Source organism: Cucumis sativus, chromosome 1 (assembly GCF_000004075.3).
Source record: "Cucumis sativus cultivar 9930 chromosome 1, Cucumber_9930_V3, whole genome shotgun sequence".
Taxonomy (NCBI): domain Eukaryota; kingdom Viridiplantae; phylum Streptophyta; class Magnoliopsida; order Cucurbitales; family Cucurbitaceae; genus Cucumis; species Cucumis sativus.
The window spans coordinates 28,141,650-28,285,828 of record NC_026655.2 but is presented as its reverse complement, the minus strand read 5'-3'; the positions used below and the strand labels follow the sequence as shown (position 1 = coordinate 28,285,828).

General features: G+C 31.6%; 11 protein-coding genes and 2 long non-coding RNA genes across 19 annotated transcripts in view; 6 read left to right on the top strand and 7 right to left on the bottom strand.

The window, feature by feature from the left end:
* Nucleotides 1-1,958, bottom strand: part of LOC101217111 (signal recognition particle subunit SRP68) — a 10,512-nt gene extending 8,554 nt beyond the window's left edge. The window contains exons 1-6 of one of the 2 annotated variants that reach the window (XM_011661861.2): nucleotides 1,746-1,958; nucleotides 1,486-1,582; nucleotides 1,248-1,314; nucleotides 989-1,099; nucleotides 423-618; nucleotides 203-288 (exon numbers count right to left, since the gene is read on the bottom strand). In XM_011661861.2, coding sequence (XP_011660163.1) covers nucleotides 203-288; nucleotides 423-618; nucleotides 989-1,099; nucleotides 1,248-1,314; nucleotides 1,486-1,558 — 533 coding nt within the window. In that variant the 5' untranslated portion in view covers nucleotides 1,559-1,582; nucleotides 1,746-1,958. The remainder of the gene's footprint in view (nucleotides 1-202; nucleotides 289-422; nucleotides 619-988; nucleotides 1,100-1,247; nucleotides 1,315-1,485; nucleotides 1,583-1,745) is intronic. The other variant, XM_011661860.2, reaches the window with a different exon arrangement.
* A 10,591-nt stretch (nucleotides 1,959-12,549) lies between these two features.
* On the bottom strand, nucleotides 12,550-13,464 carry LOC101216872. Its single transcript, XM_004139078.3, has one exon. It carries the CDS (start codon nucleotides 13,397-13,399, stop codon nucleotides 12,761-12,763), a length of 639 nt encoding a protein of 212 aa, XP_004139126.1. The 5' UTR covers nucleotides 13,400-13,464; the 3' UTR covers nucleotides 12,550-12,760.
* Nucleotides 13,465-25,955: 12,491 nt separating this feature from the next.
* LOC101219793 (polygalacturonase) lies at nucleotides 25,956-28,357 on the top strand. Its single transcript, XM_004139013.3, has 4 exons — nucleotides 25,956-26,525; nucleotides 26,620-26,909; nucleotides 27,098-27,326; nucleotides 27,855-28,357. The coding sequence occupies exons 1-4, from the start codon at nucleotides 26,085-26,087 to the stop codon at nucleotides 28,074-28,076; spliced, it is 1,182 nt and encodes a 393-aa protein (XP_004139061.1). The 5' UTR covers nucleotides 25,956-26,084; the 3' UTR covers nucleotides 28,077-28,357.
* A 4,285-nt stretch (nucleotides 28,358-32,642) lies between these two features.
* Nucleotides 32,643-34,829, bottom strand: LOC101219551 (polygalacturonase). The gene is made up of 4 exons (XM_004139012.3): nucleotides 34,350-34,829; nucleotides 33,633-33,922; nucleotides 33,331-33,559; nucleotides 32,643-33,199 (listed from the first exon to the last, which is right to left on the bottom strand). The coding sequence occupies exons 1-4, from the start codon at nucleotides 34,770-34,772 to the stop codon at nucleotides 32,981-32,983; spliced, it is 1,161 nt and encodes a 386-aa protein (XP_004139060.1). The 5' UTR covers nucleotides 34,773-34,829; the 3' UTR covers nucleotides 32,643-32,980.
* Nucleotides 34,830-44,891: 10,062 nt separating this feature from the next.
* LOC116401820 lies at nucleotides 44,892-45,681 on the bottom strand. The gene is made up of 2 exons (XR_004214217.1): nucleotides 45,580-45,681; nucleotides 44,892-45,374 (listed from the first exon to the last, which is right to left on the bottom strand). It is a non-coding gene; the product is annotated as an uncharacterized LOC116401820 (long non-coding RNA).
* Nucleotides 45,682-48,171: 2,490 nt separating this feature from the next.
* On the bottom strand, nucleotides 48,172-52,482 carry LOC101219312 (pentatricopeptide repeat-containing protein At5g01110). Of its 3 annotated transcripts, none has more exons than XM_011661859.2 (3): nucleotides 49,620-52,482; nucleotides 49,339-49,434; nucleotides 48,172-48,935 (listed from the first exon to the last, which is right to left on the bottom strand). In XM_011661859.2, exon 1 carries the CDS (start codon nucleotides 51,929-51,931, stop codon nucleotides 49,682-49,684), a length of 2,250 nt encoding a protein of 749 aa, XP_011660161.1. In that variant the 5' UTR covers nucleotides 51,932-52,482; the 3' UTR covers nucleotides 48,172-48,935; nucleotides 49,339-49,434; nucleotides 49,620-49,681. The 3 variants fall into 3 exon arrangements, with proteins under 3 accessions (XP_011660161.1, XP_004139059.1, XP_031735942.1); XM_004139011.3 differs by having other exon boundaries at nucleotides 49,636-52,482; XM_031880082.1 differs by having other exon boundaries at nucleotides 49,642-52,482.
* Nucleotides 52,483-57,428: 4,946 nt separating this feature from the next.
* On the top strand, nucleotides 57,429-75,524 carry LOC101219074 (PH, RCC1 and FYVE domains-containing protein 1). Its single transcript, XM_004139010.3, has 9 exons — nucleotides 57,429-58,090; nucleotides 63,137-63,223; nucleotides 64,327-64,416; nucleotides 66,089-66,169; nucleotides 66,299-66,493; nucleotides 66,577-68,715; nucleotides 72,742-72,888; nucleotides 73,638-74,017; nucleotides 75,061-75,524. Exons 1-9 carry the CDS (start codon nucleotides 58,031-58,033, stop codon nucleotides 75,191-75,193), a joined length of 3,312 nt encoding a protein of 1,103 aa, XP_004139058.3. The 5' UTR covers nucleotides 57,429-58,030; the 3' UTR covers nucleotides 75,194-75,524.
* LOC116402487 lies at nucleotides 68,724-72,189 on the top strand. Its single transcript, XR_004214881.1, has 2 exons — nucleotides 68,724-70,111; nucleotides 70,309-72,189. It is a non-coding gene; the product is annotated as an uncharacterized LOC116402487 (long non-coding RNA).
* A 10,366-nt stretch (nucleotides 75,525-85,890) lies between the features above and the next one.
* LOC101216642 lies at nucleotides 85,891-94,679 on the top strand. Of its 2 annotated transcripts, XM_011661858.2 has the most exons (5): nucleotides 85,891-89,650; nucleotides 89,728-89,876; nucleotides 90,928-91,019; nucleotides 93,172-93,424; nucleotides 93,509-94,679. In XM_011661858.2, the coding sequence occupies exon 1, from the start codon at nucleotides 86,740-86,742 to the stop codon at nucleotides 89,632-89,634; it is 2,895 nt and encodes a 964-aa protein (XP_011660160.1). In that variant the 5' UTR covers nucleotides 85,891-86,739; the 3' UTR covers nucleotides 89,635-89,650; nucleotides 89,728-89,876; nucleotides 90,928-91,019; nucleotides 93,172-93,424; nucleotides 93,509-94,679. The 2 variants fall into 2 exon arrangements, with proteins under 2 accessions (XP_011660160.1, XP_011660159.1); XM_011661857.2 differs by having other exon boundaries at nucleotides 85,891-89,876.
* Nucleotides 94,680-96,493: 1,814 nt separating this feature from the next.
* Nucleotides 96,494-99,282, top strand: LOC101216398 (annexin D8). The gene is made up of 6 exons (XM_004139076.2): nucleotides 96,494-96,566; nucleotides 96,924-97,069; nucleotides 97,158-97,376; nucleotides 97,556-97,771; nucleotides 98,519-98,608; nucleotides 98,772-99,282. Exons 1-6 carry the CDS (start codon nucleotides 96,494-96,496, stop codon nucleotides 98,991-98,993), a joined length of 966 nt encoding a protein of 321 aa, XP_004139124.1. The 3' UTR covers nucleotides 98,994-99,282.
* Nucleotides 99,283-99,695: 413 nt separating this feature from the next.
* On the bottom strand, nucleotides 99,696-103,401 carry LOC101218605 (mitochondrial fission 1 protein A). Its single transcript, XM_004139009.3, has 5 exons — nucleotides 103,194-103,401; nucleotides 101,543-101,681; nucleotides 101,262-101,383; nucleotides 100,253-100,316; nucleotides 99,696-100,014 (listed from the first exon to the last, which is right to left on the bottom strand). Exons 1-5 carry the CDS (start codon nucleotides 103,284-103,286, stop codon nucleotides 99,929-99,931), a joined length of 504 nt encoding a protein of 167 aa, XP_004139057.1. The 5' UTR covers nucleotides 103,287-103,401; the 3' UTR covers nucleotides 99,696-99,928.
* Nucleotides 103,402-105,202: 1,801 nt separating this feature from the next.
* Nucleotides 105,203-113,099, bottom strand: LOC101218370 (probable magnesium transporter NIPA6). 3 transcript variants are annotated; one of them, XM_004139008.3, is made up of 9 exons: nucleotides 112,590-113,099; nucleotides 112,427-112,483; nucleotides 112,062-112,152; nucleotides 111,581-111,741; nucleotides 111,361-111,488; nucleotides 109,535-109,672; nucleotides 107,187-107,279; nucleotides 106,066-106,186; nucleotides 105,203-105,950 (listed from the first exon to the last, which is right to left on the bottom strand). In XM_004139008.3, the coding sequence occupies exons 1-9, from the start codon at nucleotides 112,717-112,719 to the stop codon at nucleotides 105,823-105,825; spliced, it is 1,047 nt and encodes a 348-aa protein (XP_004139056.1). In that variant the 5' UTR covers nucleotides 112,720-113,099; the 3' UTR covers nucleotides 105,203-105,822. The 3 variants fall into 3 exon arrangements, with proteins under 3 accessions (XP_004139056.1, XP_011660157.1, XP_031745236.1); XM_011661855.2 differs by having other exon boundaries at nucleotides 112,600-113,090; XM_031889376.1 differs by having other exon boundaries at nucleotides 112,062-112,483; nucleotides 112,600-113,093.
* Nucleotides 113,100-138,394: 25,295 nt separating this feature from the next.
* Nucleotides 138,395-140,792, top strand: LOC101217397 (isoleucine N-monooxygenase 1). The gene is made up of 2 exons (XM_004151613.3): nucleotides 138,395-139,468; nucleotides 139,943-140,792. The coding sequence occupies exons 1-2, from the start codon at nucleotides 138,464-138,466 to the stop codon at nucleotides 140,570-140,572; spliced, it is 1,635 nt and encodes a 544-aa protein (XP_004151661.2). The 5' UTR covers nucleotides 138,395-138,463; the 3' UTR covers nucleotides 140,573-140,792.
* Nucleotides 140,793-144,179: the final 3,387 nt, after the last annotated feature.

Below are 144,179 nucleotides of genomic sequence, written 5' to 3'. Positions count from 1 at the left end.
ACCTTGTTTCTCTAATTGGTTTTAGGCCTTTCTCATATAGAGATGGAAAAGTAAACACAAAAGCAAAACTAAACTATTACAGCATCCATAGAGCAAATTATTTGCATAATGCAACTTGTCCCTTAAAAAGAAGGTCATGCGAGAATTAGTTGACCATTGTAATGTGGGAATTTAACAATCCAGAGAAAATACAAGGAAGCACCTCGCTCTTTTGAAGTTCAGTAATGCAGTGTCCCAATTCCGATCTTGCTCAAACAACAAGTTTCCAGTCATATACGATGCATAAGCCTACATATCAGAGCATGTTAATTACCAGCTGATAAACAAAAGATGATGAAAAATCACTCTTCACTAAGACATAAGTTAAAAAATTTCAAGGTTTGTATGATATATATTTCATAAGGAGAAAGCTAGGAACAAACCTCAGCTTCCAAAGATGTTCTTGAGTCTCCCTTGCTTGCACACAATTGTGCAAAGAGAGTGGCCCATTTTACTGCCTTTCTGAGCCTACCAATCAAATAGATACGTTGGCGTGGATTTGGACCATCCGGTAATTGCCTTTTCTCCATGGCATGACTCCATGCTCTCTCCGCCGTATAAAGAACCACATGGAGATACCTATTTAAATTCCAGAAGGTTTTAAGCTTTGTTTATAATAATTTTCGCAATGCATTTATCTTCACTGACACGATAAAATCTAAAACGTACATGTACCATTTCATCTGACCTCATAACATAAGGTTCTAACAATCATCAAACTATTTACCACTTAATCATTTTCTTTTTCTTCCTCTTTTTCCTTCCCACTTCATAAGAATCGGTGTAAATCAAGGGGAAACTTCAGTGACAAAGTAAACAACTTCTAGAGTGCAACATTTTTTCTAGGCAGTAACAGAAGGAGACTACTTTGAAGCGCAAATGAAAAACTAAATATGTGAAAAATCAAAAGCTGCTCTTTCCCTGAAAAGAATTATCAAATGGGGCAAACCTGACTTCACTAACAGTTGACTGAGTTATGGCACGTTTGGTGTACTTTCCACGGCCATGAGTGAACTTCAAAGATTTATACAACCTTCTTAGCCGAGCTGTGCAATACCTCCTACACATTAGAAAAAATCATATATACAAACAATCAAGAGAAATCCGTAACACTATAAACTCTAGCATAAATGGAAGTAACAAAAGAGAACAGCATAACAATGTTTCAATCAAATCAGATGGTACAAAAAAAACACAATTGCACAAACCGATAGCGAGTATAATCTCCATGACGTAACCCATGCTGCATTTGGGCAGATTTCAAGAGCTGCAATACTTCGAAAACAAATTAAAAAAAAAAAAAAAAAACACACCATTAGAACCAAAAATAAATCGATGGATTTAGCGAAAGCAGATAAAATGGGCAAAATGAACACAGAACAAGCAGTTATATCGTAGGAAAAACGAAAAACTCGAATGGTTAAACAGAAAATGACAAGGGCAAACCATTAACGGAAAATCTAGGATTGTCAGGGTCAAAAGTATTGGAGTTAGCGCTGTCGACTTCCATGGACGCCATTAGGCTCTACTTCCCAATCAGAGGCTTAAGAAAACAAAGAGAAACCGTGAGATTAAGAAATTGATAGACAGTAGTGAATGAATGAAGCGATTTTCATGGATTCCGAGTTGGGTGACCGGAAAAAATGGTGAAAAAGGAGGTGGGGATCGGAATCTGAGTGCATTGGCGGGGGAATTAAGAGAATTACCCTACGGAAGTATCTTCTTGAATTGGCGTGAGGATCTGTGGGAAGTAACGACGGCTGCTGCGAATGCTTGGATTATTCCGTATGAATCCCACTGTTCTAATTTGGAAGTTTTGGTTTGCCAATTGGGTTTTCCTCCAAAGTCGAAATCAAAGAAATGAAATTTGGGTTCGAGCGTTTGGAGAATGATTTTTATTTTCTCTTTTTTTTCCTAATAATGTTCGTTCATATATTAATCTTTTGTTAACATCTGAAAATTTTTATTAATAATAAATAGGTCAAAGTTATAGCAAAATCAATTTGATAAAGTTGGCTCATGTCAAATCACTTTCAAATTACGTCTAGTAAATAGAAAAGCTTGTTACTTAACCCACCTTTGTTTCAATTTGGGATCAATTTGGGATGATACTACAACCGATGTATTTATCCATGCTTGTGTTGATGAAACTTTGAAAGGGAATAGGTCCAATGAACATTTAAGTAAAGAAGGATGGGAAAATGTTATTAGAATAATTAGAGAGAAAACTGGAAGAAATTATGATCAAAGACAAATGAAAAATAAAGGGGATGTATTAGAAAAAAGATTGGCAGATATGGACAGACTTGGTTGGAAACAACACAGGCTTGGGTTGGGATTCATCAAGACAAACTATTGATGCACCAACCCAGTGGTGGGAAGAGAATTTAAAGGTATATCATTTATTTATTAGAAATGAAAATTATAATTAAATACTTCTTAAATCAATATCTTCTAGGTTAAGGCCGAGACAGCAAAATTTCGAGCAAAGGGGTTGCAAAATGCAGACCAATTAGATATTCTTTTTAAAGATATTGTCGTTACAGGTGATGGAGCATGGACACCATCTTAAAGATTTGTACCTCAAAGTAGTGAAGACAATTCATTTAGACATGTAGGAAAAAATGATGATACATTTGAAGATATGGAGCATAATGATACTAATGATATAAAATATTCGATACATACTGGTGCATGTAGTAGCATATATCTTTGAAGTGTACAAGTATTTTTGATAATAGGAGAAGAGATCTTCGAGGGTTGTAGTATTTTTGAAGTGATGAATGTCTTATGAGACATACCTGAAATTGTAAAAGACGATGAGCTTTTCACGAAAGCAGCATATATCTTTACAAAAAGGGAAAATAAAGAAATGTTTGTAGCTCTACAAGAGCCTGAGATTCAAGTTGCATGGTTGAAGCAAAACAAAGTTTAATTACCTAAGATATATACAATTACCATTTTGGAGTGTTATTTTTGTCATGAACGTTTAGGATCTTTCGTTTCTAATGTTTACAAAATGTTTGATTGTAGACAATTATCTTTATTTTTATTGATAGCAATGACAAAAAGATATTATATTGTTAGGATCTTTAGTTTCTAATTTTGTTTTCTAATTCCTTTATGTTTTCCAAATGTCATATGATAATTACAATACTGATCATAATGATCATTCTAACGAAAGCGAAGTTGAATATGAACTCGATCAATTAGTGAAATTGGGATGTGATGATGTGGTGTTTCATTTTGTGATGCATGTTTGCAAAGAGCCTTGTAGGACATCTTCTCACACTGGTTACAAATTTGTAATGGAGATCTTGAATGGTCATGACGATAGATGTCACCAACAATTTTGAATGGTAAAACATATATTTCAAAAATTGTTAGTAGTACTTGAACAACGATATAACTTTAGAAAAGCCAAATGTATGCCTTTGGAGGAAGCTCTTACAATGTTTCTTATTACACAATTGGGTCACGTTTCTCAAATAGAATGGTTCAAGAAAGATTTCAGTACTCAGGGGAGACTGTATCAAGGTCGTTTAATATAGTGTTAATTAGATTTTATTTGTCTTATGGCTGTTGATGTAATTAAGCCTACATATCCACAATTCAAAACTACTTCTGATAAGATTAAACAAGACACTCGATATTGGTCGTATTTCAAAGATTGTATTGGAGCAATTGATGGTACTCATATACAAGTTGTAGCACCTAAAGGAAGACATATACCTTACATTGGTCGAAAAAGTATTACCACCCAAAATATTATGGCAGTTTGTGATTTTAACATGTGTTTTACATTTGTTTGGGCTAGATGGGAGGGTGCTGCTCATGATGCTCGATTTTTGTGGAGGCATCAAGAATGACCACATTTAGGGTTTTCACATTCACCCAAAAGTTAGTATGTAAGAATAAATACATTAATGTTTATTATATTTTTTAAGTATTTATTTTTGTAAGTGTTTACTTTATTATTTCAGGAAAATATTATTTTGTAAGTGTTTACTTTATTATTTCAGGAAAATATTATCTTGTAGATTTTGGTTATCCACAAACGAAGGATATTTAGATCCTTATAAAGGTGAACGATACCATCTTGCTGATTTTTGACGTGGAAGCCAACCAAGAGGCATGAAGGAGGTATTTAATCATAGACATTCTTCCTTAAGATACACAATTGAAAGAACACTTGGTGTTTGGAAGAATAGATGGAAAATTGTTCGGCAAATGCATAGTTTTCCATTTGACAAACATGTAAAAATTGTTGTTGCTTCAATGGCTCTTCATAACTTTATAAGGGTTCATTCAAAAACAGATTTTGAGTTCCAGCCTTATGATGACAACGAGATGCTACTACCTTCAAATGATGAAATAAATTATGAGGACGTCAATGAAGAGCATAGAGGTTCAGTTCGTGAGATGGAAATGAATGAAGAACGCGATCGAATTGCATAGCTTCTCATGTCTAGTTGATATTATATTATTTGAAAAACATTATTATTATTATGTTTTGTGGTTGGAGATCAATTATAGTTTTTATGATTATGAATTTAAATATCAATATATTTCTACTTCTAAAATAAAATTACCTAAAATATCAAAATATATGTGTTTTTTTTTTTTATGAAATTAGGTCATAGTGTTTAATAGTCCTTATGGTAATTTGAGTTAAGTATATAAACATTTTTTTGTATATGACAAACCAAACAAAATTCACCTATAAACACTTGTAAAAATGTCTAACCAAACATTAAGTATTTAAGTTTTAAACTCATTTCCAAAAAAGTGTTTAAAAAGAAATGCATTGTTAAAAAATATTTTGTTCCTAATTCAATCTAAAAATATTATAAGTACCAAATCTCTCCCAAAAATATTATAAGTACCAAATCTCTCCCAGAACAATTTCTTGATTTTAAAGACTAAGGAAGAATTTTAGAATCCTAGAGCAAGGTAGATGTAGCATATGATGAGCTGAGATTGTTAAAAGAAAATTTTCATATTGTTTCTGGCGAGGGTGAGACTAATATGAATGGTATAGATTATATTGTGGTTGGTTCTTGTGGAAATGTTGAAAATGAAGGAGATTCTAGAGAAGGTCTAAATGATGGAAAAGGTGGAGAGTTTGGTTGAAGGTGAAAATGGTGGAAATGCAGAGCGAGCGAGACGGGAATAACAGATTTGGTGAAGATAATATTGTTATAAATGATGGTGGACATCAAAATGATTTGAATGAATGTCAAATGGAGGGAATGTTGGAAGGTTTTATGGTGAATAATATACACAATTATTACAAGAAGTTGAAAATATTGAGCAGAGACAAAGCATGCTTAAAAAGGTATGTATGATATATTATTAATACTTGTATGATTTTAAGCTTTATACCTTGTGTGATTGATGTGTATTGTATCTATATAGGTGAAGAAGGAAAGAGCCAAACAATTTTATGGATATGATCCTTACACAATATAGTGCATGATAGATATGGTATAGGATTCCAGGTAACAGAATGCAAGACATTGGAGGCTTAGATTGGAAGAACAAATAAAGCGTCTTTCAACATTCTTGAAGATTTCTCTCAAATTATGGAATCGCAGATGAACTTTATTTCTAACCCAAAAATTTTCAAATGATAGATTGGAACTAAATAGCGAATTTATTTAAATCTCATGCTATTTATATAACAAAGTTAGCATGACATAATTATTTTGTTACAATCATTTATCTTCTTTTTGAAAATAGTGTTTTCAGTACTCCCACTTGAGAGTGGAGACTAATGGTTAGGAGTAGATTTTTGCCTAGTAGAATAAAGCCAAAAAAATCAAGATAATATATCATAGCATAAATAATAAGGAATTGTTTGGGAAAGTGTTTGGAATGGGCTGTTTGGCATTGAAACCTTCTGATGCCAAACTTTCATGAACGCAATTTAAAATTTAGGGAAGAAAAGACCGACATAAAAAAGGAACTCTAATGACTAAATTAATAACAGAATTGAATAGTAGAGGAGATGAGTTAGAAGTTATTAGATTGTCTCGTATGGAACCATGAAAGGTGTATTTATAGGAAATTTGAGAGGATTTATTTAACCCTATTAGAATCAGGATATGAATTTCTTGATATTAAGAGATTAACCGGTGATGATCACCCGAAGATTGGCCTAAACCCTAAAATGTTTTTATTAAAAAAATTTCAAAATTGATCGGTAGTGACAGTCACATAAGTTGGTTGTCGAAAGTTTGCAAGGTGAAGTCACTGGAGGTGTCGGTCGGAGATTGATCAACGACAATCATCGAAGGTGGTGTCTGAAAATTGGTCGACGAACTCTCCAACCCTTGAAATAAATACCCCTACCTAGGGTTGAAGAATAGTAAGACATGTGGGTTATTTAAAATCTTAATCATAATCCCAACTAAATTTTAAAAAATTGCTCCAAACAAGAAGTGAACTATTCTAGCACGTTCCGTTCCGTTCCACTCCACTTCACTCTACTCCTAGCCTCAAACACACGCCCTAAAAGATGAACATTTTATGATAGAAATTTTAGTCAATCACTTTAACTAACATCTTCCATAAAACCATATCACTAACCAATAATTCTAGCAAGGGATAGATTGAAATTCACAAATAATTTGATGGATTTTGTCATTTATTTATCATTTTTTCTTTGGTAGGTTTAAATTATTTGTTAAATTTACAAGGTCTCATTTTGTCATTTACTATGATTCTTCTATAATATTTATATTGGTATTTTTACTTTAAGTTTCATTCAATTTTAGTTATGCATTTTCAAAGGTCTAAATTTAGTAAATAACATAATTGTAATTGAGGGTCATTTTAATAATAATAATTAAGAATATAGTAATATTTTAAAAGAATTACAAATATAGTAAAATTATCGTTGATAGACTTGTATCGCTGATAGACTCGTATGGTCTATTACCGATAGACTAATATTTATAATAGAGTCTATTAGTGATATACTTCTATCTATCATCGATAGAATTTGACAATTTTTTCTATATTTGTAATTTTTTTTAAATGTTTTGCTATATCTTTAATTTTTTTAATGTAATTGCTAAATTTACAACTATCTCATATTAAAATCAATCCGTTAATTTTATATAAAAAATAATAAACAAACACAATTTTAGTGCAAAGAAATTAACTTAGGGTTCACAATAGGAATATGTTTTATAAAAAAAATATAGAGTGAAGATTAATCAAACCTTTCTTCATTTTCTTTTCTTTCCTTTTTGAAATATGAGCCATAAACTAATTGTATTGAACTTATAATTCTTAAAATATTCTCAGAAGCACGAAAGAGTAAATTTAGACAAATTTGTAAACTACAAGGAACTAAAATATAGAACAAGTCTCAAAATTGCATACCACAAATTCATATCCAATTTTAATTTAATTATCAATTCAATCCCTCTCCTACAAAGACTTTAGAGTATTTTCACTTAAAAAGTCAACATATGAAAAGTGGGCTTTGGAGTTGAGTCAAGAGTTTAGGTCAAACAACTTCATACAAAATGTATATATATATATATAAATGTAGCATTTATTTTAAAGTCATATAATTTATTGAATGAGTAAATTTGATGTACACCCCCTAGACTATTATTTTGTCTCAATTTCTTTAATTTACTCTCTTTCTTGCTAGAGGGTTTATTGAAAAGAAAGAACAATAATAGAAAAAGTCTATGAAAATGATATTAAATGTAAATAGCTAGGTATAAATTACAAAAGTCCAATTTGACAAGTATATAATAGATGAATGATTGATTTTATTGATTAACACCAAGTGGAAATGATATATAAAAACTTCTATCCAAATTAAAGATATGAAAGGAAGACATTTTATTTGTGTAAAAAAGACTAAGTCAAATATTATTGGAAGTTTATATTACTCCTAGTTGTTGTAGAATACAACTTAAAATACTATCATGCAAATGTAACAAGGCACCCAAATTGTCTCATTTTAATGTGTAATAAAATTAGTATTGAATATATATATTTATGTTTGTATATATAGTTGTTTTTATTTCTTTGAAGTCTTCTATTTTGGAGAGGGTTTACAAGACTCGAGAGAGAGGAATAGAAAGGGTCTATGCAAAAATTACATGCAATGCAGTTTGACAAGTATATATATGTATGATAAGTAACACAAAGTGGAGAGAATGTTTGAGAATGGTTCTGTCCAAATTAATTAGACATGCACACATTAATATTGAAGCAAAGCAATCTTTTTCAAAAATGATGGAATAAGAATGTTATATGAAAATTTATCTTTTTAAATAACGAAAAACAACTAAAAAACGGTAGCTCATGTTGTAAAAAGTTTGATATTTGACAAACATGAGATGAATTATCATGACTATTAAAGTTTGATATTTTCAAGACACGTGATAAATATGTTATTGGATATGGAGCAAAATGACACATGAAATTTAGTGACATTAAGCATAATAAATAATGGACATCTACTTTAATATTATTTATAATAATAGCAAAATAATCGTGGTTTAAAAGGAAATAAGCCAAATATTGAATATTTGAAACTAAAGATTATAGTTCTTTTATTTTAAGGATGAATTGTGATTGTTTTATAATCTAACTTAAAATGAATATCTTGCCTTGATTACATACATATTTATGTACAACAGTTAATTAAAGAAATTCAATCTTCCTACTTCCTAGACGAAAGTCATACTAATTAATGTTGAACTAAACTTACCTTAACACATAGATATATCTAAATTATATTTTTACACGTTGTTTGGATCACAAATATTGTTTAGGTTTAATATCTAAAATTTGAAAATATAGGTGTTAAATGTACGAGTCTGTTTTGGATGTGCATGATAATTAATATCTAAAAGTTAAATATTTATATTTAATTCAATAATTTATAAAAGATAAAATTATAAATTAATTTATTGTTAGGTTAATTAGTTATTTAACTAATACAATAAAAAATAAAATTAATAGTAATAAATAATTTATATTAATTTATAAAATAATTAAGTTATATTTGTGTTGTTATATAAAAATTTCAAATTTGCCAACATGAGCTTAGCTCAACTAGTACTTGTATGTTTATTTGAACAAGTGGTCTGAGTTCAAATCCCCACCCACAACATAATCTATTTGACTTAGTCTTTTTTACACATGTTAGGTGGGTTTTTAAGTTACTTTAACGATTATATAGCAATTAGATTTTGTTATATTTGCAATTTTTTTTAGATGTTGCTATATACTATTTATATTATATATATATATAAAAGAAATTATTATCGATAACATTAAAAATGTTTATAAAATATAGTAAAAAAACTTTTAGTTTATTAGTTTATGATAGACATTATAGACTTTTATACGTTTCAAAAATAACATAAAGATCATGACCTTCTACCATCTCAAAATTTTTACTATAACTTTGATATATAAAACAACAATAAAAAAAACTAATAGGGTGGCTTGATCAAAACCCCTTAAAGGAATATGAAAGAAATAAATACAAAAATGGAACTGATCAAATAAAAATCTACTAAAATATTAAGAAAAAAAAAACAAATTCTACTCTAAAAGAACCAAGGGTATATATATTAATATATTTGATGGAAAATTTGAGTTTGGAAATCTCTGAAATAAATGATATGAGTTGAATTATTTGACTGAAAGCCTTATATTAATAATGTTGTCACATTTATTAATCATGCTACCATAATTGAACTGTCATCTACACCCATTTTTCTTCATTTGTCATTGTCTAATATTAACAACTCTCCTTTGAATTTTACTCAAATTTAATAATAATAATTCAACAACAACAGTAGATCATAAAATTTGTGTCTTTTCAAACTGTTCTAATTTTTATCTTTAATCTTCATAATTAACTGTTTGGTTTTCTTAAAACGAGATGCAATGAGTTATATATATATAATAAATACTACTTCGACCTAAATTTTCTTTCAAGATGAATTTTTTAACTATGAGGGTTGGAGATTGTAATAAATGCAATGTGAGATAAGAGATAAGAAATAAAAATTTAAATACTACAAATAAAGTTATTGTATGAAATGGTAAGTATGTTTTAAAAAGAATCTTTTAAACCATGTTGGTTTCTTGGGATTCTTATGTGGTAATAGTATATATTTAAAATCAGTCTACCTCAACTAGTATAAACATCTGTCTTTAATCTCAAAATTAGAAGTTCGATTCTTCCACCTACACGTTGTTATAAAAAAAAAACATAAACTAGGTGAATGACCTGATAAAATTTATTTTTCAAAGAAAAATGTAACCACTAATTAACTACTAACCTATTTCGTAACTTTGAAAGTAACAAAAAAAAAATGAAAGAGATAGTTGCAAATTTAGTAATTATATTCAAAATAATTAAATATATAGCAACAATTTAATTTTTTTGCAAATATAGCAAAATTTGTTAAATTCTTTCAATGATATAGGTCTATCACCATCGATAGACCATGTTGCAAAATACGAAATCTATCAGCGATACAAGTCTATCAATGATAGTTTTGTTATATTTGCATTTTTTTTAAAATGGTGTTATATCCTTAATTATTATTCCTAAAATGGTCATTAATTGCAATTTCAAAAAAAAAAAAAAAAACTTAATATATAGGAGAAATTGCATCAAATGACGAACATTTAGAAAACAAACAGGTCATGATATCTATTTTTTGCATACTGCGAATATGACAAAATTAGTGATATCAGACGTTAATCATTGGGCTACCAAACGGTAATCATAGGGTTATCGACTTTTAAATTTGCTACTTGTGCAATTTAGAAAATGTAGGTGACATGTGCTCTATTATCATAATTTTTTTTTGTTATTTCTGTAGGAGACTCTAATATATCTCTCTTGAAATCCAAAATTGGCAAAGTGTAATCTATGAGTTAAAAAAAAACACAACAAAAATTTTCCTCACCAAAAGTTATGGTTTACCATATATTTCATCCGATATATATATATATATATATAAATAAAGACATCAACTAAACATTTCAAAAATATATGCTAGTTGTCTATATTTGTTAGACTGTTTAATTTGAAAGAAACATTCGCACTTTCACGACTTCCCCAATAATATTGCATGTTAATACCAAACTCTTGAAAATATATATAGAAAGAATTAGTACATGAGCAGCAAGAGATAAAAACGATACAATAAAGCATAAGGGCTAAAGATAAGCCAAATAGAAAAGAAGTTAGAAAAGCATTTTAATTGATAGCTAGCTATATATAGAAGATGCACTGTAATTTGCAAACATAGAGGAATTGCTAGCTAAGAGTCCTGGAAGTGAATAGATGTCTTTTCAAAGATTGATGATCGACTTTTCTTTGTCCTTGAAAATGCGATTATTTCTCTCTAACCATATTGACCATAGCAGAAATGCAATAGCATCAATGATTCCCCTTTTATTGCTTGATTTATGGAGAAAAGATTAGAACATAAGGATTTTACATTCTATTGTTGGATTCTCCCCCCAAGAAGACTTTCAACCTTGGTCCAATAGAATCATAGATGCAAGAATCATAGATGTTTGGCATGATACGAAGATATGATCAATCTCCTCCAAGTATTTTTTACATAAATAATAATACCAATTTGAGCTCAACTTGTTAGAATCTTTCTTTGAAGAATAATTGTAGTATTAATACAAATGTGTAAGAGTGACCTTACGAAGAATTGATATGTTTTGAAAATTTTGGATTTGGATAGTTTGAGTAAAGATTTTTTTCATCAATATTAATTTCACCTCTTTAGTTCGAGTTGGAAATGGCTTTCTTCACCCAATGCAACAAAGAATGTATCATGACTTTTGGTTTGGATTTCCATAGTCCCTACTTAATTATGTAACTTTTGGTTTTAGGTTCTTGGAGACTAATTCTCTCTAGTCCTTGTCTTAATCGATGGAAAGTGGAAGATGATAATCGATGGAAAGTGGAAGATGATGGAGGTACTTTGAATGTGTCAACTTAGTTGAAATTATTTTTTTATACATACATTTTTTTTTGTAAGTAAAGAGTAAATATTCCATCCACAGTATATTTGAACTAAAAAGACTCATCCACCCTAATACAATATTCCTCTCAAAATTCATACAAATGATCAATAATTACTATCACTCTCAAACTTCTTTTTAACTAAATAGTTCCATTTTTTCTCAAATTAATATCTACATAATACTTTCTCAATCAATATAATAGTAAAAAAGAAAAAAGAAGATATATACGTGTATGTTTATTTTAGTACACATTCAGAATATCGAGGGATTTGAATTGCAATCTTTTGTGTTCGAGTATATATAGATACAGTTAAGTTAAGTTTTTGTTGACTAAGTATATATGTTTATAGTTACCTTTCACATCACAAAATAATATATGTATATATACAAAATTTGGAGAACAAATTGCCCAAAAACAGCAACATTTGAAAACAGTAAATTACTACATCACAAAATTAAAAATTTCCTAAAAGAAAAACTCATATTTTCATGCACATATTCTTCCAGAAACTATGTTATGGTGAAAAGAAAAAAACATTTTTACAACAAAACAAACTAATAGGATTGGGAAATAAGAATTAAGAGTTAAGTATTCTCAAATTTCGGTCTCTTTTTGTACAATTGACTAAAAAAAGGAAAAAGAAAAGAAAAAGAAAAAGAGGAAATGACTTATTTAGCCTTCTTTTTGTTTAAGTTTAAACCCTACAAATCTACAAGGCGAATACCTAATTTTATACTCCGAAATAGTCTCCAATTTCGGCGACCAAACTTGCCCTTTCGTTGATCCAACAAGTTGATCGTAATGTTTCTTCAACTCCGGCGTACTACAAAGAAACCCACCACCTCCTCCTTCGCTTTCTCCACCGTCCATGGCTGCCTGAGATATCAACCTAACAATAAACTCCGGCATCACCTTAATCAAAACTTTACCATTTGTGCCTCGTACGTACTCGAACGGACACGGACCGGAGAATTTCTCCACCGACATGTTACCTGCACCAATCGTGGCGAGGGACGAGGTAGAGAGAACGTCGACGGAGGCGAACCGGTCGATGGGGAGAATCAAGTAAGTTTCGCCAGCAATAAGCTGGTCGTCGATGGATAGAGATGGGATCGGGTGACCGATGAAGAAGGATTCAGCATGGCAGACCATCATGTCAGGAAATTGGAACATGATCTCACCGGCGAAGTGGTGGTCCCCGGCGAGGAATTTAGTGGGGCCATTGGTGAAGACGAGCTTCACGGTGGAGGGACGACGGTGGCAGCGAGAGATGGAAATAGAGAGAAGACATGGAGAGACTGCATTGCCCATTTGAAAATTGGAGAGAAATTAAAGAAAGAGAGAGAGGGAAATTGGGATATGAAGAAAACGAGAAATGGGAGAAATGGGGATTTTATATGCAAATTTAAGAGAGATTTTGACTTGGATAAAGTCTATGAGGGTTTGTTTTCGTGTTTTTTTTCTTTTGGGTCGGTGGTCAGCGATGATGGCTTTGAATATCTCTCTCTATGTATGCAAATCTATTGTGTATAAAAGGTTGTAATTGTTTTACTACGGTTAGGGTTAGTACACATCAATCCCAACAAGCTTATGTGCCATTAAGTATTACTTAAGTTGTGTTGTTATGTATATACACTTTTATAAAAATACTAAATTCCAATATGTTTAAATGAACTAATAAAACTAATTTTCAATTTACTATAATTTTTCATTTTAGTACAATAATTACCGAGATATATTGATGCATCAAATCTTTGACTTCTAAATAAACTATGTCTTCATTATTAACAAAACTACGATAATTCATGTTAAACCAAATATTTAATGGGTAAACTACCATCATCTAAGTTTATAAATATAGAAGCACGTTTTCCAATATTTATTCATATTGAAATCAAATTTTGATGAAGGTATGAAAACATGAATTATGTTTTAAGATGGTTTACCAGAAACAAAAGAAGTGTTTAGTTTTTCTAACTCAAAATTATACTTTTCTTTATGTACAAGTGGTAAGAAATTAGTTGGATCGTAGTATCATTATAATATAAATGATAAACAATTGATTTTGCACACGTTTTTATTTATTCATTTATTTTTTATTTAAAACAACAATTTCTCTTTGACCCAATTTAGCTATAGTGTTTTATCTAATATATATGGACCCATGTATCATGTACTTTAGTGAGTTGTTGTAGTTTCATTCATTTATTTATTTCAAGTACTCTTTTGGTGAGTTGTTGATCATGGTGTTAATAGCAATGCATACAAACTAAACATTGTAAAAAAATAACAAACATATGTATTTGAACTTTTTCTAAAGATTGATATAAAATTATATAATATGATACCCTAACCTATCCTAGTTCAAATGACATGAATTTTTACTACTTTATGTTTTTTTTTATCTTATGCATAATTAAAAATTTTAAATTTTATTAGACATTAAATTTGATTTTAAAATTTTGTAAGTACTTCATCTTTTGAGATGAAAGATGTTTCCTGCACAAATTTAAAAGTTTAAAAATAACTAAACTTAATATTCAAATAACCATATTTTTAGATGAGTTATCGTAGCAAAAAAAAAACTATTTATAAAATAAAGTAAAAAAAATATTTACAATATAGAGTAAGAAGAGTTAAATGAGCTATAGAAAATGGGATGAAATAGATTCAATTTGTTTGTTATATTTAAAAATCACATTTTCTATTTTTTAGATGTGAATAATGTTAGATGTGCTTTAAAGAATAGAGGCTTTGAACTTTGGGTATTTTTTAATTTAATTTTTCAAGTTTCTAACAACTTTTGCATTTTGCACATATGTTCAACGTGGCATAATTGGTATTCGTCCTATTTGAATTTATAATACGTTTCTGTCTTATTTGAATTATTAAAAAGATTTTTTTTTTTTGAAAAAAGTATATATGACAAAATACAAAATATTTCACAATTTCGAAAACGAAAAAAATTTATAGACCGACAGTAAAAAATATAGAAAATGACCAAGTCAACGCGATTCATTGACCACTCGGGCACGTAATATATTTGGGATAGATCTTGTACCATGTTCGTTTAGATTTGGCTAAACAATTAACTAAATCTATACATTTTTTCCCAAGATTCTTTGGTATATGATCGTACCAAATTTAAACAATTTTTTTTTCAATCATTTACCTTTGGCTACCCAAATTTATACCGTTTTTTAAAGATTTTTTGGTATACGATCGTTTACATTTGGCTACACGATCGCTTAGATTTGGTTACATGATCGTTTAGATTTGGTTTATACCAATATTCCAAGGATTATTTTTCAAGATGTTTGTTACCAAATCTAAACCAATATCCAACAATCCAACTATTTTTGTTCTACCAATTTATATGTGGTACATGATCTTGAACCAAATAAATCATTGAAAAAAATACAAAATGATAATGATTTCAAAAATATATATAAAAAATTTGCAGAAGAAGAGAAGAAAAACGATTAGAAGGAAAAGAAAATTTGCATAAGAGAATGACCAGCTTCATAGGCTTTTTGTTTTTGTTACCCGTGCCCTAAATATTTTAGTATTTTATTATATTTATGAAAATTAACCTATTAAAAATATGTATATATTTTAATGGTTAATTTTCATAAATACAACAAAATACCAAAATATTTACGACCTGTATAACAAAATAAAAAAGTCTATGATATTTTTTATAAATTATAGATTTGCCCTTGAATATATTTGCAGATGGTTTTTCACTTCTTTTTGTTCTTTCTTCTTTGCGATTTATTCATCTACTCTTCATATTATTACTTTTTATTCTTCATATTCCCACTTGTTCTAGTTCGTGGTTAAATTTTTTCATTTTCTCTTCTAGAATTTCTTCCTTCTTCGTCATCTCTCATATTTTTTTTTCTTGTTTTTTTCACTTCTTCAAATTCCCACGTGGTAAACGATCTTCATCATCTCTCATATATTTTCTCTTCCAGATTTAAACAATATTGTATCAAGATTGTGTACCAAATATAAAAAATATTGGTATACATTCTTGAACAAAAATCGTTTAGTCTTTGATACACGATCGTTTAGATTTTGGCACATGATTGTATACTAAATCTAAACGATATTTGGTCAACGATCTTGTACTAAATATAAATGATCTTGGTACACGATCGTATAAGATATAAATATAAAAGTATTAAATAATAAATTCAATATTCAATTTTATATCAAATCCATTAATTAATTATTTTTTTATAATTCTAATTAAAAGTTTAATGACTTGTTAGACTTTTTTTTTCCGAAGATCTTACAAACAATAACTAAATTTTGGTCAACATTTCAGTATATTTTGGAGTTATTTTCAAGTATAGTAAAATTTTATAGTCTAAGGAGACTCTAATCTATGTCTATCAATCATGGTCTACCAAAAGATAAATTGTGATATGTTCATATATTTATAAATATTTTTAAAAAGTGATGTAATTTAAAATAATTTTAGAATATTTTATATAAATTATGTTTGATCTTTATTTATATATATATATATATATATATATATATATATATATATATATATTTTAAATTTAAATTTTCTCAAGTTTAAACAACTTTTTGCTTTTTTTTTTTTTTTTGTTGCATATGTTGAACATGGCATAATTGGGTCTCAAGGGATGTGAAAATATTCATCCATCTACTTTATTTTCATTTGGAATTATATAACATTACTTGTATAATGTATTGTACCTATTAGGCTATGTGGACCCTAAACTTAATTAAAAGTAAAACCATACACAAGTTAGAAATTTCAAGTCAAACCACAATTAAGTAAAGAAAGGGGTAGTGTGTGAGTTGTTTTTTAGCATTTATTATATATACATATCTATATTAAAATAAAATAAAAAACTCAAATGATAATAAAATAACAAAAGCTTTAAATACTATTTTGGTTTTTCCTTCATTTTGGTTCCTTTATTTTTAATTTTTAATTATTTTAGTTCGTGGATGTTCATAGTGCTCATTTTGGTTATTGAGTTTGATCAAACAATGACCCTTTTAGTCATTTTGTTTTTCATTTTTAAGAGATCTAAATTTGGGTAATTTTGATGTATAATGATCATGCAGAAGCTTACACTTTGTGTGCCATAATATGTTATCTACTTGTAAGCTTTTAGAGTTTCCCAAGAAACCCTAAATAATTCTTAAATTGATGGTTGACATTTTTTAGTTTGATGATCAAATTGAAGAAAAATAATAAGAATGTATTTTGACTGAGCAAATAATTAATTCCAACCTTCCAACATTTTGAAAAAAAATTTAATAACATCTTTCTTCTCTCTCCTCTAAAAAGAGATAATTGAAAATAAATGTTAGACTGCAAAATATATGAGAGGAATGTATTTATCTAAACAAAATTAATGTTAATGGATACATTTACAAAAGAAATTATGAGTAAATTAACAAATTAAAATTTTCGGTTAAAATTCAATACGTGAAACTATGAAATTCAAACTCCTAATATGTTGGTTAATAGAAAAATGAACAAAATATATTTTTTGTCAGTTGAGATTTAAAGTTAGTATCTATTTAAACCCTAAAGTTTCGGTACCTTATTATTCTCCTCTTTGTTATCTATTTGACACTTTTGTTCTAAATAAATAAATAAGATATCACGCTTTAATTAAGGTATATAAATTATATTAAGAAAAAAACAAATAAATAAAGCACCAAATCAATTTTTACAAAATTATACCTCTTAGTAGTTGAGTGTGTTAAATAGCCAAATACTCCTCTTTTTTTTTTTTTTTTCTTTTTTTACTATTTATTAATTTAGTATGTTTTAAGAGAATTTTTATTTTAAAATTTTGTTGAAGTTTCGTGGAATTTTAAGTTTTAACTCAAAATTTTGGTTGGTTGCTGATAAAATTAAGATAAATATATTAGAATATTTAAATTAAAAAAATGAAGATATCTATATAATTGGCTTTAAAGCTTATTTTTTTTAACTTAAGAAAACTTCAAACAAATTGATCCAATTTTTTGAACTTTTGAAAAAAATATTATCTTAGTTGAAGGTACACATATTTTTTTTTTACTTTTATTAAGTTAATGACATTTTGAAAATTTTGATAGTTAGAATGATATTTTGAAATAAAATTTCAACATTTCCATCTATATTTTTTAAACTTTTGCCAATATTTTTTATACAATGTAAAGTTTTAATATTATTTTGGTATAATGGAAAAAAAGCTTAATAATTATGAAAGAGATCAAGTCAACCTAAATTAGTTCAACCATTATATTAGCCTGAGTTTATAATAATTTGTTGATATCATGTTCTTCTCTTTCTGCAAAAGTTATCTGCATTTTTGTTTTTCAAAACTATGTTATTGAAATTTTATTTTCATGGTTAAGTAATAGATTACAGTCACCCATTACATTAACTTTAGAAATACTTATTATTTTCTTGAGATAAAGAATGTAATATTGAAACAAAAAGAGAGACAATTTATTGTAATAAACTAAATTATTGTTTAAAGTTGCGACTTGAAATTGTGACGTTTGAAACGTTCATGTATGTTTATCGAGAAGGTTCCATCTTTTTCTTTTATTACTCTTTGAGTTGTTCTTCCAAGGGTTGATTTCTTATTTGAACTTGTTTAGCTATTAATAATTAGGATTTTGAATCCCTCAACACATCTAGATATACATTATTGAAATTAAATAACTTCTGTTACCTAGTAATATAGAATTCGTCAAGTTGCTTTAGGAAGAAATTAAACAACCACACATAAATTGTGTTCTAGATTGATATTTTACCGACGTACAGTGACAACGTTACGTTTTTTTAAAAAAATCTTGGAATTTGAATCCTAAACCTCCTGAACTCATAAATATAGAAGTGTCAATTCAGTGGAGTTCATGTTGGCAAGAAAAATAAATTCATGTCTCTACCAACTATTAAAATTTCTATAATGTTTTTATTCTATAATATTTTTTTTGGACAAATATTAATTTATATTCAACAACTGTGAGGATTATATCGGTTTAATATAAATCCTAGACTAATAATTATATCAAATTAAACTAGGAACATTATAGATGGTATCAATTTAATTAAACCACCAACTATTAATTGTATTTAATTTAATTCTGAAAACTTTCATAAATATATCAATTTAAACCCTAAAATGTCATATAAGTAGATCCAGTTAAGAGGAATTATTATTGATAGAAAAAAACTTAAATAATTTATGTAGAGTTTTGATGTATTTTTCACTGTTTTGCTAATTTAAAGGTTAATTATCATAAATGTAAGAATCAGTCAAAATATTTATGGTCTGGGTAACAAAACGAAAAATTCCATTAAATTGATCATCTTTTAAAATTTGTCCTTTGTTTTCATCATTTTTCTTTTCTTCCACTTCTGCGACTTTTTTTTCTTATGCCATTTCTCATTCTTTTTGAAACCATTGGTTGTTCTAGATTGTCTACTAAATATAAAGGATCTTGAAAAATCATCGGCCAAATCTCAACAATCATATAAAAAAATAGCAAAATGTAAACGTTGTACTAAATAATTTTAAAAAAAATAGTTTAGATTTGGGTAGCAAAATTTAAATGATCAAATATAAACGAGTGTATAAATGATCCTTATCAATTCTAAATACCAACAAAATTTGAGATTTGGTTACCCAAATTTAAACAATCAAATCTAAACGATCGTATAGCAAATATAAGCGATTATGTACCAAATCTAAACGATCGAATATTTCAGATTTGTTTTTCATTTTCATCGTCTTTCTTTTCTTTCACTTCTCCATTTTTTTTCTTCTTTCTTCTTTCTTCTCTTTTTTTGCCATTCTTCACTTTTTTTCTACCATTTTCTTTTATTTTTTTCAAAACTGTTATTTGGTTCAAGATCGTGTACCAAATATAAAAAATCTATTTTTAATTTTTTTTTCAAACGGTTGGTTGTTCTAGATTGTCTACAAAATATAAAGGATCTTGAAAAAAAGTCGACCAAATCTAAACAATCGTATAAAAAAAATAGCAAAATGTAAATGTGTACCAAATAATCTTTTAAAAAAATCGTTTAGATTTGGGTAACCAAATTTAAATGATTAAATCTAAACAAGTGTACCAAATATAAATGATCCTTATCAAATCCAAACGATTGAATACCAAAAAAAATTTGAGATTTCGCTACCCAAATTTAAACAACCAAATCTAAACGATCATGTACTAAATATAAAGGATTGTGTACAAAAAAACTTGAAAAAAATCATTAAGATTTGACTACCTAACTCTAAACGATCTTGTATCAAATATAAATCACAGTTGTACCAACAAATACAAAAATGATTGAAAAAAAATCGTTTAAATTTGATTATCTAAATTTGAAGATTAATATCATAGTCAAATTTAAACAATCGTATAGTAAAAAATACCAAAATAAACTATCATTTTTAAAATATATTACGGACAGATGATAATGAATCAAGACACATTTCTAGAATTTCGAGATGGACTCTGCGTTTTTTTTCGATTTTGAAATTGTTAACCCGAAAAAACTAATAATATAAAAGTAAAATAAAGTAAATGATTTTATTTAGAAAATATAAAATGAAATATAGAAAACTAAGTTACGGAAATACCGACATGGGGGCTATCAAGCAATGAGATAACGTCAGGGTAGTTGTCACGTTGGAGATATGTAACCATCGCTTATAAATATTAAGATGGTTGACCTTTGACCCACCCTCACATCTTTTTCTTTTTTTCTTTTAAATTCTAGAAACATATCAATTTATTTTCCTTCACATTAGGGGTTTTTTCTAACTACTTTTTTAGGTTTTTTTTACCAATTAGTTTAAAAGTCACAATAATTTTTATGCAAAAATGCTTATATATGATAAGAAATCAACAAAACCAACTAATAATCAATACTAAATTTAAGATTAGTTGAGAGTTGATGATCTTCTCTATATATATATATAAAAATGTTTTCTATTTGACAAATGTATATATATGTTTTAATAACCATTTTCAATATATAGTTTGTGCCATCTAATCTTGTCATTGTGCTTTCTGTACCCTTTAAATGAAGTTAGCTCACATTTCTTTTTCTCCACGTTTTTGTGCACTTCTACTCAAAATTAAAATTAATTTGGTTCATAATGTGAAGTTTAGTTGCCGACTTACCATAATTTAACTTATCAACCTCAATGTTGTGGATGTCAAAAATGAAATCAACTATTTGTTTAATATAAAAATTTTAGACCAATTACAAATTGTTACGTTATTTACTAAATTAATGATGAAAAAACATAAATATTTGAATTTGAAACTAATTAAAAAATTGACATGTGATCCAAATTAAAATTGAAAACATAAATGGACCAATTCTGATAATGACACATGTTTAATTGTGCCAAAAAATACGCTTAATTGAGCTCAGAGCCTAAATATGACCCAAATTCATGTGGTTGAGCCCATGGGTTGAGTCCATTGACCAATCGGACTCAAGTCCATAAAACCCATTAGAGAACTCTATAAATAGAAGAGTTCTCCTCATTTGTAAGGCTTGAAATTTTTTTCCTCCAGAAGGTTTAGAGGAAATCCTCCCAAGAGCTAGAAGACTCCCTAACTTAAAATTGAAGCTCCTTTGAAGATACAGAGCTAAACATTCAATCAAAAGAGAATCAGAGGATCAAATTTTAGAGATCAAACCACATCGCATCAAATCAACAAAAATACAACATCAACTTAAGTTCAACTTCATGAATCAAATTTCTCTAAAAATCTCGTGCGAAAAAATTGACACGCCCAGTGGACCTCTCTACCTCTCATCTTCCTCTCGTCATCTAAATTTACAAGCAAACTAATGACACCAAAGAAAGCTGCATCCAAATCTTCTGTTTCAAGCAATGCCTACGCGGGACTTGTCACCCACAGTCGTTCTAAGGGGATCATCCAGGAGCAAGATTAAGGTTCTACCATCACGTAGAGCATCATTAAGCAATTGATGGAATCTCCTAAAGTTGGGATTGTCATTAAAGAAAATCCTCTATATGACGACTTTGATTCTGCCTCTAGCAAGTCAAAGAGAGAAGCACACCATGAGGTGATGTATGTCATGATGGCTGATGTAACGGTCGAGGCTGTCATGATAGAGATGGATAGGAAAATTAATTTTATTTTATATATATATATATATATTTTAAATAATTTTATTATCATTATTTAGGCATTAGTAAAACTCAATTGTAATAAAATTTGTAATAAACTGATTAAAATGAAAATATTATTCATTATGAAATGAAATAATACATTAAATGTGTTCAATACAAAAAATTAATTATACAATTCAAAACATTACATAAAAATAAAATAAAAAACTTCAAGTTCAATGGACTAAAAGACGGCAGTAGGCGGTGCGGCAGAGAGAGACGACAACGGCAATGACGAAATTTGGCAACCTCAAACTTTCTCCATTTCTCTTTCAAAAATTTGGATTGTGAATGAATTATGAGAGAATTGCCGAATGAATTCGGTTAAATAGGCCAGACTTTTCGCGACATCTTCGAAAACATCGTAGAAAACAGGTATCTGCGACTTACGTAGTAGGTGACGTAGCGGTTTACATTCGACTATCCGCGTCGTTTTGTTGTTTTTACACTTTCTGCGACGTCTTCAAAAACGTCGCGGAAAGCAGGTACCTGCGACGTACGAAGTAGGTGACATCGTGGTTTACGTTCGACTATCCACGTCGTTTCGTTGTTTTTACACTTTTCGCGACGTCTTTGACAATGTCGCAGAAAGCAGGTATCTACGACGTACAAAGTAGGTGATGTCGCAATTTACGTTTGACTATCCACGTCGTTTCGTTGTTTTTTACAGTTTCCGCGACGTCGCGATAAGTCTAACCTTAATTTCGTATGATAATCTTTCGCGATGCACCTCTACAAGACGTCATGGAAAGTGAAATGATTATAAACCTTTCTAGGACGTCGTGTCCTTGTACGTCGCGGAAAGTTTTTAAAAAATTAAATATTCAGCTTTCCACGACGTGCGTCGCGAAAAGCCTTGATCAAAATGAATCGTTTCGTCTTTCCGCGACGTGTTCGAGAGGGACGTCGCGGAAAAGTGAAACAATAAATTAATTAGTACACTTACCGTGACGTTCGTTTTCCAAACGTTGCGGAATGTGGTATTTGGCGAAGTGTTAACACGGACGTCGCGGAAAGTCCAGCAACGCCAACGTTGCTTTTAGCGACGTCGTGTCTCGCGTAGCGATATCTCCGATTTCTTGTAGTGGAAAAGATTTCTAAAGTTTGCTTGAATGAATCCTTCTTTAGAGATTGTGATTATATGTCTTTTCCCTTATCTTTTCCAATTCCAAAATACACCGGTTTATGCATTAGTTGGATTTAGTATGTGTTGAAATGAAATAATCATACCCTGCATTAGAAATGAAGGCAAAATGATCTAAAGGATACATATAGTGAGTAACCTTTAATTTATAAGAAAAATGGTGTTTAGTAAATGGTTCTTTTGAAGAAAATGTATTTGAATTTTTTTTTTTTAAACTTTGTGATTATGCATGACATGTCATGTATATCTAAATTATATTGTGAGGTTCTTGTTGTTATTTGAAAAGAGAGAAAAAATGATTGAGTTCTATGGAATACATGGATTTGATAGGATTTGAGATAAGATAAACTTGTGTACCCTACGCATTATGATACACTAATCTTCGTGCGTGATCTAGAATTGAATGTCCTATTCATATTGTGTGATCTTGGATGAGATGCCTCATACGCATTACTTCACAGAGAATATCGAGTGGACAGCCATGTCTGTGTTCCATCGTATACTTTGAATTGGGGTGAGGCGTGACATATGACATCTAACATTATGGTTTAACCCTAAATTTATTGGATGATCAACCCAATTACTAGTCAAAGAATTATTTAATAAAACAAGATAGGAAACAACCCAAATATTAATCAAGAAAAAGCAAATTAAAATCTCACAAAATTCTACTAAAAACACCCAAATTCTTTTGAGGATAACCTCTAGTTCTTCATGATGTTCAAAGTAGCCTCAAAGATTGAAAGAAAGAAGATAATTATTCTTAGAAAATCTCGAGAGAATTTTAATTAAGAAAATCTAGAGAGAATTTTAATTTATTGACTTTTGCATAAAGTTTACAAATGAATTGTGAGATATTTGTATGTAAATTCAAAAAATTATTACTTGCTTGAGTTTATAAAGGAGAAAGTGCTTAAACATGGTGATTAATAATCGGGTGAGGCGCATGCGAGCACGTGCGTTTTTTTTTCGTTAAACTTTGGAGCACTGCAACGCTTGACTTGGGTGCCCGACGTTTCAAGTTTTTATACATATTGTCTTCAAGCACCGATCTTTGGCACGATAGGATTGGAGACAACGCTTGTCTTCGAAATAATTACAAAAATGCCACTCTAACTTGTGTAGGCACGTTCTTGCTCATTTTAGCTTCATTTTAAGTGATTTTCACTGTGTTGGGTTCATTATAATGTCTAGATTAATATTTTCTAATAGGGAGATAGTTAAATTACAAAAAAAGTAAGTCAAATATAGCCCTAAAAACTTAAGGAAAGCACAAAACATGCCAACTAAAACTATAACATTTCAAAACTCATAAAAGAATATATATATTTAAAATAAAAGAGTCAGTGGAGAGAAGTGTGTATAATTGTTTATTTCCATACTTTATAAAAATGTATATTCCATACAACAAACAAAAAGATCGTGGGACAATGTCTAGCTTTGATTAAATAAAAGTCCTGATTATCATTCCATGAACCAACCTTAAGGACAAAAAGTAATCGTCAATGTACGTAACTAGAATTGTAATGAGTGATACACAACAAAAGAAGAGATGTGTTAGCCCAAAAGAGGGTTAATTAGGTGGGAGAGACGTGAAATTATGTTTCCTTCCTAAAAAGGAGTTTTCTATTTGGTAAATTCATTTCCTTGGCCAATTATACTTCCCATCATTGTCCCACACTCCTCATCATCATCTCAATTACATTTCCCAACGTTACTTCAAATTTACCTCTTCTATCTTAAGTAGAGCCATATTTTGGTCAATGTCTAACCATTTTTAAACTCAAAATTCTAACTACTTTCATGAAAAAGCACTTACACCACTATTTATTCAAGATATATATACTTGATATTCTAACACACATTTATAATCTAACACATTCAATTTCTTTTATCAATTACACATTATTCTTAAATATTACTACTATCATATTCATGGTGTACAATGAAACTTAGGTAGTATGGAAATTCTCCCTACTATGTGGTTCTAAAATTTTTTTGATACTTTCTGCATCTCCACCAAAATATCCCATTGTAGTTTGTCATGTATATCAAATTAACTTCTTTTCTATATTTTTAAATTTTATTTTTGTTGTCTTGTTAGTGTAGACTAGGATTTATTTAAGTAACAGTTACAAACCAAAATTATTGATAAATATAGCACAATAATTAGGTGTAGTAACTCATTCATTTATCTCATGGTAATAAAATAATGATCTAACCTTTTCTTTTGTCAAAAGTTAAAATTTCTTGCCCAAGCAACTATTAATTAGATAATTGGTGAATTAATAAAGATATTTATAACCTAGGCTACACCCACGTATTTTTTTTTTTTTTGGCAAAATAATAGCAAAATTGAGATATCCAAACTTTTAGAGTCAATCATTGACATATACTGTATCACTGGTAGTCTACCAAATATAGCACTTAGTTATTATATATATATATATATATATATATTTTCCTACAAATGCTTAAACTAAGTTGGGACTGAGAAAGTAGTTGTAAATTGGCCAACATGCAAGTATTTTATGTTTTGTTATGAGTTTATAAATATGCCTTCACAGCCCTTTTTATTTTTCCCATACTTTGGCAAAAAAACTATCCCCTTTGTTGATTTTTAAGGTTTGAAATGGCGGTTGTTGTTATAATTTTCCTTGAACTTCTGTTAAAGAGCCACGCCTTGGCTGCTGCTACCGGTGGATTGACGTTTGATATCGTCAATCTTGGAGCCAAGCCGGATTGTAAGACTGACGCTTCTCATGCGTTGCAATCTGCATGGGCTCGTGCATGCGCCTCTAAAGTTGCGTCTACTGTTTATGTGCCCAAAGGAAGATTCTACGTTCAAAGTGGTAACTTTATCGGACCTTGTAACAACAATTCTATCACCTTTCTCATCGATGGCACACTTGTGGCTTCTTCGGATTTTACGGTTCTGGCCAAATCAAGAACCTGGATTTCTTTCTCACATATAAATGGACTTTCCATTTATGGGGGTGTTCTTGATGGCCAAGGAACTACCTTGTGGGCTTGCAAAAACTCAGGGATCAACACTTGCTCTCTTGGCGCAACGGTATGCAATTTAAATAAAATTTGAATATTCCTTTTCTGGGTTTTCTCTATCATTAATAATAATCAATGTTGTTTGTTTGTTTTCTAATTTCCAGACATTGGAAGTTTCAGATTCACAGAACATACTGATCAATGGATTATCTTCAGTTAACAGCCAAATGTATCACATTGTTGTGTATGACTGTCAAGACGTGAAGATTCAAGGAGTGAAAGTCTTAGCTGCTAGCAATAGCCCCAATACTGATGGCATTCATGTGGAGAGATCATCGAATGTCGCCATTCTCAATTCAAACATTAGCACCGGGGACGACTGCATCTCAATTGGCCCCGGAACTTCCCACTTATGGATGGAAAGACTTGCATGTGGACCTGGACATGGAATCAGGTAAGCTAGGGATAAATGACCAAAAAAATTACTCAAACGAGCATATCTCATAATAATCCACTAAACTCGAAATTCAATAGGTAGTCTTACAAGTTCTAAATTGTATGTGAATCAAATCGTACCGGTGTTAATATGATATTCACACTAACAATGACAAAGTGAGTGGGAATGTGAAATTTGTGTTGTAGCATTGGGAGTTTGGGGAAGTGGTGGGAAGAGGCTGGAGTGAAAAATGTGACATTAAAAACAGCTCATTTCAAGGGAACAATGAATGGAGTGAGGATTAAATCTTGGGGAAGGCCAAGCAATGGGTCTGCAAAGAACATTCTTTTTCAACACATTGTTTTAGACAATGTCACCAACCCTCTCATCATTGATCAAAATTACTGTCCACATAACCAAGGCTGTCCCAATCAGGTAACCATTTCTACATTTATTCCATTCCTACATATGTTCAAACCATATATATAAAAAGAAATTTAAACTCGTGCATTTCATCAATTTGTTCAGTCATAGATAATTTTTCAAGTGAATTTCTTTTATTTCTTTTGTTAATTTTTTTTTGTTGATGTGAGTGATAGACTCAAATAATGCATGGGTCCCATCTAAATATTAACCTCTTATATTTATGTGTATAGTGAATTTTTAAGAGATCTAATATATACTTGCACAAAATAATAAAACTAATTAACTATTCATCTTCCAATTTGAAAGTATAAAGAACATAGAACTCAGTACTTGATAAACTAATTAAAATTTGTAATTTAACTTATTTTAGGCTTAAAAGTTACCATTCATGATTGTTCTAAAACATTAAAAACGCGTCCATAGTAATTACTTTTACCACATAACTTCAAAACTAGTTGTTTACCATAATTAGAACAAATCTTCTATTATGTTATTATTTTAAATTGTCATAACAATGATACATAATGAATATATTAGGCTTCTGGAGTGAAGATTAGTAATGTAACATATAAAGACATCCGTGGAACATCAGCTACCGAAGTAGGTATAAACTTCGAGTGTAGCCCTGCAAGGCCATGCAACCAAATAAGATTGGAAGATGTAAAGTTGATATTCAAGGATCAAATTGCCCAAGCATGGTGTGAATATGCAACAGGAACTACCTTGGGTCTAGTTCAACCTTCTAATTGCTTAGTATAGGAAATATATAATTCATTTTATATATGTTCAACAATATTAGTATTGGACAGTGAATGTAATTTCATATCTAGAATTGAAAAAACGTAAGGTGTTAGAATCAATTTCTCATTATATTTATTTTAACCAAAGCTTTAAAACTACATGAGTTCTATATCATCTATGTATTTTATCGTTTTTCCTTTTTTATGTTTTATATACTTTCAAAACATCTAAATTAAAATTAGATTCATTTACAATCAATTTTAATGTCAAGCATTCATTAGTTTGATGTTTGAATTTTTAAATCAAATCAAATTTAGTAAATCTAAGTGCTCGATTAAGTAATCTCTTTATTTTAATGTTGAAGATATTTCCAACTCAAATTCGAACGTTTGTTTGTTTGAATGTAGTTTCTATGACTCTTATAAAACTACATAAATTTTTTATAGCTTGGTTAGGATCAATCTAACGTGGAATCTAATAGAAAACTAATCAATAAAAAATAACAAATACTCAAGAAAGCAAGCTGAGATATTTCAACATGAAAAGCTTATTCAAGATAAAAAGTAAAAATGCTTATAAATTCAAGTCAAAATCTCCCCCATGATCAAAATATACTAAAGAGAGACAAAATAACAAAACATAGCTAATGGTCAATCTTTCTCCAGCTCCCTATTTTAGCAATACTAAGGCAGCGTTGCTCATTCAACGACACATACAAAATCTAGTGGGGGTGAGCATACAAGTATGTGTGTAAGTAAGCCCATATTTAAATGACCATCAAACAGCATACAAGCAATCATTGCGAAATACACAACTATGCAATTGTACACATTCTCTCTATACAAGAACGACAGAAAGTATCAATTACAACTTACTAAACTTGAGAATTATCCTGTGATATATATAATAATCAACCTCATTATAGTTCCTATCCTTGAGCCTATTTTCTTTTATCGAATCTTCCAAAACTACCTACTCTCACTCATTTTATTTCCTTGCATTTTACTTTTGCACTAATTTATTTTTAGTTATTGTTTGATTACAAACCAACCCTATGTTACCACAATGAATCCAATTTCCAGTTAGTTCCTGCTAGCTACAAGCTTGCAAAGGTTCAAAAAAAATATCATGCATTTTGAGTCCCAAAGCTCAATTTAACCGATATAGACCAAAATTGAGTTAATTATATGATATTAAAAAACATAAAGCATTGCACATACCTTAGAAGATGGAGAGAGGTCGACGTCCTAATAATTCAGATAAGTACCTTTGTGCATTGTGATTGGACACAAAAATAAAGAAAAAAATTTAATAAAAAAACAAAAACTAGAATTGATTTAGGGAGTTGTCTCTACAAAGGTGTTAGCATACCATATTATCTTTTCAAAAAACCATGACCATATTTTAAATCTTAATAATAAATATTTGAAATAACGTCTTACTTTTGTCTCTTTATTCTTCAAATTTCTCAAATCCGTCATATGATTTAGCCTTTTGGTAATAGATGAAAAAATATACCACAACAAAATATAAAAATATTGGAGGACAAAAATAAACAATATCCACCACAACAAACTGTAAAATTACAAAATAGAAGACTAGAATAAACAAGCACTACCACAACAAATGAAGCAAAAACAAACACTACTGCAACAAATGAAACAAAAATGTAAATGTTATACATGATATCAACATATATGCACATACGTTTGCGATTGGAGTATCATTTTGATATGTCATATTTATTCTTAAAAATTATTTACTTTCTCACATGACTCTGTAATGTGATCCAACTTTTGTCTTTGACTCGAAGCTTTGCCATGAAAATAAATAAATAAAATGGATGTTATTTGACTCAATAACCCATAAAATTCAACGGAGGGAAATTTTTTTCTCAAAACTATTCAAGCATGTCTTAGAAATCATTCTTCCATAAGAGATAAATGAATGAGTTCTTTTTCTAGCTTCGACTGAAATACATTATTACAAGAATTCGTATATGAAAAAAACTCAACTTTCAAAATGACAATTTGGTTTTGAGATCACTTTAAAAATGTTTTATAAAATAATAGTAAAACAAGAATAATATTACTTACTTATCCACTGCCTAATGACGTATTTAACTACACATGCATACATTATTTCTTTTCCAGAAAAGCAAGATTATAAAAGGAACTAAAAAGAAACAACATAGAGAAGAAGTAGATTAATTAACAAAGAAAAAAAATTGAAGGTTAAATAAAAAAGATAAATTAGATGTACAACAAATGAACGTAAAAGAAGATAAAGGCTACATATTAAAGAATTACATAACCTTTAATATTTTACTTATATTTTTCTTAGTAGATTGAGGAAGGAATAGAGAGGGTTAGAGAAATCAAAGAAACATGAAACCAACTCGTCGTTTTGAGATGCAGATCCATGGACAAGGCAGATCCATAGACAAGGCCCTATCCAAATGTAACTAAATTTTGACTTAGCTTGAAATTTACTTGTGTTTTGGATTCTAATTGTTTGGTTGGGTAGGTGGTGAAGAGATATGATGTTATCAAATATAGTAAAATGAGACAAATTAATTACATATATGGAAAAATTTTATTGTCTACCAGTAATAAACCGTAATAGATATATATATCATTGTCGGTCACTATCAACTATAGACATTGATAGCCAATCAGTATCTATTTTAGTAAATCATCAAAAGACATTAACATTTTGGTATATTTTTAAATATTTTTAATGGTATTGTTATTTAAAATACTAAAAAAAAAAATTTAAAAAGCATAAATTAAGGTGATGTACATGTATTTAGTATATTATGAGAACATGTAAAGAACCCATGAACTCTTAAGTTATAGTTATACATTACAGATAAAGATTATCTACAGCACCAAATATCATTTACATTTCAGTAAGTTAAAAAAATCAAACTCAAAATTTCAGTTCATCCCTAAAATTCACAATATCCATATGAAAAACCCTAATGCGACGTTCCTAAAAAACTTCATCTTCAATCTGATACCTCAATAAACCCTAGGATATAACACATGCAAAATCAAATTTTTGATTCTGTTTCCTATTCAGACTAAAATCTTTAATATATGTAAGATACCAAATGCAATCTATGTATAGAATATATACAACCTAACCTTGTATCTTTCAGCCGTCGGAAAACAAATGAACTGGTCGAAAAATATTCACCGTCGAAATCACTTAAACGCTTCAATTTCACGGCAGAAGACCAAAAACTCGAATCACTTCCTTGACTGTCGAAATGGCAAGCTTTTCGTTGAATACGAAAAGTGAGAGAACGGTAAAAGAAGTTTCCTATTTTAATGTTGCACGATTTCCTCCCATTTTCTATATTAATATAATATGTATATTAATTGAAAAAACTACCTAATGGACATATATGTAAATTAGGCCTATTTTTGTATAATATTGTGACACATTTAGTACATTTGTGTAAAATATGATCAATTTGTGTTTAGATTGTAAAATCATATCGTAAATTAGGCCATATGAGTTAAAATCCTTTGTTTTTTTTTTTTTTTTCTTATTGAATATTAGTTTGGATCTATCCCTATAAAGCCAATTAGTTTGATTTATGGTTTTTTCCAAAACAAAGTTTTGCTTAATTCATGTTTGGCTCCAATACCGATAAAATGGAAGCGACGTTATGAGAAAATATAAGCATAGACGATGGGTATAAACTAAGGGGACCTTCCAGTGGCATCTCCTAAAAATTGGATGCATTATAATATATATTGAAATATTGACCACGTTATTATGCATATTGCATGCACAATCTTTCTCTTGTTTTCTAATCCATTTTAGTTTGAATAAAAAGGAATACACACAAGTTTCATTGGTTTATCTTGCTTCTAACTAAATCCATTGCATGTATTTTGTATTCAAAGTTTAATTTGACTTGCAAATTAAAAATGTTCTTCAATTATTGTATAATTCAAATATTTTTAAAACTTTGTAAACTAACAAAGAAATATAATTGAGAATGAGAATGTGTTTTTCATTTAAAAGAGTCAAACCTTGATTTATACGATGCTTAATGAACTAATTAATCTCCTTAATATATACACCCTCCATTATGGGATGATCAATGCATATTCAATAATAAATGACAGAACTAGGTTAAATTGAGATTCGATATTTTGACATAACATTTCTTCCTATCAAGATAAAAGTTTAATACTCCATCTATATATTATTTGTTATACTAAAAAATGATTTCTAGAAATACTTTTTTTCACAATTTCACTGTGGCTACGTCTAATTTGAGCAGGTTTGTTTTAAAATAGTTGAAATTTTGTTTTTTACTTCAAAACCATTATGAAACATTTTTTTAATCATTTGAATTAATTTTGTTCGTATCATAATTGTCTTTAAAAGTTTAAAATTATATTAAATAATTAATTTTGAAATATTAAAGACGTGCATTGAACTTTTTTATTTTACATGATAAAAGCCATTTTAACAATTTCAACATCAATATCAATATCGTCATTGTCAAAGATTTAATTTGTGTGCTGTGCATAGATTGTGTTGGGGTTTGACATAGATGCATGAAAATTGGACATCATACAGCTTTGTATTTCAATGCATTAAAATTACTAAGTGTAAAGATCAAATCATCAACCTTCACAATAGCACTATAACTGTTCGCCACTTGTAGATTAACTAATGCTGATCAAAGTGCTAAACTAATTATACAAACATCAAGAAAACTCGATGTTGACTCTGGAGACGAACACGTCCCATAGTGGGTCGCTAGTACCATAACCTCAACCTTGGAACTTCAATTCTTATCTATATTAAGACAGATAACATGTCCCTAACCCTAGAGAACCTTATAATATAATTATAAGATTATATATTATATATTATATAGTTCTAAGATCTGTCTACAAACAACTTGATGGTTGAACTAAACCAGCAGCACTTCCTTCAGCATGACTACATGAAGCTTCAGCTGCTTCATTCTTGCAACTCAACTTCACATCCTCCAGCGTTATGTCACTGCATGGAAATTTCGAGCTACAATCAAATTTCATCGCAACTTGCGTCGCTGATGTTCCGTGGATGTTTCGATATGTCACATCACTGATTTTAACTCCAGAGTCCTAATTATACAAAAAAGAATAAATAAGATACAGAATATTCTATAAAAAAAAGTTGTGATTAGATAACTAAACTGATTGCATAAACATGCATTGAAAATTAAATTTTTTTAGAAAGGGAAATCGATACTGACCTGTCCAGGACAACCTTTGTTGTCAGGGCAATAATTTTGATCAATTATGATAGGATTTTCCACATTAACCATTACAATGTCTTGAAAAATAACGCTTCTTGCAAATCCATTGCTTGGCTTTCCCCATGTTTTAATTCTGACCCCATTTTGAGTGTTAGTGAATGTAGCAGATTTAACTGTTACATTCTCAACACCATCTTCTTGCACTTCTCTTCCTAGACTCCCAATGCTGATAACCAAATAAAAGTCATATCTTCAATTATCAAGGTTAAAATTTTTATTACATTTTTTAAATTAAGTACCTGATTCCATGTCCAGGTCCACAAGCAACATTTTCAATCCACAAGTTCGACGTGCCAGGACCTATTGAAATGCAATCGTCGCCCGTGCCAATTATGGAGTTGAGGATAGTAACCGTTGAGGATAATGCTACGTGAATACCATCGGTGTTCGGGCTATTACCAGCAGCTGATACCTTCAGTCCTTGTGCTTTCACATTTTGACAACCATTAATTACTATGTGGAACATTTGACTATTCAGTGACGTTAAGCCGCTAACCATTATGTTCTTTGAATTGGAAAATTCCAACGACTGCACCAAAAGGGGAACAAAATTAAATATTTGACAATTTTTTATAATTAGAAAGAAAATCTCCGTGGAAGGAAATAAATAAAAATGGTAACTTACGTAAAAAAAAGTATTGGCTAAAATAAAAATGGTTCAATTTAATTAGTCCACTAGTGGCTGCTCAAAGTCTTTTTCATTGTTCAAATAAACCAAATAATAATAATAATTTTTATATTAAAAAAATTGCAATATGTGGATATATTTTCAAAATTTATAACACCATGCCCAATATTGTATATTGGTCTAATAATCAAATTTGTTTATGTATAAAGTATATATATAGTTTTACTATTATTTAGAAAATTTTGATAAAATATAATTTTGAGAGGCTAAATTAAAAGTACATGATTAAAATTGGAGATTAAATAATATTTTAACAAATTTAATTTACCGTGGCTCCGGGGGGGCAAGAGCTTTTGGAATTCTTGCAAGCCCACAATCCAGATCCTTGGGCATCAAGAACACCACCAAACAGAGTAACACCATCTACACGTCTAAAAGTGATCCAATTTCCTGAATTTGCAATGACACCATAGTTTGAAGGAGCCAAAAGCGTCCCATCAATTCGTATAGTGATATCGTTATTGTTGCAAGGCCCTTCAAATGCTAGACTTGCCACATAGAATCTCCCTTTTGGAACATAAATGGATACGGCTGTTCTTGCACGACAAGCACTGGCCCATGCTGCCTCGAACGCCTGCGATGAGTCGGTTTGGACGTTTGGTTTTGCACCGAAATCGACTACGTTAAAGGTGGAAGCTGAGGCCAAAGTGAGGAAGAGAAAAGGAAAGAATAAGGTTTTGTGAAAAGCCATAATAAAGTGAGAGGAAAGAGTTGAGAATATGGGTTGTGGTGGGGAAATTGGATGGGTTTGGAGGGGTTTATATAGACTACAAAGGGGGAGAAATATAACTGACTCCTTTGTTGGAAAATTTACGTCTAAAGACTAAAAGGATTGAGGATGTTTTCTTTTATGCTTTTTTATTAAAAGAAAATCTTTGAAAATTGAGGATTGATTGAAAAGGAGTTTTCTTTATTTATGGCTTTAATCACTGAATGTGGGCAAATGAAATGACCAATATGGCCTCACATGTTTTCTTTCTTTCTTTCCTTTCCTTTCCTTTCCTTTTTTCTTTTGGACGAAAAAAAAAGTTGAACCCTTACGCAATGTGTGCCTTAATTTCTTCTCATTATGTCAAAAATGATTTGGAGTCTAGGGTCTTTCAAAATAAAATAATATATATAATATATATTTTGAAGGGTAAACAACTCGAAAGGAAAAATAAAAAATAATAATCAAGCACTCATGATAAAGAGTTTGAATGATGTTAAATTCTTGACCTTTAAAAGCTTTACATGTACTACATCGAGTTCGAAAAAGAAAACGGTAAAATGACATAAACTACCTTGAACTATAGCATTTGTAACAATTATACTTCTAAGTTTGTAATTTGATCTATCATTACGGTGAAACTATATGGTTTATTATAATTATAACTCTAAACTTTTGATTCAATCCATTTCTAAATTGAGTAAGGAAGTAAAATTCGGCTAAAATATTAAGAAGTTGGCGTTTGAATAAATTTGCAGAAAGAATTAAACGATAAAAAATTTTATGGTTGAGTATAAGTTTTTACGATTAAATGGGTAGTTCGAGAAAGAAGTTGTGTGATAAGAGAGAAAAATCTTTCAAGTAAGTTAAGAAGTGAAAGTTTTGACAAAGTGTTAGACTAGACATTTTGGGTGGTTTTCGCGAAAAGAACTAAGTGTTTTGCGGAGAAGAAGTCTGCGAGGAAGCCTTGGAGTTTAAGTTCGCGATAAAAGTTCTATGCGAGTAAAAGTTGGTTAGTTTGTGTGGAAGGTTTCTTATAGTAAAAATATAACCACGCGATAAGGTTATTCGAGAAAAATGTTAAGTGGTTGAAGTTATTTGCAGTTTGGGTTAGGCGAGAAGTAAGGTCTAACAAAGAAATGTCAAATATGATTTGACAGAGATTAATGTATAAGATTAAGGATTTAAGGATGATTAGGTTGAATATTAAATTTACACGTGTAAAGTTTTAAGCAGGAGCTGACGAACTAAGAAGAGTTTATGCATGATTAAGTTGGTTTAAGGGTTTTATAAATAAGAGGATTTGGGTAACTAAGGAAGGGATGACGGGAGTTTTGTTGAAATGTTGAAGTACTTCTGGTTTAGCTACGTGAGAAGAGGCTTGCAAGAAGAAGAATAACTTCTTTAGTAAAGTTTTGTGAGTGTTTTTCTCTCAAACAAATTTATGATACAAATTTTATTATGATTTTTCTTTATTCATTTGGAAGAAGAATTCAAATAAAAATGTTTCAAATAGATTTCTATGAAAAGTTATGGTTTCAAGCTTGATTTATAATATTAAAGCTTGATTTGATGATTATGATTTCAATACAATAAAATGTTTCAAACCATTAGTTGTTTCTTTGAAATGATGTTAACTTTTATGTGCACGTAAAGAGTTAATTAGGCCACCATGAGGTGTAAGGGCAACATGGTGATAAGAAGCTAGCTTATGTGTTGAAATGAGCATATAAAGCTTAGCGGTCTAAGCAACAAGGACGAATCTGTATGTTCTCGAATGTTGTTGATACATTAGTTTAAACGCGAGCTAATGAAACCAAGCGTAGAGAACGATTCAGAATCCTTGGCGAAAGAAAATGATGTGTTAAGTATAAATAAAGGTTTATAAGAAATGAAATGATTTGTTGGTATGTTTAAAATGATTTGATATTATTTTTGCAAAATGATTATGAAAAGGGTATTGCGAAAGGTTTTTATAAAACCTCACTGAGTCATTCGACTAACGTTTTCAAAATTAATCTTCTAGGATCAAGCATTTAGGCCAAGTAGAGAAGAAAGTAGAAGGTTTTGCAGCGAGATGAGAAAGCTACTAAGCATTTAAGAGTTTACTAAATGTAACTTTTGGTTAAGAGTTGTTTCTTTACATTGTTGTACTAAACGTCTGTTATTAATAAAATGTAAGTTTTAGCTGAATTGATCGCGTTAAGTTTTTCGCATTAAGAATGTCTTTGAATATGTTTGGTGTTCGGTACGATTTCTATGACGTTATGTTTTCTCTTAGTATTTAGAAGGCTTTGAGGTTGAATTAGTTGGTAAGATAATTTCAAGGTTGTAACTAAACCACATCATATTCCCTTTACTTCGACGTTTTGGTCATATTCTAATACTATATAAGTCCTTTATTAATATTTTCTTGAAATTATAATATTAATTTTTACATCAATATTTTAATCCTTGATTTCAAATGTTTCGTAATAGTATGATTGCAACCTTTTTATATAAAATCGAATACTAAAAGATATGGTTGATCATTATTTAAAATAAATTTGAACTAAACTAAACCAAATCGAATGTGTATGTATATATTTGAAAACAAATCTTTAACCATTGATATAAATTATATTCAGTATTCATTCTATTATATGGTGCATGTATATTTGTTATATATTTAGATAAAGAACTAATGATTATATCATTTATGTTTGATATTGAGAAAAGTGTCAATAAAAAAATGCATAACTTTAATCTACAAAGTTAAGAAATTATATAGACCCAATTCTGGTATGAAAATAGCACAAGTGCTCCATCCAAAAGTAATAATCAAAACAACACATAAACATACAAGTCAGTGGTCTAGATTATTTATTTATAAAATCAATGAATTTGATTTGGTTATTTGTTTGCTTTTAAGATATTAAAAAGTCGAACCAACTATACATAAAAAAGAATATTAAAATCTTTTTGAAAAGGAAAAAAAGAATTTTCGCATTCAACACATTGTACAAAGATCTGATGGCATCTAAACACTTTTCTTTTTAGAATATTTTGATACTCTTTTCAATGTGAATTGTGAAAAATGATGTATAAAAAATGGGTGAGGCCTCCCATGCACCCAAACATTATGAAACTTCACCTTCTACATTCATGTCTTTACAAAATTGTTAAATCTTTTTCATTTCCTTTCAAATGTTGATATAGAATTTCAGTGAGTACTTAAAGATCAGATTAGAAAAGTAAAATCAAGAAATATTAAATAAGTTTATATTTACGGGATTAGTTTTGTTCCTAGATACGTATAGACAATCATAATATCAAATACTCAAAATTATAGATATATGCTTCTTACAACTATTTATTAATTTATAACTAAAATGATACAATTAGATATTAATTCCAACTATGTATTAATGTTCACCTTTCTATTATTCCACTTGTTTCTATCCCCCTTTTTTTTTTTTTTTGTTATTATTACCATATTGAATAACTCCTTTAGGTCTATTATTTGTGTTTTGATATTTCAAGTTAGCAATTGCATATCCATAAATAGATAAAAATTGAGTGAATGAAATTTTAGATTTGTGTCTATACACTGAGCTTGATCAATTCCTTCAAAAACTCATAATAGATTCTTAAATCTTCTTTTCTTTTCTTTTCTTTTCTTTTCTTTTTTTGTATCTAAAAGATTCTTAAAAATCTTTGGCATCCAATAAAAATCTTACACAGTAAGAATGTTAAAAACTTATTGTTTTTATTAAACATATCATGGGAGAGTTTTAAAGAACTATAATATATAATATACACATATATACATACCTATGTTAACTAAAAATTTGAAATTTGTAAGTTTGTTAGAGAAGCAACTTTGTTTGTCTAATATATAAAACGTTTAATTTGTATACATTTTTAATACTTTTAACCTTTATTATATTTAAAATTTGAAAGTTTATATTTTTGTTGGACAATTTTTAAAGTGATATGTTAGAACCAAAATTGAGAGTTTATAAAACGTTTTTCTTTTTGTTTTTGAATACTAATTTTACCCTTTTTTTATTTTTAAAATTTAATTTAAATAATTCGATTATTCAAGAACTATGAAAATAACTATATGACATGAAATGAAAATAGACTTAATTAAAAAAAAAAAAAAAAAAGATAAAATGACTATCAAACAAAGCCTTAGCTATTTATAAGTCACCATTTTTTAAAACCATAGACTAAACGTGTAATTTAGCTTTCATATAAAAGTGTAACTTTAAATGTCTATAATATGTAGATTAAATAATGGGGTTTTTTTAAAAAAATATAACGGTACAGAACATTTTCGAAAATGAAAAAAACCTACCGACCCAAGATGAAAATTTTCAAAAATGCTTCCATTAATTGACATCCAGTGCCCCTAATATATTTTTAAAAAATAGTCGTTTAGTATTTGAAAAATAATCATTTAGATTTGACTATTCTTTTCTAGACTATCGTTTAGATTTGGAAACGATCAAATCTAAGTCTAAACAATTTTTTAATAACTTTTTGGTAGATTGTTTAGATTGATGGTTTAAATTTGAGTTGTCAAATTTCAACGATTTTTTATTCAAGATTTTTTATTCAAGATTTTTTGAAAAATGTGTTTATATTTGGTACATTATCGTTTTTTTAAAGATTATTTGGTAAGATCATTTAAATTTGACTGTTTTTCTTTATATTTAGATTTGTTTTCACGATATTTTAAATTTGTCACTCGATCTAAACAAACAAAGAAGTGTTTGAAAAATAATTTACTAAAATTTTTTACATTTGGTACACGATCTTGAACCAAATAACAGTTTGAAATCGCAAAAAGGAAGTGGAGAAGAAAGAAAAGGAGAAGGAGGAGAAAGAGATGAAAAGAAGACGTGAAGTATTACAAAAAAAATCTAACTTTTTTATTTTATCACACAAACCATAAATATTTTGTCGGTTTATTATATTTATAAAAGTTAACCTTAAATAATTGAGACATTTTCTAAATATAGAAAAAAAATTAAACTATTTACAAATAGAATAAAATCTATAAAATTCTCTCTAATAAATTATTTTTGTTATTTTGTTACATGAGAAAATAGGTTTCACTATCTTTTGTAATTCATTACAAGTTTTCTTAAACAATATTTTGTTACATGAGAAAATAGGTTTCACTATCTTTTGTAATTCATTACAAGTTTTCTTAAACAATATCAATTAAAAGTGATTATATTTTCCTATTAAAAAATTTGACAAATAGAACTAAGTTTTTAGAATAATTTAAAGATAGAGAAAAAGAATATAATTTAAATAACATATATACAAAGGAAAGGAATAATAAAATAAGATATGGTTGTTGTGTAGTAGTCTTAAGGGTATTGGGATTTTAGAAAGAAAAGGCTATAATTAGAACAACAATATATTATATATTAAATCCAGATATGTCCCCCTCCAGGCCTCCACCCCTACTTAATTCTTGCAATTCAATACTTTCTGTTGCTGCAATTTGTGGTGATGACCATCCACAATGCCATACTTTCTGTTGCCTTCAACACACACACACCCTTTCATCATCCTCCTCATCTTTTCAACCTCTCCATTTTCATCCATTATTTCCTTTAATATTTATTCTATTTCTCCATACAATTTCAATTATTCGTTTGGGCTATCTTCCCCAATTTTATTTTACTATATATATAGTAATTTTGACATTACGACAAAGAGTGTAAAATCAATTAGGTTTAGTTTGAAATTTGGAACCGGATAGAGAGAAGAGAGAGAGAAAAAGGGGGGGTAGAATTGTCATTTGAGAAAGTGGAACAAATAAGGAGAGGAATAAATGGAAGAAATGGAACGGAAAATGTGGAAGGGCGCAAGAGGTGGAGGATAAAACGGAGATGAAATTACTCATTTTATCGTTTTTCACATTACGACATGTCGTCCCCTCTTCCATCTAATCCTTACGCAATAAACATTGTATCCTACCCATATGCAAATGCATTTTACATTCCTCATCTCTTTTTACTAAAAAAGAGAGAATTATTGTTTTAAAAATGAGTTCAATACAAAAAAATTCAAAAAAGGGAGAGAATGCCTTCAACTCAAGAGACAATCAAGTTGTGTACATAAGTTGAGTTGGAAGTAAATTACCGATCAACCCGAAGTTTTTACGTTAGTAAAAATTGAACTTTGTCGATTAAATGTGCATGAGTCAACCCAACTCAACCTGTAACATCTAGGTTAGGTCACTCAAACATTTTTTTTTTCATAATTTAGAAGATTTTTCATTCTTTCCTTTTCCACTAAAATTGAAATTTAAATACTTACATAAAGGACCTAAGTGATCGTTAGTCAATCGGAGTCGATTTTTTTTTATAAAATCGTCTCTGAACCAACCATAATCAATTTAGTAAATGTTCAAACTGACCTTGACATTGATGAGTAAAGGTCGGTCGATCGATCATTTTTTGTTGAGTTGGGTCAACCGGGTCGGTCATTTTTTGTCGAGTCAGGTCGATTTAACACTTAAGAAATACTTTTTGAAAATTCTCAAATTGAAACTTTTCAAAACTGACCCCTCTCGTTTTTCGACCGACCGACCAACTTCAGTTTGGATGATCAACTCGGTTTTTGGTCTATCATCTCACTCCTAGTTAAATCATTTTTTTTAAAAAAATTATAATCAAACAAACAACCAGTAAAGTCCAACTATTTACCTCAAATACATGAAACCTAAATTTACATAAAAGTCACATCTACATACAAATTCATTCAAAATAGAAATAAAAAGTATTCAAAAGCATTCTAGGCAAAGTTTAAGTCTACATTCAAATTCATTCGTTATGATAATAATAATTATTATTACTATTGTTATAATAACAATAAAATCGGGTTGGGTCAGATTGATCGAGTTACTAAATCCTATACCTCAACTCAACTCTAAATATATTTTTTTAAAAAAAATTGCAACTCAATCCTTGTAGTTTAGGTTCGGTAATCCGAGTTGGTCAAATTACCACTCCAATTCCTAATAATGAAGAAACAAACAAAGACTAAGTCTACGTTTGTCATTGCATAGCTTTGAAAAAAATCATGACCGTTTTTGCCATTGATAAACATATTTAAAATAAACATTTAGTGTATTTATACCAAGATATATGCTACCAACTTTTAAGATTCTTCTAAAATCAAATAAAACATTTTAAATTAAAATTAAAAATTTTAAAATTGTATCTCGGTTAATTTTCATAAATATAACAAAACACAAAAATATTTACAGTTCCTGTAACAAAATAAAAAACGTTCATGAAGTCCATAGAAAATTTTCAAAAATTCCAGATTTGTAATTGATATTATAGACGATTAGTTACTTCTCTTTCTTCTTCTTCTTTTCTATTTATTCATCTTCTCTTTCAGATTTCTTCGGTTCCTCTTCAAGATTTTCTTTCTTCTATTTTTATTCCTTTTCTTTTTCTTTTCTATTTCCTCAACCACTTTTTGTACAATAAAATTCTGGGTAGCTCTACAATCGATAAGCACTATCACTTCTCTATTCTCAATTAACACTTTCATTTTTAGGGTTTCTGGTGTGAAAATCTCATCATTAAGTTTAATGATAACTCTACTACATCTACAATTGATGTCGTCTATCGTTCTATAATTTCCTCATTTCTTGATTATATGTCATTCAATATCTCTACTTCGTTACCGCTATTGTCTACAATAACAAACATCCTCATGCTATGTAGTTCTTTCACTCTACACTAGTGGCCAACGAAAGCAAATTCCTTTATCTCTATGACTCTTAAAATCTATGTTTGTTAATCGTCTACTTGGTGTCTCAATTTTGATTGGCGTCGATGCTATGTTTGTCAAAGTGAGCATATGCGTGGTAGGGTACTCCATATGTTTCGTTTTTTCTTGGGTCTTTGTTATCCCCGCTTGAGGTGTCCTGGTTGGGTTGGGCCTTCTCTTTTCTTTCTTTTTTTTCTTCTCGGACTAATTTCTTATTTTCAATTCTTTTGGCCTTATTCATTGTGCGGACAAAGTCATGAACTCCCAACATTCAAGCTCAATTTTAATGATCAAATCCAGGCTTATGATGAAGGTTTCCAGCATCACTTCATTTGTAAGATGGGAGACAGATGTCATCAACTTCTCAAATCGTCCATCATACTCCTTCATCATCAACGCTTACCGAATTTGAAGAAATCATCCTACCAACGTTTCTTCTCGTGATGATCGAAATCGGTTCAACAAGAATATTTTTAGATCCTTTCAATCTTTGAAGGGTTCACGTTATTCTTTTCTACAGTACCAATTGAAAGTCACTCTTCGAAGCTGATAAAAAATACATTTAATTTTTTCTTATTAGAGAGTTTGTGAATATAGAAATACCTTTATGCTCAAAAGAGCCCGGCGTCTAGTCAGCTCCTCTGAAAAAAAACTGACATCTTGACTATTTTGGACTTGTCAGTTATTTCTTCAATTGTCTTATTTCCAACACTCTCTTTTGTAGGGTCTCCCTTTCAATCTTCCTTCTTCTTACCTTTCTTTGATAAGAATCCACTCACAAATTCATAAACACTAGTGTAATTCCTTATCATAGCCACCTCTATCGATAGTGTCGATATCGATTTCAGTAGCGTTGCTACACCTTCCTCTATTCCTAGTAATTTCTTCACGCTACGCTTGAGACTCATGATCTCCTACTCTGTTGCTTCCAGCTTTTCTTTGATTCTCTTTTGTGTCGTCTTTTTACTTTATTTAGGACATAATGCTCTAATACCAAAATGTAAGTTATTCCTTACTAATTTTAATATTGATATGGCAACGTTGTCCGAAGGCTACAATCTCTTTGAATACAAAGAGCTTAAACCTCCTTTTTCTCAAGACTACTTACTATTACCAAAAGCCTACCTTAACTATCATCATCTTTTTCTATAGATAGACAAATCACTCCTTACTTTCTTACAACTTAATTGTCCCCACCATAACTAACTATCACTTGTGCTACCCTTTTTATCCCTTCTCGAATATTCAATAGGATTAAAGTCCTAGCAAGTTGCAAATACAACACTCTTCCAACTAATCTTCTATAGCAAGTAGCTTCATGAGGAGAAAGCAACTTTATGATCTATACTATTTTTACATTTTGAGATTAGGATACATGGAGAGTAAAGCTGGTTTTGCTTTAAAAAACTAATGTCTTCAAGGGTTTGTAGACAATATTTCCTTTAAGCCAATAGCAGCCCTTGAGTAGAACGTGATAATTCTATACCCAAGAAGTATTCACTTGTCCCAACTCCTTTAACAAGAAATTTGTTTTGAGTATGACCTTAACAAAATCAATCTATGTAGGTGATAAACCTGTTACCAAAATATCATCAACATAGACTAATAATTCGATAAATGTGTTTCCACTTCCTCTAATAAACAACGAATAATCGTATTTGAAGTGGGTAAACTCATGCAAGGATAAAGCATTTGAGAATTTGACAAGTTATTGCCTTGATGCTTGCTCATGGCCATAAATCGATTTGTTGAGACAACAAGCAAGTTTCTCCCCCTCATTAGGTATTTTAGAGGTTTTGTACCTCATTGGCAAAGTTATATAGACTTCCTCAAATAGGTCTTCATTAATAAAAACATTGTTAACATCTATTTGGACAATTGGTCGGTTAAAATATGTTGTTAAGGTGAGAAATACCTTGGTTGCAACGATTTTGGCCACTAGAGAAAAAGTGTTATAAAAATAAATACCTTCTTGTTTGTTGTATCCTTTGCAATGAGTCTCGCTCTATAACGATCAACTTTGCCATATGAAGTATATTTTACTTTGTAAACCCAATTACTTGTCAACAATGTGATACTACTTTAGTAAAGAGACTAATTGACATACCCCGCCTCGCAAACACCTACGAAACGCAATATGATTTGAGTATTCTGACGCGTTAAACGCCAAAACACTCAGCTTAAGGTCCTTAAGCTTTGCTTAATTTCCTGGTACCTTAAGTACACAAACATGAACTACACCTTAGGCATTAAAACACTTACTTTGATATCTTTCCAAACTCAATAATTAAGAAATCATAACACAACGAAAGAACAAAAGATTAAATTTTATTAACCTTTAACCAAACGTTTTACAATACTTTACAAACAAATAAAACAGTAAACTTAAACTATACGCCTCGCCAAGCTTCCTCGCCTAGCCATCATTTCACCATTTTCCAACCTAGCCTTAATATGATTACTTGGAAGGAAGAACTTTAAAACGTAAGTCAAAAGACTTAGTGAAGTTCAAAGAAAAACCCTTTAGAAATACATTTTATAACGAACCACGTAAACACATCATGTCTCATAAACACACATTAGTCTTGCATGTCTTTCACTGAGAACATGAATCCTTTCCTACTCCAAGACTTGTCGCCTTGTGTTTAGACTATTGTGATCGTCTTTTCATCAACCGCATCTGAAAATTTCTTGGTACATTCCTTGTTGCTCTGCCTAACACAATACACATCTTTTATATATTGGTCGGCTTCACTCCACCATGCATGCTTTTTCTACATGGTTTCCTTTAACCTTATGTGCACATAGCAGTTAGCTTGATAGAATTAAGACTAATGCTTTAAAACATATTTCATCATTCATTGAACACAACTTTACTTGTAAACATAAGCTTTAAAACATAATCTTTCATTTCAAAACACTTTAAAATCATTCTTTATAAACCTCAAAACATAAAGGAAATCTTTAAAATATACAAACACTTTGGAAAATCACTCACTAAAACTTGGTTTATCCCTTCTCGCAGAATGCTTAGCTTCACTTTCTTCTTCTTCTTCTCACCTAGAAGCAACTCAACAGAGTAACACTTCATTTCACAAATTCTCAGAGTAAAACTCCAAACATTATGTTGTCTTCCTCTATTTATACTAATTCTTAAGCTGGATTAGTCATCACAAAACTTCTAAAATACTGCTAGCTCCTACTTAAGGTATTACACGTGTAAGTTTAATATTTCACTTAAGCTTACTTAACTTCTAGCTTAACACATGTAATCCTTGTCAAATCAGATTGGACATCTCCTTGCCTTGTTTTATTTTGAGTGGTAATTTCCAAAATGCTTAATAATCCTTAAATGTCTGACGCCTTCTTGTCTTGTGTCATCCTAACACAAACTTTAAAACACAAGCTTCTTCTCAAAACGCCTAATCAAAACTTCAGTAAAAAATTTGACCCTTTTATTCTAAACACAAGTCTCACACTAATGTCCACATTTGATTCCTTTCCATTGCATCAATCTCATCATTCATGGATTGCTCTTGAATTTGACAGCTTGACGATAGTATGTAGATTCATACACAGTGAATAAATTCAACAAAACTTGTCTATTAGTTGAGAAATATGAGTTATACGATAGATATTTGCCAAAAGAAGAATGGACTTGTGGACTTTCTCAGTATGAGTTATAAGGTTGCGATGAAAGTCTTGTAAATAGGAAGGTGGACAATATTATCGTTGTGATCCCCTTTGGTTGAACAGATGTTATGGGCTATGGTACAATAGGAATAGAAATCGTGTCATTAGTAATAGTATCAACAAGATAAATGGGATCAGCTAGGGACAAGTCTCATGTTCCATCAAATGTTGAGAAAGGTCTTGTGTCATTCAAAGCAGAATCTACTGGTTTGTCATCAACATTAGTAGAAGTTGATATCGAGCAAGGCAGGACAATCTGATTTAAAAATTCATCATATACTTGTGGAGAAGTGGTAGATTCCAAGTGAAAAGTAAATAGGCTCTAAAAAAATAGTACATCTTGAGATATGAAGAATGTCTTGTTAGTAATGACATAGTTTGTATCCTTTTACACTAGCGAGATATCCCATAAACACACGAGGATAGGATTAAAGGATCAAATTTGGATATTTTAATAAACAAGGTTGAAGCATAAGCCAAGCAGCCAAACACTTTCAGCATAGTGTAATCTGCCCACTTCCCAAGTAACACAGCAAAGGTTGTTTTGTTGAGCAAAAGGGGCACGAGAACTTTATTAATCAAGTGTGTTGCGATCAGAATGCATTCTATCTAGAAAACTATAGGAACTTTTGACTGAAACATCAATGCGCTTGTGCAACATTGAGAAGATGTCAGTGCTTTTGTTCCATAATTGAGTTTTGTTGAGGTACGTAAACACAGGAAAATTGATGAATTGTACCAATAGAAGCAAGAAATTCTTTGAAACCAAGCTCATGGGCATTATAAGTCCTAAAGGTTTTAATAACTTTTGAAAACTGTGTTTCAATAAGTTTAAAAAACCTAAGAATAATAGGTAAGACATCACTTTTATGCTTGATAAGATAGACCCAAGTATATCTAGACCTATCATCAACCAAAGTAACAAAATAGGAACAACCAGCATGTGTGGGTGTTTGAAAAGGCCCCAAGGCCCCCAAATATCATAGTGCACTAAGTCAAAAAATTCATCAATAACATTATCATAGAAGGAAATGAAAGTTTTTATTGTTTTGCTAATGGGCAAATATGACAGGTAGCGTGAGTGCTAATAGAGTCAGATAAATTAAAGCTACTATATTTAATAGATCTTTCATTCGAGTAATAGATGGATGTCCCAATCGTTGATGCCAAATAGAACTTAGTTGCTTTACAGAGAGCAAATTTCTCAGGGTTCTATCAACAACTTTCACTTGGGATATGTAAAGCATGTAAAGGTCATCAATGGTTTCAACTTTCCAAATCCTTCTCAATTTTAACTTGACGGGAATCACAAAATGATCATTAGCAAAAGTTACAAAATAACGTTGATTTTTAAGCAATGCACTAACATATAGTATATTGTAAGCAAACTCTAGAACATAAAGTACATGTAAACATTCATTTGGTTCTTGAACATCACCAGTGACCCCAGCTGTAAATTGGGTTTGATTTGGTAACAACTGATATATTTTCAACAAGCCTCGAACTTTTGAACAATAAGCAATTGTGGTTTATGTGACTCAATGTGTCAACCCGTCCCAAGATCACTCATTGCAACCATGTGAGGGCATGACCGTCTAGACATTTAGCGTGAATCTCTTCGTGAGATAGCACCAAAAAAGCTTAGTAAGCCTAGCACAAACATCAACTTAATGCGAGATGATAACTCGTTTTAAAATAATAAAAGACTTCATTGATTTCCAATAAAGAGTACATCTCTGACAAGTACAAAAAGTTTCTTTAAAACTAAAAATATACAAGTTTCAAAAACCATAAAATCATGATCATCTCAAAAACCATAAAGTTTCTTCATGCTATGCAACATACTGAGAATACTAACAAGTTGATGCGACGCAATTATAGCACAACAAACGTTCAATTTCACAAGTCAAACACTGAATGTCCTTTACTACCTTGAGAGGAGGGAGAAAATGGAACAAAACATATGAAAATTAGACAAAAGTGTCAAGTGAGTAAGGTTTTTCCCCAACACATTAGTGAATACATTTTAACCATAACGCATTGCAATATCAACGCATTAGAAGATTTACACAACTTGAATCTCATCAACAATATGTATAAATCATATGAAAATTACCAAGCAAAATAAGCTCTTAATCTTGTCGGAATCCTTTTATTTACAGACTTTTCCAATGAGATTATCTATGCCAGAATAATTGCTTCTTAGGCGTGAGAATTGTCCAATATTAAAATGACACGTTTCACTTGTCACATCTAATCATGAATTCATTTGGGCGGCAAAGTCGGATCAACTCACCGGCTTTCTTTTCTAGTGGATTCGAACTGACGCTAGCAGCTGCTGTCTTTTGATGGACTGAAGAATTGTGAAAACGATGGCAAGTGAATATACCTGTCTTGGCTTTCCTCATCCCCCATTAACGATGGTTGGAAGTTAGAACTTAGCAACAAACAATTGGGACCTTGGCTTTATAAGACGTTTTGGGAGATTCATCTACATGAATCATGTCCCTCTTTTGTTTCCCTGTACCTTCCAATTCTCGATGCAACAGCGAAAATGTTTTGGCTGCCACGATCAAATGGCTCCTTTACAATCTAATCTCTTTGTGATGATTTAATCAACTCGTGACCAACTCTTGCTCACAAGTCTTCTCTCCTCTTTACCTGGAAAGGTAAAAAAATTAAAAGAAAAAAATCAGGTTCTACCTCTAGGAAGTAGGAAATTACCATGCAAGCTGAAACAATTATGACAATATGCAAAAGCCACTTCCATGGCTCCCTATCCCTGAGATGGTGTCCTCTTTGAAAAAAGGGAAAAACCCAGAGTCGCACGTTTGCTGGTAACTTCTAAAGACTTTATTTTACCAAATTTCAATTGACGGATGGCATCATCGCTCCCTCTAACAACTATAGTGTTAAACCTCTTTTTGCTTATTTGAATAACTAGTTACAATTTAGGACTTGGAAATACTCCCCTTTATTGTAATTTCATATAATATATGAAGTGTTTCTAACCAAAAAGGAGATTGGGCAAGGGGGGTGTTAGCAAATAAACCAGATTCATAACCTGTGATAACTAAAATTTGATTCTCTGGAATTAAGGAGTCAAACCCAGCAAAGCAAAAGTATCAGCATTCAGGTTCAGATTACATGTGAAGTATCCCTGCAAGAAAGATTAAGTAGATGCTTTAAAAATTGAGCAGAGATATATTTACGAGAATATTTCAGTATGTGTGAACATGGCACCTCATATTAAGCAATCAGAAAACGTAACCTACCAATTATATTTACAATTTAATAAACAAATAAAGTGTTGTATGAAAGTGGAGTACGGGTTCATGCACATACAAGAGAGAAAAGAGACCTTTGCCTTAATTAAATAGTCGACATGCATCCAATGAAGTAAAAATTTAAAATCTATCATCAGGCACCAGTCCTCGTTGGAGCATTTCATCATGGAAACGAAATGCCTCCTTCATATTGTCTTGGCTGACATGACCATTTATCAGAGAAGAGTACGTGGCTCCGTCAGGATTTATGCCGATCTCAATCATTTTCCTTAATACCTGCTCAGCCTCTTGCATTTTTCCTTCGGCACAGAATCCATTCAAAATTAAATTATATGTAATAATATTAAATTGAAGCCCCCGTTTTTCCATCTCATTAATCAATATGAAAGCTTTTTCTAGGTTCGCTTCTTTCAAATATCCATCAATAAGAGTATTATATGAGAAGCTATCAGGAATTATTCCATTTGATATCATTTTGCTCAAATATTCATATGCCTTCGGCATGTCACCGGACCGACAGTATCCCTTAATTAAAGTATTGCAAGTGACGAGATTGGGTCTGATACCCTTTTCAAGCATCTGGTCACACAAATTCAATGCCTCAGGTAAAAGGCCTGAACTACAAAAACCATTTAATACAGTTCCATAGGAAATGTGGTCGGGGATAATATCTTTCCTGATCATATCATCCCACAACTCCTTGGCCCTTCCCATTTCGCCTGCTTTGCAAAAGCCATCAATCAACGTATTGTATGTCACTTTATCTGGCTTCAGGTTTGTACGAACCATTGCTTCAAACAAATTCAGCGCTTTGTCCATATTTCCATCCTTGCAATATCCACGAATGAGTGTGGTGAAAGTATAAAAGTCTGGAACCATACCTCTCTCGACCATTTCGTTAAATAACATATCTGCATCCGCAAACATCTTCTTCTTGCATAATCCATTCAAAAAAGTATTATATGTAACCACATCCATGAAACAACCACGAGCAAGCATCTCATCCCGCATTTTCAAAGCATCTGAAAGAGCACCATTTCGACAAAACCCATCTATAAGAATAGTATAAATAACATTATCAGGTACTATACCAGATCTTTCCATCTCTCTAAAATGCATCAAAGCCTGATAAAGGTGTCCATTCCTCGCAAGCACACCAATCAGAGAACTAAAACTAACCAGATCAGGAAGAACACCACGACGTGACATTTCATCAAATATCTCTTGAGCTTCTAAAATATTGTCTCTTCGACAAATCTCAACTAGCAATGTGTTATATGTAGCAGCATTAGGCGTTAATCCAAGTTGCAACATCTCAATTAAAACATCCTTTGCCCTGTCATACTTACCTATCTTACACAGGCCATACAGGATAGCATTATAAGTTAGAAGGCCCGGTTCCATACCCCTACTGGAGAATGAATTCAACAATTGGAATGCTTCTTCAACAAGTCCTTCACGACAGTAAGCATTGATGAGTGTATTATATGTCACAATGTCAGCAAAAACTCCTTTTCCTTCCATATCTGATAAGAAGAACATCACATTCTCAAATTTGCGGTCTTTACAAAGAGCATTAACCATAATATTGAGTGTATAAACATTCAACTCAATACCCCCTCTCACAACTTCCCCATATATTTCCCAAGCTAAATCAACCCACCCAGTCCTCACAAGACCACCAAGGAGCTTGTTACAAGCATTTATAGAAACAGAAACTCCTTTTCTCCTCAAAATTTGAAAAGCTTCAGACCCTTCTCTTAACTTTTTAGCTTGCACGTAAGTCCTTACTAACAAATCATAAATCAAACCAACCGACCCGAAATAAAAACACGTCGAAATTAAGGATTCGACGACCTTAACTCGTGAGACCCCGCTTTTCCTCACCATCCTAAGAATGCAAGCTTGGGCTTCTGAGAGCCTCCTGCCGCGCACTAAAAAATGAACCATTGCACTCAAAGAAAGTGAGGAATGCTTGAAATTCGGGAAATGATATGAAACTAAACCAATGAATTTTAAGCCCAAATGTAAATCTCCACGACACCTAAAGAGAACTTGGAGTAAAAGAGAAGGGCTGAGGCGTAAAAGAGAATCGCGTAAATAACTTACATTATTCTGCTTCAAAGTGAACAAAATTTTTTCCAGTAGAAAGGAATCCGAAGGAGAGAGTGAAGAAGAGACAGGATGAGGAGGTGCTGGAGCAGAATGGGTTTGGAGGAATCGAAGGGCAGTATTTGAAGGAGAGTAGATAGTGTGAAGTGTGAAAGAATTGAAAATAGCAGGAAGTAAAGGAGTTGAAGATGTGAATTTTGATGAGAGAATTCCACTTCTGAAAGTGGAATTTGGGAGAGGAAGTCGATGAACAGCCATTTGAGGGCAGCTGAAGCTCTTTCAAGGATTGCCTCCAATCGACTTGGGCATGTTTGGCTTGGGAAGAAAAAAGGGGTAAAGAATTATAGAAAGAGTTTTTAGGATGTTGAGTTGCAGGACAAATGATACGAAAACTCTAAAATGTCCTTATTTAAAACATTAAAAAAAAAAAAAAAAAACCCTAAAAATGAAAGTTTTGCTATTCTTCTCTTCTCCCATCGTGGCTGCTCCTCAAATATCGACGACTGCAACTTCCATCCAGCGATCACGATACAAGATCCTTCTCCTTCTTCTTCTATCGTGCAGGAACCATTGGAGAGAGGCGGAGTGGAGTGTTCACCACTGAAACGTGATTCCTTCTCCTTTTCTTTTGAGACTGATGTTTTATCTATCATCATTTTCCAGAGAACAATTCAATTGCATCACACCACCATTTTCTTTTGTGAAAAAGCCAGATTAACCTTGACGAATATCGTTCCTTCCCACCACATGAACGTTGGTAGAATTCCTTTTTATAAAATATATAACTACTCTTTTCTTTTTTCTTTTTCGTTATCTATTTCTTTGATAGACCCCTTTTTCTAAATTTAAATTTTGGGTAATTTTACTTTTTTCTTTTTTTTATTAAACGATATTTCACAAAGGTCCTTAAACATTTCAACTATCTCACAAATCTGTTGCAATTTTCAAACTTGAAATCTCTAATTTTTAATTAAATTTTCAATCATTGGTGTTATCATAAATTTTTTAAAGGCTTTCTAAAAACATATTTAGAAACACTCTAAATCACATAAAACAAACATCTATACATCTATATGACTGACATTTGCAAGATGTTTGGGATTAGTTTGCGAAAGTAAAAAAATAACTAAAATATAAAAGAAAATTTTACTATATATTTTCCATACTCCACTATATGACGAACAAAATTTGAACATGTGTCATTCTTAAAATTATTATGTGATTTGCAATATGAAAATCAATACCTTCAAATTACAAGATAATCAACTTATTGTTACACATACTGAGATTATATATGAAAGAAGCAAATTCCAAATCTTCCTTTGAGCAATTACACAAAAAGAGTCCACACCTTATACAATTCATGTGGTATTGCCTTTTAAGTTTTCCTTCACCCCTAAAAATTAATCACCTTAAATAAATCAAGTTTGTCTTATCACACAAACTGTTGCCAACACGTGCGTTAAAGCAAATGTAAGTCAACTATTACATTTTAGATTTATTCAAAATTTCATACGTTTTTCAACATCTCAATTTATCAACAACTCATAAATCTCAAGGATCGTTTCGTTTATTACTCATCACTATTCATATCGCATTGTATATCTCATGCATACTACATATCTATTTCGCAGAATCGTTTTGCATATTCTATTACGTCTTTGTACCATTTCCTCGACTCAAACGTTTGCCACACTCTTACTAAGTTGCAATTGTGTAGAGAAATCCCAATGCATTTAGCAAGTATACAATCAATTCCATTATAAACAAGTCTTTCAATGTCTGATCACACAACAAGCAAAAGACATCATATACTATAACACACAGTAGGTATGATGCATCCTATTCAAAATCACACAACATGAGTATGGCATTCTATTCCATAACACACAATAAGAATAAAGCATGTAATTATCCCAGATCACATAGGAGGATAAGATATCACATTCAAGATCACACAACATGAATAGAGCATTCTATTTCAGATTACATAGCAAGAATAAAGCATATTTTAACCCAGATCACAGAACAAGGATAAGGCATCTCATTCAAGATCATACAGCATGAATAAGGTATTACATAACATGAATAGGGTATCATATCGCATAGGGTACAAAGATAATCTTATTTCATGAAACATTGGTTTTCCATTTTTTCCACATAACGCCAACATTGTCAATGACACATGTCACATGTTTTAACATAGTTGCCTCATAAGGCTTAGAGAAATCGTATTCAAAACATTTCTTTCGTTTAGAAATTCACTCATAAGATACTTCCTTGAATAGGTTATCACCTCTTTTTTAGGTTCACAATAAATACAATTCATTCATAAATCACGAGCATTTTAGGAATTGGGAAGCATAAGGAAATTCACATAATCATGGTTTCATTAGAAATAGATTTACCGATTTAAACAGTTTTACAAATCCTTTTTATTTGGAAATATTTGTCAGGAGAAAACCACTCACAGTCATAGTTGGCTAGCTTCTTAACCTAGCTTTCTCGGCGAAAAGATCCCATGTGCTTTTCAATTTTTTTTGCCAGAAATGGAGTTTGTTATGCGTCTTAAGATCTCAGGTACCCTCCCAACTTCTTCTTAAACAAGCTCAGGGTAGCAAGTGTAAGACCCTGATCGTGTATCACTAACGCGACAAAGACCCCACGATGAGGGAGTACGTGTACACGACCTGGCCTCAAAGAAGAAAGTCGGTTGAGAAAAATCATTGCAAAAAAACCATTCGATTAAGAGTGTAGTGCGCGAAGAAGAACAAAAAAGAAGGAAAAAGGTGACTCGAAGAGAAATAATTGTATAAGTTATTTCACACATACGTAAACGACGTGATAAAGACGAGTGGCGAGAATGAGTCTATATTGGATGTCGAAAGTTAGACGTTGGACACAATGGTGTAAGAAGAAGCACTTATACCTATGAAGCTTTTAGGTGCCCTGTTGACAAGATTAGATGATCCTAGGAAGAGAAATATAGGATTGCAGCTTTTCGAGGAGATAAAGAGGGTCAAGCGATATTAAGAAATTTGGCTTCCCAAGGAGATAAGGTGTGCGTCTCAATGGAAAGTCAAATCGCCATTGATAGTCGGACCATGTATCAAGTGTGGGTTAGTTGCATGATGTTGACAAAATGGCGAGGAGACACGTGTAAAGTGTGGAAGTAACCTTTAGACAAGAAAACCACTATAAATAGAGTTAGAAATCAAGGAAAATGGATTGAATTAGATTTTGAGAGGAAAAAGGTCAAAAGGAAGTCCGGAGTGTGGAACGACAAAATGAAAGAAGCGTTAGGGAGAAGGGATGTCCCAAAATGGAGAAGGAAGGGTTTGAGATTGAGTGTATATATGTTGTTAGAGGTTGAGACCATGAGAAATATTGTTCTAAGACTATATAGCCAAGCCAAGGAAGGAAGATAAAATGTCTCCATAGTCTTACATTGTGGGTTAACCATGGAAATTTCTATTACAACTGAGGAGCGAGTTGGTAAGCGCATCGCCTTCTCTTTTTCACGACATGCCACAACCGCCCACTTCTTTTCTGACTTCACTTTGCATTATTTAAATAGATTGCCTAACTCTATTTGCGATAGAACTCATTCGCCGCAACAACTCTTCCTCCATTGCGTTCTCTCAACATGACTTCCTTCCTTCCCTTTTAATTTTATCCTTAGAATGATAAATCTTTTCATTTTATAAGGATCATCCCACTCCTTAGCCACTCTCTTTTTCAAGAGATTAATTAAGGATGAGTTATGAATTTTTCAGGTCAAGGAAGCTTGAGAGGAATTTCACGACCAAGGCTTTATTCAAGTGACATTGAGTAACACATTGATTTCCAAAGGAGGAAGGTTAGCTACCCAACGACTGTTCCATCTTCGAACAAAGACGTAAATACTGTATGTGGCTATGGAAAAATGTTTTCGAAAAACAATGCAAATGTTTCAAGTTTCATGTTATGAATGTTTATTGATAAATGTATTTAAGCTTCGGTTTTATACTAAAATGTTTATGAAAACCTGTTTTATAAAACCATTGCTCACTAAGTCTTTCGACTTACTCTTCCAAAATGATTTCTCTCTTCCAAAATGATAAATGTACAGATTGTGGATCTCTATATGCTGAACTTAGTGCTGCAAGACCAACTTAGTTTTTGTTATGCAAGGACATTGTTTTGAAATAATATTGTAATTTTTCGAATAATTATATCTTTATGTTTTGTTTATTTTACATGATATGCTTTTAAAGGATTTCTTATGGGCTGCACCGGATTTCAAAGTATAATTTAAATATTTATTTTATTAAAAGACTTTCGTTGTTTAAAAGTTTTGCAAGTGTTCATGTCATGTGTTAGTTGAAGTTTTTCGGAGGTGAATGACTTCGACTGATTCAAGCCATGTCTCAGATCGAGCAAGCTGCAGGTGCCCGGGGCAAGGTGTGACATAACTAGTATCAAATAACAATCATTATAATTAAAAATCATCATCAAATAATAATCAAACAATAACCAAATAACAAGTATTATTGTCAATCTATTCAATAATAATCAGACAATAAGGAGACAAAAAAAAAAAAAAAACCAGTATCATTGACAACTAATACCATATAGTAACCAGACAATAATCAGATAATAATTGATATCATCGACAATAATATTAGATGATAATAAGACAAAATATGGGATAATAGTGGATACCATTAATTGATCAAATAACAATCCATTCTTAATAATAATTAGTATCAAAAGATTAGTGTGAGATAGTAATTAGCCAACAATTGGATAGCATTCAATATCCTTGAAATGGTAATAAGATGAGAGTTAAATGATAATCACATGAGAATCAAATGTAATCACACAACTAAATAACATTTTAACCAAATGAGTATTTTATTTGGGTGTGGTTTTCAACTTTTTTTTTTTCATTTTTACAATCATAAAATTTTTGGAACACGAAATTAATTTTCGTTTAATGTGTTTGCTATTCACGAAAGTGAACGTATGTATACATATTTTTTAAATAAGAAGGTACATTATATTTTAGAAACATTTACGAGTGTTTGTTGAATAGTAATAAAATGGAAATGTAATTTGAAATTCATGTTTTGGATATAAATTGTAACACCAAACTCACTTCGTTCCTACCGTTTTTAATCTAACATTATTTTTCACCGTTTTCACGCTTCACAATTCTATTTTTGTTCTTTGATTGATCCCCACTCATTCCAGCACCCATCTTAACTACATTCAAAGTACTTTTGATCCCCGCACTTCTTCTTCACCCATTACGGAGCGGCAACAAGAAAGATGAAGTTATACGGCTTATTATTTTCTAATTCTTATTTCTTTCACATTTTGTTTCATTCTGTTTGATTGTTTGAGGGAATTCTCCCTTCACGTCATATTCACCCAAATTGATGTGTAGTTAGTCGATCAGCATCATACGATCCTCAAATTGACTGAAAGATGAACATCTTCGTCGAATTATAAAAGTGGAGAAAAGAGTTGTTGTTTTGAAACCAATTTAAAGTTAAAGCATACAAAAGTACTTTTGTAGAATTCAGAAGATAACCCAAAAGAAAAGTTGTAAGAAAAATAAAATTTGCTTATTTATTTATGTTTGTAATAAAAGTCAAATGGAATTAAATAAATGTGTAGGACGACATAATTATGGTAGGAGTGAAAGTTAACCACTTTCCCATTTTGCCCCCCAATGAAAAGGCATTTAACCCAATCACCCTCTAATCTCAGCTCTCTCCAGCCACCATTTTTGCTTTACTCTATTCCAAATTTTCCGATTCATCTCTCTCTCCTCCGCTCCCATTGCTTCACTTCTCCAAATTCCAATTCCAATTCCAATTCCAATTCCAATTCCAATTCCACGGAGCTCAATCATCCCTTTCTTTTCCTCCTTTCTCCCACATTGTTCTTTGTTTTCTTCCTCTCAAGCTTTCTCCAGCTCCACGACCTCTTAACCATCTGATTGCTTAACTTTTCCCACAGTTTTTCGATCAATTGGGGTTTGCAGGAGGATTCAAGAAAAGGGTAGCAGCTGGTTTGCTGGAGTCTTCACTCTCTTAGTTTCCCTTCTTGCTTGACCTTTAGTGCTTGCTTTGTGGAGAGCTTGGACGATTAGTGTACGTGGACTGACGGAGTGGCTGTTGTGATGATTGATTGATGGGGTCTTACCTTTAGTCTCTCTGTGTTGATTTGAGAGGTTTTGTTGGAGAGTGATCGTGTGACTGAACGGGGTTCGTGAATGGAAGGTTTTCGTTTTGAAAATGGATGAGCTGTTAGAGATTGGTGCTGAGAGTTAGGAATTGGTAACGAGGCGGCGTTTTCTTTTCTGGGATGGATAGGATGGTTCAGGATCTTAGTAAGACTGGCGCCGTCGAGAGAGATGTCGAGCAGGTGCTTTTTTCACATCTTCAATCCTTTTATTATGTTTGTTTCTACGTAGTAATCTGTGTAATTCGAGTTTCAGGAAAATGCCTATATTTTTATGCTTAAACTGTGATGTTGAGCTAATTTTTTATGCTTATTTTTGCTCTCGGTTGTATCCTCAATCTTCTATTTCCTCGATTTTCCTCTCAGATACCCACGCTAGTCACATTTTTTCTTTTTGGTTCTGCCTTGTGCTGCTGCATTTGATTACCTCTCTCCTCTTCGGTCATCTCTTTGTGTAGCTCGATCAAGTAATATTCGCTTCAGAAATGAGCACGTGAGAAAGGAATTTTGTTGGGTGTGTATATATATCTAGAAAGCACGAGAATTGGTTTATTCTAAACTTCTACAAATTATTCTTTGAAGTTTTATTTCAATTGGTAACGCTGCAGAGCCAACTCAATCATAGCTCAATTAGTTAAAACACACATTTTCAAGCAAATGGTTGGAGGTTTGAATTCCCATTCCCACATTTTGCTGGACTCAAACAGTTGCTAATATTACATAAAGTAGGTGGTTGAGATTTATCCCGAAATATTATTTTACAATCTTATCGTTCTTTTGGGCTATTAGAGGACGAGGACCTTTTTTAATCCTTTGGCTCAGGCTTCTTTTTCCTGTTGTAAATTCATTCGCCAAAGAATCTTTAGTTTCTCTTTAAAAAATAATAAAGTTGGTGTCATGTGAGAGAATGCTGAACACACTGAAAGCACTTGCCAATGGCCACTGTATGAAGTAGAAGTACTGAGGGAAGTTTACATGGAAGAACAGATTATCTGGTTCAAGTGTCGAAAGCCCTCAATTTTGTTAGTTTAAGGAGATCATCTCAGTTGATTTAGAAAATTGGTAGAGGATGGTGTTATTGAAATGGTCATGTGGGTCGAAGTGAGGTCCATATCTCTCATCTTTGATTTTTTAATGGCACCTGCAGCTGCAATCAGCCCTAAGGTAATTGCAAACCATCCATCTAACAGGCGTCTTAAGACTATTTTTCACCCTGGTGTTGAACACTCCATTGCTGGTGTGACTTTACCATCTTGTAGAAGATATTTTATAGCTTTTTGTATCCACCCGCAGGCCTAGCACGATCATAATTGGCAACATTGGTGGAGATCCATATAGTTGGTGAGCCATCTTCATAACCAGATATTGTCCAAGACTCAATTCTCCCAAATCCTTCACACCTAACTCCCTTATTCTTCTCTTTATCAGGGGCGGGTGTATTCAAAAGGCAAGATAATACCTGAAATAAAAAAAAATGTTTACTTCTAACATTTCAGCAGCCTGCTGCTTTCCATCCTCATCTTGAAATGTAAATTCAGTTAGTCTCCTATTTGGCTGAGAATCATCCTTCCCCAAACCTGTCAAGCAAACCACACTATCTCATCTTCCACTGCCACCTCCTTTTTGCATTTAGTAACATAAGATTTCTCTGGTAATGGAATAATTTTGACCTTAATTTATGAGCAGTCACCAGCATTCTTTGGCATTTTCGTAACACCAACAGCCTGTTTACTGGTTTACAACCTATTTCTCTTCTGCTTCGGTTATGCTGCTTGCACATTTTTGGAGTCTGACTTCTTTAGATCGTTGGGTGCCTCTTTACTGATGCTGATACTGAAAGCTACCTCTCCAGCCACCCATCCGAACTACACTTGGTTCTCCTCATCCTTTTTCCATTTATTGAAGTACATTGGCCCCATGATTCATTGACAATAGACTCTGTATTATAGCTATTTCCATCAGGAAAAATATAAACAACAAGTAATACAAAGGAAATGGATTATAGAAATTAGAAGGTTGGAATGCTTGATGGGTATGAGAAAAAAGCTACGTCCTTGCTCAGAGAGGGGTCACTATCAATTTGATCTTATTTGAGTTGAATGCTCTCCCTTCTTCGAGCCTCCAATATCAATTTCCTCTATTAGATCATCACTCTCAAGAAAGTAGCCAGTGCTGCTGACTCATGGAACACTCACGCTAATCTTAGAATCTATAAGGTACTTAAGCGCCTTGGAGAACCACACCCCAAAAGCCAGCTATTGGGGTGGGAGAGCCAAGCCACTTAAGTACTACACTGGTCATCCCATTCTAACCAATGTGGGACAAAGACATCCCATACTACCTTAGTTATACTAAAAGAATCTCCACTTGGGAAGAAACCTTACGGAGGGTGAAATTGCAGATTGGGCCACCTAATCCTCCCTTTTACAGCCCTTTAATGGTTCTGCCAGAGAGGATATATAGTGTTGAAATTTAGAAAGAGATGGCTCATTTCCATCTAAATCTTTGTCAAAGGTTCTTTCCTCCAATGATCAAAACTCATAAACAGTTCAGCCAGTTCAGATTCGGCCACCTTATCTAGATTTATTGGAAGTTAGTTGTACCCAATTGGAAGCTCCAGCCCATTCTACAAAGTCAGGTTCTAATTCCTCTTATCCTACGCAGTTTAAGTATGCTGAGTTTTCTTTATCCAACTCAAAGTTGAAATTCTTGAGGGTTTCCTCGAGCAAAACCCCTCTCTATCCCTCTATAAAAAGAGGGAGTCCTCTTTCGGCTCTCCTTTCAGTCAGTAGTGAGGAAATGGAGCATTTTGATAAGATAGCGAAGCTTGAGGGGCAAATACACTTTGAGCCTCTAGAAACAGATCTTAATGCCCTTTTCCAGTGTGTGGAAGACCTAATTTCTGAAAAACTGCCCCTTGCTTCTCGCCCATTTCCCTAGCCTTGCAAAATACCGGATCATCTAAAGTCAACAATTTTTGATTGCAGACGTATTCTAGGATGATCCTTCAGACATCCTCTATAGTCCCTGCAGTTGTTGAACCATTGCTGCCTTTCCCCGTTTGCTCTCGTGTGGGTGGATGAGTTTACGCCTCACTGTTTGTGGTAGCCTGCTTGTTATAGTTTTTGTGTTTTGGTCTCAGAGTCTTTTCTGGGGAGTTCTTTTGGAATCAGTTTCTGCTTGTTTTGGAAGATTTATTCGTGTTCCTTTGGGTTCTAGATGGCATTGACAAGATCAGTTTTGGGGCGGCTTCTCTTTGGCGCTTTTTTTTCTCCTCTCATATTGAAAGATTTGGGTGTGCAAGTAATTATATTCGAATGAACTCCTCTTGAGAGAGTTATCAAGTTTTGCTTTGTATTTAGATTTCTATGGATGTTTTGCTTTGGAAAGGCTTTGTTCTGTTTGTTAACTTTTCTGTTTGACTTTATTTGTTTAGGCCATCTTCTTTCTGTTGCTTAAGTTTTTACTTTAGATTGTGTTCTTCCCTAGTTCTTTAGCGCTTCTTGTACTTTGAGCTTTAGTCCTATATATTATCATTAATAAAGAAGCTTGTCTCCATTTAAAAAAATGTATATTAGGCTTTCAGCATCATGTATGGTCAGGATGCCATCCAAAAGAAGTTTTAGGTTTTATTATTTGGGAGCTCAATCACACTTGCCTTAACAATTTTGACCAGCTACAAGGAAGATTCCTTTGGCTTTATTTATTTCCTAGTCACTGACCCATGCATTGCCCAATACTGAAAATGCAAATTCACCTTTTAGCAGCTGTGCCATTGCTACAAAATCTTGGAAATATCTTCCAGGCACCTTCAGATAGAAATTTTCAATACCCGGTGATATCTTCTCTCTTTTTCTCCCTATCACCATTGGGTCATCCATAAAAAAAAAAGATCTTTGGCCAAATCATGTTTGGGTTGTCCTTTGGAACCTTTGGTTGGAGCAAGGCGCTTGTGTCATCATGGACAAGAATTGTGACATCAGTTGCTTGGTAGAATCTACATCTATTTGAGCTATTACGGAGAGCAAATTGTTAACATCTTTTTAGAATTATAGGTTATCTACCCTTGTTTATTAATGGAGTTATTTTTTGTAATAATCACAGATAGGAAATTCTTTTGTATCCTTTTCATCAAATCAATGGATGGTTTCAGGAAATTCTTTTGTATCATTTTCATCAAATCAATGGATGGTTTCTTTAATAAATAAAATGACATATGCTCTTTTTGGTCATAGACAATAGTATAATTGGCAACTGCTTAAATTGGTGAAGACCTTTGAGTTGGCTTTAGAGTTCGAACTTAAGATTGACCTTTTTGAAATCCTTGGTGGTTGTAGATTAATGCAGACATGGTTATCTTTATGAGTTGTGAAGATTTAGGCCTTCAATACATGGTTTCTTGTTTGTTTTTTTGGGTATGCTTTTTGGGATAGTTTTAAGAAAGTTTTGTCTTGGTTGGTCCTCAATGTTGGAGAAGATTTAGATGAAGCTGAGGAAGTGGAGGTCTGGCTCTATCTCCAGAATCACTTTGTTCAGATGGTTCATGCAATCTCCAATCTATTTTCTGTGTTTTATGCTCTAAGTGTGGTGGTATCCAACAAGTGTGATTGACCAAATATTAGAATTTTTAGTCCAAGGGAGAATCTCACTGAGCTGCTATCAAGTTGGTACAATACGAATCAATGACAAGCTTCTTTAGATTAATGCTTCTAAGCTATTCTCTTAGACACTTGGCTAGAGCATAACGAAAGAATTTTTTAGATTGATAATTCATGGTCATATAGCTTTGAGCTAATCAAGATCAAAGCTTCCTGACGGTGTTCCCTCCCAAAAGCTATTGCGGGCTATTATTTCCAAGATATTTCCAACAATTGGGTTTGTTTTTTTGGTAACTCTGTGTTTTGTTCCTTTATCTTGCGTACTTTTGTGCTTTCTATTTTCTCTTTTCAGTCACCTTGTTAGCCTGTTTTTTTTTCTTATTTTGTACTCTTTTCTTCATTAATGAGAAGTATAGTTTCCTTTATAAGATTTAGATTTTCCATATTATTCTAAAGCTCATTTCTGTCCTTGATTAATCTAACTCTGGTTTCCCTTTTATAAAATTTCTATGTAGACAAGCACACAAGGATTTTGTGATATATTCCCCTTGCTTTATGATAATGTTGTAACTCAAAGTTAATTCTGTAATGATGCTAATACAGTATTTTTGTCTCTATATCATTCTTAAAGGCCATTACTGCTTTGAAGAAAGGAGCCTACTTGCTCAAGTATGGAAGAAGAGGGAAGCCAAAGTTTTGTCCTTTCCGCCTTTCCAATGTGAGTATTCTTGTTTCTCCAAATGACAAAGGAATACAAAAGCATACTAGAGTGTAATGTTTAAGTGCACAACTCTACGACTACTTGTATTTGTATTATCTTTTATTTCATGACATGTTTGAGAGTGATTCTGAAATGATTAAAATCACTCTTGTCATTTTCAAAATCGGTTGAAATGATTTTTTAGTCATTCCAAAATCCAAATCAATTGTAAATAGTATGAAATTCTGTTTGAAAGTGTAAAATTGAACATTGAATTGATTTTGAGTAGGTGTGTTTCAGAGTGATTTTAAATACGAAAAATTGGTTTTAACCATTTCAAAATCGCTCCCAACACATGTCCGTAGCAGTAAACCTATGGATTTCTCTTGAGGCATAATTTTTTAAAAACCTACTTTGTGGATATATCCATGATCTGAATCAAAGTGGTCAAATATTGAGTTGGTGTTGCCAAGTCTGTATCTTGCAGAGTATATTTATTGATGTTTATAAATAGGCATAAGAACTTTAGATCCATAAGTGTTGTTACAATCGTGTCTAAGATCATAGCTAAGGTGTTGGGTAGTAAATTGAAGAAGGTTCTCTTTTGGACGATCTCTATTTCTTAGGGTCAGTTCATTGCAGCAAGATATTCTTGACCAGACCCTTATACTAATGAGGCTATTGGAGATTATAGAAGAGGGAGTCATCACTAAGATTGACTTTTAGTGGACATATAACCATATGGATTAGAACTTTCTTGACCCTGCAAAGAAAGACTTTGGGTATACATGGAGATGTTGGATTTGGAGTTGCATCAAAGTGGTCAAATATTCCATTTTATTGTAAATGGAAGGCCTAGGAGTAGGATTTGAGCTTTGGGAGACCTTGGAATGGGGTATATTTTGGATTTCATGTATCACTGTTTGTCATAAGTATGTTGCTGATTCACATAATTTCAAGCAGTAATGCATATACTTTTTTTTTTTTTTTTATAATGCAACTGTAATCTCTTTTCATTGTGTGATTGTGGTTTTAATTGGTGGATACTGAATTAGCCATCGTTCTGAATTTTACTTGCACTCCCATTGAAAAGATTCTAAGTAACATCTTTATGGTTTCAGGATGAGTCTATTTTGATATGGTTCTCGGGGAAAGAGGAGAAGCACCTTAAGCTAAGCCACGTCTCTAGAATTATTTCTGGGCAACGGACTGTAAGTCTTCAATTCAAAATAATTATTACTTGTTAGCCTGTAATTTAAATTAGCTGTTATTTTTAGTATCCAATGCAAAGTATTTATCATTTGCTAGTATAAAAAATAATTACCATTTGCTGGTCTACAAGTGTAAATTGGATGTGTCCTGTGATATTGCTTAATGGTGCAATGGTAAACATTAATGCAATTGTATTTGAGTGAAGAAGGTAATATATCATTACTGCCGTGTTTAATATTTTCTTTGAAATCTTTCTTTAACTTTTATTATTTGGATATTATATAAATTGGTTATAGTTACAACTTTTCAGTTTCAATTTTACGGTTAAAAAAGTTCACGATGCTAATGGCTAATGAGTTGTCATTTTCATTTCATTCTCTTGCTTTTTTTCCCTCCTCCCCTTAGACAAGAAACACACGAGGAGAGGCCTTGATCACATCGTCTACATTGCCCTGTTTAAACTTAATAATTGCTTTATCCACGAACAGAGGGTTTATGATGACTTTCACCTGAAAATGCTCTTCCAGTAACTGGGAAATTTCTATTCATTCATAAAAAATAAATAATCTATTAATGATCCATAAGTCATTAAAATCCTCCTGAATAACGTTGATGCTTTTATGGACCCATTGCTTTTGGAACTTAGGAGTTTCTGAAGGGTGGGACAGGGACTGACTGATGAAGTCTTCTTAGGCAGCATACTCTGTTTTTTTGAAGTTTTGCACCTGGGGATTTTTCAAAACTGATCTCCACTTTGTCTGCATAGCTTGGTCCTGAATGGGTAAAGAGTGTTTTCTGGTTTCCATGTGTAATAGAGGCGAAGCAGTTTGAAGAGAAGAGTGCCACTGTTCGTATTCATGAGTCAGTAAGAAAGTGACCCAACCTTGTTTTTCCACCCCTGAATGTATGTGTACAAAAGATTGGATCCCTGAAGAATTCCGAGCAGCACATCTGGCCACCCATCCAGAGGGGACTCTGAGTTTTCTGAGCTTTGTGGAGCCTTGTGTGTCGCTACCATCTTTGAGGAAGACGCAATGTTCCTCATCTTGAACCAACACCGAAACTGCAGTAATAAGCCAGTTGATTCTCAGAGACTTGAAGAATTCTGCGAAAATCAACATCTTCAATATAGAAAATCCCTTGCTCGAACCAGATACAGTAGAATGACCCAGCAATTTACAGCTTTCATGAGAGGAAAGGAAGGAGAAAAGAAGAGAGGGGAGAGAGAGCCTTCCTTTTTTCCTTACCAATGTTGTGGAGTAGCATTCATAAATGTTTTCCGGAATTACGCCACCCACCCTGTGAACCTAGATAGGATGATTTTTTTGTAATGTCTGGTTGAGAGGAGAGGGCATCCTGTTTCTTTGCCCTTTAGGTTGCTTCCCTTTTCGAGGGATGCATTTTCTGTTTTTTCTAATAAATAATAATAAGCATGATGGTAACACTTTCGTAATTATAGCTTTTCTATGATATTCAACAATTGGAATGCCATCATTTTTTAGTTTCTTCTGCGTAGGGCCTTCTTGTCCCTTACTATTAGGTTGTTCTCTTTTGTTATATGAATATACATGTTTCTTATAAATAACAATAATAATAATAAGCATGATGGAGTGTCTATATCAGCGACCAACCACCTAATACTTTAATTAATTGTGGTTTTAATTTTTTCAGCCTATCTTTCAAAGATATCCGCGGCCTGAGAAGGAATGCCAATCATTTTCTCTAATATATAATGAGAGGTCGCTTGATTTGGTTAGCCTTTCTTTCACTTATTTATAATAATAATACTGAACTTTTTCTTCTGTTGATGCTCTTTGGCATTCTATAAGAGAGAGCTGGTACATGAGTAACTCTGTGGTGTTCTTATTTGTGATATACTAGATATGCAAGGATAAAGATGAAACTGAGGTTTGGTTTAGTGGCTTAAAAGCATTAATCTCACGTATCCATAATCGAAAGTGGAGAACTGAATCACGGAGTGATGGGATGCTGTCTGAAGTAAATAGTCCTAGAACATTTACACAAAGAAGTTCTCCCTTGCATTCCCCATTTAGCAGCAATGACAGCGTGCAAAAGGTATATTAGTCCTTTAGTATTCCAGTTCTTCACAGCATTTTTCAAGTGAAATTAAAGTAACATATCATTACATAAATTTTCAGGAAGGTGGAGAGCCTATTAGACTTCACAGTCCCTATGGAAGTCCTCCAAAATATGGTCTGGATAAGGCATTATCAGATGTAATGTTGTATAATATTCCTCCTAAAGGTTTCTTCCACTCAGATTCTGCAAGTGGTTCAGTTCATTCTTTGTCATCTGGAGGTTCAGATAGCATGCATGGACACATGAAAACAGTTCCAATGGATGCTTTTAGGGTTAGTCTATCTAGTGCTGTCAGCTCATCAAGCCAAGGTTCAGGAAATGATGATTGTGATGCGTTGGGGGATGTTTTTATCTGGGGGGAAGGAACTGGTGAAGGTGTCCTTGGTGGTGGAACTCGTCGAGTTGGAAGTTCTTTTGATAGCAAAATTGATTCTTTGCTGCCAAAAGCCTTAGAGTCTGTAGTAGTACTTGATGTACAAAACATTGCCTGTGGTAATCGGCATGCTGCCTTGGTGACCAAACAAGGTGAAGTTTTCTCCTGGGGCGAAGAATATGGAGGCAGGCTTGGGCATGGAGGAGATTCTGATGCTCATCATCCAAAGCTTATAGATGCCCTGAGTAATTTAAACATTGAGCTAGTAGCCTGTGGTGAATATCATACGTGTGCTGTAACACTTTCTGGTGATCTGTATACATGGGGTGATGGCACCTATAATTCTGGCCTTCTTGGGCATGGAAAAGATGTAAGTCACTGGGTTCCAAAACGAGTAACTGGTCCCTTACAGGGCCTACACATATCGTCTATCTCTTGTGGACCTTGGCATACAGCACTGGTGACATCTGCTGGAAAATTATTTACATTTGGTGATGGCACATTTGGTGTTCTTGGTCATGGAGATCGAGACAGCATCTCAATACCTAGAGAAGTGGAGTCTCTCAAAGGTCTACGTACTGTCCGAGCTGCTTGCGGTGTTTGGCATACAGCTGCAGTTGTAGAAGTTATAATTGGAAATCCAAATTCGAATAACAACTCTTCAGGGAAGCTGTTTACTTGGGGGGATGGGGATAAAGGTCGGCTAGGGCATGGTGACAAAGAGGCAAGGCTTGTGCCTACTTGTGTTGCTGCTCTTGTTGAACCGAACTTTTGTCAAGTTGCTTGTGGACATAGTTTAACTGTAGCACTTACAAACTCTGGCCATATCTACACTATGGGAAGCCCTGTTTATGGTCAGCTAGGGAATCCTCAGGCAGATGGAAAGCTCCCAGCACGAGTTGAAGGAAAACTCTCAAAAAGCTTTGTGGAGGAGCTAGCCTGTGGTGCTTACCATGTTGCTGTTTTAACTTCTAGAACTGAGGTTTACACATGGGGCAAGGGGGCGAATGGTCGTTTAGGTCATGGCAGCACTGATGATAGAAATACTCCGACATTAGTTGAGGCTCTTAAAGATAAGCAAGTTAAAAGTATTGCTTGTGGCACCAATTTTACTGCTGCTATTTGCCTTCATAAGTGGGTTTCAGGTGTTGATCAATCCATGTGTTCTGGTTGCCGTCTACCATTCAACTTTAAAAGGAAACGCCACAATTGTTATAATTGTGGTCTTGTGTTTTGTCATTCTTGCAGCAGTAAGAAGTCTCTCAAGGCTTCAATGGCACCAAACCCCAACAAAGTTTATCGTGTTTGTGATAATTGCTATCATAAACTAAAAAAATTTATTGAAATGGACACTTCTTCCCAGTCTTCACTGAGCAGAAGAGGGAGCATTAATCAAGGATCAACGGAACCCGTGAACAAAAATGATAAGTTGGACTTGAAACCTCGTTCTCAGCTTGCTAGGCTTCCTTCTGTTGAATCATTCAAGCAGGTGGAAAGTCAGTTTTCAAAGAAAAACAAGAAACTAGAATTTAGCAGCAGTAGGGTCTCACCAATTCCTAGTGGAGGCTCTCAGCGGGGATCTCTTAATATCTCTAAATCTTTTAACCCAGTCTTTGGATCTTCAAAGAAGTTCTTTGCTGCATCTCTTCCTGGATCAAGAATTGTTTCACGAGCTACATCTCCAATATCTAGGCGTCCCAGCCCTCCACGTTCAACTACTCCTACTCCTACTCTTGGAGGACTTACCTCTCCAAGGATTGCTGTGAATGATGCCAAAAGCACAAACAACAGACTTAGCCAGGAGGTTATTAGATTAAGGGCTCAGGTATCGTATTTTCTTACTGCTTTTAGTCCCTTATTGGCATTTATGTGATTTGGTTAGTTAAAACTGCAATGATGTTTTGGAAATGGCAGTATATTTTTCTTGTGTTGATTTGTGTAGAGATTTATCACTTGTATGTATAAGCTATTTTACGTCGTTATGTCTGTCCTTTTCTTAGCATAACTTTTTCTCGATGCTTTTCTTGTTTTAATTTGTTTAGAAAATGCTTAGCAATATCCATCAGAAAATGCTGGAACGGAGAGTCAGGTCTGGGTTTGATCTTTGAAAGGGTTTTTCTCAACTGAGAGAACTGGTTGAATGGTCTTCCCTTTCTTTTAGGGTGCTCCTACCCCAAAGATCAAACCAATTTTTTCTCTTAACACCACCTATTATTATGAGACTTTAAAGAAGGGATTGTCCAGATTTCTCTTCCCCAAGGTTTGTGTTAATTTCCCCCATGGACGTTAGATTTCTTTTGTTGTTTTCTTTATTTCCTCCCGTTAAACAGTAAAAAAGAGAACACAAGGTTTACTTCGGAAATTCCTAGTACAAGGAGAAAAAACCACGATAACCTCTTTTATTATTTTCACACACAATGCAAGTTACTAAATTAGACAACTTTATAGGCTCTAGCAAGCTCTAATACAAAAGTTGAAATAAACTTAGAGCAAAGTAAAATACTAAAATATCTAAGGATTGTCTTTCTTGGTCATAGTGGGTATAGGACTCATCCATTGATTCTCTTTCTTGGTCATGTTTAATTAGCAAAAGACTAATTTTGAGTCTTGAACATTTATCTTTGGTTGTAAAAATCCAAGAGATGGAGAGTCTCTTTTATTATTCTCGATGATTCTTTAATTCATGCAACTCCCAACAATCTTTACGTTGTTTCTTGAAAAATGGGTTTGATTGTATTGTTGGGCCTTTTTCCTATATATATTGTCGTCATCTTGTTCCATTCCAAACTGCCTTAGAAATGTCATTGGAGTCACTAGAATCACTTGAACCAAATTTCTACTGTGGGTAATGATAGGTTCTTTGAGAAAATTGGGCATGGAAAAAACTAATATGTTGTAATTCTTCTTCTGAATCACTTGAGTTAGAACTCCAGCAATTTTTTCTTGGAAATACAATTGATTTTCTTGCTTGTAGCAACTGATGTATTTTTTCTTGGACATCTCTGATCAGTAATTGTTCATTCTTGCAAAATCTTGAAAAATCATTGGTTTCTTTCTTTCTTGGAATTTCAAGGGTTCCCCCTAATTAGATGTGTGTTGTTTGGTAACGAGCACAACTCATGAAGCTCCCTTTTGTGATTGGCGTCAAAAAGAGTTTTCCAGTCTTCCACCGGTGGCAATCAATGTTAGTCCAGGCGATCACTTTTTGATACTAAATTGATGTAAGACCAAGTATTCTCAAGGAATAGTTCTCCTAGAATCAAGATTGTGAATCTTTTATTAGAATGATAATAATTGTTTCATATAATAAGAGGGGAAGACTTATATTTATAGAGTTTTATCACAAGTGTGGGTAAAATTGAAATTAATCTAGAATATTAACTAATTACCCAATTAACCTCTGTTCTTCTTACATTAGGAGGATGTCCAAGGCCAAAAGAGTAGCGAGAAGAATAAAAATATTGCTAGGGAAAGGCAAAGATCAGCCAAAAGTCCCCAAGGTCCCAACTGAAGCAGCCAAAAATTCACACAACACACCAAGAAAAAGAAAGTTGCATATAAGGCATTTGTCATTGTAGTCGATTAGATGAATTAGTATTGCCAAGACTTAGCTCAAAAAGGAAAATTAAATTTTCCTAGGGTAATGATCACACCAAATAACTGAATAAAGACCTTTCAAAACTGGATGAGCCTATCAAACCACCCATGAGAGACCTAACAAAAAAACTCAAAGACGAATGCAAAAGCTAGAACCAAGTATCACGAGGTGAACGAACCTTGAGTGAAGTCAAGAAATGACACAGATTACCCCATTCAGCTGTCTCCAACTCCTTGAGATTATAACAAAGATGCAAATCCCAAGCATATGAATCTGCAACCCACACGTTAACCGAGAGTTGCGGTGCATTAGGATGAAGAGCAAGATGAAAAAGTTGAGGGGAAACAGTGGAAACAACACCAAAAAGTGAGCCAAGAGTCTTTTCAGAAGGAAACGAAAGATTCCATTACCAAGACATCAATGTCCATGAAGTGTCATCAAATGAATGGTCCGACAAATAAAGTGTCAAGTGGACTTAGAAGTGCCATGATGAGTAGGGGTAGGCCAGCTGCTCCCATTACTAAATTCATAGTATTTGGCACCAAAAAGCACTTTCCAAAGAACATTCTCTTCATGAAGAAATCTCCAAATTGTATGTCCTAACGCTTTTAAGATCATCGACTTGATGACAACTTATCTAGGATATCCTATGGCCTATGCGGTTTCATGTGTTAAGGAAAATTAGGATTTATGATTATTATTATTTTCCTTTTATGTATTTTGCTTTAGTAGGTTTTTTTGAGATCTATTTATTTTCCTACATAAAAAGTCATTATTTAGTATGTACCATGAATTATTATATTTAATAATATATAAAATTAACATGGTATCAGAGCTTAGGGTTTTGTCTCATTGAACCCTAGCAGTCACATCCTTCAATCTCTGCCTTCGTTGATCAGTCATCGATGGAGGCAGACCTGTCGCTTGCTTGTTGTAACAAGTCTTGTTCTGCCTACCCTTGCTCTAGTTCACACGCACTTCAATCCATTTTGTTGAGCTTTCATATTGTACTTCAATCCATCTGTTGTTGAACAAATTTGCACCTGTCTCAAATCCATTCTTCTTGTTTGCACACAGCAACCAAAGTTCGCTGTTCTCCGTGTATTCTGCCTAACTCCATCTTTTCCCTTCCTATCACGTGCCGCTTCAGATCTGATTTGCAGCCGCTACAGACTGTTCGAATCACGTTTGTGCTCCCTATTTCGTGAAGATCGTGCAACATTTGGTTTAGTCATTAAGGCCGGCTCATTTAAGTTTTGGTTCAACCAGTTTTGTTCGGTGTTTTCATTTTGGTTTAGTCAAGCCAATTCAGTTCACTTCAGTAAAACCAGTTTGAGTTTGGTTCAGTTTAATTAGTTTGGTTTGCTTCAAGTTGGTTCATTTGCAATTATGGCAAATCAAAATAATAATAATCATGATGATGATGATGATGATGATGATGATGATGATGATGATGGGTTTTTGTTCCATTTTCAAATCAATCTTTGTGGGGTTTGTTTAGATACTAGAAGTTCTTGGTTTTGTTCTTCGTGGGATTGTGTTTCTAGTCTAGAAGTTCTTGTTTTTGATCTTCATGAGTTTTTGGTTCTATCCTAGATATGTTGATTTGATTTGGACATTTTTTCACAAACTCAAGTTGTTCGTGATTTTACACCTTGGGTTTGGGGGAGTGTGGTAAAAGAAAACTAGGATTTGTGATTATTATATTTTCGTTTTATGTATTTTCCTTCAGTAGGTTTGTTTGAGGTCTATTTATTTGCCTACATAAAAGGTTATGTACTCTGAATTATTATATTCAATAATATAGTAAATTAACTGTGTAAAATGTGTCAGTGGGTGGTTTTTCTTGTAGGATGAAATGAGGTGCACATTAATTGGCTTTAACGCTTTTAAGATCATGGATTTTATGACAACTTATCATTATTGTTGTTATTAATTTTATTATTAAATGGCAAGAAAATCTAAAATTTATTTACAGGTTGGTTCTTCTTTTTATTGTTTGTTTCTTTAACAAAGTGTTTTATACAAATTTGTGCATGAATGATTTACAGCAGAGGAGTATACCCGTAATCTTCTTATAGTGTTGTCAATGGCATATGATTATTACATTTTCTATAGGACACTGTTTATTTATCTCTCTTCTACTTGTTTGTCCGGTTAAACAAATAGTATGACCTAAAAATCATTAAGGGAAGTAATAGGCTAAATAATATTGTATTAGAGACTTAAGTTTGCTCCACCGAATATTCTCAGGTTGAAAACCTTACACGCAAGGCACAACTTCAAGAAGTTGAACTAGAAAGAACAAGTAAACAGTTGAAGGAAGCAATATCAATAGCAAGTGAGGAGGCTGCAAGATGCAATGCAGCCAAAGAAGTGATCAAGTCACTAACTGCACAAGTAAGTTGATCTTTTTTTATGAGCTATTCTAATACTTCATGATTTCCATTATATGACTACATAAATGACCAAATGGGTATTATATTTGTCAAACTCAATAAATCTAAAAACATAATTGCCTTCCAAACAAGATTTTATATTATGTAAATTAATCTACCTACAACAGAAATACATTATCGATGATTCTAAAACCAAGCAAGAAAAAGAAAGAGTGCATGATTTGAACTCCGAAGTAATTGAATTATTAAAGTGCATCCTGGTCATGATTCCTTACATATGTTGATTTCCAGGAATGAAGGAAAAAAAACATATTTTGGTTTCCGTTTCTAATAGTCCTGAGAATAAATTTCAGGAACTGTATTTAAAAACTTCTAATTGTTAATTAAAAAACTATAAGCTCAACTTGTTTTTTCATTCTTTTTTCCATTTCTTTTTTTACTTTAGACGTTTGTGTCTCGGACATAAACTTTTCAGCTGGTTTTCCATCCATTTTTCATTTGTCATCTTTTTCAGTTCGTTTGGTGCAAGTTTAATTCATAATATGTAAGTTATTCTTGCTTGTGTTGTGTGTTATATTCCAACAAAGCATTTATCTTGATGAGCTACGTTACTCAAAATTAAAAGTATGTCTGGAACAAGTTGCTCCATTGTCTTCAGCTATGATGCATTTCAATCTTATTCCCTTAATGTTATATGAGAATTTGATGGAAATGAATACTGAAATTTTTTTTCCATCGGATCTTGAACAGCTGAAGGAAATGGCTGAAAGGCTGCCAGTTGGAGCTGCTCGTAACATTAAATCAACTCTTGCCTCTTTCAGCTCCGGTCCACCCTTCAATCATTTGATCAACACTTTCATAGACCAATTAAGTGGTCAAGAAACATCCTTAGAGACAGACTCAAACAGTTCAAGTGTCCAGTTGCTTTCTAATGGATCAAGCACTGCAAATAACCAGTCTTCAACTCAAAGCAAATCGAGTCAATTGGATTCAGCAAAGAATGGAAATAGAATCAAAGAAACTGAATCTCGCCAAGAAGCAGAATGGGTCGAGCAAGATGAGCCTGGTGTATATATTACACTCACCTCACAACCAGGAGGTGCCAAGGATCTTAAGCGAGTTCGTTTCAGGTAAGCATGTTTTACCCAATTTTATACCCAGTTCCTATATAATACTGCTTCAGGTGTCCATGGTGGGAGACCTACTGGTTGAAGCTCATGATAACTAAGTACTTTTTGTTCGCCCAGCTGTTCATTTCTTGGTTGTGTATACTTGCAGGTTGTTTGATAATCAAGAACAAGATTCCAAATTTATTTTTACAAATAAAAAAGATTATTATGTCCCATTTAGTAACCATTTGGTTTTTTGTTTTTGAAAATTTTAAGTCTTTCTTTTCTATTTTTTACCATGGGTTTCATCTTTCAGATAAATTTTTAGCCAAATTCCAAATTTCAAAATCATATTTTTAAAATTTACTTTTTCTAGTTTTCATAACTTGACTTGATTTTTTAACATTGGTAGAAGGTGAATATAACAAAGCAAAGTAACTTAGAGGTGGAATTGGTGTTTATAGACTTAAATCATTTTGCCAACATTATCTAAATAGGTGGTCAACTAACTCTATTCAAAAGTGAAGAGCTAAATACAAAATTATTTTCAAACAAGACCTGCAGTTTGTTGGAAGAAGTATTTTTCTTTTGATAAAGTTTGCTTATGGTATCATATCTCATCATCACAAATGTGGAGTACCAATTGCAGTTTAGAGCTTGTTGATGTCATAGCAACTGGAAATTCTGTTTCAATTATCCAACTCTATGTCATTCATAATTGGGAAGTTTTTGTAATTAGCGTCTCTCAGAGGGGGTTAATCATTTCCACTGCCCTTAGGTTGTCTTTGTTTTGCCTAAAAAACAAAAATGTGGAGTATCCAGTATCAAGTATCAAGGAGCAGTAACATTATCTCTTTCTCATTTCGTCAATATTTTAAGGTCATACAAGAGGGTTAATTTTTCTAGATGTAGTAGTGACTTCAGAACACCTTGATTTTACATTTCATTTCTTATGATTTTTTTTGTTCGTACGATTAATCATGCAAGCAATCGATTCCTTCATGATCTTTTCTCCATGCAAAGATTTCTCTGAATTTTAAATGACCAGTTCATGTTCGATGCAGTCGAAAGCGGTTTACAGAGAAACAAGCAGAGCACTGGTGGGCAGAGAACCGTGCACGAGTTTACGAGCGATACAATGTACGGGTGATGGACAAGTCTAGTATAGGGATTGGAAGTGAAGAGTTGACTCATTGACTTGTGCAAACAGCCACAGAAATCAAATCATTTTGTATATGAAAAACAAAAAGGTTTGTTCAATTTCCAAGCTCTACTTAACTACTGGGTCATATTGACCATTGAGATTTAGATTGGAACTATTAGAGGGAAAATTAGATGAATTTGATGATTTGTTTTTCGAATGTCGATTTCATATTTCTTTCAGGTTTAGTGTTTTTCTTTTTTTAATTTCTTTTTCCATTCTTCCCCTGTATGGCTGTGTGGGGGTTATGAGAAATGTAAATACTACTAGTTGCTGTCTATTGATAAAATCAGTTGCAGTATAAATTCTAAAAGCATCTTCCTCTCCTGCCCTCTCTTTTTCTAGTAATATTCTAAATGATTACTTACATTTATTCTTTTTTCATTCAAACATATAATTATTTGTTGAAGTTTCTTGTTTAGGTTTATGTATAATTGTTTGTTTGAGAATCATTTTGTTTTTAGTTTTTCTATTTTTAAAAATTATGTCTATTTAACCGTTTCTTAAAAACTCGTGAATTCTTACTAAGAAAACTACTTTTTTTAGTTTTAAAAGGAGCTTTTTAAATATAGAAAAATAGACCAAACTATTTACCATGTGAAACCCCTCTGGCTCTACTGTATATGCTTCTTATCGGTCATCAATACGAAAGCAAAAAAAGGCATATTTAAGTGCCTCATCAGGAGAGCTTTTTTCTTGGCTCATATGGAATGAGCATAACAATCGTACATTCGAAGATAAGGAATTTGACTTCACCTTCTGTATACATCACTTACTTGGTTGTGCCATAGTTAGGGATTTAAACTCCTTATCTTTGAAGGAACGATTGATAGAAATTATGTATATCAAATCCCACAATATTCCTTGGCCCGAAGATTTCTTTAAATAGCAAACAACTCGTAAAGTAGCATCCTAATGATCTTGCCTTGGTTTTTGCATAGATTGAGATAGAACGTGAACTGAGAGCATACTTTCTCTGGCATAAAAACAAACCTAAAGTGCTTCTAGCATCTTCAATACTAAGAAAATATTTGAGCACACCAAGATTCTTCCCATGGAAGCACTTGCTTAAATATGCTTTAAAATTTGTCATCACATAAGAGTCATTAATTACCCGAGATTATTAAATCATCAACTTACACTAAAACATTTAGTTGTATAGTCCTTTAGTGTAAGTGAATAGTGAATAATCATAATAGGATTGAAGAAAACCATATCCCTTCAAGAATGATGCAAGCTTCACGAACCAATAACGAGAAGCGTGGTGTAAACCATATAATAATTTTGAAGACGACAAACCATAGTGAAATCATTAGAAGTAAGTCCAGAACAGATTTTCATATATACTTCTTCATCTAAGTCACCATGAACATATATTGGATGGAACTTCCAATTCTTTAACGCTGTTACAACTAAGAAAGTTTGAACTATCACAATTTTTGCAACGGGAGCGAACGTTTCATTATAACTAACCCCTTTCAACTTGATGGTTTCAAAAAATAACTAATCTAGCCTTGAATCTCTCAAAACTTCCATCTGAGCTGAATTTAATCTCGTATACCGATTTACTCCCAAGAACTTTCTTACCAAAAGGTAATTTTTTCTGGGTCAAAGTGCCATTATCTTCTAAAGCATGAATTTATGTTTGCATTGGAGCACACGATCTAACATCCTTCATAGGTTCTTTGAAGGATTGTGGTTTAACACCTATAGATATACCTCAAGAAAAAATTGGTGTTGTACTGTAAATTTGTCAAACTAACATAATATGCTATAGGAAAAGGTGTAGCTGAGGAGCGTGATAATGTGGGAAGGGTGAAGTTTAGAGATGGACTTTTCTTGATAATTGTATGCAATACATAATCGTTCAATTTCACTGAGGGAATCTTTGTCCTTAATCTATGACCCAATTTAACATTAGTATCAACAATAACCTCATCAACCAATTGTGCCTCATTAACATTAATATCAACAGTAACCTCACCAACCCCCAATCCCCTTGAAGGATATGGAAGGAAATTCCACATGAGATAAGTTTGATGCAGGTAACTGAGTCTTAGACGAGTCGCTAATGATAAGGAGAAATCAATGGAGACATCCCACTCATTATTTCATCATTCCCTATAGCATCAAGAGATACTTGAGGAGAATTATTGTTCATAACATGAATATTTTTCTCTTCAACATTCAAGAAAGGAAAGACATTTTCATAGTACAAGACATCTCTTGACAAAAAAAAAAAAACTCATTTTTCTCAAGATCAAATAAACTCTAACTCCTCGCATAGCTAGTGATGACTAAGTGTCTCATTGAGTCTATTGCACAGACCTTTTTGATGACACTAGACCTTTTTTTATGAAACCTTAATAAATATCCTCCACATAAAAGGATGAGAAATTCCTTGCTCCAAGTGTTCGAGGGATCTTCTATGTCTTGCCTTAATTGCATGCGTCATGGTTCATCATATTCTACCCCTAAAGATGCACTCAATTTATGGGTCAAGTCTATACTTGCAGACTTCTCCATTTCGCATAAACTCGTACTCATGCGCTTTGGGTAAACACACAATTAAGCACTGAATTGAGTGCTTGCCTAAAGTCAAAGTAAAAACGACATCTAATTTGATAAAGAAATTCTCTGACAGTGGCATCAAAAGCTTGTTAGAAGATTTATGCATATTGTTGTTCTTTCTCTTCACGGATTGAATACAAGATTGAGTACACAAATTGGTTCTATGCCTCTCATCTGCTTAATTATAATTTCGTTGATCTATCATTTAAAGGCTATTTCTGAGACTTACAACGCGAGGAGAAAAGACTAAGTTATGCGATAAAAATGTGCCAACTTTTCCTTTAGGCGAGGATTATGCTATAAAAGGTACACTTCCTTGCCAAACGTTGATCTTTCTTCTAAGTCTGCGTTGAGTACAAGTTTTCCTCTCACTTGTACAAGTGTAAGTGAAGCGAGATGTTTTCTGAGTAAGCCAGGATCGAACACAAAGAATTTCTCAAGCATAGTTATAAAGCCTACTTTAACTTCCAAACGGTATAATTTATATACAATATAAAAGTAAAGTATACTAATGCTACTCTTTACTCTAATGTCTCAACTTCTTATACTAAGCTAAGGTCACTACTAATTAAAATAAATAACAATTTTATCATTTAAAAGAAAAGAGGAAAACTAAATTCCTGAATAAATGATTTCAAACCCTCATTCGTAAATCATAATTTAGAAAAAATAGAAATAAATGCTAGAATATAAAGTCCTAGTTCGAACTCTATCTAACTTCTAAAGAAAAATACTAAGACATGAAACACAGAAGCAACATCATTTACTATGGCAAGTCACAAACTCTTCTTGTCATTCATCAACTTTCCTCTACCTCTACCGTTGTCTGCAAAATTAGACTTATAAAAGAATAAATATAAACACATATTCAGTAAGGGACTCTTCTTGTCATTCATCTGCTTTCCTCTACCTCTACTGTTGTCTGCAAAATTAGACTTATAAAAGAATAAATATAAACACATATTCAATAAGGGACTCTTCTTGTCATTCATCAGCTTTCCTCTACTTCTACCGTTGTCTGCAAAATTAGACTTAGACTTATAAAAGAATAAATATAAACACATATTCAGTAAGGGACTCACTACTAGTTCTGCTAGATGTCGATTAAATTCTCATTAGAATTATGTGAGGAAGTACCAAAAACTATCGTGTGCCTGATAGAACACATGCAATATAGTGATCCTGAAGGAAACACTTTAATCTATCGGTGAATCCACCTATGATATCAGACTGTAAGTGATCCCGCCACACCACTCATAAACATGTCATGATAGATTGGTTGTCTCGTCGAATGTACATAGTCACAAATCTTTAAAAAAATGGTCATCCTAAGGGACACTAAACATGTAGGTATAACCCTAATGCCCAAAGTTAACAGAACACCACAATTCATAGCATGTAACATATTATAATATCATAATCATGGTAGGAATATCAATCATAAAGTCATGAGTCGTGTGATTAATGTGTGTGATTAATGTATCAATTGCAGCATATTATTAGACATCTTAGCTACATCAATGCATAACGAAAAATATGTGCAAGTTCTTAATTTCACTAAGATTCAAGGTTTAGTAGTAAAATCCTCGTTGATAGTAAAAAAAACAAATAACCATATATTCAACATAGACAAAATTAAAACTTACCCCAAAGCTAAGTTGAGACCAAATGAACGAGCTTAGTTGGGAAAATTCCACAATTTGTTCCAAATATTAGCCAACAACTTTCAAACACAATAATTCACTTTAATCCAAAAATTAAATTATTTAGGACTAAAAATTATTATTTGATGGGCATAGCTAAAACCCAATCAAATCCTCACAAAATACTAAAGTGACTCAACTTGGTTAACTAATGGCTTGGCTCAACAAGATGAAGGAAGGAGGGGGGCTCGTGGCTCGAAACGACTCAGTTACAGGAGATCTTGACTCGGATAACTAGAGTTGGCTCAGTAAGGGGAAGGGCTCGTGAGGGAGATAGACGGAGATGATGACGCTGCGCAGAGGAGACGACAACGTTAAACCGAATCGAAGGAGAGGCTTTGTGATGAAGATCTTCATTTGGCTAGCGTTCTTTGACAAATGGTGACTCGTCCGTATGGTGGACGTTAAGGAGTTGGGTAACAATGACGAACAGTTGTGGCAGACCACGGGCAGCAACGGTGTTAGGGTTTTGAGAGGAAGAAGAAGATGAATAGTTGAAAGTGCAACACACTTCACGAAGAGACCTTTTTAATATTATAATAATAGTAATAGTAATTTATTATTAAGGTTTTTTTCAAAAATATAACAAAGAGGCAAAATATTCACATATCCTATAGAATAGTTTTGAAAACGGAAAAAGCACATAGACCCAAAATGAGAAATACCAAATATGTCGGCCTCATGATTAATTGTGATCGAGTGCCCCATGATTAATTGTCATCGAGTGCGTGTAATATATTTGGGAAACGATTTGTCTATTCTTTCCCACGACCAATCAAATCTAAACAATTTTTTTTGTATATGTCTATTCTTTCCCACGACCAATCAAATCTAAACGGTTTTTTTCACGATTTTTTTGGTACATAATCGTTTAGATTGATTATTTAAATTTGGGTTGCCAAATATCAATGATTCTTTTTCAAAAAAATTTGTTACTCGTGTATATTTAGAAAATGATCGTTTATATTTGGAAAACAATTGTTTAAATTTATTACACGATCGTTTAGATTTGATCGTTTAAATTTTTTTCTTAAGATTCTTTGTACACGATTATTTAGATTTAGCTATTATTTTTGGTACATAATCGTTTAGATTTGGTTATCCAATATCCCAACGATGTTTTTTCACGATCTTTTATATTTGGAACAACAAATAACAGTTTGAAAATAAAATTTTAAAAATTAGATCTTTTATATTTGCTATACAATAGGACAATGGAAAGAAAAAAAATCGTTGAGGAGGAGGAAGAGAATAAAAATGATGAAAAGAAAAGACAAACATGGAATATTTAAAAAATGTCTAGTTTCATGGGTTTACGATCTCTTAGCAACCGTCTAAATGATTTACACTTGCTACAAGATTGTTGCTAAGAGATCGTTTAGATTGGCTACAAAATCAATTTTTCACTTGTGTGTGATTGATTAATCGCGAGGATATTTTTGTTATTTCACGTTGTGGACTTATGAGTTTTTTCCTTTTCTAAAATTGTTCTATACGGTGTAAGTAATTTCATGCTTTCTTTTATTTTAAAAAAATCCCTATATATATAATTAACCATAGTTCCTTAAATTCATAACTTAATTAAATTCTCAATAACACAAAAAATATATTTTTTTATTTATTAATTTTACAAAACAATAAATTCAAATTCAAATATAAAAAAAATAACACCAAATAATTTTAACATAACTAAATAAAATTAAGATAATTAAATTTAAACTTACCTTAATTTTTTGGGTTTTATAATCTTCCCTCTGAGAAACTTTCATCCTTGAAAGTTCTAATCCTCGAATTGCTCAAGATACTAGGCCCTCATATCATCCTCTCTTTCCCAAGTAGCTTCTTCAACACCTTCCTTTTCGGTGGCTCGACCATAAAAAATCTGAAGTTAAGTGTGCTTAGCTCGAGACAATTCTATGTTAGGTGATCTCTTGGGAATTTTCCTAGGATGTATGTGAGTGAGGATAAAGCATCCTAAAAGGACTCGTGTTGGTTTGTGGAAAGAACTTTCACTCTAATAGGTCTTTAAGACAAGTAAGAATGATGTTGCTAGGTCGCAGGGGATGCAGAGGAATGTTAAGGATACGAATTTCGAATCCGAGTCTGAATCTTGGGTTTGGAGTGTTACAAATGTATCAGAGAGAAACCTCTCCCAGTAAGATGTGTTTTATGGACGAACCAAGCGAAAGCTGATGGACATGTAACACCGGAAGTTTAGGAAAGGGACATGAATAAACCGGTATAACATATGAATGAGAGAGATCCTAAGGACATGGAAGTAAGATTAAGAAATACTTAAAAGAATTAAAAAGTTACTACCTATACCAACAAGGTGCACCTATACTAATACAAATCATATTCTATGTTGAGTGACCTTTTAAGAATTTTCCTAAGATGCATGTTAGTGAGGACAAAACATGGTGAAAGGACTCGTGTTGGTTTGTGAGGAGAACCTTCACTCTAATAAGCCTTTAAGACAAGTAAGAATGATATTGCCAAGACGCAAGGGAATGTCAAGGATCTAAATTCTGAATCTTGGTCCGAATCCTAGACTGGGGTGTTACATTTACTCTAAGGACTCTGTAGAAGATGGAATGAAATGATCATGAAATATGAAATAACTTGCATTAAGAAAGATGAAGGAAAGTCTCCGCATTGTAGGCGATTTAAGCCATGTGAGATGCTTCATGATGCGATATAGATCATTTAACCATCTTCTAATTAAGGCAAGCAACCTCTTGGTGCCTAAACACCACACATGTTCTTCTTTGGGACACAAATGATAAAGATAAGTCAAACGATATATATCTAGATTTCTTTACTTATAAGCTAAGCATCATATTTAATTTCCTCTATATTTAAGGCGAGCAATCTCTTTCCGCCTAATCACCACAATAGTTTTCCTTTCGGGACACAAATGATTGAAGGTAGAACGCCAGGATGAAGTCAAACGATATATATATCTAGATTTAATTACGTGTTTATATAGCGAGGTTATTATTACTAACTCTCTCTAGTAATTGGCGACGAGTGCTTGATTCCTTCTCTTGAAAAGAATCGGGCGACTGAGTTGAGCTTAGACTAAACACGATAAGTTTTGTAATTAAAGAATCCTTATCAAGCACATAATCACATACTTAAAATACTTCAACAAGATGATGAACAATAAAGAGATGAGAGAATGACAGTGGATGAATCTACATTGTAATGATAAATGTAGTCCACTCGGCCATGAGAATTATACACTCAAACAATACATTTAAAATATATAAAATGGAAAGTAAAGAGATGTGTCAAGTCGTAAAATGCATTTGACATGCATTTCTTGGCTCTTTTACAAGTTAGGGCCATAAATGGTGGGTGAGCTTCTCTGTCTTTAAGCTCTCACTCAGAAATTAACCAGAGAAGAGGTGCAGGAAGAACTACCACTATAGATGGGGAAGAATTCTAAAACTCATCCTTCCACAAACCCTCCTTAAGGGAGACCCCCTCAAATACTTGTTCATGGTGGAGGAGGTATTTATAAGCATATTTAGGCAACAATTTAGTTACGTTATATTGCACATTTGTCCTTTCTCTACAATTTTTAGCGCATAAAGTAGTCGTTTCTTATCAGATGACCTCCAACTACCACTCTTGTCCTTTAGCGAATCATCTCACGTGATATGTTGGCATCTTGCCTCACATGTAAATTTCCAGACAGCAGCTTCTCGCTAAGTTCTTGCACGGGCGCACTCTTCTTGCGATTCACTTCATTTCTTCATTGCCTAAGGCTTGAAACAAAATTTCCTCATCCAGTTAGAACTGAAAAAAAAGGCTTCTTCTTCATCAAGACCACCACACCAAGTCGTCAAAGACTTTATAAACTCCCTTGTTCATAGGAAAGGAGGAACATCTAGGGCTATAATCCATCCCCCATGAAACACCTGCTTTCTTTCCTCTTCAATCTTTTGGAAGTCCTAAGAGTGAAACAAAAAGTCCATATTTTTAGACAACCGAATCCTGACAAGCTCTTTTGGCCTTTGAATCATACATGCATATACCCACTGCAAATTTTGCACAAAATGTTTTTAAACCACAACAAATATCAACCAGTGCGGTTAAGAGTGTTCTTTCCCTTTCTTTGATAGAACCTTGGTCGATTGAAACCTTAAACCTTTCTTTTGAACTATCATTTCTGTGCCTGAAAGCAAAGTTGAAATCTCTTCTTCCAGGGATCTTCAGCCTTTTCCTCTACTCCCTTCCGGTATAAAAATTCTCATTTTCTACCCTTAAAATTGATTTCAGGGAGAGTATGGCAAACCTACCCCTTGCATTTTCCCACACTTAAAAGAACACGATGACAAACTCCAACCTTCTTCGCCAAAAGCCCATAGGGTTATTTGCTTCTACAACACCTACTAAACAATTCCTTACCCAAACTGAGGTACCAAGTCCAATTCCACTAATTTATACAAACTAGTTTATTACTAGTTGGGATGCATGTCTTCTACAATTTTATATTATAACATATTTTATAGAAATTGACATATGATTTAATTAAATCTTGTCAATTATGTTGCTCATTTAATAAATTTAACTACAACCTTCATATATGACTATTAACAAGTTTAACAAGTAAATAAAATAGCTTTCCATGGAAACAAGCATAACAAAGTGTATTTTAAAGAATGTTATTATAGTTAAACTAAAAGTGTATTTGAAATGACTTGGAATTTTTTTTTTCAAAAATCATTTTTATTGAAACATTTTTTTTATAAAAAACTTCTTAAAATAAAAACACTTTTTAAAAGTATTTTTATTTACAAGTTTCTTTTGTTTGAATTTTCTTAAAATTTTTCAAGATTGATTGGTGACGACGATTGTTGGAGTTAGTTGTTGAAAGTTCTCTGGTGGAGTCACCGGAGGTGGTGGTTGGAGATTAGTCGATGATGATCACCAAAGATTAGCTTAAACCCTAAAATTTTAATAAATATTTTTATTAAAAAATTTTATGGTTGAACGGTGGCAACTAGAGATTAGTTTATGACGACCGTCAGAGTTAGTTGACAAAAGTTTATCAATGGAGTCAGTGAAGATGGTGGTCGAAGATTGGCCAACAATAATCAACGGAGGTGGTGTTTGAGAGTTGTCGAACTTTTCAACTCTTGAAATAAATATCCCTAAGTTAAAGAATAATAATAACATGTGGGTTATTTTAATCCTAATCCTAATCCTCAAGTAAAATTAAGAGAAATTGTAAAAAAATAGAACATTTCACAAAATACCATGAAATGTAATGAATTTTGTCTTTTAGTGTCTTTGTTGTATGAAGTGAAAATAATTTTTCCTCGTCTTTTAAAAAATATAACAAAGTGGTAAAATAGGACAATTTCGAAAACGGAAAAAGCCCATGGTCCACAATGAGAAATACCAAAAATGCGTTATTAATTGACACTCAGCACGGATAATATATTTTGTAAATGATTGTTTAGATTTGACTATTGTTTTCTAGGTGATAGTTTAGATTTGATCGTTTAGATTTAATATTCTTAGATTTAATATTCTTTACTATTATCATTTAAATTTAGTCAAATCTAAACAATTTTTTTTCAAACATAGTCAAATGTGAAGATTTTTTTTGTTTAGATTTGGTACACCCATAGTTTATATTTCATCGTTAAAATAAATCTCAACAATTTTTTTGGAAGATTTTTTGGTGAGTATCCAAATCTAAATCTAAACGATTTTTTAAATATTTTTGGTAGAATTTAGATTTGACTATCCAATATCCAAATGATATTTTATGTTTAGCACACAATTTGAGATTTGACTATTCAATATGTCAACTATATTTTATATTTGGCATACAATTTGAAAAATTAAAAATATAGATATTTTATATTCCGAGTATCAACATGATCTTGAACCAAATAAAATGAAAAAGAAGGACAACCAAAAATATTTTTTAAAAAAGGAAAGAAAATGAGGATGGAAAGAAAAAAATAGCAGACAAAGATAAAAAGAAATAAAAAGAAATGGCAAACCATGGTATTTTAAAAAAATAGTCTTGCTATTTTTCATTTGGGATAATTGCAAATTTAGCAATTAAATTCAAAATAATTAAGTATATAACAACATTTTAAAAAATTTACAAATATAGCAAAATTTGTCAAATTTCCATGATAGAGTCTATCGCTGATAGATCATGTTAGATCATACGAGCCTATCAATCAGTCATACAAGTCTATCAGCTATAGTTTTGTTATATTTATAATTTTTTAAAAATGTTCTATATCCTTAATTATTATCATCCATTATTATTATCCCGTTAGTCGATCCATAAATATTCTAAAACAATATTAACAAAGAAAGTGTTATATAGATGAAAAATGAAGATTTGTTATATTTATTAAAATTAATGGTTGTGGGCTACCGAAGGAGGGTTGAAGTGAGACGAAGTATAATAGTCCCACTCAGAGAAGGCAATTTCCGAGTATCATAGCGCATCCACTCCACACCACTCCACTCACCTCCCAAACATGGCCTAAGGCTTAAAGAGAGTGGAAGAGGGCAGCCGTATAACACACACCTAGAGAGACCATTTCGTAGTGGGTACTCTCCAGGCGTCGGTTTCTTTTTAGTTTGCAGTGGGTTTTCCGACGGTTTTGGGGCTCGGGTTGAGGCTGTTTTTCGGCGTGTTGATCTCGGTTATATTGTATGTGTGATTCTCTCGGTACAGTCAGTGTTTGTGGGAGCTTGCTCAAGCATTTGGTCGGTCAACAGCGGAATAATCGTCGTTATTGAGTATTCAGATTGTTTATCTTTGTTGAAATTCTGTAGTTTGTTCTCAATAAAATCCCTCCTAGCTGGCAGACCAAATTGCTCGAACCATTGTATTCTTTATTTCTGCTGGCTGTTGCGATCTGTTTGGGCGTTGTGTTCTTGATTAAATTGGTACACAATTTTTACACTAATCTATTTACCAAAGGGTCTGCAAGCATCAAGAAAAGGAGGTTCTGTACGTATTGAATGTAGTCAGAGCGACTTCTTGTACTTGAAATCAATAATTCATATTTTTACCTTTCAAGTCAGTAGCTGTGGAAGGTTACTAGTAATGCTTTGCTCAATTTGATATGTCTTAGCTCTATGCTCCGCCTTTTCCAGACGACTAGTTGCTCGATCTTCAATTGTCTGAGGAATAAGCAGACTTACCATTTGCCAGCTGCTTTAAATAGTTACCCCCTTTTCTGGCTCTATCTGCATCTCACCATATTTTTATACAATAGATGGTTTCCAAACTCATTCACGTGGCTGCATATGAAGCTGAAAATCATTTTGAGGTCTCTTTGAGACAAGCTTTCGAGCTTCTTGAACCAAAATTAAGACCTCCATTTTGTTTGAAGATCCCAGACCCACAAGAATACAAGGAGCTGAATTGGGCTATTCTCTATGGGATTTTATGTGAACCGCATTTGGGTAAAACTCATATTAAGCATTTGCATGCAATTGTCACGGATGGTTATGGTCTGATTTGTTATCTGCTTCGAAAGGTTGTTAATGAACTGTATCTTAAACTCATTGATGGTGCAAAATGTCAAATATTTATGGTGACTAAGGAAATGATAAAGGTATGTGCTGTAGGGGTCGACGCTGTTTTGATATCTCTGTTGAGGCAAATTGTTGGTGGGGATTTTGGTGAAGGGAATTTATGGTTGTGTTTTGAATTGACGAGTCTACTTTTGAACAGTTGGAGTTATTTGTTGGAAGAATTACCAGAGGTTATGCCAAGTGCATTATATACGTTTTTACGGTTATTAGCAGATCACTGCAGATTTTCTGATGAAAAATTGGGGCCTTTGAAGCAATTGGAGATTGCATTTTGCATTAAAGTTATAAGGGAGCAATTTCATTTTTGTTTGAAGATTGGGAGAGATTTTATTAGGCTCTTACAAGACTTAGTTTATGTACCTGAATTTAGGGATGTATGGAAAGACTTGTTAATAAACCCAAGCAACTTTAGGAGTCCCGGGTTTTCTGATATTTCAAATTTTTACCACACAAGAACTTCAAGTCGATACTTCTTACTTCGTATTTCTCCCGAAATGGAGGCCCAACTGCGTTTTTTGATGACAAATGTGAAACTGGGCTCTCAAAACCGCTATCAGATATGGTTTGCCAAGAAGTTTTTACACGGGCCTGAGAGTGAAACGATCATTTCTGACATTGTTCGGTTTATATGCTGTGCACACCATCCTCCAAATGAAGTCATTCAGTCTGATATTATTCCGAGATGGGCTGTTATAGGATGGCTTTTGACATGTTGTAGGAAGAATTATATAAAAGCCAATGTAAAACTTGCTCTTTTTTATGATTGGCTTTTCTTTGATGATAAAACTGACAAAATTATGAACATTGAGCCTGCAATGCTGTTAATGGTATTTTCCATACCTAGATATATTGATATAGTTCACACTCTTCTTGAATTTCTATTCCTTCTTGTGGACAACTATGATGTGCAAAGGAAGGATAAAATAGCTTTGGGTGTCTCTTCAGCTTTTAGTGCACTTATTGAAAAAGGAGTAATTTCCTCATTGGACAATTTGATTTCTTTTGGCGGCATTTCTCCATTACTACGTGACAGGCTTAGGGTACTTTCATCATGTAAGAAATTTCAGGTTTCAAATGAAGTACAATTATTTGTACCTGATCACTCTGCAAAGCCTCTGCCTTCTTTGACTAAATCCTGCGCAGGCATGATAGATTCGGAAAGCCATCCTAGCTGCATTGTAGGCAATGCAGATTCTACATCTGTTGGTGTTTCTGTTCCTATTGTGGAGGATGCATCTGCCTCTTATCATTCATTTGCAACAAATGTACAACAATGTGACAAGATAGAAATTTTGGTGAAAAATCTTGGTGAAGTTACTAGAAAATCTTATAAAATGGGCCTGAAAACTCTGGAAGAACTTCTAGTTTTATTTCTCTCACTCGATGACAATGCACAAGATAGTAGCACAATTTTTTGCCCTGAAATACTTTCTTCCAGAATCTTAAATACATACAACTCAAGTGGGCATAAACTATTTTGTGCTCTTGAATTACCTCCAAATGGTCCCAGTTATGATGATGAAATAGAATCTGCCACCGCCTTAATAATTCGTACCTTCATCTTTCATCATGAAAAAAATATACTACAATTGCTTTTATTTTGTTCTAGGAATGGTTTGCCTGTGGGAGCGCGATTGTTATCTTATGTAACTCGTCTGGCTTATGAGGCAAACAAAGCAGGTTTAACAGAAAATGTTGAGTTTGAGAACAGTGAGAAAGCAGAAATGGATTCAAATACCCAGTTATTGTTGTTCCATGTGAATGGATACTTTTCTTTTAGGAATGGTATGGGAGAATACCCCCAAGAAACAGTTCTCTCTTTTTCTGGAATAAACAAGGAGGAGATTGCTAAGTTGGTAACAAATGCCTTTTCTGCTTATAGATGTTTCCTTGCTTATTTAAAAGATATTTTGCACAAAGATGCTGATGTATCTTTAACCAAGGTCTTCTATCGTGATTTGATGTCCTGTGTGGAATGGAATGCTAGGAGAGTGAAATTCTTATTCCATTGCATTTTTGATCTTCTCTCAGATTTATGCCTATGCAAGGAAGAGATTGTTAAATTACTTGTTACCCTGTTGGATGACACTGATCTTGTTAATATGCAGTTTGAGATTATTGCAAAGAAATTTTGTGTGTTTGGTAAGGACATTAAATCTATTTTTCTTTTAGTTAAGAGCTCTCTGAATTGGGGTTGTCTCGAACAACGTAAACTCTGGGGCTTGATAAGGTCTGAGCTTGTAGTTTCACAGGTTCGGGTTGAAAACATAGTTTCAAAACTTTTTTGCTTGGGTGTATTAGATGCAAGCAAGCATGCCATTGCCATTGAAGGTCTTCTAAACTTGTGCTGTTATAGTGCACCATCACCTGAGTTTGTTGAGGCAATCATGTTAATACCCAATGATGCATTTCACGGCTTCTCTGCCGCAGTTTTGGCTTCCTGGGTTGTCTCGAACGAGTCAATGCTATTTCAAAGCCTGGTTGATTTTTCAGGGAAACTTGGAAAGATGAATGAAAGTGAGGTTGTGGTAAATCATTCTGCAATTTTATGGTTGGTGAATCATTTTAGATGAAGCTGAGGAAGTGGAGGTTTGGCTCTATCTCCACAATTGCCTTTGTTCAGATGGTTCACACAATCTCCGATCTATTTTCTTTGTTTTATGCAGAAGAAAAAATTGCAAAATCCGATCCATGGGAAACCACAGAAAATGAATCTATGTGGTGGTATCCAGATGTGATTGACCAAATATTAGAATTTTTGGTCCTAGGGAGAATCTCACTAAGCGGCTATCAAGTTGGTACAATACAAATCAAGGTAAACCACAAAAGCGTACAAGAGTGTAATGTTTATGTGCATAACTCTACAACTACTTGGACTTGTATTATCTTTTATTTCATTTAATTAATGTTTGAGAGTGATTCTGAAATGATTAAACTCACTCTTGTCATTTTTAAAATGAGTTGAAAAGTTCTTTTAGTCATTCCAAAATCCTAGTATGAAATTTTGTTTGAAAGTTTAAAATTTGAATTGATTTTGAGTTAGGTGTGTTTCCGAGTGATTTTAAACACGTCAAGTTGATTTTAACCATTTCAAAATCACTTCCAAATATGTCCTTAGCAGTAAACCTATGGGTTTCTCTCAAGAAGTAATTTTTTTAAACCTATTTTGTGGATATATCCATGATCTGAATCAAAGTGGTCAAATATTGAGTTGGTGTTGCCAAGTCTGTATCTTGCAGAGTATTTTTATTGATGTTTATAAATAGGGTTAAGGGCTTTAGACCCATCAGCCTTGTTACAATCGTGTATAAGATCGTAGCTAAAGTGTTGGCTGGTAAACTGAAGAAGGTTCTCTTTTGGACAATCTCTATTTCTTAGGGTCAGCTCATTGCAGGAAGATATTCTTGACCAGACCCTTATACTAATGACGCTATTGGAGATTATAGAAGAGATAGTCATCATTAAGATTGACTTTTAGAGGTCATATAACCATATGGATTAGAACTTTCTCGACCCTGCAAAGAAAGACTTTGGGTATACATATTCGATTTGGAGTTGCATCAGAGTGGCCAAATATTCCATTTTTTCGGAAATGGAAGGCCTAGGAGTAGGATTTGAGCTTCGGGAGACCTTGGAATTGCCTATATTTTGGATTTCATGCACCACTGTTTTTCATAAGTATGTTGCTAATTCATATAATTCCAAGCAGTAGTGCATATAATTTTTATTTTTCTTAATAATGTATTTGTAATCTCTTTTCATTGTGTGATTGTGGTTTTAATTGGTGGATACTGAATTAGCCATCGTTCTGAATTTTACTTGCACCCCCATTGCAAAGATTCTAAGCAACGTATTTATGGTTTCAGGACGAGTCTATTTTGATATGATTCTTGGGGAAAGAGGAGAAGAGCACATTAAGCTAAGCCACGTCTCTAGAATTATTTCTGCGCAACGGACCGTAAGTCTTCAATTCAAAATAATTATTATTTGTTAGTCTGCAATTTAAATTTTCTGTTATTTTTAGCATCCAGTTCAAAATAATGATCATTTGCTAGTATCAAGAATAATTACCATTTGCTGGTCTACAAGTGTAAATTGGATGTTTCCTATGATATTGCTTGATGGTCCAATAGTAAACATTTATGCAATTGTATGTGAGCGAAGAAGGTAATATAGCATTAGTGCTGTGTTTAATATTTTTTTTAAAATCTTTCGTAACTTTTATTATTTGGATATTATATAAATTGGTTATAGTTGCAACTTTTCAGTTTCAATTTTAGGCTTAAAAAAGTTTACGATGCTAATGACTAATGAGTTTTCTTTGAAACGGAGACAAACTACTTTATTAATAATAACAAATCAGAGTACTAATGACTAATGAGTTAATAAATTGGTCATTTTCATTTCATTCTCTTGCTTCTTTTTCCCTTAGATAAGTAACACACGATGAGATTTTGCTCATACTTTGTCAATATCCTTGTTTAGATATGAAAGAAATTTGAAGATTCTTTTTTCTTTTTCGAGACAACCCTTTGACCCTACAATACTTGGATAGCGTTAAGGAAATTCCTAGAAAATTAATTCCTAGACTGTGAATTGACCCCTTGACCTCTTTGGTCATTTATTAAGACTATGGCTTCATTTTACCACTAGCCATGATGGTTTGAAGATTCTTTTTCCTCAACAATCTTTTTATATTTTGATGCTTCAATAGTACAATCCCGTTCCGTAGCTATTAAATGTTGGCCGTCCTAGCTTCCAGATTAAAGGTGTTCCCCAAAACTGTTGTCCAAAATCAATCAGTATCATTTTCTAGTAGACAAACTGTTGACTCAATTTCAACTGCTAATGGTGGGCAATTTGAAATCTAGGAATCTTAATTTATTTTTTTAAACCAGAAATGAAAATAGAATATTAGACTAATGGTCAAGAGATACAAAACTCCAAAAGAGTGAAATACAAGAAGAAACGAAGAAGGAAAATTACACGGGGCTTATAAAAACATTCCAATTCAAACAAATGTCTTACAAACAAAAACTATTAGAAGTATTGGAAAGAGAATACCATGAGGGAGCTTTAGGATGAGTGGAATCAAACTGATCTATCTAAAACCAACTTTTATAGGCGAGTAGATGGTGTGAAGTCTAAAAGAATTGAAATAAGTTGGAAGAAAAGAAGTTGAAGATTTGAATTTTGATGAGAGAATTCCACTTCTGAAAGTGGAGTTCAGTGGATTTTGGGAGAGGAAGTTGATGAACAGCCATTTGAGGGCGGCTCCAAAAGAAAGTCTATGTTTACGAAGATTCAACGTGAGCTCAGCTCAACTGGCACTTGTATGTACTTGAGGACAAGAGATCTCGAGTTCAATTCCCCCTACCCCTAACCCTAAGTTGTTGTAAAGTCTGATGTTTGTCTTTAGAAATCCTCTAATGTCTCTCCAACCAGAATTTTGGTTTTGACTGCATTGATCTAAAATAAATGAGGCCTTGAAGTTAGAGATGGTGAAGCTTGATTTTGAGAAAGGTTATGGAAGATGTTCCATGGTAAATCTCTTGATTGGAAGGATTGCTTTGAATATTGATAAAGCTACTCGTGTCTGTTTCAAAAAAGAGAAAGGTTATGGAGTAGCGTTCATAAACATTTTTTGGAATTATGTCACCCACACTGTCAACCTAGATGGGATGGTTTTCCTTTTTTTTTTTGTAAAGTCTGATAGAGAGGAGGGAGCATCCTGTTTCTTTTCCCTTTATGTTGCTTCCCTTTTCGAGGAATGAATTTTCCGTTGTTTCTAATAAATAATAATAATAATAAGCATGATGGAGCGTCTATATCAGCGACCAACCACCTAATACTTTATACCATATTTCTATGGGGCAACTGGCAAACAATAAGTTGGATTCTTGACATGTACCAATTAGTTGTGGTTCTAATTTTGTCAGCCTATCTTTCAAAGTTATCTGTGGCCCAAGGACCTCGATTTGTATAGCCTTTCTTTCACTTATTTATAATAATAATACTGAACTTTTTCTTCTGTGGATGCTCTTTGACGTTCTATGAGAGAGAGCTGGCATATGAGTAACTCTGTGGTGTTCTTATTTGTGATATGCTAGATACGCAAGGATAAAGATGAAACTGAGGTTTGGTTTAGTGGCTTAAAAGCATTAATCTCACGTATCTGTAATCGAAAGTAGAGAACTGAATCATGTAGTCTTAAAAGCATTAATCTCACATATCCGTAATCGAAAATGGAGAACTGAATCATGGAATGATGGTATGCCGTCTGAAGTAAATAGTCCTAGAACATTTACCCAAAGAAGTTCTCCCCTGCATTCCCCACTTAGCAGCAATGAAAGCGTGCAAAAGGTATATTATTTCTTTATTACTCCACTTCTTCACAGCATTTTTTCTAGTCAAATTAAAGTAACATATCATTACATAAATTTTCAGGAAGGTGGTGAGCATATTAGACTTCACAGTCCCTATAGAAGTCCTTCAAAATATGGTCTGGATAAGGCATTATCAGATATAGTGTTGTATAATATTCTTCCTAAAGGTTTCTTCCACTCATATTCTGTAAGTCATCTGGAGGTTCAGATAGCATGCATGGACACATGAAAGCAGTTCCAATGGATGCTTTTAGGGGTAGTCTCTCTAGTGCTGTCAGCTCATCAAGCCAAGGTTCAGGAAATGATGGAGGTGTCCTTGGTGGTGGAACTCTTCGAGTTGGAAGTTCTTTTGATAGCAAAATCGATTATTTGCTGCCAAAAGCCTTAGTCTGTAGTAGTACTTGATGTACAAAAATTGCCTGTGGTAATCGGCATGCTGCCTTGGTGACCAAACAAGGTGAATTTTTCTCCTGGGGCGAAGAATATGGAGGCAGGCTTGGGCATGGAGGAGAGTCTGATGCTCATCATCCAAAGCTTATAGATGCCCTGAGTAATTTAAAAATTGAGCTAGTAGCTTGTGGTGAATGTCATACATGTGCTGTAACACTTTCTAATGATCTGTATACATGGGGTGACGGCACTTATAATTCTGTCCTTGGGCATGGAAATGATGTAAGTCACTGGATTCCAAGACGAGTAACTGGTCCCTTACCCTACATGTATCTTCCATTATTGTGGACCTTGTCATACAGCACTGGTGATATGTGCTGGAAAATTATTTACATTTGGTGCTCTTGGTCACAGAGATCGAGACAGCATTTCAATATCTAAAGAAGTGGAGTCTCTCAAAGGTCTACGTACTGCCCGAGCTGCTTGTGGTGTTTGGCATACAATTGCAGTTTTAGAAGTTATAATGGGAAATCCAAATTCGAATAACAACTCTTTAGGGAAGCTGTTTACTTGGGGGAGGATAGGGACAAAGGTCGGCTAGGGCGTGGTGACAAAGAAGTAAGGCTTGTGCTACTTGTGTTGCTGCTCTTTTTGAACCGAACTTTTGTCAAGTTGGTTGTGGACATAGTTAACTTAAGCACTTAAACTATGGCCATGACTACACTATGGGAAGCCCTGTGTCTGTCATCTTTAATTATTTGTGTTTACATAGAAAATTGAAAACGTATTTAATTATTTGTTTTATTATTAATGATTTTTAATGATAGACAATGTTTGTTATCCTTTTTTACAATATTTAGAATTTAAAAAGAAATCATAACTGCCTAACCAAAATTATTTTACATAGGGAAAGCTATTTTACACAAACTGAGTTAGATAACCATTTTGGGAGTAATTGATTGAGACTTACCAAACAAAAATTATCTATCAATTAATTCATCAAAAATCAATTTGAAATAATTGTATATATTTGTAAAGTCAATTTTATTTCAGGTCAAACACTCGTGATTTTGACTATATCAAAATCACTACTAAATAGACTCATAATCTCAATAACTGGATATTTAACTAGGAATTTATTTTTTACTCATTTTTTGACATTTAAATATTGTAGGGTTAGATACTCGGACATTCACGAATATCGAATATAAAATGTTGATGTTAGATTCAATATAAAATGTTGACGTTGGATAAATGTTAGTTATTAATACAATTTGTTTATTTTAGTTTTCTTTATTAGTTACAGGTTAATTATCATTTTAGATTTATTTAATTATTTGTCAGATATTTTTGGAAGGTTATAAAATAGAAAAAAAATTGTTGTTAGGGAGTTTCTCTTGTCAGGGTGAGAAAAAAATTCACCCTTATAAAATGTTGATGTTGGGCAAATAAACTAATTATAATCGTGATAAACCAAAAAATTTAGTCATATTTTTAATCCTAATAAATCAACACGTGCAAAGATACAACTTATATATCAAATAATGAATATAAAAAAGAGCTTCCACATTTAAAATTAACCAACGTGGGAATGCAAACAAAATAATATTATAAATTCATTTCACAAATTTTTCATCCAATATTAACTCTCGAAAAACAAAACTTGACTTTGAGTTTTAAAACGAAAATGAAGGTTAAAATAAAAAGGCAAACCACTAGAACGAAAACAACTCTATGAAAAACTAATATCAACAAGATCCAAATAATTGCACAAGTCAAGCCAAGATTTATCTTTTGATACAGAATAAATATTTCTCCTGTATGGTTGTAACTTGTACTCATTTGAAGTGAATCAGTTTGGCTAAAATTTTTGGGGGCTAAAAAGCTTTTTTAGTTAGTGGTGTGTTGTTTTTACTTTCAAAAATCACCATGGCTGTTGAAAAATAGAATTAGCTGGAATCATACCTCATACGAACAATCTTAAGCAAGAAGAAAAAGCTTATAAACATGCCAACATTTGTTATTCGTTTTTTGTTTTCAAAAATCGAAATAAGAGTTATGACATCGCTCGATTCAAAAGTGTGTATGATCTTGACACCCTATATGCAAACTCTTACCTTGTATCCAAAAGTACAAATCTTTTCGCCTAAATCAATACAAATTCGAATAGGAAAGTACAGAATGTTAGATTCATCTCTTACGTTAATTTTGAACCTTTGAAACGTAGAAATGTTGTTGAAAATACTGATATCCAAACTCATTTTGGTTAAGACATGCTTAACTAGCATTTAGTTTGAATACCATTAATGTTCTTTATAGTATTAAATATGAAAATTTTCCTACTTCCATATTGTTAAACAAAAAACGCAAAAATAAAATTCACCCTGAACGAAAAAAGAAAAGAAACTCCCTTTGATCATAACTTCACATTTGAATTAAGAGTTTAAGGAGATGTGTCATTAAAAGGTCAGTACACTTAATTACATTGAGAGTTAGAACAATAGGTTGTGAATCAAATGGGCAGTTAAAAGCATAAAAAACTAAAACCTTAGAGCATTTTTTTGCATTATAAAAATGGTTGAAATTGAGTACAAACTTCATCAACAACAAAATTCTTCAAAAAAATAAGAAATAATTGATCAACAAAGCAAAAAGAATGGCCACTCTAATTACTCCAAAGTATTTCTCTCCTGTTGAAGATGCAGAAAATATCAAGAAGGCTTGCTTAGGTACTTTCGCTTCTCTTCTTTTATATATATCGAACCATCGACTTCGAAAATGGTAAATGAGTAGGTTATTTGTGGTCTAATCCTAATAAAAACACTTGATATGAAATTACTAAAATGAAAAACGATGTACTTCACGTCAATAGTACTGTTTTTATTTTGGAAAAAACAAAAGTTTGACACATCACAAATATTTGAAAATATTTGATTGAATATGTAGTGGATGGACTAAAGTAATTGATGTTTTGCCAAATTGAGTACTCGTTTTCTTGAGGTTGGAGGTTCACATCTCTATACTCCTATTGTACCAAAAAATGGGTTATGGATGATTTAGAGATTTGTTTTTGTTTATGTTTGAAGGTTTGGGGACAGATGAGAATGCCATAATCTCCATTTTAGGCCATAGAAACGCAACTCAAAGGAAGCTTATAAGGTTAGCATATGAAGAAATCTACAATGAAGATCTCATTCAACAACTCAACTCTGAGCTTTGTGGAGACTTTGAGGTTAACTATATTTAATGATGTTTTTATTTTGTTAAAAGTTTAATTTTGTAACAAATTTTAAATATGTTATGGTATATGATCGACACAGCGAGCTATATGCCACTGGACACTTGATCCGGCTGATCGAGATGCCACTTTAGCAAACAATGCATTGAAATCATCGACCCCCGATTACCGGGTCATCATCGAAATAGCATGTGTTCAGTCCGCCGAAGATCTTTTGGCAGTTAAACGAGCTTATCGGTTTCGATTCAAACGTTCCCTCGAGGAAGATGTAGCCTCTTGCACAACAGGGAATATGAGAAAAGTAAGTTCTAACTAATCGACTTATTTAAGTGTTTTAAAGTATAAATTAAGAGATCTCTTAACACTTGAAAAGTCATTCCAAACTCATTCAAGTTAAAACAACAAAAAGAAAACGTTAGAAAACAAAAAAGGATTATCGGAGTAAATATAACAATTTGGCTCTTTTTTTTTTTGTTGCAGCTCCTTGTGGGGGTAGTGAGTGCTTATAGATGTGAAGGGAATGAGATTGATGAGAATATGGCAGAATTAGAAGCAAACATTATTGATGATGAAATCAAAGGAAAAGGTTTGAAGAATAATGAAGAGATGATAAGAATTGTTAGCACAAGAAGTAAGCCACAACTGCATGCAACTTTCAATCGCTATAGAGATATTCATGCTACATCCATCACCAAGGTACCCAAATACAATTTTTCTTTTAAATCTAATTATAAAATCTCATAGATCATCTGTTTGCTAACGTTTTTGTTTGTCGTTTTTTGTTTCCTATTTTCTAATAATAAAAAAATGAAAATCACGTTTGATAATTGTTTCTTCTTTCCTTCTTCCATTTGTTCTTTTAATTTGTGAACTTGCAAACTTTTTTCTATATGAAAATAAGTTTTTTTTCAAATTAAATATGAAAATATATTGTTTTATTTATTTTCAGATATTTATTGTCCATTTTAGAAGTAAAAGATGATAAATTATACTTCTAACTATTATGTTTGAAAAAAAAAAGATAACAACATCAAGAAATTAGAAACTTGATTGCATTGTAACTTCCTATCACTTCTACACAATTTGAAAACGTTTTTAAGAAACGAAAAATAAGTGACAACAACAGTTACCAAATACTTCATCTTCTCAAAAATTGAAGCAAAAAACGTGAACGGTGTTATCAAACGAGTCTTACTTTCCTCATTTACTAATTTTCTTATGCTATTCTTCTAACTCTAATTACTTTTGACATGGAAAAGTTTGTTAACTAAATCATATTGTTAGCATTTGAATATTTCTTAATCTCTTTGAGTTCTATATGAACAAAGAGATGAGATTGTTACTTTTAAATGGGTGAAGTTAATTAAACTATAGTTTTCTTTTTATTTTCCCCTTTATGTTTCTCATTAAGGCATATGGACTTTGATCATTTTTGAATTTCAGGGTTTAATAGGTGACTCAAGTGATGAGTATCTTGCGGCATTAAGAACTGTTATAAGATGCATTAGAGACCCAAAAAAGTATTATGCAAAGGTACATACATAAACTTAACAACTCAACTAGTCAAAGTATATAACCCTTAACGAAGCGATCAAAAGTTTGAGTAATCACCTAACCCTATATTGAACTCAAAAATCCTTTTTCTTCAACTCTAGTATACAGTCATGTGACTAATTAAAACCATGTCGATGTTTAGGTTTTGCGAAATGCGATGAATACGGACAGGGTCGACAAAGATGGTATTAGTAGAGTGATTGTGACAAGAGCAGAAAAAGATTTGAAGGAGATTATGGAAATGTATTTGAAGAGGAACAATATATCTCTTGAGGAAGCTGTGAGTAGAGAAATAGGAGGAGACTACAAGGCCTTTCTTTTAGCACTTTTGGGCATTGATCAACCTTTGAACCTAAAGGATTAGGCTCTAGAATTATTATTATTCTTCCATACTACTTTTGGAATAAGTTTTTGTTAAACATAGGGTTTGGATGGATTGTATGGTTCTATAGGAAATTCTGAGCTTTTCTTTTTCGTTTATTTTCTTTTGTGATATTCCTTAGCTAGTTTCTATCTTTTAGATGGATTCTAAGCATATATTTTCTTTAATAATAAAAAGATGATTTATTATCTTGTTAAGATAATTTGTAATTATGATTTGGATTTTAGATTTTATAATTTATAACAATTTAGTCCAAACACATGATTTTTTATTATCCTGATTGATTGAAGATTGATACTTAGTTTGGATGGATTTTTCATGATAGAGACAAAATTGATATTGCATAATAAGAATTAAGAAATATAAATACTAAATCGTGACATAATTCAAAGACTAAATTTGATACTTTTTGTTACTTTTATGAAAGTTAAAAAAAAATAAGCTTTTTTATAAGCTTCATTAAAAGTCAAATGAGAATAAACATAAAACTTTATGTAATTTTTAGAATCTAACAACTTATTTTGAATAGAAAGATTTGTTTTTTAGAATCTAACTTTTCTACATCAAAAAACAAAGCGCCTAAAGAAACCCACTAAACTCAAATTATTTTGGGTGACAGACAAGTTGTTGGCAGGTCGCCGTACGACAGCAACAAACACTCAGCCATTTTAGGAGGGGCAGTGCTTTATAGCATCAATGGTGCAAATCAATTTAAAAGAATGTGTATAATCTCAAATAAACTATAATTGCAGGATAAAGTACGTAAAGCACAATACGAAATAGATCAATATAACAGAACAAACATTAGTAATATAGCTAAATAGCATCGTTCTACGTCTCAAAGTTCTCAAGTATAGAAACTCTAAAGCTGGGCTTGATCAGACTGATTTCTTATGTACAAACCAAGTAATTGGGACTCACTTCTTCCTGGAAACAGCAGCAGCAATTCCACCCGCAAGCAGTCCTACAGCAGTCGCCGCAATGCCGATGCCGATCACACCATCTACATTCCCCAAGCAAGAGTGATAATGAATGAAAATGTTTATTTTTAATGAATTTTTGGTCAAGTTGGGGATACAGGAAGACTATAGAAGTCTGGGAGAAATGCCAATAAAAGAAAAATATAGCTCAACTGACATAGTGTTTGTACTATCAATTCCGAAGTCAAAAGTTCAATTTGCCTACTCCACATATTGTTTAAAAAGAAAGAAAAGGGAAAGAAGTCGGGGAGAAATTGATACCTTTAGTGATCCGATCTTCGATTGATTTCTTCAATGTCATTGCCTGTCTCCAGTCAGGAGCAATCTGAGAATCAAACATTAAAATGGTTGAACTCAAGTTCTAAAACTTCAATCATCAGTGGTTTCATAAAGAAGAGGCACATTCTGTTCTTGAGAATTCCAATTTCATGGAACGTTATATGTCTGCCTCATTCTGGTTATTAAAGACATAAAACAATCTAAATGTGTTTAACCACATGTCACAATCATATATCAACCCACGTCAAAAGTTTACGAAAACAAAGTGGTACATATTTAGGAGGTCAGATATTCTTTCTCCATTGTAGGCTCGAGTATCAAGTTTGAGATGCAAGAAAAAAACTCAAAGACATATACCCCATCCGGTAAGCATTTGGTTTTTGAAAATGAGTCTATTTCATCTCAATTTCTTACGATGGTTCTCATTGTTGTCAAATAAAAGATGAATTCTTAACTAAATTCCAAAAGCAAAACAAAGTTCCTAAAAACTACTTTTATTAGTTTCAAAACATGGTTCGGTTTTTTTTTTTTTAATACTGATAGAATATAGATAATAAAGCAAGTTGAATGAGTAATTATTGACAATTTTTAAAAAATAAAAACCAAAAACAAAAAACTAAACCCTATTTAGTAACCATTTGATTTTTGGTTTCTAATTTTTAAAAATTAAGGTTATAAACACTTATTCCACCTTTAAATTCCTTGCTTTGATACCTGCTTTTTAGTATTTTCAAAAACTAAGCCAAATTTTAAAACTAAAAAATGAAAATAGTTTTAAAAACTTGCTTTGCTAAGAATTCAACTCTTTTAGTTAAGAAAGATACTAATTAAAATAAAACGAGAGAAAATAGACTTGATTTTAAAAAACCAAAATAATTAAAAACGAAATGGTCACCAAATGAGGCCTACATGTTACTAAATCGAGCCCATGTTAATAGTTTATATATATAATAATGCATAGAAAAATCCAAAGACACAGATGGTATCATACTGTTAAGCATTCTTCTACAAGCTCCCTACTCCTAGAGTAATCACCACTTCTGAAATACCCAACAGCAAGAAGGTACAGCTTCTCTCTCATCTTCAGTGGGCTGTCGTCACCAGATATTGCAGCTGCATAATAAGAAATAAACAGAAAAAGGAGAAAAATATTGAAGAGTATCAGACAAGCAAATAGCAAACTATAGGCTAACATTCAACTTTGAAAGATCGCATTTTGGAAACTAAATAATAATAATAAAAAAGGGTGTCTAGTTCCTTGAAATACTTCACCTTCCAGCATTGCGATTCCACGTTGTACATCTTCAGGTTGCCTTGAATGAACAAGTGCCCAAGATAAACGCATAATGCTTTCCTTCAAAAGCTCATCCGATGAGCTCTTTTCGGCCTCAGCAGCCTCTCTTTCGCAACCCTGCAATGCGTCACCATATCAACTTAAAAACGGATGCAATTCAAAGAATAATATGAGAGATAACATTATTAAAAATGAAGATTAACAAAATAATGCAGCCACAACAAAAGGTTTGAACTTCTACTTCGTAACTAAACAATGGGGGGAAATGTATGACTGAACCATGAAGAAAAACAAGAATCTATGGCTCCAACGTTTTATAACAACGACAACAAACTACTGTTTGTGATTGTTTTGTAAAAAATGTTTCAGACTAAAGAAAACTGTTTGTTGTATTTTTATTTCAAAAACTGTTTGTAAAGATGTTTCTTTTATTGTATTTTCATTTACTCTTTTACCTATTGAATTAAAAATATAGCACACTAAAATCAAGCTACACTTAATAAATATACAATAACAAAATGAAAAAACATAAATAAAAAAAAAAATGTGAAAACAAACAACTCAGTTTTCTGCCACAAATAAGTATTTGCCATAAAAGCTCTTTTAAAATCTAAAACCCAAAAGAATTCCTTATCTGATTTACAAACAGACATAGAATTTTCAGGATAAATATGTTTGTGTGTCTGTGCGTGTATGTGTGTGTGATTAAGCATACTATAATAAATTTCACTCGACACTATTTGTTGGTGCATCAACTGTCTGATACAGAAGGAAGAAAATGTAGCCTCATAACTCCATCCATTTAGCAAGATAAAATAGGTATTCAATAGTGTTAGTGAATGTTCGATACTGATTTTGTAATCACTCATATCAATCCATTTTTCAATGTTACACTTTTGAACACACTTTTCATATTATTAAAATTGAATTTAAATAATTAAAAGCAATTTTTGAGTGATTTTAAAATGAGAAAACTGATCTAAACCATTTTAGAATCAATCCCAAATATGGCATTAGCTAAAGAACGAAGTAAAACTGATGGTTCCCTTTAGGCATAACATACTGAAAATTACACGACAATGCCCAGGCCCATAAGTTAAGTCAAGAAAAAATTTCAGTAATACCCACGAGAAAATTTGGGGAAGCATTCATTGAAATTTAGCCAATGATGTTCAATCTTGCAAAGTAAGAAAAAGAACCAATGCCCTAAAACAAGGAGGGTATGAATTTTCGTTAAAATTGGAAATATAGGAACAAAAATGAACAAGTTGAAAGGGGAAGGGTATGAATTTTCGTTAAAATTGGAAAAATGAGGACAAAGATGAACAAGTTGAAAGGGGAAAATTTGAAGTTTAAAGACCACAAGGCCACAAAATGTAATTGAATAACTTCACACGAACACCCAAAATCCAATTAAGTGGAGGAATTAACAGAAGTGAGTGAGTGACAATAAGAATTAGAACACTGTTTTACAAAACCCAAACGCGAATGATCAAAACAAAAACCCAAAATAAAATTAGAAACATAGCTCATAAGGGAGTCAAAATACAAAGGAAAGCGGGATCTAAAGAAGAGAAGAAAAACAAAGCAACTAAAAGGTGAGTATAAATAGAAAGAAAAGAAACATACGGCAACGACGTCGCAATCGCACCATGGTATGTGATCGCCGCCGGAGAAGAAATTGGAAACAGAGCCTAAGAATTTGCTGACCTTGGCTTCCATGTTTAATCTTCTAATGGTCTTCTACTTCTTGTTTGTGGCTATTTCAAGTAAGGCGGAAGAACCCGGTTTTATTATTCAACTTCTACGGAAACCACTCCCTATTGGATTCCATGTTTGTTTCACACCTTTTTAAATAATATTTATGTTAAGCTTTTTTTATAGATTTTTAAAGATTTTTAAAAAATGAGATAACCAAAAAATGAAAAAAAAAAAAAAGATAACAAACAAAAATCCTAAAAATATTAAGATTTATAGATTTTTTTTATAGAAATAAATGTATTTGTATAGGTAAGCATATCACACATTCACCTATAGTTTTGGAAAATCTTAAAATAATTTTTTATTTATATTTCAAAATATTTATACAAAATTTGAATTTAAAAACTGAATTTAAATAGTATTGTTAATAACAACTTAACGTGTTTAACTAACCAAATTTTACGATAATCAATAAAATTAAGATTTTTCAAACAAACATATTGTAGGTGGAGTATGCATAATGTTATTTATTTGGAACACACAAAAGATAAAAAAAATTGGTTATCAAGACGGAGTATGATTTCCCTATTTGGGATAATCACATATTCTAAATTTTGTTTACAAAATTTTAAATCTTATCCTGAAATAATGTCAAATATAAATATAACATTTTCAAATTTTTTTACGATGAAAATGCACCCGATAAATTTAGTAGACATCTTGATGCAATTATTATTCATTAATTGAGGTTAATTAATTTTTTGAACTATGGTGGATTGATATTAGTGCAATATAATTGTTCTTTCAATGACAGAAAGATTTGCTAAAAGTACTCATTGCCACTTTTAATATTGATCGAGAGAAAGAATTATCATTTGTGCCTAGACTTCTTATAAAATCAAAAAACATTTATAATTGAGGAATTATAAAAAATAACATCAAATTTGATAAAATATTTACCATATATAATAAAAATTTCAAATTATATCTAGATATCGTTAGCTGTTAATATATTTTTACGAGTGATCTTGATAAATATCTATAAAAGTCTATTAATGACTGTCATTAATAAAATATAAATATTTTAAGTTATTTTGCAATTCTAAAAGATGTCTTTCGGAGTTGTTGATTTTTTTTATTAAGGATTTGAATTACATAAACATAATTCCGTTAGGTTGGATCCCTAACTTTCTCTTAGTTTGTTGATTAAGTAATTAAATTTGAGTTTACAAATTAAGTTTGTTGGTGTGGATGTTTAACCCATTTACGTTATTTTAATGACATCACTTTTATCGTAGACGTTGGTGTTAATCCATTTCAAGAGAGTTAAACAATTGAGTTTAAGCAGTTCCATGAATGAAATTTATTCCTCTAAAACATCTCCATGCCAATAAGTTTCATATATACTCTTATCACTTTTATCAAAACATGCTTAATCTGAGTACTAAATACTAAATAGATAGTATGGATGGATCTATGACATTATACCAAAGGTCCTCAATAATGAAAGATAACAAATAACTAAGACATGACACTTAGCTGTTTAGTAATTGATTCGGTTTCCTGTGAAGGAAGTCTTAGACATGACACTTAGATAGTTATGCTTTGCTGTTTTCTCTATACCATAAAAATTGCAAATAAGACATCAAAGTATATAAACATTTTTAAAAAATTGTAAATTTAATAAAATTTGTGAAAGTGTATTCCATTTGATTATGTTTGTTGTAAGTTGATCTGTGTTGAATAATGGAAATGAAATGTGAGTCCCTTAGTCAAATCATCAACAAACAAAATTGGATGGAGATAAAAAATTACATGAGACCCACTAAGAGATACTTATATCATTACACATATTGTTATTCTTATAGCAGAACTATAAATTTATCACAATTACGGTAACTTTTACGGATAAAGTTATTGAGTGAACCTAAACATTGTGGCAAGAAGACGTGCAAAGTAATTAGTCTCAATCATAGTCACATTACATTTGCAATCGCAACATGTCCAAGTAAAAGCGGTCAAAAGTAATTCAACTATATTTACAATTGAGACATCAACAAAATCTAATTATGATTACACCGATTTAATCATGGATCAGTAAGCATGGCCATAAAGAATTACTATGTACAGGAATTGAATTTTGGTGTCAAATGAAAAAACAGGGGAGAAACCTCCTCCTATACCCTATAGAGAAAACAGCAAAGCATAAAATATTAAGCTATATAAGGAAACATTTCCATGTAAGCCATCTACTTCACTATGCAGATACTCTAAATGGAAACTGAAACTTCCTGTGTCTGAAACCCAACTGTGTTTTTAGTGAGGATCCATCTTGTTAAGTGATACAAGCTTCCCATTGCAAATCTCTACTTTGTTCGGAACTAAACAATGAAACTTCAAGCCCCATCCGACCACCAGCTGACTAGTTTCTGATCATTTACCTGCAGTTCAACATTTGACTTTGAGCTTAACTTTTGGTGTTGATCACTCTTACATGACGGCTTCTCCACTACGGCGATTTTACTGAGAAGATATATGAATCAAATGAGAGAAACAACTAATATGATTCTTGTATTCTCAAACAGATTTCTTCAGAAGACACTTCTTCATCATTATACTTCGCTAGTTCTCCATTCCCGGGGCAAAGTCGAGTAGATAACGAAGGGGAACCTGGGGTATGATTGGCTGCATATGAATTCAAAAGACGAGATTTTGAGCATATAGATCTTCATAAATCAGAACTTTTGGAGGTGAAATATTTCCCTCTATGATGAAAATTTTATTAGATTCTTTAACACACCTCTGAAGGATGAACTTCGTTCAAAATCTTTTGCAACTTGCAGTAAGATGGTACCAGAAAGCACAACAACAAAGCCACATATTTCGGATATGATCGTTGCTCCACTTTGTCCATCCCAATCCTGAAGTTGAAGATGCATTTCTTAGTAATTTTAACATATTAAGCTTGAGAGAATGAAATGTAGCTAATAGAACATCCTAGCACCTCTTAATCAAAGAACATTAATCCAAATTCAAAATTTCGAGGGAAAAATAGCTTTTGGTCCTTAGGTTTTAAGTCTAGTCTCTAATTGGTACCTAGGTTTCATAACTTACACTCTAAGTTTTTAGCTTATTTTCCATTTAGTCTCTGTTTCAAACTATTACATTTTTATCATGAGTTTCATGTTTAGTTTTTATTTAGTCCCTAGGTGACATGAGGTCCCTAAGTGCTAATACTTCACACTTTACTCTTGCCTCAGGCTATGTTTCAGTAACTTTTGGTCTTTGGCACTGTCTTTCCATTAGCTAATTTAAAATAATTATGATGTAAATTTTTTTAAATAATTTTAATAGTGATGAAAAATTAGTGCAATCTAACCTAAATATAATTAATTTGTAGACTTTTCACAATGATAACTAAAAGTGAGTTTTTAGTAAAAAATAATCAAAGGTAAAAGTGTAAATCTTGAAATCTAGAGACCAAATGAAAACAGAACTCAAAATTCAAGGGTAAGAATGTACCATTTTGAAACCTATGGACCATATGAAAATTAGAGTCAAAAGATAAAAGTATAACATTGTGAAACATCATACCAAATGGAACAAAATTCAAAATTTCAAGACAAGAAGCATATATTTTCCCAAGTTCTTAAACTATAACATGAAGATACCAAAATCATGAGATAGATCTTCCTGGACCCATATGTAAAACTAAAATCTGAAGAAATAGTTCTACTTCCTAAATTACCAGATAAAAAGCTATTATAATTTTAGTGCAATCTCAAGCATGTCTCAGTTATAATCGAGTTGAACACACAGGATTTTTTAATGTCCTTAGCTAGGATGGTTCCAGCCCAACGAAGTGAAATGTCCAAGAAAGTACCATTTGAACTCTTATGTAACTATATAGATTTTCCATACCTTGAACATTATGACACTTGCAAGGATTGTAAGTGTTGTAAACATTACGTAGTATATCGGGGAGACAATTGCCGTGTTGAATGTGTCAAGTGCCTGGAAAACAGAGATATTACCAAATATGAATAAAAGGTATTTATTGATGTTCCATAAACTACTTGTAAACCAACTTTCAGTATTTAACTCAATGAACCAGTAGAGAAATTGGAGAGCATTATATCACATGCTAGAGATCTCAACTAAAATTTTTCAAATTAATTAATGCAAACAGAATTCTCACAAGTGAAACAATTTATAAAGAAAATGAGACCACTGGATTTTATATACTTAACTTCTCATCAAGAATAAGCCCTCTCTTTTTCACTACTTGCCTTGCAATTGAACCATATTCCCAGCACATAAGCAAACGAAATTAATATCTTGATATCAACAATGATTGTTTCTGCCCTCCTTAATGAGTACCAGATGAGGAAATAGAGGATTTCCAATGCGAAGAGTGAACTCTTTTTGTTGTCGATATATCCGCAAATTAGAGGGGTCATCATAATATTGAGGGTATAATCCGTATCTTTGATGTCACTTGTACCCATAAAATAAAATAAAAATATCATCCATTGATACCGTAATGATTAAGATTATAAATATGTCAATATTATTCACCTATAAGAGGAGTGGTAAAAGATGAATATTGCAAGAGGCAAAAAAGCTAATGGAGGGAGTAGTCTAGTCAGGATCACAGTGATTGCTTATAAAAGGAATGTGATGTGAGAAGAGGGTGTGGAATTCAAGAGTAAAAGCTGCAGTAGCTTTAGGGAAGGAGAGAAACAACAGCATCCCTCGAATTGTGCTGGTTTATCCGTTTTAGTTTTTTTATTTCAATTGTCTTGTTTGGCTGAGCTTTTAGTACTTGTTTCTTCTTTCCAGTAATTGCAATTTGGACTTATTGTTCAGTTAATTGAAATCATATCACATAGGAGCACAGAAGCTCCGTTTTCTATATATCTCTTGTTAAGTTACTGTGTGCAGGGTGTTATGAGCATCAGATACAGTTCATGTAAACATCAACTAATTCCATAAAACAGCCCTCCAAGCTTACAATGTCTGGAGTTAGAAAATATTAACATATTCAGAGTGAATTGAAGACTTTGGATGTGGCCATATGTCTCCTCCACTAATTTTGCTACGCTTATTAACAAGAGGTCTAGTCTAGTGTAGATTCTGGCTTCCAGAGGCACTCATCAGAGGGTTTCCTTGTCACCCTTTCTTTCTCTATTGCAACATCCCTAGCTTGAAATTTTTAGTTTATTTGTTATGCATACACTCTAGTTTTTGCTGCTCATAACATTGGTAGAGATTGCATTCATATCAACCAAGTTTCCCACAAGATTCTCCTATTTTTCTAGGGAAATTTGAAGTTGAAGTTATTACTCCTGTCTGTGAAAGGTATATATTCTAGGAAGATCATTAGAGAGCTCCAAATTCCCTTCAGGAGGCTTTTCCACATATTTTTGCCCTTGTTCAAGTCAGAATGTTAGGAACGTGAGAGTCAAGTCTTTGTCTTGGAACTAAATATGTGAAGTAACTTCAAATTTGATATGAAGGAACAGAATGGATTTTATCTAATGAATTCACAGAACTGATTGCCTAATAGAGATGTGAAATTCTGGACTCCATAGGTGTTGGGCCCTCTTCATGGGTGAATCGAGAATTTTTAAGAACTCGGTTCCTTAATCAGGACGTTATAAAGGTCACTGGGAAGGAAAGTGTTTACAAACATGTTTTGAAATGATACAAGAATCCAAAGTAACAAAAGTGACGAGTTAAAAGCGCCATTATATCTCTATTTACATCACTAAAGATTCTTCTCTCTTCCTTTCCTTCAACATTTCCAAAAAGCCACCTAAAGTAACTTCCTTTCCTTCAACACTTACAAAAAAAACAGCTGTAATTTTTTTAGTACAAAAGGGTGGGAGAATTTGAACCACAGATCTCTTGATTCTCAATAGTACACATACAAATGTAAGTTGAGTTATGCTATTGTTAAAAAGCCAGCTATAATATAAAGAAAAAATTCAAACAATTAAAGCTTTACTTTCAAGTCCAGCTACAAGAGAAGTTGTTTCAATTCTTTGCAAGCCAAGAAAAATTTATTTATCGTGGACAGGAGTGTTTAAAAGAAAAGGGAGTAAAAGAAACAAGAGAAACTTGGAATAAACAGAGAAATAAAACAAGAGGATTTCACCAACTAATCACTACTTCATTTTGTGCGATAGAAAACTCAAACATGACTTTTAAAGCCAAGCGGCCACATGCCAGTCTACGAACAATAGAAGAGCGAAGCAGTTACCAACCTTGTTGAGGTAATTCATTTGAGTAATGACGCACGTTACAACCACCAACATGAATAACCACGTCTCGGGGAAGATTAATTGGTTCTTCCCCTCAAAGGTCAATTTCAATGATGTCCCAAGGGCTTTAACACTCATAACCTGCAAATATTCAGGATGAAGTGAACAATTACTTTGAGATGAACAACTGTCATACAGAAAATCAATTGACAGAATGAGAAAGTAAGCCTTCAATCATTTCAACTTTAATTTGGGAAAAAGATTGACAGGGAAGCTACAACAGAGCTACTTAGCGATATTAGGGGAGTATTACTAGAACATTACAGTTATTAGAAGGGGCACATTAGTAATTGGATAGTAAGGTTGTTAAGGCTTTAGCTGTAAACAGTGAGGAGTGGGTTGAGAGGAGTAAGTGCAGAATTTTGTGGAACTTCCTTTGGGAAATGTGGGAGAGAATTCACAGCTCTAATGTGCTGAGTATTGTAGTTTCTTCTTAGATGTTGTAATATAATTATATCCTTCAGTGTTCTTGTTGATGTTTTATTTTATTTTATTTTATGGGAACAATAACTTTCATTGAGAAAAAATGAAAGAATAAAAAGGCATACAAAAAAAACAAACCAGCCCACCTAAACATCCCAGCTGAATGAAGAGCCTCCAACTAAGTTAAATGTTGCCTATAGAATAGTTATAGAAAGCTTTAAAACCAAAGCCCACAAAGACACATGGAACCTCACTAAGGATCAAGTTTCATACGGATTCTTGTTTCGACCTCTAAACAGCCTATCATTTCTCTCACCCCAAAGATCCCAAATCATAGTGCACACCCCAGCAAACCACAAAAAAGGGTCTCTCTCTAAAAGATAGATAGAGAAGGAACTCCTCAATCGTAGCACAGACGTTCCTTTCGCAGCAAAACTAACATCAAACTCCTGCAAAAAAAAATAGCTCCAAACATCCCTCGTGTACTGGCAATCCCAAAGGAGATGATCCAAGTCTTCCTCCGTCTTCTGACACATAATGCAACAAAAAGGCCCCACTAACAAGGCCCTCTTTGTAACCTGCCTATCTAAAGTGTTCACACGATCAAGTAAGACTTGCCAAATAAAGAGTCTGACTTTCTTAGGTATCTTGATCCTCCAAACCACATTGAACATAGACTCTCTACTAGGGGAAGGGTCAACAACAATCTAAAGAAAGAATTACAAGAGAAGCCTTCACTAGGATAAACGAATGTCCCTTCTCCCCAATCTAAAATTGCAATCCTCTAGTAAGAAAAGAAGAGAGGTCACCTCCGTCGTTTCTCTATTGGGCAAGTGACGACGGAACCCAATGGAGAATAACACAGAGTTCTCTAACCACACCAAGAGGTCATGGACTGATTTTTAAAAGAAGACAACCAGTAAAAGAGTTGGGTAAATAGTAAAAAGAGCACTATCCCCCATTGATCTTCCTAAAAATACGTAATCTTACCATCTCCAACAAAACATTGGACAAAACGAGAAGAGGTAGGAAACTCAAAAGAAATATCTTTCCACAGGTTTCGGTGTGTGCCTTTAACCCCTTTCTCCACCCAATCAAAAGGATGGTTGCCATGTTTACTCAAAATAACTGACACCACAAAGATTCGAGTTCATGGGCGAAGCGTCAAAGCCACTTAGCCAATAAACTAAGTTTCCTTTAGTCCATTCACTTTAAGGTACAATAGGTTGTTCTCAAGATCAGTTGCAATTCGTGCCAAAATCTCATAGGGTTGGATATGCTCTAGTTTGAACAATGAAATGAATCGGAATTCATATAAACTCAATGCTATAGTAGACAAGACTTACCGAGAGGGAGCCCATCAGGGAGCAAATTCCAGTAAACACCAACACATTGCTATGTCCACATCGTGGGGCAAAATGGATGACAAGTATAAAAACCAATACAACGACAGATCCCATATATAGCAAAAAGGCTGAAAAACAAAATAGTATCAGTGGGCAACGGAGCTTCTATTTGACAAGCTAAAGAAAAAAAATAAGAGGAGCCATGAGCTAGATGTTTAACCTGGCTGTGTTGCCATAGTCCATATTTCCTGTACAGAAGTGATAGAAAGCTCCCTTGGTGCATGAACAACAATAATGACTGAACCTGCTATACACATCACACAGCCCAAAACCCCAAGCTTGTGCAACCTCTCCTTCAAGATAAAGTGAGCCAACACAGCACTAGAAAGTCCCGTTTGAGGAATATCAGAAAAATTCTAAAACCTAACATGAAGATGGTTTTTCTTTTTTCTTTTTAGAAACCGCTGTTTTCATTGAGAAAAAATGGAAGAAGACAAGGACATACAAGCCCACAGAAGTCCCCTTGAAGAAAGAGTTTCTAATTAAATAAGATGTTACCTAGAGAATAATTACAAACTATTTTTGAAACTGAAGCCCAAAGACATGGAACTTTACCATGGACCTCACGAGGATCCCTATCTACACCTCTAAACACTCTATTGAGAAAGAACAAGCATAGAGGAAGAGAAGTTGAGAAATACCTTACGATTATGCTTAATGCACCGAGAGGCGTTACAAGAACTGCAGGGGCAAATGCATATGCAACAAAGTTGGCAGCCTCACCAACAATCACTGGATTACACACAATAAGAACACCGAGCATCGCATAAATATAATCAAATATGAAATCCTAAAGTAGAAGTTTCAAATGCAAGGAAAAGAAGGGCCAAATGAATCACGTCCAGCAAGTTTGAAGCACAAATCAGCCAAATTTATATTCATTCATATGCATGGTGCAAAACTTTCACATAGCCAGGATAATAAAACATGTGAAAATTTATCATGATATCAACCCTTTAGATGTAAAACAATCAAAGCCCCTTGAAAAGGAGAGAGGATATCTCACTTATAAACATGCCTATCCACCAAAGAGGCTCAAGAAGGTAAGTATATCCACCAACACCTACAAAATGAAGAACACCAACAAGGCCATCTGATTCTAAACAAAGCCCAAAAATATAAAGAAACAAAAAACCCAAATCAAGTCGATTCGGGAGAAAAAATTTCACCAGCTCTGACCCCAGATGCTGCTGCTGCTCTTCTAAGCCCCTTCTTCTTAATAATAAAGCTTGCCCCTATGAACCCACTAGAGAGCAAAGCCAGAATAACGCCAGTCAGATTGTCTTCGCTAAAACCCATCTCGGGAATTCGATCCTTATTCTTCTTCTTCTCCTCCTTTTCATTATCAAATTAATTACCAATCACAATCGTATCAACAACCCAGATCATCATCATCTTCTTCTTCCTCCAATACACTCCGTTTTTCCTTTTTGTTTTTGCTGCGAAATACAGTAAGCCACGTTGACGATGTTCATCAATCATCAGTAGAGACAGATAATTGCGTTTTGTCGCGTGAGGATAGAAATGGGCCAATGGGATCCACAACTATGCCACGCGATTGACGGACAAGAAAAAAAAAAATGAAAACTTTTGTTAGAAATTATTCGGTAAGTGGCTTGGGGATTTCGAAAACCTCATACGTCATGATGTAAACCATAAGATTAGTTTCGTACAATATCTCTTTATCTTGATCATGAATTCGAAAAATCTTTGATAGGTTTTCGAAATGATAAAGGCTGACCACATGTATTAATTGTTGTGTGACCAAAACTTGAGCATATATACCTCTATCGTCTCTATTCATCCAACTGTCAACAGCGACCCACATGGAAGATGGAAAACTAACTACCAGCGGTGTTTGAATCTTTTTTCTTTTTGCCAAAGCGCAAAAAACTACCATAAGAATAATGTCTTACTTACCGCTCTCCTATAACAATGATTGGGTTCTTAATATTAATATTAAAACTATACTCTCCACAGTTTACTCAAATTCATATATAATCCATACCATTTATACCATTATTCAAACTCAAGTTCATTTTCATTCAAAAAGTATAACTCAAAATCTTCTTACCCTCACAAAACATACATTTCATAACTCATACTTTTTAACTCCTTTAACAAATTGTTTGAATACGCCACTATAGTCTGTGAAGGACAACCATTCAAATTTGGAATGAAAACTATTTGTTTCGCTATAAAAGTTTGTGTAAGGTGCTAGCGTAGGTTTGAAGTGCATGTTATTTTAGTCTAAATTTTATTTTATTTTTTTACTATTTTTTATTATAAAAGTAGTTGTTTCCTGCCTATAGTATAATTTGTCAATCACATACCATAGATGAATTTATTTATAAGTTATATTATACATATATTTGTGACCGAGAAATAAAACTTTCAAATTTATTTGATAACCATTTTATTTTTTATTTTTAAAAGTAAGGGTAAACGCATTAATTTCATTTCCTTTCTTATCTACCTTCTACTTTACCAATAGTTTTAAAAAATTAAATCAAGTCAAATTTTGAAAACTAAAAAAAGTAGTTTACATAATCGTTAAAATTGTTTTGTTTTATTGGATATTTAATTTGTTTGTGGCAAAATTTACTGTCTTCTTCTGTATATAACTATACGAAAAAGATCACTTGCACTCGGCAAAAACATAAAATAAAAATTAAGCTCATAGCTCAACAATTTAAAGGTGTAGAAATAGCAAAATGGGAAAACCCAACCCAATCGAAATAGTTAGATGACTAAAATGCCATCAAAGTTAAAATACATGTTATTGTCGTCCAATTATCACCTAATCGTCTTATTTTATTAACATTTAGTTATCAATGGCAGTAATTCCTATTTGATTGTTGTATTTGATGTCGATTGTTATCTAATTGTGATGGATGATGATTTTCTAATTGATCGTTGTTTGATTGTTGTTTGATATTCAATAGTTTTAGCTGATTGTCAGCTATAATTGATTGTTGTGTGAATACTATTTGATACTAATGGTTAATGATTCCATTTGCTATCTTATTGTTTTCTACTTACTATTTGATAATTAATTTCAATGATAGTGATTGTTATCTGATTATTATATCATCGTAGACTCGTTAAATTATGTCACTTGTTTTGATTTTTTATAAATTTAATAAAACTCATTTTTTAGAAATTTATTTAATTTAAATTTATCAAAAATAGTTTAGATAAAATATTTGAAAGATGAAAAACCAATAAAAAAAGAAAAATAAATAAAAGACATGAAATAATAAAATTTTAAAAAGAGTCCAATAGAAGGGTTAAATGCATAAATTAATCATAATTAGTATTTAATTAAAATTAATTTCGTAAATAAAATAAACTAAAAACAATATTCTTTTAAGATTATTAAATTAATTAAAAACAAATGGCATTTGATAAATAAATGAGTAGACTTTTTTAAAAACTGAAATAATAAAAATATGAGGAGTTGAAAATGTATGATTATGGAGAATTGAAAATGTAAGCTTACCGAAAGTTGAAGAAGGATCGAGAAAGAATAGAGAGAAAGGGAAGAGAGATTATGATATATCTAAAACAAGGGTTATGATAACTCAACCCTTATTTGTGGAAAGGTTACATTTTCTAAAATGGTGCAATAAAATTTAAAATTGAAAATTCACGCTTTAATTTCTTTTATTATTTTCTTTGACATTTTCTGTAGAATTTTTTTCTGAGTTTTTGTTTGGTTACATGTGAAAAGAATTTAATTTTAATTTTTTTTATTTCTTTCGAAAATATGGGGAATTATCTATGATTTGACTAAGTGTCAATAATAACCTGTTGTTCAAAATTGGTGTTGTAAAATTTGTGCACTTCCTCTCATACCTTTAAGATTACTGGTTAGCTAATCTCATGATCAAATTTGTTCCCTTCCTGTCATACGTACCTCTAGGATTGCTGCTTCCTCATCTTGGATCTTCTTTCTGGTGGTTATGGTGATATCCGTGTGAATATTATGGTTCTTCAAGTTTTGTTTTTTTTAAGACAGACAAAAGAGGAGAATTGGCTAGTCTCTTTCTTGTCCATTTGGGTGTCAGTGAATATGTTGAAAACATTCTTAAGGCATTTGCGTACAGCAGGTTTGAAGGCAATTCTTTTTGAACAATGAAGAACAACTTGATGGAGCTCACAGCCGAGGATACAAATACATAGATCAGAAGAACAATTTGTAGAAGCTACGGAGATTTAAACAAAATAAGGAGAAGAAGAAAGATAAGAGACAGAAGCAATTACATGGTTTGGTCAAAGAGATGATCAGCTGCATCCACGGAGAAAACAGTAACCATATAAGTTTTTTTTACTCTCAGAAAATCACTTCTCCGATTTTGAATCACCCTTTAATAATCTGTCTAAAAGCACCTTTTATTGTTGATATTTTCATCAACTACTTTTCTAATTAACAGATTTTACACAAAATGATTTTTATTTCAAACTTGAGAGGTTACACAAAGAAAACCCTTCAAAACTCCACCTTGAAAGAGACAAAATCATTTCAATTTATTTTTCTGCTCCCTTTCTTCTTTACAGGTTTTACTCAGGTTCTGTAAAACCAGTTAGTCCAAGGAACTTTTCCAACTTCATTCGGTCACTGGTTTGTTCATCATATCGATGCCATTGTCTGAGGTGTGTACTTTTAGAACTTCCACTTCTCACTTTTCTATCTCTTCAGCACTCAACTTTTACTTCAGCACTTAACTTTTGCTTAGGCTAAACAAAAATAAGAGTTATCGGTGCGCATGAGCTTAGCTCAACTGGTACCTTTATGTTCCTCTGAATAGGTGGTTTCAGGTTCAAATTCTCATTCCAACATTTATTACAATATATTTGCAAAAAACAAAAGAAAAAATGATGTCCATGATTTTTCCCTTAATTTAAAATATTTAATTTAGAAGGGATGATAGTCATTGATATTTTATTTTATTTATTAATTATCTTAAATTATTTGGATGTTACAAGGACGGGAGCTAAAATTTAATTAACTTTTTTAAAAAATCTAAATTCTACTAATTTGAACAAATCTAAATTTTAGAAATATAATATTTGAGCAATTGGCCAAATAAATTAACAGACATAGAATAATGTAAATACTATTTTAAAATTTTCACTATAAAATCTGTTGGGATATTCTAAACAAAAATAAAATTTTCTTTTAAAAAATACTAAATTTCAAGAGTGGTTGTATACTTAAAAAATGTACACACATCAATAATAATGTTAATAAATATTTTTGGTTAAAATTCAAAATTTGAAGAGTAGAGTATTTGGTATAACTTGATAAATAAATACTTCATAAATAAATACAAAAAATAGTAAGTTAATAATTCTTTTAGAATTTTGTTAAAATCTTTTAGTATGTTCTAAACAAAAGTAACATTTTTTGGTAAAATAAATAAACAAATACAATAGATAAGGTTTCACAAATACAAGGGAGTTCAAAATAAATAAATTCTAAATATTTAACTTAACGATATAAGTTATATAGAAGTATAAAATTATAAATAAGTTATATAGAAGTATAAAATTATAAATAAGTATGTTCATTCAACTAGAAATGATCAAGTGTAGTAAATTTTTCGTTAAAAGTGGATAGTATTATTTATTTATTTGTTAAATTTGACTGGACTCGTTGTTTGGTAGGAATATTGTTAAATTGTTCCAAAAGTTTCTTTTTTATTTGTTGTTCATTTTTCTTTTATTTTTTTTAAGAGGGAAGAATGTGAATGTTTTTTAAAAATTTATTTGATCAATTTAATAAATCAAATAAAATAAAATTACAATATTAAAATTAATAAAGCATAAATGTAAATTAAATTTATTTTACAAAATCTTTAGAGATTCAACTTTCCATTTATATTTCTAAAACAAGAGAAATGTGTGAATCAATTTCATATATAATAACCAATATATATTAATTACTAACAGTTTTATTATATGTTTTTTGGAATCTTATTCACCTAAAGTTTATTTCACAAAAATTATTAGGATTATTTTAAACAAATGAGTAGAATATAGCATTTTCATATAGCATTTTCACAAAAATTAAAAACATCAACCTAAAATTAAAAACATCACTCTTTTTGGTTGATTGGTTGTATAGAGGTTAAATTTTTATATTTAAAAAGTACATATATAGTTAGTGAAATATAATTGATAAGCGATAACAGTAGTTAGAAAGACAAAAACTTATAATTTCTAATTTTGACCGTTTGCAATATCAAAAAATTACACATCTAGTTTTATTATTGTTCAAGTTCCACATTGTCAAATTTTTAAATGCATACAGAATCATGTTTTGTTCCATTTTAAACAAAAAAGGTTTGGGAATCGGATAGGTAGTGCGGAGAAGAATATACATATCATACATATAATCATCAAACATTTTTTAGAATAAAACATTAATACAATTGATTCAGTTTATAAAAAAAAACTTACAAATTGAAGGACGGTTCTACTATTGTCTTTCAATTTGTTTTTCTGGTTGTCAATCCAAGACAGATAAACTACACAAAAAGTAAATAACATGAGAATATAATATTATTTGTTATATATATAGGACATAAAACGAGAAAAATAGACTTGTTCGTTCTTTTTTTGAATGGCCACAAAGTCTACAAATATAAAATATAAAAATCTAGTCAAAATATATCTAAATAATTTAGAAAAAATGAATTTAACAAAAATAAATAATATACATGGTAGTGCCAAGATATAGCCGAGATTAAGAAGATTTTTATAGAAGAAATGAGAATTTTCCATATCGTCAAGTTTAAAATCTTACTTTTGTTCAGAATACCAAAAGATTTTAACAAAATTCTAAAAGAATTATTAATATTATTATTTGTTGTATTTATTCACGAGGTATTTATTTTGTGGAAGTTATCCTAATACTCTGTCCTTGAAATTCTAAATTTTAATGAAAAATATTTCATGTGTGCGTGCTTTTTTAATTATATAAAATATTCACTCTTCAAATTTGATATTTTTTTAAAAGAAAATTTTATTTTTGTTTAGAACATCTCAAAAGATTATTTAAATATTAACATTATCTTGTGTTTGTTAATTTATTTTTCTAATTATGTAAGTACTCCTAAAATTTAAATTTTTTTAAATTAGTAGAATTTAGTTTTTAAGAAAAAATTATATGAAAAATTTAAGAAAATTATAAAAATTTATATAAAAGATAAATTTAAAAAAGGAAGAAGAAAAATGTATACGAACAATTAAAAAAAAAAGAGAGAAGCAATAAAATTTATATCAAAAACTAGAAAAAAAAAAAGAAAGAAGACTCGCCCAAGGAGAAAGAAAAAAAAAAATAGCAACATTTTCCTAAATAGTTTTGAAACTGGAGTATACTCGTAAATAGTTTTAGAAATAATAATATTTTGGTAATTAATCCTATATAGAATATGTTATTATTGATTTTGTATAAATAACTAATAAGAAAATGTAAAGCTAATTATACTGTGGAATATAATTATAATTGTTTGAAAAATAAGATAATTAATGAGGAGAGATGATGAATTTAATTGGACAAAAAAAATATATTTAATTACGAAGAGAATAATGATTTAAATAAATATATTTGTTTATAAGAAAGTATTATTATTATTAATGGTTATAAATGCCTAAAATTTTGTGCATTTAAGAAGTTGATTGAGAAAAGATAATTGTAATAAAAATATATGTATATACTGATATTATATATATATTCTAAAAGAAAAGAAAATAATAATAATAGATATTATTATACTAATAGGGTTTATAAATAACATTGTAATGCTTAAATTGAAAAAAGTAAGAAAAAAGAAAATGAAAGGTTCTTCGTCATCTTTACTAAGTTTATTATTGGAATTGATTTTAATTGCATGTCTTTGGAAAGTCGTTTTGAAAAATCTTGAAGATTTAAATGATGAATTTTTACCATCAAGAGTGAATTGATTTCAACCTTAATTTTGAGATCGATTAATCATAGAATTTTTACTATCAGCTAGAGAGTATTGTGTTTGGTTAATCTTTCAGGTAAAAAATTATACTATTGAACCTTAAAACATGAATTTTTACTATTATGCATTGATGGTAGCTAAAATGCATAATATGGTGGTGTTAATGGTGACTAATATGCTTATGTTAATGATTATGCATGATATATTAATCACGTGATTAAGAGCTTTATGATTGATATTCATGTCATGTTTATGATGTTGCTACATGCTATGAACTATAATGTTCTGTTAACTTTGACTATTAGGTTTGTAATTATATGGGTGTCCCCTAAGATCACCACCTTTCACAGATTTATGATTGTGTGCGTTGACCACCAATCTATCATGTTATGTTTATGTGTGGTCCGATGTGATCACTACAACCCGATATCATAAGTGTTTCTTCGGGTTCACTGTTGAGAATGTTTCTTCAGGATCACTAGATTGTGAATGTTCCATCAGACACATGATAGTTTTGGGTACCTCTTTGGGATCACTCATGTAAGTGGTAAAAAATTGAGATGAAAATGTGATACACATTGCAATTATCATATTGATAATAAGAATTGTTTGACAATATCCAACCTTCTAATACAATCACATAGTCATAAAAACAAAATGGAAGATAGAAAATGGTAAAGTTGATCAAGTCGTAATAGATGACTATGAAGCTTCATTTACTAACAGGTGAACGAAAGGTGATGAAAATGGTGATTGGAGACAAAAATGACAGAGTTTTGGCTCTTGAGTGCGGGTGTATTTCAAAACTACCTTCCTTGTGTTTTTCAATACTGGTATTTATAGGCCTACAGAAGCTAGCGTCCATTAAGTATGTTGTTTTGCATAGGCCATTTGCGGGCTTGTGCGGTTCACCCATGAACAAGAAAAGATGTGCCATATTTTATTCTCGGTTTTTTACTCTTCCAAATAATGGATGATCCTTGTGTTTTTTCGCACTCTTGTTTTTTTGTTTGTACCACCAACTTTAAATAGTTTGAACAAAGCATCATCTTACGTACATCACCTTACCTATGCGTTAGAAGTTTTCGGAACTTAAACTGACAAATTATCCTTCTTTTCTTTGAATCATACAATTGAAAACACAAAAGGTTTTAGTTTCCATGACTTTGAGCTTTTAAACATATGAACCAATAGATAGCAACATTTCATATTTTTTTAAGTCTAATTGATGTGTTTTTTATATTTCTTCTTAATTATCTTGAATATAGAGGAATAATAACTTGTATTTCTACAAGTTATTGTACCTCCAATTTTAAGATAATGATTATCTTCAAGCATTTATTCACAATCTGAATGCGTCATTCCTATAACTTATACCTAACATGACCGTACCTCTCAATAGGCATCTTTACTACAAGATTCATGTGATCAATGTATCACTTCAAAGTTAAGATAACTTACTATTTCATAGATTCAAATGCAAGCAAGCTTACCTCTAAAAATCCATTTTTGCAATGCCCATATATTACTATGCATTTGTTTCAAGATTATGTTATGATTTTAAAAGGAAGGTGAGATCTTGTGTTGTTTCCTCATTTATTTAGTTCGATATTTAGGTGTTGCCATGCTGATCGAGAAATTATTAGCATTTTTACGAATTCGTTCCTTTTCACAGCTTCAATTATTATCATTGCCTTAGACATGCGAGCCATATATCCTCTTTTAATTAACCACTGTTATTTTCAAGTGTTGTTCACATCGTAGTGATGGCATTGGAATTTTTGTTGAAATTTCATTTTTTGATAGAGATCAGATGAAGTATATGATACACACAGAGTTTAGTCAGACAAAGATCTTTTTTCCTTCTTAATTTTGAATGCATCAAATAAAAGAAAGTCTAGTCTCTTACTTAGCTACAAAGTTTTCATAATTGAGGTCTTATTGGTGAACGCATCAAATAAAAGAAAATAACACCAAGATAATAATGATTAAATGTAGTCAATACACAAAAAATGAATAGAATTGCATCAATCAAACTTATCATTAGGTGGGGTGCCTCTCGATGCCTTGTGGCCACACACATATGCATTTATGATATGTATGTTAATGGTGAAGTTAGTGAAGTGAAAGTATTTCTAACGACCCCCTTCACCGCCTATTTGGTCAAGTCTTGGTTATTACTTTCTCAAGTAATAACGCGCAACACTTCATTCCTTCTTTCGAATGGAATGATGCGTTGAATGCAGCTGTCTAAACAAGTTAGGTAATACAAACTTCTAGAACTACTCCTACTTTGTGCTCATCACAGTTGCAAGAAACACGTATAGGTGATAAATAAAGAGATGGGAGAATGATAACAACAATGTTCTGCATTCATTAATACAACTCTAGGCCTTTTAGCCATGGGCGTTATTTAAGTCACAAATACAAAACTAAGAGAAATTACAAATGATGGGAGAACAAAATGAGTCAAGCCTCGTAACACAATCTCTTGTGATTTCTCACTCTAAGCTCTCGCTTAAAGTAGAGAAGAAAGGTAGGGATGAGTTTGAGCTCGCTTCCACCGAATTCTCGCATAGACGCAAATGAAAGAGGTGAATTTGTATTTATAGGCTTGAATTGATGGGATACGATATGGAGTACCATATCTTCTAACTTCTTATCACTGATATGCGGTGCCGTGATGCTTTTTAATTTCATTCTTTATATCTGGCAATATCACCAACCAATTTTGATTTCCAGTGATTCAAATCGCCTAGCGTTATTCTCTTGATCATCGACTAGTTGGTTAACACGAGCATAGGTCACCAAATGTACTCTTTCATTTTATGAATCTAGACAATAAAAAGTAGACAACTTACCTTTTGTTACATACATAATGTATTTGCTCTATTTCAACCTATTTTATCACTTGTTATCTTTCTTTATATCACATAAAAATCACACAATTCCACACAAAATGTCATAATAACTTGTATTCCTACAAGCTATCACTCGACAAACCTACCAATAAAATATTCAAATTGCTAGAGACGTCAATTTTTTCGTAAAATATATCATTTAAATGATTAACTATATACATAGAGAAGGTGAATAATTGAAAGAAATTTCTTAAATTGTCTAATAGAAACGAAAGAATGAATTATGAAATTATATCCATATATAAAGTCTGAATCTAAATATTGGAATTCCATGATGTCATTTTTATGATATGTATTTTATAAAAGTAATGGTAACAATAAGATAAGAATAATGATAAAAAAAGATTGTGGTGACCAACAAATTAATCCATGATGTGATTTTCACTCACTATTGCTACATTTACGTAATCTTTTTTTCTTTTGTTGGTTTGCCTTTTGCTCCTTAGTTTTGTTTTTAAGAAACAACATATTTCTACCACACACTACTTTTAGGCATATGTTTCATGAGAAACTTAACAAGAGAGAAAATCCCTAAATGTGATTGCCAAAAGAATCTCATCCACTTATTTGAACCACCAATATCTCATTAAAAAAAATAAAAGAATCTCATGGCTGCTTTTTATCAACCAAACACTTTGCAATCAACCTACTTCATCCATGATTATAAATGTCCTTAAATTATTTTCTCCACTAAAGATAAAGTAAGATGATAAAACAACTACCCCAACTATTTAATTCAAGCTGTTTTTTTTAAATATAAATGGACAAGTGTATAAAACAATTTTGAAAATGAGAAAAATTTGCACGTCTACAATGAAAAATACAAAAAAATATCCACAGACCCACAATCGTAAATTACGATCGTTTAGATTTCGCTATTGTTTGCTACCATTCTTTGTTTAGATTTGCTATATTTAGATTTGATCGTTTAAATTTAGATAGTCAAATCTTCTAAATGTTTTGATCGTTTAGATTTTATTGTTTAAATTTGGATAGTCAAATCCAAATGATTTTTTTAAAGATTCTTTAGTACATCGTACACGAACGTTTAGATTTGACTTGCTACATTTAGATTTGGTTATTTTTGTATTATTGTTTAAATTTGAGTAGTCAAGTCTAAACGATTTTTTTAAATATTCTCTCTACGTCATTGTTTAGATTTGGCTATATTTGGTAGACGGTCATTTAGATTTGGTTACCCAATATCCAAACGGTCTTTTTTCACAATCTTTTATATTTGATACATGATTTTAAACAATGTCTTTTTTCACAATCTTTTAGATTTGATACATGATTTTGAACAATTCAGTTTGAAAAAAAAATAGATCTTTTATTTTTTATACAAACCAATAAAAGTTTGAAAAAAAAAGTTTAAGAAGAAGAGAGAACAGGGTGATAGAAGAAATAAAATAGAAAAGAAGAGCAAATTTATAATATTTTAAAAAAGTTGTCCTACGATTAACTTTTTTATTTTGTTACACAAACGTGAATTAATAATTTAGTGGTGTTATATTTAAAAAAATTAATCCATTTATAATTGAAATTAAAAATCACAAACTAAATAATTAAGAACTTTTAAATTATTCGAAAAAGAAAATAGTATGGACAACTTTATGTTAATAAACCCATTCTTTGATAAAGTGAGTTGAACTTACCTATAATGTATACATATATTTATAGGATATCTTTTTCTAATTTTTGGATAATGCCTATCCTACATTACTTTGAAAAGTTTGATTTAAGCCATTTGAACAAATATGATGATAATTTCGTAGTAAAAAGATAATGTTTATCTTACAAAGTTGAATAAATTAATTAGTATAATGTTTTAATAAATTTTAACAAAAGAGAATTTTGAGTTTTCTAACCTCCAATTGTGTTAGGATATATTGTTCTTACGAGTTTTTCATAGAAATTTGTTTAGTGTGGTTAAGTTTTGTGTTTATGTGGATTCTCTATCAAAATAATCTAAATTCTTTTTCCTTCGAGTTTAATATAATTCATTCTGTTGTACATAAAAGGCTATTGAATAGATTAATCCTATGATCATTTAAATTGTGAATAATAAATTAAACATATCATATTTCATTGGGAGATTGTTAATAGCTGCAAGACAAAACTCTTGATGTTGCTCTTAGTGGGAGATCTCTCTCTAAATCGGATTTAAGAAAAGACTGAGTTCGTATTATTTTGGTACATTCGGGGATTATAGACTTTAAGCTCTCTTTATATACTAGCTCAATAATATTAGAGTTTATATTAATCTAGAAATGAGCTTTTCTTTAATAGTGGAGTAGATATAGAACAAGAGACAACAAATATATTTCAGGACTTGTTGAATGAAGCACGTAGTAAGTTATACCTCGGTTGTTATGAATTTTCTCTTTGAATTTTTTGGTTAAGATGTTGCATGTAAATGTTTTGAATGGTTGGAGTAATAAGTCATTTGACATGATGTTAGAGATATTAAAATGTGCATTTCCAATGTGGGGTACCGATATCCCTAGCTCATTCTACGAAGCCAAATGAAAATTGTGTGATTTGGGCCTAGGATACGAGACTATTCATGCTTGTAATTGTGTATTATACTGGAAGGAGTTTGAGGATTTGCAAGATTGTCCAACTTGTGGTGAGTCTTGGTACAATGTTAGTCATAACAGAGGAAAAAATATAGAAGATATAGTAGATAAATTCGAGAATTCATACATGCTTATTTGATACTTTGTATATAATTCATTTACATCAATTAATTCAGGTTATAGCAGAAATGCATGAGAGAGAAAAGTTTTCTCAAGATTTCTTCTCACTCGCAATGGGACATTCGCTTGAGGTTTGCTCTTATAGTGGATGCATTGTCGTTGTATACGATTTCACACGTTGGAGCGTGATTCCCGATGCACAACACATAATATTGGAGTCATGGTAGTCGGTGAGGGTAGTGAAGGTGCCGACAACAATGTCTATGGTGTTTTAGATGAAGTGTTATATGTTCAATATCCATTTGGACAACGTGCTTGACTATTCAAGTGTAGATGTTTGACACATATAGTAACAAAAAACATAGGACACACATGGAACTAGGCTACAAGTCAATCAACACGTCCCATTTTTTGTCCTTTAAGGAACAATGATTCTCGCAACCCAAGCACATCAAGTGTTTTACTTTGAGGACCCAAAAAATGGTACCAATTGGAAAATTGTTCAAGTGGTACAAAATAAACGTTTATGAGACGTGCCAGAAGTGAAAGATATGGAGAATGACCAACTTAATGTATTGGAAATCATCATCTAACATTGTGTGGACGAACACCTTGTGGATGACACTCTATGCAGGATTGAAGTTGATCTTACTGTCACACCCCATCCTATAGACCTTCTTGCTTTTCTGGCGGACGCGGTGCGACTTAAGCATCTCTAACGCGATTAAACGCCAAAGATACTCATCTTAAATCCTTTACCTTGTTTAAACACCAAATACTTTAAATAACATGCCTTAGGTGATAAAGCTTAATGTAGTCAACATAACAAATACTTAAACTTTATTATCAACATGCGTTTCATACATATTATACAATACAACCTAAACTAAAACTTAAAATGTCTGGCAGCTTCTCGACTGATAGGCATTTTCCTTCTTCTCCTCTTACTCGGCCTTAACACCAAATCCTGGAAGATAAAATTTTAAAATGTAAATCTAAAAGACTTAGTGAGGTTTTATGAAATCATTTTCGTAATACATTTTCATAAATCATTTCATAAAACCATGACATTCGTTTTAAACAGAAATATATCAGATCTTGTAAACATAACATTTCACATAAAGCATCATCTCGCATAAACACATATTAGTCACAATCATTCCTTTCGTGAAGGATTCAGAATCGTTCTCTACACTTGATCTCATTACCACACATTTAGACTAGTGTATCAACAACATTCGAGAACACACATATTCGTCCTTATTGCTTAAGTCGCCTAACACAATATAGTCGTTTTCTACATTGGTCGGCTTTGCACTCCACCATGCAGGCCTTTTCTACACGGCTATCTTTAACCTTATATGCACATAACAGTTAGCTCATGCGAAGGAAGCAACTAATGGTTTGAACATCATTTCTTAATCAATATCATAGTCATCAAATAAAACTTTAAACATTATAAAACATGCTCGAAATCATATAAATACTTTAAAAGAACACTTTGAAAGAAAGCAAGATCACGCATCAAACTTTACTATCGATCCTCCTCTTCCTTCTCTTTTTGCGGAGCCTTCTCGCAGAAACAAAATGGCAGGACTTCAACATTTCAAAATTTTCAAAAATCTCTCTTACTTAGTGACCCAAATCCTTTATTTATACAACTCTTTTACCTGGATTAGTCATCCTAAAATCCTTGTCAAATTGCCAACTCCTACTTAAAACCTCACACTTGTAAAATTAATATTTATCTTAGCCATGCTTAAATCCTTAATCTTCCACGTTAATCCCTGTCAAATCATATTTGACATTTTCTCATCAAACCTTTCTTCTCGCCTAATTTCATTCCTCGAATAGCTTTAACTGCTTAACATCACTTTCGAAGGTTTTAACGCATAACTCTTCTCGCGAACTACCCAACTTTCTTGAGAAGACTCTTTCTCATGTAAACACCTAGACTTCACATATCTTATCGCAAATCCTTCTTTTCTCAAAGCTTCCTCGGAAACTATCCTCTTAATCATGCAGAACGACCAAAATGCCTTTGTCTAAATGAACAAAAATAAACACTTGAGCAAATTTTACTTCTTATACTCAAATTAGAACATGGTCTCACACTTACAGTGGTGGAAATACCTGATCTGCATCATGTTGCACACGATTTCAGAAACGATGTCGATCAATTATCATTATCTCAAAGCGGATCAGGTGACAATTAATAGCAATGTCTTTTTCACGTGTACGCATTAGTCATTATTCTATACATTCAGTTTGCAATACTCACATTTGTTTAACGTTTGTTGATTTTTTATGTCTACAGGAATTATGTCATTTCCGAGTGGTATTCGTGAGGGAGATGTGTACCTGAACTTGGACACATTAGATAACGCAGAAGGATTGTCTTTGGTGGGAGAAACTTCAGGTTAGTCTCGTTACATAAAACCTGAGTAAGTAATTAAGTTTCTGGATTTTATAGTGTGTTTTTTTGTAGATGCTTCTCAATTCACTCTCACCGCCACTCTTAGGAGACGTCAGCACTCCCGGAACTTGGAGTTGGAAAGGTATATACTGCAAAATGGAAAGATCCTCATTTCAATCCCCTTAGAAGGGGACAAGCCTATCTCGCCACACCCCATTCGTTTCAGCTGCACAATCGATGTGTTAACGCGAGACACGTTTCCAATCCAGATTCTGAAGTGGGTTGATGTACCTCAAGAGTACATCGAGGTAGTCAAGGTTGGCCTATAAGTAAGTTTGTAAATTATTTAACACATATATGTGTTAAACCTACATATGTAGAAGACTAATTCTTTTTTTTTTTTTTTTTTTTTTTGTAGCAATGGTTTGTGTTGGATTTCAAAGATCTAACACTTACTCGATTTGTTGAGCATCAAATGCACATTGGAAGGAATTTAGGGGAGACAACCACTGCATTTCAATCAGTACATCGAACCTGAAGAAGCACATGCAAACGCACTGCCTAGATTGACCGTCAATCGCGTGGAAGATTGATATTTTCTTTGTGATCATTACATGACTCAACAATTTCAGTTGATTTATATCGTCTACCTTACAATCAATGTTGGGTACTTCATTTAATTTATTTTTCTTTTTCTGTTTCATTCTTCAATTTAAACATTTCAATGCTATTTATAAACCCAAATAATAATATTTATCAATATATACTTATATTTTTCTTTCCATTATCTTTTCTCAATAAATTTCTTAAACGAACAAAATCTTAGACATTCATAACCATTATAAATAATAATAATAATACTTCTTTACTATTATTATTATTCTCTCACCAAAATATATAATAAACATATATATTTATTTAAATCATTATTCTCTCTTAATTAAATCTATCATTTTTTTTTCATCCAATCAAATCAACTATCTCTCTCCTTATTAACTATCTTATTTTCACCAATTAGATTTCATCCTATAATTAGCTTTACTTTTCCACCTTAATAAAATTCACATTCTTCATCCTCAATTAAATCTTCCATCAAATCAACTTTTATCTTTCCAAAATAATAATCTTTTCCAAAAATCAAATCCTCTCTCTTTTCATTAAATTTCATCAAATTCAATTAACTTTATTCCTTTACCAAAATATTTTCTTTATTTTTTTCTTTCTAAGCAAATATCTTCTCTTCAAATAATTATCCCTCATAAATAATTTTTCTTTATCTTCTCTACAAAATACAATATCTTTCTCTTAAATAATTATATTTGTTAATTTTAACAAATATAATTTTCTTTTTCTTTTTTATAATAATTATATATATATATATAATTATCAAATTTTCAACAAAATTTTCACTCTTAAGTACCATCTAAATTATTTAATAAATTTCAGTTTTCATAAAACAAAATAATTTTCACAACTTTACTTAAACCTTAAAACATACAATTAAATCAAATTATCAACAAACACCATAAATTCAAATCCTCCAATTAATTAATATTCATCCAACAAATATCTAATTAATAATAATGTCCAAAAAATCAAATTATTCTCGAAATCAAAATAACGCTCAATAAGTTAATTCTAATTAAACAAAACTAATTATCTCCAAAACAAAACTCATTAAATTTCCTTTAGATCTTCAAATCAATCAACATCAACCCTCTATCTCCTCATTATCTCTTTTTTTTCAATAACAATTAGAAAAATTGTTAAAAATAGCAAATTTGACAAAATATTTACAACATATAGCAAAGTTTTTAGATTCTATCAATAATAGACATTGATAGTCATTAATATGCTTCTACCAATGATATTGATAAACAGTGGTAAAAATCTATGAGTGACTATCATTGATAGAATCCAAAACTTTGTTATAGCTGGTAAATATTTTAATTTATTTTTTAAAAAAGTGTACTTAATAATTATTATAATTCAACATATAATTACTTTTACCTTTGGTTATTAAATTATATATACATACATCTAACATATTTCCACCAAAAATCCAAATTTCTTAATTAAATATACAAACCCACATATATACTTAATTAATTTTAAATTCACCACTTCATTTAACTTCAATCTCAAATAAAATAACACCCATAACAAGTCAAACATAGAATAAAATTAAGATGATTAAATTAGAAATTACTTTAATTTCGTGGTCTTACATAAATAACTTGTCAATCCTTTCATGTGAAGTATCCTTATATTTGATAGAAATAAAATATGAACAGAAATCAAATATGAAACAAAATCAACTGTCATCAATCCACAAACTTAACATGTAAAAAGAGTTAAAAGTATACTATCTTAAATCACACGAAAAATATGTCAAATACGTTTATTTAGGTGTTAAATGATTAGAATATACTTGACAATAGATTTTTTTTGTGAAATACTTTAGATTAAAAAAGAAGCTACACTGTAAATTTGATCGTTACAGTTCAGAAAAAATTATAAGTTAATCTCTACGGTCTTAAAAGTTTAAATTTAGTATCTATAATTTGATTAGATTTATTTTGTAAACATTTGTTGAAAGATAAAAATGAAATGGTGTGTAAAATATGAAATAAATAATATCTAATAGATTCAAAGTTTTAGAACAACCTAGGAACAAAAACGACATAGCTAGGAAAGTCGTGGTTGCATTTCAATCACAAAAATATGTGGAACAAATGCATTAGAAAAGGACTCAAGAAGGTATAGGTTGCATTTCAACCACAAAATATGTTGGTCGTCCATTCAAATGATTGATCTTTCACTATCATATATATATATATATATATATATATATATATATATATAACTCAACTTTTTCCTTTGAAAAAACATTTAAAATATAAGAAAAACAACTCAACTCATTCTAAACCAAGTAAAACGTGAATGTCCATTGATAACATACAAGTGATAGTGTCTTAAATGTTATAAACATAACTTTATAACTCATGTCAAAAAATTGGATTCTTTAATTTCTTTTCTAAACATGTGGAAAATGGAAAAGTAACAAGCCCAATAAGTTACCAACATACTTACCTAAAAATCTCAAATTAGTCTATCGCAACATACTTGCCTAAAAATAAATCTCAAATCAGTAGTTTCTTTTATATAAGATAAAGATTGTTTATAATAAATTGGAATATTAAGGAGGTATGACCACTGTACCAAAGACAGAATATAGTAAAAAAAACACATTTTTTAAAGATATATTGTAACTTGACACTTCATACATGTGATTGATTTTGGTGAATTGTCCTCAAATTTAAAATTTAGGCTACACTACTCATTTTTAAATTCCCATGTGAAAACTTTGGAGGTCCTCTTATAGCTAGAAGTATCATATTAAATTTTGTATCAAAAAAGTTAATATAATTTTTTTAATAATGTTTAAACTATCATGTTAATAACAAAGAAACAACACAAAGAGAAGAACAAATAAGGGAAGAAGTAGAGAAGACAATTGAACTCAATTATAGTGTGTATTACAAAGACACTATACATTTCTATTTATAGAACATGTGAGGGTATACATTACAATATAGAATTCAATAGGTTGAATGTTACAAATTGGAATTGAATGATAGTCGTTATATAACAATTGGTAACCTTGGTAGGTTATTGAATATCTATCTTCATAATATATAATTATATTTTATAATAAATATAAATATAATAATGAGTTCACACTATAGATAGTTTTGGTGTTTTATTTTGTTTTGTTAAATTTTTGAATTTTTAAATAATATTATTATTTTAATAAATAATGACGGGAAAACGATAAAAATAGGTAATGGAATCGGATCCTAGCACAAATTTTCAATGAAATCGTGAATTGGGTCCATGCTTCAAGCAAAATCGTAGTCCACACATTTCGTGACTTTTTTTAAGTTGTGTAATCAACCATCATGATAAGTGTATAGATGACTCGGGACGAAAGTATCGTAATTAATTTTGTTTCATCACACTTTAGTTCAATCAATAATAATTATTTATTGACACACACTTAATATATATTATTTATTATTCATAGACATATATATTTTAATATATTTACACTAAGTTGATTTATTTTTCTTATATTTTAAACGTTTTTCTCAAAGGACAAAGTTGAGTTGTATACATGATAGTGAAGATCATTGACTAGAAATGATGATTACCAACCTATTTTGTGGTTGAAAGGCAACCCAACTATATATCCTTTCGGATCAATGTATTTGTTCCACATATTTTTTGGATTGAAATGCAGCCTCTCCTTTTCTATGTTTTTTTCTTTCAATTCATTGTTCTAAACCTTTGATTCTATTAACAAAAACAACTATAAATGTATGAATACGTTTGATATACACTAGATACATATGATATATCGAATACACACCTGATATTATTTGATACACTATTTATAAATATTTCATATATTGATACTCCTTATCACACTTAAGTTAAAATGATATACTTAGTGTCGCGACGTGATCGCTACGCGGAGTGGCCAACCTCTCGCTTATTTAATTTTAATAAATAAATAGTTTTGGAGTCGCCACCAACCATATTAGGGTGTGATTGGTCACCAAAAAAAAAAAAAAAAAAAAGTGGTCTACGTACATTCAGAGATTTAAGTTCGGGAGTCAGTTGAGTGTAGGAAAGGTGTTAGCACCCTACAACACCCACAAAATGGTTACCCAATTTTATCTTTTAAATTAAATTATAGAGGTTCACAAAACAAAGTTTTTATTTAGGTTTTGTTTAAATGTCCCATGTTTATCAATTCATATCGAAGAAAGTAAAACCCAAGCATGAATTGATGATTATGAGTGGCATAGGAGTCATTAGAAGAATGAAGTTTATTTTTGTTTTAAAAGATTTTTATTCACCTTAAGAATATTAAGATACCAAAATTGATATTTTAATCTCTATCATAGGTGTTTAATGAGAAATTTCATGTATCTAGAATGAAAACACTTCTCAGTCTCTTTTAAAATATGAAACGTGTTAATTTAAAAACAATCTATTAATTAAATCTCAAACGGAAAAATTTCATGTTTTCATGGAAATTAAATTATAAAATCCATAAAAAACAATACTTTTCTCCAATTTACATTTTTATATTTCAATTGGAAAATGAATAATAACAATGAACAAGACATTATAAAATTTAAAAAATACTTGAAGGGTAATATGTTGAGATAAAATAAATACATAAAATAAATACAGGATAATGTAAGCAATATGCAAAATGTACAAGGTGATTAATTAATACCGCACATGCAATATAATTAATTAATGCAGAATGATTCAAAATAATTAATTAATACCGCACATGCAATATAATTAATTAATGCAGAATGATGCAAAATAATTAATTAATTCAAAAGGATGCAAAATAATTAATTAATGCAGAAAGGTGAAAAATAATTAATTAATGCAGAAATAAGCAACATAATTAATTAATTCAGAAATAGACAAAATAATTAATTAATTTAGAAATATGCAAAATAATTAATTAATTCATAAATATGCAAAATAATTAATTAGGCCATACTAGACTAATGAATAATTAAACGAGAATGTCAAATGAGTGAAATAATAAACCAAAGTAGGTTTAATGCAAGATGCCAATAAATAATCACAATAGCCAATGGATGTCAAATAATTTTAGCAATATGCATGCTAATTAATTAATTAATACAGAATTCAAATAATTCGAATGAGTAATTGACATAAGAGAGTATGTCAAATGAATAGTTATTTTCAAATGCATAATTAACACATATGCCAAATTGATAATTATTAAAGTAAGATACCAAATGGATACACACAATTAGTTATTTTCAAATGCATAATTAACACATATGCCAAATTGATAATTATTAAAGCATACCAAATGGATACACAATTAACACCGAATGTAAAATGGGTGCCTAGATAATTAAAAAGATAGCAAATAATTAAATCAGTATGTCAAATGGGTGTCAAATGAGTCTTAAATAATTAAGACATCAATCAAATAATTAACAATCATTTAATTAATTAACCCAATGAAATAATTAACATAACACGCAAATGGATGCCAAATAATTAAACATATGCAAAATAACTAATTAATCAGAGCAATAATCAAATAGTCAAATGGGTGTCAAATTAATTAACTAGATGTAGAACTCAGCAATCAAAATTGTCCAATGGCCAAATGGATGTCAAATAATTAACGAGGATGCAGAAAATTAACATAAACATACAGAACAGTCAAATGACCAAATAGATGTGCAGAAATAAATGTAATCAGATGCAAAACACTAATTAATTAGGACAGTAATCAAAGAGTCAAATGGGTGCCAAATAATTCAAATGATGCAAATAATTAAAATATGTGAATGAGTGCCAATTAATGAGTGATTTAAATGAATAATTAAGACAGCACCCAAATGGGTGTCAAATAATTAAGCCAGTATCATCAACTTGAATAAAAAAAAAAAACTTACAAGGTCTACCTTAAATGCAAAATGTTCTAGGTGATCCTCTTCGCCTCTTCCAAAAAAATTTCTTTCTCCAGCGCCCAAAAAAATCCCCCATCCAAATTGAATCTTCTCATTCTCCTTTTATAGGGCAATGTCTCATTTTTTAGATAGGAGTGGAGTAGGTTTAGATAGTAAAATAGAGTACAATAGAGAAATGGGAAGAAGGTGGAAGAGTGGGAGAATGTGAGAGATTGGGAGAAAGTGGGAGGGTTGTGACCATGAAACATGGGATGGTTGAGAAAAATAGGGAGAGAAAAAAATCTTTACTTTTAATTTTAATTTTAAATATGTTTTTATTTTTGTTTTTTGTTTTAAAGCATAAATTTAAAAATTAAGATTTAAATTTTAGAATTTAAATTCAAATTCAAATTCTTTTAAAAATAATAAATAAATAAATAAACGAAAAAAATAAAAAGTAGAACAAAATAGGGTAACTACACTTAGAATTAAAAAAACAAAAAAATTACTACTTCTTGATATTCCAAATCAATAGCCCCCTCCCAGCATCTCTCTTCCAACAACAAGCATTGCTCTCCATCATCTACTATTGTCTGTGACTCCAACTTCCTTACGGCTTACCTCTATCAATTGTTGGACATCTAATCACCATTATTGTCGATCATATGTTTCTCTTTCTATTGTTGGACATCTAATCACCATTATTGTCGGTCATATGTTTCTCTTTCTCGTCTCCTTTACGCATTTTCCATTGTTGGAGATATTAAGATCAGTTTCCACATTTGAAAAACTAAGGAGACTCACACTTCATATAATATAGATGAACTATTTCTTTAATTGTTAATTTGTTTTGAGATGGAACCTCATACTACAAATATGGTATTAAAGTCCATTAAACTCAAACGGGTCTTTGGTCCAAGGTAGATGAACCCACAAAGACACCATATTGAGGGGACATGTTGAAGATGTTCTAAGTAGTAATTTGGAATATCAAGAAGTAATAAATGAACTCACACCCCTAAAACTTAAAACCTAAAACCTAAACCCTAAACCTAAACCTAAACCCTAAACCCTAAAAAAATCAATTTAATGCCAAAATTTGATTTAAGATTTATTTGAATTAAATTTTGAATCTAAATTTTTACCAAATTATGCTCATACTTTCCAAAATATACTTTTTTCTCTCTTTATTCTTCCTTATTTTTATATCTTTTATTGATTCATTATAATTTTTTTTTTATCATTTTTGTTGCTCCATGCAAAAACTAAATATTGAGCCATTTAAAAAGAGAAAAAAAATATAATGTTTAGGTAAGAAGAAAACTGAAATTATTTTATCTTTAAAAGGAAAAACAGTAATTTATTCAACCATAACGATTACTTGAAAAAAGGTTAAAAATTTTATGTCGTATTTAAATAAATTAAGTCAAATCATTTTGTGAAAACTAGGACGATTTGGTAAATTAAAGATACAAAATTTGTGTATTGGAGTTAGAATATGAAGATTTTTTAAAAAATTGATAATTTATTTGCACATAACAATTACATCAAAAAATTAAAAAATTTACGTCGTATTTTAAAAAATGAATGAAAAATGTTTTACGAAAATAGGACGTTAAGAAAAATTAATTATATGAAATTTGTGTATTGAATTTAGAATACAAATTTCTTTAAAAAAAAATCAATAAATTATTCGCACGTAACAATTACATAAAAAAATGTTGGAAATAGATGTCACATTTTAAAAAAAATTACTGAAAAATTATTTTACGAAAGTATAATAATTTGGTATATTAAATATACGAAATTTGTGTTGAATTTAGAATACGAATTTTTTAAAAAATGTATAAAAAATAAATTGCATAACTCCTTCCTCCAAATAGAGTATCATAACCACCTCATAACCCTTTCTCCAAATATATTTTATTATAATCACCTCATAACTCTTTCTCCAAACTAGATTTATTATTGTAGCCACCTATTTTTATCCTACCAATTTTTTCTTTAATAATAATATTACTAATAATGGCTAAACTTTTATTTATTTGTTTTTGAAAAAGGAGTAAAAAAAATAGTAATAACATAATATCTCATTTTTATTGTTTTAGGAAATAAAAACAAATCTATTTATTTAAAATAAAATATTTTAATATCAAAGAAATTATTTAGTTTTAAATAAAATATTAAAAAAAACTAATTTCTACGCATTTTAGGAAAAAAAAAATAAAATGTTTGACTTATTTATATCATTTTAGTAAAAAAAGAAAATCAATTTTAAACAAAAAAAAATCTTTTAATATCCATTTATTTTATTAATTTATTTTTCACAAAACTCAAAATATTTCATTTAATTTCTTTTAGGAAAATGAAATTTTGTTTTATTAACCTAATATCAAATTTTGGTTTTATTCTTATTAATTTTTTTAATTTGTGATACACTCCGGATCTTTAAATAGGGACCCTTGTCATTTGGAAAAAGAATTCTTTGGAAGAGAATTTCATACAAAATTTATTTGAAGAAATTTTCTTAGAGAAAAAAAGTTCTTTAGAGAGAGTGTTTGAAATTTATTTTATTATTTAGAGTGAATATCTACAAAAAAAAAAAAAATGCAAAATGTGAGTTTTTCTTAATATTTTCATTACCTTATTGTCTCTATTTTTCAAAAAAACTTTATCTTAAGCAAATCAAATCTCATTGTTGAACTAAACTTAGTTGGAGGTTGCATTTGGTAGAGATTTAGTCCCAAGGATCCGCATCACATATAACAAGTAATTTGTTTGAGATTTTAATCCTTATTTTTCTTTTCTTCTCTTTTAAAAAGACAAAGAGAAAGAAAAGAAAATGTAGGAAATCTTAGTATTTTTTTAGTAATTTCTTTTTTTATCATCATTTAAAAAAAATCTTTAGTTTTTTTCTTCCCTCTTAAAAAGAGGGAGAAAGAAAATGACAAAAGAAGAATGCTAGTTTTTTTTTATTTATCCGTACTTCATTACTTTTTTTTAATTCCAACTCTTAATCTTTATTTTCCTTTTTATAAAATATAGAGAGAAAGAATGAAGAAAGAGAAATTTTATCATTATTATTGTTATTACCATTTTTTATTATTATTTTATTTTATTACTATTATGGTTCTTTCTTTTCTTTTTATTATGATTATTATTTTTATTTCTATTATGGTGCCGTCACACCTCTACCATTCTTTATTTATTTATTCATTCCTTAGTTTATTTATTTGTTATTATATTTTCTTTCTTTTACTTATTCACATTACTATCGTGTTATATGCACTTAAAGGTAACTCTTTATATTTAAATTTTTTAATGTTTTAAAATCTTTTTCCAATTTAAATATCTTTATGTTTTAAAATAAAAATACTTTTTAATCATTTAGCAAATTTATCTACAATGTTTTAAATTTTTTTTATGCTTTTCAAAACATTCAAAATTTTATTCATGGTTTCATAAGTTTTTCTAAATCAATCTTTTCTAATAACTTAATCGTTTTTTTTAAATGAAATCCTACGACGGAATCTAAGAAATTTGGAAGTTTAATTTTCTAGATTTCTTGAGGTGATAGATCAATATCCTTGAGAATCCGAGATTTGATCCCAAGAAAAAATGAATTTAATCAATATTTTTTAAAAAAATTTATTCGAAGACTAGCCTATGATAGACTTTGAGAATTTGTAATAATTTCTCATTTTCTTAAGGTGAGAAGTTTCCTTCAATATATAGTCTAATTAATGAAATATCATTTCACTTATTTTATGAGATCATTGCTTCAAATATTAAAGTAATATGAGGTAAAATAAGACATTAGTTTTAAAATAAATTAAAATATATATTCAAATTCGAGATTTGAAATTTGGCTACTGCTTTTTTAAATGGGTGTTGTGGAATGCTAATACCTTTCCCACACACAAAGTATTCCTTTGTTTGCCTTGGCATCAAATTTTCGATGATCTATCTACAAGGACACCCATAAAATCTCAATCTTGGGATAATAAACAAATGAAAAATAAATCAAACAATTCTAGTGGCAGCATCTCATAGGTTGGTATGTAACAAAAGTCCAACAAACCCATTCTTTACAAATAATTCAATACTTCCTTATTACTGGATGACGTGGCTCCAAGTTGTTCAATACTTGGGTGTGCTGTGTCAGCATGGTTCTCTCTAACAAGTACATGGTTAAAAGATTATGGTAAAAGTATTCAACTTAATTTTACAATCCATACCATTCGTAATTTAAAATAAATAGTAAGAATAAATTTAAGTGAACTCTTTGCTTTATTTCTATTTTGAAAAAACGTTATGGATCAACTGCGTATCATGTTGCTACCCAAAGATATCTTGGTCCCCTTTCCACCTTGCCAACGGATGTGTATATATATAACACATGCATATCCCCCAAAAGACATAGCCTACAAGATATTCCATTATTATACAATAGAGAGAGCAAGTGAAAGCGAGAAGGGAGAAGGGAGAAGGGAGAGAGAAAGTCATGGAAGCTGGTTTTTTAATATTCCTTACTCAATTGACTCACCAACATTCCCCAATAGCCATATCCAAAACTTTTATTATATTTCTGTTTATGGCTTTTGCTTCTGTCATGTTTTCACATTATTATAATCGTAGAAAAAAATACTCAGTAGTTCGAAAACCACGTCTCCCACCAGGTCCAAAGCCATGGCCAATCGTGGGTTGCCTCCCAACAATGTTAACCAACAAATCCCCAACATCCCATTGGATTCATTCGGTAATGAAGCAATTCAACACCGAGATTGCTTGCATACGCCTTGGAAGTACTTACATTATCCCAGTCACTTCTCCAGAACTCGCTATTGAATTTCTTAAGACACATGATTCTGTCTTTTCATCACGTTCTTCAATTTCCAACACTGTTCATATCTTAAGCCGTGGATATCTCACCACTGCATTTTCATCCATGGGTGATCAATGGAAGAAGATGAGAAGAATTCTCGCATCCGAAATTCTCAATCCGACAATGCTTCATCAAATGCTTGGCCAAAGAACCGCAGAAGCTGATACACTTTTACGCTATATTTTCTCCATTACAAGTGGAAATGGAGGTTCTGCAGTGATTAATGTTAGAAGCATTACACAGCATTATTGTGGTAACATTATTAGAACAATGCTATTCAATAGAAGATACTATGGCAAAGGGAGGGAAGATGGAGGGCCAACTTTGGAAGAAGAAGAACATAATCAAGCACTGTTGACGATTCTTAGGCATGTTAATGCATTTTCTATATCAGATTTTATGCCTTGTTTGAAGCCATTTGATCTAGATGGACATGAGAAAATTATGAAGAATGCTTTGAATGTTGTTCGAAAGCATGACGAACCCATAATAGATGAGAGAGTGAAACAATGGAAGAAGGATAAGAAACTAGAAGGCAAAGACATTCTTGATATCCTTATTTCACTTAAAGATGATAATGGAAATTCATTGTTGTCAATTGAAGAGATTAAGGCCCAAATCACTGTAAGTGTTCTACAACTTTATAAATTATATACGCCTGATTGCGATTAAATTATACTTAAATTATGTCTTTGAACTTTTAGATTTGTATCTATTTGGTTTTTGGCCTTTAAAGAAGGTCAATTGTTTGATATTTGAATATATTTGACGTTTTTTTATTAAATTTTTGGACCTTAATAATCACTAAAATAAAAGTTACAGAACCTTTTCAATACTTCTAATGTTTGGAGACTTTGTAGTAAAATATTGAAAATGGATGAACTTATTAGATTATTAGACACATTTTTTAGAAAGAGTTTGTTAGACACTTTTTAATATAATGTTTAAATCATATAATTAAATACAAACTTGAAATTAAAGTTAAGAACTAAATAAGTAGTATAATAATTAAGTTTCATGAAATTACAGTCGTCCTGTTATTGTATAAATATAATGTTGTTCTCACTGCTAATGTGTGAACCCTTTTGTTAATAATAGGAGTTACAAATTGCGACAATAGATAATCCATCGAATGCAGTGGAATGGGCAATGGCGGAAATAATCAATCAACCAGAAGTTCTCAAGAAAGTCGTCAAAGAGTTGGACGACGTAGTGGGAAAAGAAAGGCTAGTTCAAGAATCCGATATCCCAAAACTCAAGTATCTCACTGCTTGTCTTAGAGAATCTTTTCGACTTCATCCATTTTCACCTTTCAATATTCCACATGTATCAAAATTTGATATCGTTGTGAATGGCTACTTAATTCCCAAAGGTAGTGAAGTCTTGCTTAGTCGTTTTGGTCTGGGTCGAAACCCAAGAATTTGGGAGGATCCGATCAAATTTAATCCAGAACGTCACTTAAAAGATGCCTCAGAAGAATTGGGATTATCAGAACCCAGCTTGCGATTCATCACCTTTAGTAGAGGGAGGAGAGGATGTGTTGGGAGCTCACTTGGAACTAATATTACCATGATGCTATTTGCTAGACTTCTACAAGGATTTTCATGGAGCTTACTACCAGGAATCAAAGAAATTGACTTCTCTAAAATGGATCACGAACACTTGCTCTTAAATCCATTAAAATTGCATGCAGAACCACGTTTGTCTCATGGTATGTACCCTAGCTAGGCTTATTGACCATGAACCATAAGCTTACCTCAAATGAAGATGCCTACAACGTATAACATAAGAATATGTATACATGTTGTCCTTTCAGTTTCTACATATATGCTTGTGTAATTTATGTTAGTCGTGTGTATCCATGTACTTTTTTTCACTTGTTTGTAGGGATAATTTACATGTTGCGTGGGCAAATATTAGCAATAAATAAGTGTACTTTTCGTATATATATGTCATCTGCATTTGATTTATGCTTTTAAATTTTAGTCATGGGCAATGGTTAGCTGCAAAACACCTAATTTCATCCACTTGATCTTTACAACCACTACTAGAAAAGTGGTCTAAGACGACAATTATTTTCAGTCATAGAAGCGGGATTCATGGAAAGTCATTCGATGACAGTTTTTAAAAACTGTCGTAATAAGTTATTTTATGACATAAAATAAATGTCGTTAATCAGAATTCAACGACGTCAAATAACTGTCATATTTTATTTTATGACAACAAATAACTATCATCATTTGTGTATTAACGACGGTTAAATAAATGTCGCGAACTCATTTATTGTGATGTTTTTTAATTGTTATGAATATGTTAATCGCGACAGTTTTTTTTGTATAAAAATGTCATTGTTTTGCTATTGACGACATTTTTTTCCTGTCACATATAGGGCAATCGTGACAATTTATTTTATTAAACAACTGTTATCGTTTTCGGATTGACAACAATTAATAACGGTCACAAATTCATTTATTACGTCATTTATTTTCTGTTGCAAATTTCTCAATTTACTACGGTTTTTTCCTGTTCTCCTTGCCGCTCCACCATTACACGAACCATTTTGAATGACAATAATGTAGCTGAGAATGACAATTTTGAATTTATAATATTGACACCCATATAGAAAAAAGTAGCCAACACTTTAGTATATATATATGATATAATACAATTTATAATATTCGTATATTTCCAATCAAGTGTCAACAATTTACAAGTATGAAATCCCAACCCTTAATCAAAAAATATTTTAAATAGCATTAGAATACATCTAACAAAATTTTCTGTAGAAGCATAAACGACGAATCGAGAATGTTCGTCTCTGAAAATATTCTTTGAAAGAAAACTCATGAAGTTGTCGACTCCTGTTGAACCTACAAAGACAACATGAATATAAGCATCCATAACACATACATTTGTGAACCAACATTACCACAACAAAGAAGAAAATGGAGGACTACCATGTAGTAATGTGAATGTAAAAGAAACATTATATATATTATGAATCTTGCTTCTAATCAAGAACTCCGTACTTGATGAGCGTTTGTAGAATTTAATATCAGCATTCCACAACCATTTCAGATGATTAATATGTATGAGTGTAAAAGTACATAAGGTTTGCCTTCATGTTGCCATTGATAGAACTAGCTGCTTGGCTTGCCATTTCTTTCCCTGTTTCCACATGACAACAAGATATTTATCAGTACCCTCAACTGATAACAATTAACATCTTTTTCTTTTAACAAGAGAATCAACATTTTCAAATACAAATTTCATCACCCACGTAAAGGAGATTTTTAACAGCTGTCAAGACCACACATTAGTGTAAAATTTCATCACTAACATTTCCTTTAACAACCTTTGAATAATATCACCACATTACAAAGAACAATAACTCATTCGTCAAAGATTCAAATCAAAATCTCAAGTGTCTTTTCTTTCTCATTCAAAAAAATCTAAACTTTTCACTAATATATGAAATATTTCAAATCTTTCCTCCCATGATAAGACATATATTATTAACATACTTACTCCATCAGATGAAATGTCAAGGATACCTTCTTTTTAAGTTTGGACCTTCGGTTTCATTTGGCCCCTAAATTTTGCACATGTCATTGTCCTCCTGTAGACATATATATTAAAACATATTGTACAAATAGGTCAGAAGTTAATACTCTCAATGCTGTAAGATTAAAACAAGACAATAGTGAGATTATAGGAAAATAACTAGATTGCCAAAAAATTTGTGAGAACATTTTCGGCCCTTCATTTCAATCCCCCTCAGCCTTATGCATAATTGGATATGAAGCAACAAAGTAGATTCAGATTCTAAAACTACAAATAATTCTTACCTAACAATTAAACGCATCCGCAAGGCACCCTAACCCCCCCCCCCCCCCCCCCCCCCCCCCACCTTATGCATGATAATTGGATATGAAGCAACAAAGTAGATTCAGATTCTAAAACTACAAATAATGCTTACCTAACAATTAAACGCATCCGCAAGGCACAGTTGCATTCTAATGATTCCAATGCAAAATAATTCAAAATCGTCAAGGCATCAAACATGAAAAAACAAATTTGTTACCTGCTCAATAAGTGAAACGGCAGGTGAGGTCGATCGACGACGATAACCGATGACAGATGATTATGGAACTACAACCCACACTCACATCGTCACATCCCACACATGAGTTACTATTTACCAACTCAAAGAATTAACAAGAAGATCAAATGTCAAAACAAAGGTATCTTATAATGAAAAAAAATGTTAAACATATATAACCCCAAAGTGCAACTTGCCTTCCATTTGAAAACTTCATCACAATTCTACAATGTTTATAGGCTTTTGATGTACACATTGTTCTCAATTATGATCATAATTGGATTATTATATTTATGTTTTATGTAGTTTAGGAGCTTCTGTAATCTCCAAGAACAATGTAAAGCCATTAAACAACATGGAGAAGAAAATAAATAAACACGTGACAAAAGAAAATAAAGTTAGACATTTTCTTCTTCAAAATTAAAATTTATTATATGTGAATCAAAAAAATTAAGAGAAATAATTTCAGTCCATATGAATCAAAGATATTATTCCTAAGTTTGATAAGACTGGTGATGAAACCTTTCAACCTTAAGAAAGATATCATGCTCTTTCAACCTTAAGAGAGATTAACATTAAAAATTATGGATTATTCTTTTTTACGTAGCTAGCCCATTATTCTTAAGAATCTCTGCAATTGTGACACAGTAGTGATTGCTGTAATATTACAAAGAAGGATTGTCCAGGTAGTACAATTACTCAAATCATAAACAAAACGAGAATCAATAAAAGTATAACTTTGAAGTCATTTAAACTAATATCAATAAAAACTAATCCAATTCTCCCAAATTACTCAACTTACCAAATATCACCTAAGAAGATTTTGCATGCAAATCAATTCACAAGTAAACAAAAAAAAAAAGTTTGTAGACCATAGCTCTTAGAAAGCTCTTAATGACAAGAATTAAAAGCTAGGAATTGATAATTCAGGTAATGAAAAACAATAAAAGAATTAGACAAAAATATATAGGGATAAGTTAGACTTATTGAATTGGTGAGATTATCATGAGTTGCAGCCAAATTTGTCCAGTCACGCAAATAAGAAGCTGCACCAATTTTGGGTTGGAACGTACACATTTATTATTAAATTAAGTTAGCATGCATAGTCAAGTAAAACTTTAGACTTCTTATATCCTAGACTAATACTAACATTTTTTAAAAAACTAAATACAACAAGGTATTGTCGTGAATAACGAAATTACAACAAGTCTTGTCACTAACCAAATATCAATA

What these genes read in the sequence shown, in the direction of transcription:
- LOC101216872 (XM_004139078.3), bottom strand. Translation starts at nt 13,399, where the DNA reads ATGGGCAATGCAGTCTCTCCATGTCTTCTCTCTATTTCCATCTCTCGC.
- LOC101219793 (XM_004139013.3), top strand. Translation starts at nt 26,085, where the DNA reads ATGGCGGTTGTTGTTATAATTTTCCTTGAACTTCTGTTAAAGAGCCAC. An exon ending in CTTGCTCTCTTGGCGCAACG is followed by an intron (nt 26,526 to 26,619) that starts GTATGCAATTTA and finishes TCTAATTTCCAG; the next exon opens with ACATTGGAAGTTTCAGATTC. An exon ending in ACCAAGGCTGTCCCAATCAG is followed by an intron (nt 27,327 to 27,854) that starts GTAACCATTTCT and finishes TGAATATATTAG; the next exon opens with GCTTCTGGAGTGAAGATTAG.
- LOC101219551 (XM_004139012.3), bottom strand. Translation starts at nt 34,772, where the DNA reads ATGGCTTTTCACAAAACCTTATTCTTTCCTTTTCTCTTCCTCACTTTG. An exon ending in GGACCTGGACATGGAATCAG is followed by an intron (nt 33,560 to 33,632) that starts GTACTTAATTTA and finishes TTTGGTTATCAG; the next exon opens with CATTGGGAGTCTAGGAAGAG. An exon ending in ACAAAGGTTGTCCTGGACAG is followed by an intron (nt 33,200 to 33,330) that starts GTCAGTATCGAT and finishes TTGTATAATTAG; the next exon opens with GACTCTGGAGTTAAAATCAG.
- LOC101219312 (XM_011661859.2), bottom strand. Translation starts at nt 51,931, where the DNA reads ATGGCTGTTCATCGACTTCCTCTCCCAAATTCCACTTTCAGAAGTGGA.
- LOC101219074 (XM_004139010.3), top strand. Translation starts at nt 58,031, where the DNA reads ATGGATAGGATGGTTCAGGATCTTAGTAAGACTGGCGCCGTCGAGAGA. An exon ending in TCGAGAGAGATGTCGAGCAG is followed by an intron (nt 58,091 to 63,136) that starts GTGCTTTTTTCA and finishes TCATTCTTAAAG; the next exon opens with GCCATTACTGCTTTGAAGAA. An exon ending in CTTAAGCGAGTTCGTTTCAG is followed by an intron (nt 74,018 to 75,060) that starts GTAAGCATGTTT and finishes TGTTCGATGCAG; the next exon opens with TCGAAAGCGGTTTACAGAGA.
- LOC101216642 (XM_011661858.2), top strand. Translation starts at nt 86,740, where the DNA reads ATGGTTTCCAAACTCATTCACGTGGCTGCATATGAAGCTGAAAATCAT.
- LOC101216398 (XM_004139076.2), top strand. Translation starts at nt 96,494, where the DNA reads ATGGCCACTCTAATTACTCCAAAGTATTTCTCTCCTGTTGAAGATGCA. An exon ending in AGCTTTGTGGAGACTTTGAG is followed by an intron (nt 97,070 to 97,157) that starts GTTAACTATATT and finishes TGATCGACACAG; the next exon opens with CGAGCTATATGCCACTGGAC. An exon ending in ATGCTACATCCATCACCAAG is followed by an intron (nt 97,772 to 98,518) that starts GTACCCAAATAC and finishes TTTGAATTTCAG; the next exon opens with GGTTTAATAGGTGACTCAAG.
- LOC101218605 (XM_004139009.3), bottom strand. Translation starts at nt 103,286, where the DNA reads ATGGAAGCCAAGGTCAGCAAATTCTTAGGCTCTGTTTCCAATTTCTTC. An exon ending in TGGAATCGCAATGCTGGAAG is followed by an intron (nt 101,384 to 101,542) that starts GTGAAGTATTTC and finishes CTTATTATGCAG; the next exon opens with CTGCAATATCTGGTGACGAC. An exon ending in TTGTAGAAGAATGCTTAACA is followed by an intron (nt 100,317 to 101,261) that starts GTATGATACCAT and finishes TTTGATTCTCAG; the next exon opens with ATTGCTCCTGACTGGAGACA.
- LOC101218370 (XM_004139008.3), bottom strand. Translation starts at nt 112,719, where the DNA reads ATGGGTTTTAGCGAAGACAATCTGACTGGCGTTATTCTGGCTTTGCTC. An exon ending in AGCATCTGGGGTCAGAGCTG is followed by an intron (nt 112,484 to 112,589) that starts GTGAAATTTTTT and finishes TTCATTTTGTAG; the next exon opens with GTGTTGGTGGATATACTTAC. An exon ending in GCATTAAGCATAATCGTAAG is followed by an intron (nt 111,742 to 112,061) that starts GTATTTCTCAAC and finishes GGGACTTTCTAG; the next exon opens with TGCTGTGTTGGCTCACTTTA.
- LOC101217397 (XM_004151613.3), top strand. Translation starts at nt 138,464, where the DNA reads ATGGAAGCTGGTTTTTTAATATTCCTTACTCAATTGACTCACCAACAT. An exon ending in AGATTAAGGCCCAAATCACT is followed by an intron (nt 139,469 to 139,942) that starts GTAAGTGTTCTA and finishes TGTTAATAATAG; the next exon opens with GAGTTACAAATTGCGACAAT.